Source organism: Phyllobates terribilis, unplaced genomic scaffold (assembly GCF_046119375.1).
Source record: "Phyllobates terribilis strain yellow unplaced genomic scaffold, ASM4611937v1 Scaffold_9__5_contigs__length_417890890, whole genome shotgun sequence".
Taxonomy (NCBI): Eukaryota; Metazoa; Chordata; class Amphibia; order Anura; family Dendrobatidae; genus Phyllobates; species Phyllobates terribilis.
The window spans coordinates 401682507-401804402 of record NW_027362769.1 but is presented as its reverse complement, the minus strand read 5'-3'; the positions used below and the strand labels follow the sequence as shown (position 1 = coordinate 401804402).

Below are 121896 nucleotides of genomic sequence, written 5' to 3'. Positions count from 1 at the left end.
CACAGAAACGCCCACATAATAATGTCAATCATAAAATGCTAATATGCAGACATAGGGATATAATTATATGAGTACAAGGGGCATCGCAAAGAAACATGAAAAATGAGAAAAAAAGAAAAGCGACAACAGAGCCCCAAATAAGCATAGAAAAAGTATACATTTATTGAATACACATGTCAAAAAGTGATACATTTAAAGAGCTTAAAGGCACAGAGTGCCACATATGTAGTTAAAAAACCAAGGACACCAAAAAGCCCCCATAACAATAACCCAATATAAACAACAATAAAGGGTGTATATTAATACTACCATAAATATATGTATCTGTAACAACTCCAGAAAGGGACATTTCCCAGATATCTGAAAGTATGCAAAAGGAGGGTAAGTAAAGCCTATAAGGAATGAAAGGATATATAAACAGCCAATAGTTACCCAAATTGCAAGTACCAATAGTGAGTTCAAATAGAGGGAAAAGAGGGGGGGCCTTATGGTGTCACCCCTACGCGCGTTTCGGCAGGCCTTCGTCAGGCCTGTGCTACTGCTACCTCATATTCCTGCTACCTCATATATTGTCCCGTGCCTCTGCTACCTCATATATTGTCCTGTGCTCCTGCTATCTCATATTCCTGCTACCTCATATATTCTCCTGTGCTCCTGCTACCTCATATTCCTGCTACCTCATATATTGTCCCGTGCCTCTGCTACCTCATATATTGTCCTGTGCTCCTGCTACCTCATATATTGTCCCGTGCCTCTGCTACCTCATATATTGTCCTGTGCTCCTGCTACCTCATATTCCTGCTACCTCATATATTGTCCCGTGCCTCTGCTACCTCATATATTGTCCTGTGCTCCTGCTACCTCATATTCCTGCTACCTCATATATTGTCCTGTGCTCCTGCTACCTCATATTCCTGCTACCTCATATATTGTCCTGTGCTCCTGCTATCTCATATTCCTGCTACCTCATATATTCTCCTGTGCTCCTGCTACCTCATATTCCTGCTACCTCATATATTGTCCTGTGCTCCTGCTACCTCATATATTATCCTGTGCTCCTGCTACCTCATATTCCTGCTACCTCATATATTATCCTGTGCTCCTGCTACCTCATATTCCTGCTACCTCATATATTGTCCCGTGCCTCTGCTACCTCATATTATTGTCCTGTGCTCCTGCCACCTCATATTCCTGCTACCTCATATATTGTCCCGTGCCTCTGCTACCTCATATATTGTCCTGTGCTCCTACTACCTCATATTCCTGCTACCTCATATATTGTCCTGTTCTCCTGCTACCTCATATTCCTGTAGTGTAAAGCATGGGGGAAGAAAAGAACCAATGCTTGGATAAGGTAAAGCATGGATGTCAAACTACCTTAGGCTCAAATGGAGAACAGCTGAGCTCAAGTCACTGATTATTGCTGTGTCCTTGAAGAGCGCAGTTGCAGTATAAAGCATGGTGAGGTTCTGAGCTCCCTGAGCCTCTGATGAGGCAGGATGTCGATTTCTGACTCCCTATATAATACAGTGATAATGAAGACACTGATTCTGTGTTCTCATGCAGCAGAATTGCAGTATAAAGCATGGTGGAGGGACTGAGATCTGAGCCTCTGATGAGACAGAACGTGGGCTTCGGACGTCCTCACACTCTGACCTTAGGTGGTGGCTGACTTCACGGATGTTATCTGAGATTGTCACCGTGACTGATTTCTCATCTGACGCACACCCAATAGATTGTCACCTCCTGTGCCCAGGAGCTTCTGTCCCTCTGTGGACATGACGGTGCCAGAACCGGTCTGGCAGCTTCAATGCTCCTCGTCATCACCGTGTCCGACTTATAGAGAGTGACCGATCTGTGAGCAGGTCTCCAAGAGGACACCACCACCAGCAGCATGGAGAAGCTTCTTCTGCTCCTCACACTCCTCACACAGCACGGTATGGACCTGACCACCAGCCCCATCATCTACTGACCCTGACATGCCCGCTCCTTGTCCTTCCATCACCATCACTCTCACAATCCGTATCATACTCTTTATCTGCATCCTCATCATCCTCATCTTGGACTTTCTTAACATTGTTGTCCTCCTCCTCACCCTTATCACCATCCTCACCCGGATTTCCCTACATCACTTCTAACCTCTTGTTTTTTTCCCCTTATTCTAAGGATTTCTAGGAATTTCAGCATCAGCAGGTGAGAAATATCCGAACCGGAAGTTTAGGTGGAAAATAAACAAATTTGATGAAGAATCTGTGAATTGCGGGGTCGTAAGAATTTCCCGAAATCAGTCAGCTCGACCAACGTCCTTCCCCATGGGCGGTGTGATCCTCCGCAGAGATCCTCCATGGAAACCCACAGATCCCCCAGAACCTCCCAGAGTCATCCATGCTGCCCACCTGGATATTTTTGGTTGGCAGATGATCCCCCAAGTGATGGGTTTAGGGTTGAATCCAGATATCAAGCCATGATGGATGGTCGGTCTTCACCTGAGGGTTGGGTTCCACTCTATTTGTAGACATCTGCTATAGATCTTTCCCCTTTCCCTTTAGATCGTGGAGATCTGCCGCTTCTCCTCAGGATCGTGGGAGGAATGACCTCTGAGCGAGACGAATGGCCCTGGCAGGTCAGCCTGCATTTTAAAGGCAATGCCCTGTGTGGGGGCTCACTGATCAGCGATACCTGGGTGCTGACGGCCGCTCACTGCTTTGAGACGTAAGTTCCCAGAAATATTCCATTACGATATGTACCATACAACCGTAAGACAGGTAGATCTTCATTCTGTCCTGGCTAGCTTGCCATACATGACCCATCACTGGTGATACATTTTGGATGGGTGCAGTCAGGGGTCTGGGTGCAATAAGACTAAACTATATGTAGGCATGACCTAATAAACCTGGAGAGTGGAAGGTGATCATATATGAGGCTAAGTTCACACGATGAGCATTTTGTGCGTTTTTTTCTGCTATTTTCATGTGCAATATGCAGCATCTTACAGTTCCGGCAAAGTTTATGGGGTTTTTAAATATTTAGATTTGAGAGTCCTCAGTGGTTGATACCTTTTTAATGGCTAACTGAAAAGATGGTAACAAGTTGAAAGCTTTCAAGTCTACTCAGGCCTCTTCATCAGGCATAGTATGACACAAAATCTGAAGAGTCACATATTTATACACAATAGGATACAGAAATAATGCAATAGATGAGACAGGTGACGTAAAGCAGAGCTATTACTATGGGAGAGAGAGAAACAGTTCTGGCTGTAAATATTGGATTGGTTCATAGATAAGGACTGTTATGATGACCCCAAAGTTCTGAGGACCACATTTCCTAGTTGATGTAGAATGACATAAATCCATGCAACACATTCATTCCTGCTCTGAAGGTGTCAAAGGTCACCATGAGTTTATATACCGAGACTCTTCTGTCTCTCTGAGACTTGAAGTTACCTTTTAATACCAATAATTTCATGTCTGTGATGTTGTGATCAGGTAAACAAAAATGTTTTGCCACAGGTACATCTATTCTTTTTTCTTTTATTGCGTGGCGATGATGGTTCATCCTTGTCCTAAGTTTTTGCCCCGTCCCCCCTACATACAGACCCCCAGCTGGACATTTGGTACATATAATTAAGTACACTACATTAGATGTGATACAGCTGAACGTACCTGGGATCTTATAGTCCTGATGTGAGTTGGGGATCTTTATCTTGTCTGTGGTCATTATAAATGGACAGATTTTACATTTTTTCTGGTTGCAGGGAAAGGTACCTGTAGCTGGTGGAGAGGACAGGGAGCTTCTGACAATGATGCTTCTTAGATTTGGGGGCTGCCTGAAACACCGGAGTGAGGGGTCTGGAAATATGGATTGTAATCGGGCATCTTTTTGTAGTAAGGGTTGTAGTTTCCATGCAGCTTTCCTTAGCGCCTCCAGATTTGGATTGTAGGTGGATTGTAGGTGACTACTAGAGGCACCCGGTTGCTTTCTTGTTTAGTTTTGTAATGTAGGGAACCAATCCAATATTTGTAGCCAGAACTGCTTATCTCTCTCCCATAGTAATAGCTCTGCTTTACGTCACCTGTCTCATCTATTGCATTATTTCTGTATCCTATTGTGTATAAATATGTGACTCCTCAGATTTTGTGTTATACTATGCCTGATGAAGAGGCCTGAGTAGTCTCGAAAGCTTGCAACCTGTTACCATCTTTTCAGTTAGTCATTAAAATGTATCAACCACTGAGGACTCTCAAATCTAAATATTTTTATATCTACTGGCTAACACGGTACAAAAATATATATTGTATATATATATATATATATATATATATATATATATATTCCCCTGTATCAAAATGGGATTTTTCTAAATCTCGTTTCTACTTTTTTCTTTACTCTGTGGAAACTGATTTGCAAAAGTTAAAATATGCAACACCCCAATTTTTCTTGTAGTAAATGTGCATTGTACTTGTGGATTTTTCCCATAGATTGGAATGAGATGAAGAAAATCCGCACCCCCATCCTCCCCTTCATATACTGCATGCATCTTTATTCCATTTCTGCAGCAGAAACACAATAAAATTGCATTGAAATTGAACATGACTTCATCAATAGAGTTTCCTTAAAATCTAAAAACAGTTTCCAAGACAAAGCTATCTTATAATATTTATGTTTATATATTAAACATCACAAACCAAAAAGAGACAAAAAAAGCAACCGAAAAAAATGTGATAAAAACTCAATGAAAAAATGCAAGTAACCCGTGCAGAAATGCTGCAGAAAAACAACAACAGCAAAAATGCACCAAATACTCATTGTGGAAACTTACAGTAGTCAACAGGTGTTATTTGATGGTTGATTGGGGACCGCCATGGGTCTAGTTCAACCCCAAGAAATCATATGTTACATAATGTCTAATGTTCAAATGTATAGATCCAGTTTCAATTGTATATACATATGGGGGCACATAGGACAAACGCATACAGCTACCAGTCACTAATATATTTAGGTTTCCCATAGAATAACTGTATTGTATGAGGGATTACAGCAGACGTCCTGTTTCAGTTTTTGATTTAAGCCCTCTATGTGAACAAGTGACTCAAAATTTAGGACATGTTACACGTTTTGACAACAAGGGAAACCTGAAGTACCCCCAGGTTTAATGAATGCATTGCACTCAGCCGGACTCTGATCCACCCTGATAAGGGGTACGCTCCCTGAAACAGCTGTACATGAAAGCCTCATTAAAATGATGAAAATTGAAATTAACATTGAGTAGCTATTTTTCCTATGTGATACTTAAACGATGGTTACTATGATTCTGTAAAGGAGCTAATTGTCCCCTATTTTGTTGCACTCTCTTGCATATCCTATCACCATATTCTTACAGGATTCCGGACCCGCTCGCGTACACCATCTATCTTGGGGTGTATCAGTTATCTGATCTGCAGAACCCAAAAACAACGTCCAGGACAGTGAAACAAATAACAATTCACCCCAACTATACAGGCGAAGGATCCAGTGGAGACATTGCTTTGGTGAAACTGCAGAGCCCTGTAGCTTTTACTTCTTCCATCCATCCAGTGTATCTGCCATCTCGGGCTGTGCAGCTGCCAGAGGGAACCCTGTGCTGGGTGACGGGCTGGGGATATGTGACAGAACAAGGTAGGAAAAGCTCTGAGACATGGAAGGATAATGCTGGATACAGATCCATGTCAGCTGTGCGCTTCTCCACAGTTCCTCTCACCGATCCTAAAACTCTGCAGAAGGTGGATGTGGCCCTGATAGACAGCGAAAAATGTGAGACCATGTACCTGTCTGATGCCGGCTCTGAGTCCAACGCAAAACTTATCAAGGAGGACATGTTCTGTGCCGGCTACCAGGAGGGGAAGAAGGATGCATGTCAGGTATGAGACCCTGTTGGGAGACCTGGTTACCAAAACATTGGGGAATAGTAGCAAAAGTTTACGAAAAAGTTTTAAAAGTTCTCATGACAATCTCTGAAAACTGCCTTCATATGACCTTCCAGCAGGGGGCAGTAGAAGGCCGTGTACCAGTTATTAGTATGTAGTATATACGTCCTCCCAGCAGGGGGCAGTAGAAGGCCGTGTACCAGTTATTAGTATGTAGTATATACGTCCTCCCAGCAGGGGGCAGTAGAAGGCCGTGTACCAGTTATTAGTATGTAGTATATACGTCCTCCCAGCAGAGGGCAGTAGAAGGCCCTGTACCAGTTATTAGTGCTGTAGTATATACGTCCTCCCAGCAGGGGGCAGTAGAAGGCCGTGTACCAGTTATTAGTGCTGTAGTATATACGTCCTCCCAGCAGGGGGCAGTAGAAGGCTGTGTACCAGTTATTAGTGCTGTAGTATATACGTCCTCACAGCAGGGGGCAGTAGAAGGTCGTGTACCAGTTATTAGTGCTGTAGTATATACGTCCTCCCAGCAGGGGGCAGTAGAAGGCCGTGTACCAGTTATTAGTGCTGTAGTATATACGACCTCCCAGCAGGGGGCAGTAGAAGGCTGTGTACCAGTTATTAGTGCTGTAGTATATGCGTCCTCCCCGCAGGGGGCAGTAGAAGGCCGTGTACCAGTTATTAGTATGTAGTATATACGTCCTCCCAGCAGGGGGCAGTAGAAGGCCGTGTACCAGTTATTAGTATGTAGTATATACGTCCTCCCAGCAGGGGGCAGTAGAAGGCCGTGTACCAGTTATTAGTGCTGTAGTATATACGTCCTCCCAGCAGGGGGCAGTAGAAGGCCGTGTACCAGTTATTAGTGCTGTAGTATATACGACCACCCAGCAGGGGGCAGTAGAAGGCCGTGTACCAGTTATTAGTGCTGTAGTATATACGTCCTCCCAGCAGGGGGCAGTAGAAGGCCGTGTACCAGTTATTAGTGCTGTAGTATATACGACCTTCCAGCAGGGGGCAGTAGAAGGTCGTGTACCAGGAATTAGTGCTGTAGTATATACGTCCTCCCAGCAGGGGGCAGTAGACGGCTGTGTACCAGTTATTAGTGCTGTAGTATATACCTCCTCCCAGCAGGGGGCAGTAGAAGGCCGTGTACCAGTTATTAGTGCTGTAGTATATACGTCCTTCCAGCAGGGGGCAGTAGAAGGCCGTGTACCAGTTATTAGTGCTGTAGTATATACGTCCTCCCAGCAGGGGGCAGTAGAAGGCCGTGTACCAGTTATTAGTGCTGTAGTATATACGTCCTCCCAGCAGGGGGCAGTAGAAGGCCGTGTACCAGTTATTAGTGCTGTAGTATATACGTCCTCACAGCAGGGGGCAGTAGAAGGCCGTGTACCAGTTATTAGTGCTGTAGTATATACGTCCTCCCAGCAGGGGGCAGTAGAAGGCCGTGTACCAGTTATTAGTGCTGTAGTATATACGTCCTCCCAGCAGGGGGCAGTAGAAGGCCGTGTACCAGTTATTAGTGCTGTAGTATATACGTCCTCCCAGCAGGGGGCAGTAGAAGGCCGTGTACCAGTTATTAGTGCTGTAGTATATACGTCCTCCCAGCAGGGGGCAGTAGAAGGCCGTGTACCAGTTATTAGTGCTGTAGTATATACGTCCTCCCAGCAGGGGGCAGTAGAAGGCCGTGTACCAGTTATTAGTGCTGTAGTATATACGTCCTCCCAGAAGGGGGCAGTAGAAGGACGTGTACCAGTTACTAGTGCTGTAGTATATACGTCCTCCCAGCAGGGGGCAGTAGAAGGCCGTGTACCAGTTATTAGTGCTGTAGTATATACGTCCTCCCAGCAGGGGGCAGTAGAAGGTCGTGTACCAGTTATTAGTGCTGTAGTATATACGTCCTCCCAGCAGGGGGCAGTAGAAGGCCGTGTACCAGTTATTAGTGCTGTAGTATATACGTCCTCCCAGCAGGAGGCAGTAGAAGGCCGTGTACCAGTTATTAGTGCTGTAGTATATACGTCCTCCCAGCAGGGGGCAGTAGAAGGCCGTGTACCAGTTATTAGTGCTGTAGTATATACGACCACCCAGCAGGGGGCAGTAGAAGGCCGTGTACCAGTTATTAGTGCTGTAGTATATACGTCCTCCCAGCAGGGGGCAGTAGAAGGCCGTGTACCAGTTATTAGTGCTGTAGTATATACGACCTTCCAGCAGGGGGCAGTAGAAGGTCGTGTACCAGGAATTAGTGCTGTAGTATATACGTCCTCCCAGCAGGGGGCAGTAGACGGCCGTGTACCAGTTATTAGTGCTGTAGTATATACCTCCTCCCAGCAGGGGGCAGTAGAAGGTCGTGTACCAGTTATTAGTGCTGTAGTATATACGTCCTCCCAGCAGGGGGCAGTAGAAGGCCGTGTACCAGTTATTAGTGCTGTAGTATATACGTCCTCCCAGCAGGAGGCAGTAGAAGGCCGTGTACCAGTTATTAGTGCTGTAGTATATACGTCCTCCCAGCAGGGGGCAGTAGAAGGCCGTGTACCAGTTATTAGTGCTGTAGTATATACGACCACCCAGCAGGGGGCAGTAGAAGGCCGTGTACCAGTTATTAGTGCTGTAGTATATACGTCCTCCCAGCAGGGGGCAGTAGAAGGCCGTGTACCAGTTATTAGTGCTGTAGTATATACGACCTTCCAGCAGGGGGCAGTAGAAGGTCGTGTACCAGGAATTAGTGCTGTAGTATATACGTCCTCCCAGCAGGGGGCAGTAGACGGCTGTGTACCAGTTATTAGTGCTGTAGTATATACCTCCTCCCAGCAGGGGGCAGTAGAAGGCCGTGTACCAGTTATTAGTGCTGTAGTATATACGTCCTCCCAGCAGGGGGCAGTAGAAGGCCGTGTACCAGTTATTAGTGCTGTAGTATATACGTCCTCCCAGCAGGGGGCAGTAGAAGGCCGTGTACCAGTTATTAGTGCTGTAGTATATACGTCCTCCCAGCAGGGGGCAGTAGAAGGCCGTGTACCAGTTATTAGTGCTGTAGTATATACGTCCTCCCAGCAGGGGGCAGTAGAAGGTCGTGTACCAGTTATTAGTGCTGTAGTATATACGTCCTCCCAGCAGGGGGCAGTAGAAGGCCGTGTACCAGTTATTAGTGCTGTAGTATATACGTCCTCCCAGCAGGGGGCAGTAGAAGGACGTGTACCAGTTATTAGTGCTGTAGTATATACGTCCTCCCAGCAGGGGGCAGTAGAAGGCCGTGTACCAGTTATTAGTGCTGTAGTATATACGTCCTCCCAGCAGGGGGCAGTAGAAGGCCGTGTACCAGTTATTAGTGCTGTAGTATATACGTACTCCCAGCAGGGGGCAGTAGAAGGTCGTGTACCAGTTATTAGTGCTGTAGTATATACGTCCTCTCAGCAGGAGGCAGTAGAAGGCCGTGTACCAGTTATTAGTGCTGTAGTATATACGTCCTCCCAGCAGGGGGCAGTAGAAGGCCGTGTACCAGTTATTAGTGTTGTAGTATATACGTCCTCTCAGCAGGAGGCAGTAGAAGGCCGTGTAAAAGTTATTAGTGCTGTAGTATATACGTCCTCCCAGCAGGGGGCAGTGGAAGGTCGTGTACCAGTTATTAGTGCTGTAGTATATACGACCTCCCAGCAGGGGGCAGTAGAAGGCCGTGTTCCAGTTATTAGTGCTGTAGTATATACGTCCTCCCAGCAGGGGGCAGTAGAAGGCCGTGTACAGTTATTAGTGCTGTAGTATATACGACCTCCCAGCAGGGGGCAGTAGAAGGCTGTGTACCAGTTATTAGTGCTGTAGTATATACGTCCTCCCAGCAGGAGGCAGTAGAAGGCCGTGTACCAGTTATTAGTGCTGTAGTATATACGACCTCCCAGCAGGAGGCAGTAGAAGGCTGTGTACCAGATATTAGTGCTGTAGTATATACGTCCTCCCAGCAGGGGGCAGTAGAAGGCCGTGTACCAGTTATTAGTGCTGTAGTATATACGTCCTCCCAGCAGGGGGCAGTAGAAGGCCGTGTACCAGTTATTAGTGCTGTAGTATATACGACCTCCCAGCAGGGGGCAGTAGAAGGCTGTGTACCAGTTATTAGTGCTGTAGTATATACGTCCTCCCAGCAGGGGGCAGTAGAAGGCCGTGTACCAGTTATTAGTGCTGTAGTATATACGACCTCCCAGCAGGAGGCAGTAGAAGGCTGTGTACCAGTTATTAGTGCTGTAGTATATACGTCCTCCCAGCAGGGGGCAGTAGAAGGCCGTGTACCAGTTATTAGTGCTGTAGTATATACGACCGCCCAGCAGGGGGCAGTAGAAGGCCGTGTTCCAGTTATTAGTGCTGTAGTATATACGTCCTCCCAGCAGGGGGCAGTAGAAGGCCGTGTACCAGTTATTAGTGCTGTAGTATATACGTCCTCCCAGCAGGAGGCAGTAGAAGGTCGTGTACCAGTTATTAGTGCTGTAGTATATACGTCCTCCCAGCAGGAGGCAGTAGAAGGCCGTGTACCAGTTATTAGTGCTGTAGTATATACGTCCTCCCAGCAGGAGGCAGTAGGAGGCCGTGTACCAGTTATTAGTGCTGCAGTATATACGTCCTCCCAGCAGGAGGCAGTAGAAGGCCGTGTACCAGTTATTAGTGCTGTAGTATATACGTCCTCCCAGCAGGGGGCAGTAGAAGGCCGTGTACCAGTTATTAGTGCTGTAGTATATACGTCCTCTCAGCAGGAGGCAGTAGAAGGTCGTGTACCAGTTATTAGTGCTGTAGTATATACGTCCTCCCAGCAGGGGGCAGTAGAAGGCCGTGTACCAGTTATTAGTGCTGTAGTATACACGTTCTCCCAGCAGGGGGCAGTAGGAGGCCGTGTACCAGTTATTAGTGCTGTAGTATATACGTCCTCCCAGCAGGGGGCAGTAGAAGGCAGTGTACCAGTTATTAGTGCTGTAATATATACGTTCTCCCAGCAGGGGGCAGTAGGAGGCCGTGTACCAGTTATTAGTGCTGTAGTATATACGTCCTCCCAGCAGGGGGCAGTAGAAGGCCGTGTACCAGTTATTAGTGCTGTAGTATATACGACCTCCCAGCAGGAGGCAGTAGAAGGCCGTGTACCAGTTATTAGTGCTGTAGTATATACGTCCTCCCAGCAGGAGGCAGTAGAAGGTCGTGTACCAGTTATTAGTGCTGTAGTATATACGACCTCCCAGCAGGAGGCAGTAGAAGGCCGTGTACCAGTTATTAGTGCTGTAGTATGTACGTCCTCCCAGCAGGAGGCAGTAGAAGGCCGTGCACCAGTTATTAGTGCTGTAGTATATACGTCCTCCCAGCAGGAGGCAGTAGAAGGTCGTGTACCAGTTATTAGTGCTGTAGTATATACGTCCTCCCAGCAGGAGGCAGTAGAAGGCCGTGTACCAGTTATTAGTGCTGTAGTATATACGTCCTCCCAGCAGGGGGCAGTAGAAGGTCGTGTACCAGTTATTAGTGCTGTAGTATATACGTCCTCCCAGCAGGGGGCAGTAGAAGGCCGTGTACCAGTTATTAGTGCTGTAGTATATACGTCCTCCCAGCAGGGGGCAGTAGAAGGCCGTGTACCAGTTATTAGTGCTGTAGTATATACGTCCTCCCAGCAGGGGGCAGTAGAAGGCTGTGTACCAGTTATTAGTGCTGTAGTATATACGTCCTCCCAGCAGGGGGCAGTAGAAGGCCGTGTACCAGTTATTAGTGCTGTAGTATATACGTCCTCCCAGCAGGGGGCAGTAGAAGGTCGTGTACCAGTTATTAGTGCTGTAGTATATACGTCCTCCCAGCAGGAGGCAGTAGAAGGCCGTGTACCAGTTATTAGTGCTGTAGTATATACGTCCTCTCAGCAGGGGGCAGTAGAAGGCCGTGTACCAGTTATTAGTGCTGTAGTATATACGTCCTCCCAGCAGGGGGCAGTAGAAGGTCGTGTACCAGTTATTAGTGCTGTAGTATATACGTCCTCCCAGCAGGAGGCAGTAGAAGGCTGTGTACCAGTTATTAGTGCTGTAGTATATACGTCCTCCCAGCAGGAGGCAGTAGAAGGCCGTGTACCAGTTATTAGTGCTGTAGTATATACGTCCTCCCAGCAGGGGGCAGTAGAAGGCCGTGTACCAGTTATTAGTGCTGTAGTATATACGTCCTCCCAGCAGGAGGCAGTAGAAGGCCGTGTACCAGTTATTAGTGCTGTAGTATATGCGTCCTCCCAGCAGGGGGCAGTAGAAGGCCGTGTACCAGTTATTAGTGCTGTAGTATATACGTCCTCCCAGCAGGGGGCAGTAGAAGGTCGTGTACCAGTTATTAGTGCTGTAGTATATACGTCCTCCCAGCAGGGGACAGTAGAAGGTCGTGTACCAGTTATTAGTGCTGTAGTATATACGTCCTCCCAGCAGGGGGCAGTAGAAGGCCGTGTACCAGTTATTAGTGCTGTAGTATATACGTCCTCCCAGCAGGGGGCAGTAGAAGGCCGTGTACCAGTTATTAGTGCTGTAGTATATACGTCCTCCCAGCAGGAGGCAGTAGAAGGCCGTGTACCAGTTATTAGTGCTGTAGTATATACGTCCTCCCAGCAGGCGGCAGTAGAAGGTCGTGTACCAGTTATTAGTGCTGTAGTATATACGTCCTCCCAGCAGGTGGCAGTAGAAGGCCGTGTACCAGTTATTAGTGCTGTAGTATATATGTCCTCCCAGCAGGGGGCAGTAGAAGGTCGTGTACCAGTTATTAGTGCTGTAGTATATACGTCCTCCCAACAGGTGGCAGTAGAAGGCCGTGTACCAGTTATTAGTGCTGTAGTATATACGACCTCCCAGCAGGGGGCAGTAGAAGGCCGTGTACCAGTTATTAGTGCTGTAGTATATACGTCCTCCCAGCAGGGGGCAGTAGAAGGCCGTGTACCAGTTATTAGTGCTGTAGTATATACGTCCTCCCAGCAGGCGGCAGTAGAAGGTCGTGTACCAGTTATTAGTGCTGTAGTATATACGTCCTCCCAGCAGGTGGCAGTAGAAGGCCGTGTACCAGTTATTAGTGCTGTAGTATATATGTCCTCCCAGCAGGGGGCAGTAGAAGGTCGTGTACCAGTTATTAGTGCTGTGGTATATACGTCCTCCCAGCAGGTGGCAGTAGAAGGCCGTGTACCAGTTATCAGTGCTGTAGTATATATGTCCTCCCAGCAGGGGGCAGTAGAAGGTCGTGTACCAGTTATTAGTGCTGTTGTATATACGACCTCCCAGCAGGGGGCAGTAGAAGGCCGTGTACCAGTTATTAGTGCTGTAGTATATACGTCCTCCCAGCAGGAGGCAGTAGAAGGTCGTGTACCAGTTATTAGTGCTGTAGTATATACGACCTCCCAGCAGGAGGCAGTAGAAGGCCGTGTACCAGTTATTAGTGCTGTAGTATGTACGTCCTCCCAGCAGGAGGCAGTAGAAGGCCGTGCACCAGTTATTAGTGCTGTAGTATATACGTCCTCCCAGCAGGAGGCAGTAGAAGGTCGTGTACCAGTTATTAGTGCTGTAGTATATACGTCCTCCCAGCAGGAGGCAGTAGAAGGCCGTGTACCAGTTATTAGTGCTGTAGTATATACGTCCTCCCAGCAGGGGGCAGTAGAAGGTCGTGTACCAGTTATTAGTGCTGTAGTATATACGTCCTCCCAGCAGGGGGCAGTAGAAGGCCGTGTACCAGTTATTAGTGCTGTAGTATATACGTCCTCCCAGCAGGGGGCAGTAGAAGGCCGTGTACCAGTTATTAGTGCTGTAGTATATACGTCCTCCCAGCAGGGGGCAGTAGAAGGCCGTGTACCAGTTATTAGTGCTGTAGTATATACGTCCTCCCAGCAGGGGGCAGTAGAAGGCCGTGTACCAGTTATTAGTGCTGTAGTATATACGTCCTCCCAGCAGGGGGCAGTAGAAGGCCGTGTACCAGTTATTAGTGCTGTAGTATATACGTCCTCCCAGCAGGAGGCAGTAGAAGGCCGTGTACCAGTTATTAGTGCTGTAGTATATACGTCCTCCCAGCAGGGGGCAGTAGAAGGCCGTGTACCAGTTATTAGTGCTGTAGTATATACGTCCTCCCAGCAGGAGGCAGTAGAAGGCCGTGTACCAGTTATTAGTGCTGTAGTATATGCGTCCTCCCAGCAGGGGGCAGTAGAAGGCCGTGTACCAGTTATTAGTGCTGTAGTATATACGTCCTCCCAGCAGGGGGCAGTAGAAGGTCGTGTACCAGTTATTAGTGCTGTAGTATATACGTCCTCCCAGCAGGGGACAGTAGAAGGTCGTGTACCAGTTATTAGTGCTGTAGTATATACGTCCTCCCAGCAGGGGGCAGTAGAAGGCCGTGTACCAGTTATTAGTGCTGTAGTATATACGTCCTCCCAGCAGGGGGCAGTAGAAGGCCGTGTACCAGTTATTAGTGCTGTAGTATATACGTCCTCCCAGCAGGAGGCAGTAGAAGGCCGTGTACCAGTTATTAGTGCTGTAGTATATACGTCCTCCCTGCAGGCGGCAGTAGAAGGTCGTGTACCAGTTATTAGTGCTGTAGTATATACGTCCTCCCAGCAGGTGGCAGTAGAAGGCCGTGTACCAGTTATTAGTGCTGTAGTATATATGTCCTCCCAGCAGGGGGCAGTAGAAGGTCGTGTACCAGTTATTAGTGCTGTAGTATATACGTCCTCCCAACAGGTGGCAGTAGAAGGCCGTGTACCAGTTATTAGTGCTGTAGTATATACGACCTCCCAGCAGGGGGCAGTAGAAGGCCGTGTACCAGTTATTAGTGCTGTAGTATATACGTCCTCCCAGCAGGGGGCAGTAGAAGGCCGTGTACCAGTTATTAGTGCTGTAGTATATACGTCCTCCCAGCAGGCGGCAGTAGAAGGTCGTGTACCAGTTATTAGTGCTGTAGTATATACGTCCTCCCAGCAGGTGGCAGTAGAAGGCCGTGTACCAGTTATTAGTGCTGTAGTATATATGTCCTCCCAGCAGGGGGCAGTAGAAGGTCGTGTACCAGTTATTAGTGCTGTAGTATATACGTCCTCCCAACAGGTGGCAGTAGAAGGCCGTGTACCAGTTATTAGTGCTGTAGTATATACGTCCTCCCAGCAGGAGGCAGTAGGAGGCGGTGTACCAGTTATTAGTGCTGTAGTATATACGTCCTCCCAGCAGGGGGCAGTAGGAGGCCGTGTACCAGTTATTAGTGCTGTAGTATATACGTCCTCCCAGCAGGGGGCAGTAGAAGGCTGTGTACCAGTTATTAGTGCTGTAGTATATACGTCCTCCCAGCAGGGGGCAGTAGAAGGCCGTGTACCAGTTATTAGTGCTGTAGTATATACGTCCTCCCAGCAGGGGGCAGTAGAAGGCCGTGTACCAGTTATTAGTGCTGTAGTATATACGTCCTCCCAGCAGGGGGCAGTAGAAGGCCGTGTACCAGTTATTAGTGCTGTAGTATATACGTCCTCCCAGCAGGAGGCAGTAGAAGGTCGTGTACCAGTTATTAGTGCTGTAGTATATACGACCTCCCAGCAGGGGGCAGTAGAAGGTCATGTACCAGTTATTAGTGCTGTAGTATATACGTCCTCCCAGCAGGAGGCAGTAGAAGGTCGTGTACCAGTTATTAGTGCTGTAGTATATACGACCTCCCAGCAGGGGGCAGTAGAAGGTCATGTACCAGTTATTAGTGCTGTAGTATATACGTCCTCCCAGCAGGGGGCAGCAGAAGGCCGTGTACCAGTTATTAGTGCTGTAGTATATACGTCCTCCCAGCAGGGGGCAGTAGAAGGCCGTGTACCAGTTATTAGTGCTGTAGTATATACGTCCTCCCAGCAGGGGGCAGTAGACGGCTGTGTACCAGTTATTAGTGCTGAAGTATATACGTCCTCCCAGCAGGGGGCAGTAGAAGGCCGTGTACCAGTTATTAGTGCTGTAATATATACGACCTCCCAGCAGGGGGCAGTAGAAGGCCGTGTACCAGTTATTAGTGCTGTAGTATATACGTCCTCCCAGCAGGGGGCAGTAGAAGGCCGTGTACCAGTTATTAGTACTGTAGTATATACGTCCTCCCAGCAGGGGGCAGTAGAAGGCCGTGTACCAGTTATTAGTGCTGTAGTATATACGTCCTCCCAGCAGGGGGCACTGGAAGGTCCTGTACCAGTTATTAGTGCTGTAGTATATACGTCCTCCCAGCAGGGGGCAGTAGAAGGTCCTGTACCAGTTATTAGTGCTGTAGTATATATGTCCTCCCAGCAGGGGGCAGTAGAAGGCCGTGTACCAGTTATTAGTGCTGTAGTATATACGTCCTCCCAGCAGGAGGCAGTAGAAGGCCGTGTACCAGTTATTAGTGCTGTAGTATATACGTCCTCCCAGCAGGGGGCAGTAGAAGGCTGTGTACCAGTTATTATTGCTGTAGTATATACGTCCTCCCAGCAGGGGGCAGTAGAAGGCCGTGTACCAGTTATTAGTGCTGTAGTATATACGTCCTCCCAGCAGGAGGCAGTAGAAGGCCGTGTACCAGTTATTAGTGCTGTAGTATATATGTCCTCCCAGCAGGGGGCAGTAGAAGGCTGTGTACAGTTATTAGTGCTGTAGTATATACGTCCTCCCAGCAGGAGGCAGTAGAAGGCCGTGTACCAGTTATTAGTGCTGTAGTATATACGTCCTCCCAGCAGGGGGCAGTAGAAGGTCGTGTACCAGTTATTAGTGCTGTAGTATATACGTCCTCCCAGCAGGAGGCAGTAGAAGGCCGTGTACCAGTTATTAGTGCTGTAGTATATACGTCCTCCCAGCAGGGGGCAGTAGAAGGTCGTGTACCAGTTATTAGTGCTGTAGTATATACGTCCTCCCAGCAGGAGGCAGTAGAAGGCCGTGTACCAGTTATTAGTGCTGTAGTATATACGTCCTCCCAGCAGGGGGCAGTAGAAGGTCGTGTACCAGTTATTAGTGCTGTAGTATATACGTCCTCCCAGCAGGAGGCAGTAGAAGGCCGTGTACCAGTTATTAGTGCTGTAGTATATACGTCCTCCCAGCAGGGGGCAGTAGAAGGTCGTGTACCAGTTATTAGTGCTGTAGTATATACGTCCTCCCAGCAGGAGGCAGTAGAAGGCCGTGTACCAGTTATTAGTGCTGTAGTATATACGACCTCCCAGCAGGGGGCAGTAGAAGGCCGTGTACCAGTTATTAGTGCTGTAGTATATACGTCCTCCCAGCAGGGGGCAGTAGAAGGCCGTGTACCAGTTATTAGTGCTGTAGTATATACGTCCTCCCAGCAGGAGGCAGTAGAAGGCCGTGTACCAGTTATTAGTGCTGTAGTATATACGTCCTCCCAGCAGGGTGCAGTAGAAGGCCGTGTACCAGTTATTAGTGCTGTAGTATATACGTCCTCCCAGCAGGGGTCAGTAGAAGGCCGTGTACCAGTTATTAGTGCTGTAGTATATACGTCCTCCCAGCAGGAGGCAGTAGAAGGCCGTGTACCAGTTATTAGTGCTGTAGTATATACGTCCTCCCAGCAGGGGGCAGTAGAAGGCCGTGTACCAGTTATTAGTGCTGTAGTATATACGTCCTTCCATTAGGGGGCAGTAGAAGGCCGTGTACCAGTTATTAGTGCTGTAGTATATACGTCCTCCCAGCAGGGGGCAGTAGAAGGTCGTGTACCAGTTATTAGTGCTGTAGTATATACGTCCTCCCAGCAGGGGGCAGTAGAAGGCCGTGTACCAGTTATTAGTGCTGTAGTATATATGTCCTCCCAGCAGGGGGCAGTAGAAGGCCGTGTACCAGTTATTAGTGCTGTAGTATATACGTCCTCCCAGCAGGGGGCAGTAGAAGGCCGTGTACCAGTTATCAGTGCTGTAGTATATACGTCCTCCCAGCAGGGGGCAGTAGAAGGCCGTGTACCAGTTATTAGTGCTGTAGTATATACGTCCTCCCAGCAGGAGGCAGTAGGAGGCCGTGTACCAGTTATTAGTGCTGTAGTATATACGTCCTCCCAGCAGGAGGCAGTAGAAGGCCGTGTACCAGTTATTAGTGCTGTAGTATATACGTCCTCCCAGCAGGAGGCAGTAGAAGGCTGTGTACCAGTTATTAGTGCTGTAGTATATACGTCCTCCCAGCAGGAGGCAGTAGAAGGTCGTGTACAGTTATTAGTGCTGTAGTATATACGTCCTCCCAGCAGGGGGCAGTAGAAGGCCGTGTACCAGTTATTAGTGCTGTAGTATATACGTCCTCCCAGCAGGAGGCAGTAGAAGGCCATGTACCAGTTATTAGTGCTGTAGTATATACGTCCTCCCAGCAGGGGGCAGTAGAAGGCCGTGTACCAGTTATTAGTGCTGTACTATATACGACCTCCCAGCAGGAGGCAGTAGAAGGCCGTGTACCAGTTATTAGTGCTGTAGTATATACGTCCTCCCAGCAGGGGGCAGTAGAAGGTCGTGTACCAGTTATTAGTGCTGTAGTATATACGTCCTCCCAGCAGGGGGCAGTAGAAGGCCGTGTACCAGTTATTAGTGCTGTACTATATACGACCTCCCAGCAGGGGGCAGTAGAAGGCCGTGTACCAGTTATTAGTGCTGTAGTATATACGGCCTCCCAGCAGGGTGCAGTAGAAGGCCGTATACCAGTTATTAGTGCTGTAGTATATACGTCCTCCCAGCAGGGTGCAGTAGAAGGCCGTGTACCAGTTATTAGTGCTGTAGTATATACGTCCTCTCAGCAGGAGGCAGTAGAAGGTCGTGTACCAGTTATTAGTGCTGTAGTATATACGTCCTCCCAGCAGGGGGCAGTAGAAGGCCGTGTACCAGTTATTAGTGCTGTAGTATATACGTCCTCCCAGCAGGGGGCAGTAGAAGGCCGTGTACCAGTTATTAGTGCTGTAGTATATACGTCCTCCCAGCAGGGGGCAGTAGAAGGCTGTGTACCAGTTATTAGTGCTGTAGTATATACGTCCTCCCAGCAGGGGGCAGTAGGAGGTCGTGTACCAGTTATTAGTGCTGTAGTATATACGTCCTCCCAGCAGGGGGCAGTAGAAGGCCGTGTACCAGTTATTAGTGCTGTAGTATATACGTCCTCCCAGCAGGGGGCAGTAGAAGGTCGTGTACCAGTTATTAGTGCTGAAGTATATACGTCCTCCCAGCAGGGGGCAGTAGAAGGCCGTGTACCAGTTATTAGTGCTGTAGTATATACGTCCTCTCAGCAGGAGGCAGTAGAAGGCCGTGTACCAGTTATTAGTGCTGTACTATATACGACCTCCCAGCAGGGGGCAGTAGAAGGCCGTATACCAGTTATTAGTGCTGTAGTATATACGTCCTCCCAGCAGGGTGCAGTAGAAGGCCGTGTACCAGTTATTAGTGCTGTAGTATATACGTCCTCCCAGCAGGGGGCAGTAGAAGGCCGTGTACCAGTTATTAATGCTGTAGTATATACGTCCTCCCAGCAGGGGTCAGTAGAAGGTTGTGTACCAGTTATTAGTGCTGTAGTATATACGTCCTCCCAGCAGGGTGCAGTAGAAGGCCGTGTACCAGTTATTAGTGCTGTAGTATATACGTCCTCCCAGCAGGGGGCAGTAGAAGGCCGTGTACCAGTTATTAGTGCTGTAGTATATACGACCTCCCAGCAGGGGGCAGTAGAAGGCCGTGTACCAGTTATTAGTGCTGTAGTATATACGTCCTCCCAGGAGGAGGCAGTAGAAGGCCGTGTACCAGTTATTAGTGCTGTAGTATATACGTCCTCCCAGCAGGGGGCAGTAGAAGGCCGTGTACCAGTTATTAGTGCTGTACTATATACGACCTCCCAGCAGGGGGCAGTAGAAGGCCGTGTACCAGTTATTAGTGCTGTAGTATATACGTCCTCCCAGCAGGGGGCAGTAGAAGGCCGTGTACCAGTTATTAGTGCTGTAGTATATACGTCCTCCCAGCAGGGGGCAGTAGAAGGCCGTGTACCAGTTATTAGTGCTGTACTATATACGACCTCCCAGCAGGGGGCAGTAGAAGGCTGTGTACCAGTTATTAGTGCTGTAGTATATACGTCCTCCCAGCAGGAGGCAGTAGAAGGCCGTGTACCAGTTATTAGTGCTGTAGTATATACGACCTCCCAGCAGGGGGCAGTAGAAGGTCGTGTACCAGTTATTAGTGCTGTAGTATATACGACCTCCCAGCAGGGGGCAGTAGAAGGACGTGTACCAGTTATTAGTGCTGTAGTATATACGTCCTCCCAGCAGGGGGCAGTAGGAGGCCGTGTACCAGTTATTAGTGCTGTAGTATATACGTCCTCCCAGCAGGGGGCAGTAGAAGGTCGTGTACCAGTTATTAGTGCTGTAGTATATACGTCCTCCCAGCAGGAGGCAGTAGAAGGTCGTGTACCAGTTATTAGTGCTGTAGTAAATACGTCCTCCCAGCAGGGGGCAGTAGAAGGCCGTGTACCAGTTATTAGTGCTGTAGTATATACGTCCTCCCATCAGGGGGCAGTAGAAGGCCATGTACCAGTTATTAGTGCTGTAGTATATACGTCCTCCCAGCAGGGGGCAGTAGAAGGCCGTGTACCAGTTATTAGTGCTGTAGTATATACGTCCTCCCAGCAGGAGGCAGTAGAAGGTCGTGTACAGTTATTAGTGCTGTAGTATATACGTCCTCCCAGCAGGGGGCAGTAGAAGGCTGTGTACCAGTTATTAGTGCTGTAGTATATACGTCCTCCGAGCAGGAGGCAGTAGAAGGCCGTGTACCAGTTATTAGTGCTGTAGTATATATGTCCTACCAGCAGGAGGCAGTAGAAGGCCGTGTACCAGTTATTAGTGCTGTAGTATATACGTCCTCCCAGCAGGGGGCAGTAGAAGGTCGTGTACCAGTTATTAGTGCTGTAGTATATACGTCCTCCCAGCAGGGGGCAGTAGAAGGTCGTGTACCAGTTATTAGTGCTGTAGTATATACGTCCTCCCAGCAGGGAGCAGTAGAAGGTCGTGTACCAGTTATTAGTGCTGTAGTATATACGTCCTCCCAGCAGGGGGCAGTAGAAGGTCGTGTACCAGTTATTAGTGCTGTAGAATATACGTCCTCCCAGTAGGAGGCAGTAGAAGGCCGTGTACCAGTTATTAGTGCTGTAGTATATACGACCTCCCAGCAGGGGGCAGTAGGAGGCTGTGTACCAGTTATTAGTGCTGTAGTATGTACGACCTCCCAGCAGGAGGCAGTAGAAGGTCGTGTACAGTTATTAGTGCTGTAGTATATACGTCCTCCCAGCAGGGGGCAGTAGAAGGTCGTGTACCAGTTATTAGTGCTGTAGTATATACGTCCTCCCAGCAGGGGGCAGTAGAAGGTCGTGTACCAGTTATTAGTGCTGTAGTATATACGACCTCCCAGCAGGGGGCAGTAGAAGGTCGTGTACCAGTTATTAGTGCTGTAGTATATACGTCCTCCCAGCAGGAGGCAGTAGAAGGCTGTGTACCAGTTATTAGTGCTGTAGTATATACGTCCTCCCAGCAGGGGGCAGTAGAAGGCCGTGTACCAGTTATTAGTGCTGTAGTATATACGTCCTCCCAGCAGGGAGCAGTAGAAGGTCGTGTACCAGTTATTAGTGCTGCAGTATATACGTCCTCCCAGCAGGGGGCAGTAGAAGGTCGTGTACCAGTTATTAGTGCTGTAGTATATACGTCCTCCCAGCAGGAGGCAGTAGAAGGCTGTGTACCAGTTATTAGTGCTGTAGTATATACGACCTCCCAGCAGGAGGCAGTAGAAGGTCGTGTACAGTTATTAGTGCTGTAGTATATACGTCCTCCCAGCATGGGGCAGTAGAAGGCCGTGTACCAGTTATTAGTGCTGTAGTATATACGTCCTCCCAGCAGGGGGCAGTAGAAGGCTGTGTACCAGTTATTAGTGCTGTAGTATATACGTCCTCCCAGCAGGAGGCAGTAGAAGGTCGTGTACAGTTATTAGTGCTGTAGTATATACGTCCTCCCAGCAGGGGGCAGTAGAAGGCTGTGTACCAGTTATTAGTGCTGTAGTATATACGTCCTCCCAGCAGGAGGCAGTAGAAGGCTGTGTACCAGTTATTAGTGCTGTAGTATATACGACCTCCCAGCAGGAGGCAGTAGAAGGCCGTGTACCAGTTATTAGTGCTGTAGTATATACGTCCTCTCAGAAGGGGGCAGTAGAAGGCCGTGTACCAGTTATTAGTGCTGTAGTATATACGACCTCCCAGCAGGGTGCAGTAGAAGGCTGTGTACCAGTTATTAGTGCTGTAGTATATACGTCCTCTCAGAAGGGGGCAGTAGAAGGCCATGTACCAGTTATTAGTGCTGTAGTATATACGTCCTCCCAGCAGGGGGCAGTAGAAGCCCGTGTACCAGTTATTAGTGCTGTAGTATATACGACCTCCCAGCAGGGTGCAGTAGAAGGCTGTGTACCAGTTATTAGTGCTGTAGTATATACGTCCTCTCAGAAGGGGGCAGTAGAAGGCCATGTACCAGTTATTAGTGCTGTAGTATATACGTCCTCCCAGCAGGGGGCAGTAGAAGGCCGTGTACCAGTTATTAGTGCTGTAGTATATACGTCCTCCCAGCAGGGGGCAGTAGAAGGCCGTGTACCAGTTATTAGTGCTGTAGTATATACGTCCTCCCAGCAGGGGGCAGTAGAAGGTCGTGTACCAGTTATTAGTGCTGTAGTATATACGTCCTCCCAGCAGGGGGCAGTAGAAGGCCGTGTACCAGTTATTAGTGCTGTAGTATATACGTCCTCCCAGCAGGAGGCAGTAGAAGGTCGTGTACCAGTTATTAGTGCTGTAGTATATACGTCCTCCCAGCAGGGGGCAGTAGAAGGCCGTGTACCAGTTATTAGTGCTGTAGTATATACGTCCTCCCAGCAGGGGGCAGTAGAAGGCCGTGTACCAGTTATTAGTGTTGTAGTATATACGTCCTCCCAGCAGGAGGCAGTAGAAGGTCGTGTACAGTTATTAGTGCTGTAGTATATACGTCCTCCCTGCAGGAGGCAGTAGAAGGCCGTGTACCAGTTATTAGTGCTGTAGTATATACGTCCTCCCAGCAGGAGGCAGTAGAAGGTCATGTACAGTTATTAGTGCTGTAGTATATACGTCCTCCCAGCAGGGGGCAGTAGAAGGCCGTGTACCAGTTATTAGTGCTGTAGTATATACGTCCTCCCAGCAGGGGGCAGTAGAAGGCCGTGTACCAGTTATTAGTGCTGTAGTATATATGTCCTCCCAGCAGGAGGCAGTAGAAGGTCGTGTACAGTTATTAGTGCTGTAGTATATACGTCCTCCCAGCAGGGGGCAGTAGAAGGCTGTGTACCAGTTATTAGTGCTGTAGTATATACGTCCTCCCAGCAGGGGGCAGTAGAAGGCCGTGTACCAGTTATTAGTGCTGTAGTATATACGTCCTCCCAGCAGGAGGCAGTAGAAGGTCGTGTACCAGTTATTAATGCTGTAGTATATACGTCCTCCCAGCAGGGGGCAGTAGAAGGCTGTGTACCAGTTATTAGTGCTGTAGTATATACGTCCTCCCAGCAGGGGGCAGTAGAAGGCCGTGTACCAGTTATTAGTGCTGTAGTATATACGTCCTCCCAGCAGGGGGCAGTAGAAGGTCGTGTACCAGTTATTAGTGCTGTAGTATATACGTCCTCCCAGCAGGGGGCAGTAGAAGGCCGTGTACCAGTTATTAGTGCTGTAGTATATACGTCCTCCCAGCAGGGGGCAGTAGAAGGCCGTGTACCAGTTATTAGTGCTGTAGTATATACGTCCTCCCAGCAGGGGGCAGTAGAAGGTCGTGTACCAGTTATTAGTGCTGTAGTATATACGTCCTCCCAGCAGGAGGCAGTAGAAGGTCGTGTACAGTTATTAGTGCTGTAGTATATACGTCCTCCCTGCAGGGGGCAGTAGGAGGCCGTGTACCAGTTATTAGTGCTGTAGTATATACGTCCTCCCAGCAGGAGGCAGTAGAAGGCCATGTACCAGTTATTAGTGCTGTAGTATATATGTCCTCTCAGAAGGGGGCAGTAGAAGGCCGTGTACCAGTTATTAGTGCTGTAGTATATACGTCCTCCCAGCAGGGGGCAGTAGAAGGCCGTGTACCAGTTATTAGTGCTGTAGTATATACGTCCTCCCAGCAGGGGGCAGTAGAAGGCCGTGTACCAGTTATTAGTGCTGTACTATATACGACCTCCCAGCAGGGGGCAGTAGAAGACCGTGTACCAGTTATTAGTGCTGTAGTATATACGTCCTCCCAGCAGGGGGCAGTAGAAGGCCGTGTACCAGTTATTAGTGCTGTAGTATATACGTCCTCCCAGCAGGAGGCAGTAGAAGGCTGTGTACCAGTTATTAGTGCTGTAGTATATACGACCTCCCAGCAGGGGGCAGTAGAAGGCCGTGTACCAGTTATTAGTGCTGTAGTATATACGTCCTCCCAGCAGGGGGCAGTAGAAGGCCGTGTACCAGTTATTAGTGCTGTAGTATATACGTCCTCCCAGCAGGAGGCAGTAGAAGGCCGTGTACCAGTTATTAGTGCTGTAGTATATACGACCTCCCAGCAGGGGGCAGTAGAAGGCAGTGTACCAGTTATTAGTGCTGTAGTATATACGTCCTCCCAGCAGGGGGCAGTAGAAGGCCGTGTACCAGTTATTAGTGCTGTAGTATATACGTCCTCCCAGCAGGGGGCAGTAGAAGGCCGTGTACCAGTTATTAGTGCTGTAGTATATACGTCCTCCCAGCAGGGGGCAGTAGAAGGCCGTGTACCAGTTATTAGTGCTGTAGTATATACGTCCTCCCAGCAGGGGGCAGTAGAAGGCTGTGTACCAGTTATTAGTGCTGTAGTATATACATCCTCCCAGCAGGGGGCAGTAGAAGGCCGTGTACCAGTTATTAGTGCTGTAGTATATACTTCCTCCCAGCAGAGGGCAGTAGAAGGCCGTGTACCAGTTATTAGTGCTGTAGTATATACGTCCTCCCAGCAGGTGGCAGTAGAAGTCCGTGTACCAGTTATTAGTGCTGTAGTATATACGACCTCCCAGCAGGGGGCAGTAGAAGTCCGTGTACCAGTTATTAGTGCTGTAGTATATACGTCCTCCCAGCAGGGGGCAGTAGAAGGCCGTGTACCAGTTATTAGTGCTGTAGTATATACTTCCTCCCAGCAGAGGGCAGTAGAAGGCCGTGTACCAGTTATTAGTGCTGTAGTATATACGACCTCCCAGCAGGGGGCAGTAGAAGGCTGTGTACCAGTTATTAGTGCTGTAGTATATACGTCCTCCCAGCAGGGGGCAGTAGACGGCTGTGTACCAGTTATTAGTGCTGTAGTATATACGTCCTCCCAGCAGGGGGCAGTAGAAGGCCGTGTACCAGTTATTAGTGCTGTAGTATATACGTCCTCCCACCAGGGGGCAGTAGAAGGCTGTGTACCAGTTATTAGTGCTGTAGTATATACGTCCTCCCAGCAGGGGGCAGTAGAAGGCCGTGTACCAGTTATTAGTGCTGTAGTATATACGTCCTCCCAGCAGGGGGCAGTAGACGGCTGTGTACCAGTTATTAGTGCTGTAGTATATACGTCCTCCCAGCAGGGGGCAGTAGAAGGCCGTGTACCAGTTATTAGTGCTGTAGTATATACATCCTCCCAGCAGGGGGCAGTAGAAGGCCGTGTACCAGTTATTAGTGCTGTACTATATACGACCTCCCAGCAGGGGGCAGTAGAAGGCTGTGTACCAGTTATTAGTGCTGTAGTATATACGTCCTCCCAGCAGGAGGCAGTAGAAGGCCGTGTACCATTTATTAGTGCTGTAGTATATACATCCTCCCAGCAGGGGGCAGTAGAAGGCTGTGTACCAGTTATTAGTGCTGTAGTATATACGTCCTCCCTGCAGGAGGCAGTAGAAGGTCGTGTACCAGTTATTAGTGCTGTAGAATATACGTCCTCCCAGCAGGGGGCAGTAGAAGGCCGTGTACCAGTTATTAGTGCTGTAGTATATACGTCCTCCCAGCAGGGTGCAGTAGAAGGCCGTGTACCAGTTATTAGTGCTGTAGTATATACGTCCTCCCAGCAGGGGGCAGTAGAAGGCCGTGTACCAGTTATTAGTGCTGTAGTATATACGTCCTCCCAGCAGGGGGCAGTAGAAGGCCGTGTACCAGTTATTAGTGCTGTAGTATATACGTCCTCCCAGCAGGGGGCAGTAGAAGGCTGTGTACCAGTTATTAGTGCTGTAGTATATACGTCCTCCCAGCAGGGGGCAGTAGAAGGCCGTGTACCAGTTATTAGTGCTGTAGTATATACGTCCTCCCAGCAGGAGGCAGTAGAAGGCCGTGTACCAGTTATTAGTGCTGTAGTATATACGACCTCCCAGCAGGAGGCAGTAGAAGGTCGTGTACCAGTTATTAGTGCTGTAGTATATAAGTCCTCCCAGCAGGGGGCAGTAGGAGGTCGTGTACCAGTTATTAGTGCTGTACTATATACGACCTCCCAGCAGGGGGCAGTAGAAGGCCGTGTACCAGTTATTAGTGCTGTAGTATATACGTCCTCCCAGCAGGGGGCAGTAGAAGGCTGTGTACCAGTTATTAGTGCTGTAGTATATACGTCCTCCCAGCAGGGGGCAGTAGAAGGCTGTGTACCAGTTATTAGTGCTGTAGTATATACATCCTCCCAGCAGGGGGCAGTAGGAGGTCGTGTACCAGTTATTAGTGCTGTACTATATACGACCTCCCAGCAGGGGGCAGTAGAAGGCCGTGTACCAGTTATTAGTGCTGTAGTATATACGTCCTCCCAGCAGGGGGCAGTAGAAGGCCGTGTACCAGTTATTAGTGCTGTAGTATATACGTCCTCCCAGCAGGAGGCAGTAGAAGGCCGTGTACCAGTTATTAGTGCTGTAGTATATACGTCCTCCCAGCAGGAGGCAGTAGAAGGCCGTGTAGCAGTTATCAGTGCTGTAGTATATACGTCCTCCCAGCAGGGGGCAGTAGAAGGCCGTGTACCAGTTATTAGTGCTGTAGTATATACGTCCTCCCAGCAGGAGGCAGTAGAAGGCCGTGTACCAGTTATTAGTGCTGTAGTATATACGTCCTCCCAGCAGGGGGCAGTAGAAGGTCGTGTACCAGTTATTAGTGCTGTAGTATATACGTCCTCCCAGCAGGGGGCAGTAGAAGGTCGTATACCAGTTATTAGTGCTGTAGTATATACGTCCTCCCAGCAGGGGGCAGTAGAAGGCCGTGTACCAGTTATTAGTGCTGTAGTATATACGTCCTCCCAGCAGGAGGCAGTAGAAGGACGTGTACCAGTTATTAGTGCTGTAGTATATACGTCCTCCCAGCAGGGGGCAGTAGAAGGCCGTGTACCAGTTATTAGTGCTGTAGTATATACGTCCTCCCAGCAGGGGGCAGTAGAAGGCCGTGTACCAGTTATTAGTGCTGTAGTATATACGTCCTCCCAGCAGGGGGCAGTAGGAGGCCGTGTACCAGTTATTAGTGCTGTAGTATATACGTCCTCCCAGCAGGAGGCAGTAGAAGGTCGTGTACCAGTTATTAGTGCTGTAGTATATACGTCCTCCCAGCAGGAGGCAGTAGAAGGTCGTGTACCAGTTATTAGTGCTGTAGTATATACGTCCTCCCAGCAGGAGGCAGTAGAAAGCCGTGTACCAGTTATTAGTGCTGTAGTATATACGTCCTCCCAGCAGGGGGCAGTAGAAGGTCGTGTACAGTTATTAGTGCTGTAGTATATACGTCCTCCCAGCAGGAGGCAGTAGAAGGTCGTGTACCAGTTATTAGTGCTGTAGTATATACGTCCTCCCAGCAGGGGGCAGTAGAAGGCCGTGTACCAGTTATTAGTGCTGTAGTATATACGTCCTCCCAGCAGGAGGCAGTAGAAGGTCGTGTACAGTTATTAGTGCTGTAGTATATACGTCCTCCCAGCAGGGGGCAGTAGAAGGCTGTGTACCAGTTATTAGTGCTGTAGTATATACGTCCTCCCAGCAGGGGGCAGTAGAAGGTCGTGTACCAGTTATTAGTGCTGTAGTATATACGTCCTCCCAGCAGGGGGCAGTAGAAGGTCGTGTACCAGTTATTAGTGCTGTAGTATATACGACTTCCCAGCAGGGGGCAGTAGAAGGCCGTGTACCAGTTATTAGTGCTGTAGTATATACGTCCTCCCAGCAGGAGGCAGTAGAAGGTCGTGTACAGTTATTAGTGCTGTAGTATATACGTCCTCCCAGCAGGGGGCAGTAGAAGGCCGTGTACCAGTTATTAGTGCTGTAGTATATACGTCCTCCCAGCAGGGGGCAGTAGAAGGTCGTGTACCAGTTATTAGTGCTGTAGTATATACGTCCTCCCAGCAGGAGGCAGTAGAAGGTCGTGTACAGTTATTAGTGCTGTAGTATATACGTCCTCCCTGCAGGGGGCAGTAGGAGGCCGTGTACCAGTTATTAGTGCTGTAGTATATACGTCCTCCCAGCAGGAGGCAGTAGAAGGCCATGTACCAGTTATTAGTGCTGTAGTATATATGTCCTCTCAGAAGGGGGCAGTAGAAGGCCGTGTACCAGTTATTAGTGCTGTAGTATATACGTCCTCCCAGCAGGGGGCAGTAGAAGGCCGTGTACCAGTTATTAGTGCTGTAGTATATACGTCCTCCCAGCAGGGGGCAGTAGAAGGCCGTGTACCAGTTATTAGTGCTGTACTATATACGACCTCCCAGCAGGGGGCAGTAGAAGACCGTGTACCAGTTATTAGTGCTGTAGTATATACGTCCTCCCAGCAGGGGGCAGTAGAAGGCCGTGTACCAGTTATTAGTGCTGTAGTATATACGTCCTCCCAGCAGGAGGCAGTAGAAGGCTGTGTACCAGTTATTAGTGCTGTAGTATATACGACCTCCCAGCAGGGGGCAGTAGAAGGCCGTGTACCAGTTATTAGTGCTGTAGTATATACGTCCTCCCAGCAGGGGGCAGTAGAAGGCCGTGTACCAGTTATTAGTGCTGTAGTATATACGTCCTCCCAGCAGGAGGCAGTAGAAGGCCGTGTACCAGTTATTAGTGCTGTAGTATATACGACCTCCCAGCAGGGGGCAGTAGAAGGCAGTGTACCAGTTATTAGTGCTGTAGTATATACGTCCTCCCAGCAGGGGGCAGTAGAAGGCCGTGTACCAGTTATTAGTGCTGTAGTATATACGTCCTCCCAGCAGGGGGCAGTAGAAGGCCGTGTACCAGTTATTAGTGCTGTAGTATATACGTCCTCCCAGCAGGGGGCAGTAGAAGGCCGTGTACCAGTTATTAGTGCTGTAGTATATACGTCCTCCCAGCAGGGGGCAGTAGAAGGCTGTGTACCAGTTATTAGTGCTGTAGTATATACATCCTCCCAGCAGGGGGCAGTAGAAGGCCGTGTACCAGTTATTAGTGCTGTAGTATATACTTCCTCCCAGCAGAGGGCAGTAGAAGGCCGTGTACCAGTTATTAGTGCTGTAGTATATACGTCCTCCCAGCAGGTGGCAGTAGAAGTCCGTGTACCAGTTATTAGTGCTGTAGTATATACGACCTCCCAGCAGGGGGCAGTAGAAGTCCGTGTACCAGTTATTAGTGCTGTAGTATATACGTCCTCCCAGCAGGGGGCAGTAGAAGGCCGTGTACCAGTTATTAGTGCTGTAGTATATACTTCCTCCCAGCAGAGGGCAGTAGAAGGCCGTGTACCAGTTATTAGTGCTGTAGTATATACGACCTCCCAGCAGGGGGCAGTAGAAGGCTGTGTACCAGTTATTAGTGCTGTAGTATATACGTCCTCCCAGCAGGGGGCAGTAGAAGGCCGTGTACCAGTTATTAGTGCTGTAGTATATACGTCCTCCCAGCAGGGGGCAGTAGAGGTCCGTGTACCAGTTATTAGTGCTGTAGTATATACGTCCTCCCACCAGGGGGCAGTAGAAGGCTGTGTACCAGTTATTAGTGCTGTAGTATATACGTCCTCCCACCAGGGGGCAGTAGAAGGCTGTGTACCAGTTATTAGTGCTGTAGTATATACGTCCTCCCAGCAGAGGGCAGTAGAAGGCCGTGTACCAGTTATTAGTGCTGTAGTATATACGTCCTCCCAGCAGGGGGCAGTAGAGGTCCGTGTACCAGTTATTAGTGCTGTAGTATATACGTCCTCCCACCAGGGGGCAGTAGAAGGCTGTGTACCAGTTATTAGTGCTGTACTATATACGACCTCCCAGCAGGGGGCAGTAGAAGGCCGTGTACCAGTTATTAGTGCTGTAGTATATACGTCCTCCCAGCAGGTGGCAGTAGAAGTCCGTGTACCAGTTATTAGTGCTGTAGTATATACGTCCTCCCACCAGGGGGCAGTAGAAGGCTGTGTACCAGTTATTAGTGCTGTAGTATATACGACCTCCCAGCAGGGGGCAGTAGAAGGCCATGTACCAGTTATTAGTGCTGTAGTATATACGTCCTCCCAGCAGGGGGCAGTAGACGGCTGTGTACCAGTTATTAGTGCTGTAGTATATACGTCCTCCCAGCAGGGGGCAGTAGAAGGCCGTGTACCAGTTATTAGTGCTGTAGTATATACGTCCTCCCACCAGGGGGCAGTAGAAGGCTGTGTACCAGTTATTAGTGCTGTAGTATATACGTCCTCCCAGCAGGGGGCAGTAGAAGGCCGTGTACCAGTTATTAGTGCTGTAGTATATACGTCCTCCCAGCAGGGGGCAGTAGACGGCTGTGTACCAGTTATTAGTGCTGTAGTATATACGTCCTCCCAGCAGGGGGCAGTAGAAGGCCGTGTACCAGTTATTAGTGCTGTAGTATATACATCCTCCCAGCAGGGGGCAGTAGAAGGCCGTGTACCAGTTATTAGTGCTGTACTATATACGACCTCCCAGCAGGGGGCAGTAGAAGGCTGTGTACCAGTTATTAGTGCTGTAGTATATACGTCCTCCCAGCAGGAGGCAGTAGAAGGCCGTGTACCATTTATTAGTGCTGTAGTATATACATCCTCCCAGCAGGGGGCAGTAGAAGGCTGTGTACCAGTTATTAGTGCTGTAGTATATACGTCCTCCCTGCAGGAGGCAGTAGAAGGTCGTGTACCAGTTATTAGTGCTGTAGAATATACGTCCTCCCAGCAGGGGGCAGTAGAAGGCCGTGTACCAGTTATTAGTGCTGTAGTATATACGTCCTCCCAGCAGGGTGCAGTAGAAGGCCGTGTACCAGTTATTAGTGCTGTAGTATATACGTCCTCCCAGCAGGGGGCAGTAGAAGGCCGTGTACCAGTTATTAGTGCTGTAGTATATACGTCCTCCCAGCAGGGGGCAGTAGAAGGCCGTGTACCAGTTATTAGTGCTGTAGTATATACGTCCTCCCAGCAGGGGGCAGTAGAAGGCTGTGTACCAGTTATTAGTGCTGTAGTATATACGTCCTCCCAGCAGGGGGCAGTAGAAGGCCGTGTACCAGTTATTAGTGCTGTAGTATATACGTCCTCCCAGCAGGAGGCAGTAGAAGGCCGTGTACCAGTTATTAGTGCTGTAGTATATACGACCTCCCAGCAGGAGGCAGTAGAAGGTCGTGTACCAGTTATTAGTGCTGTAGTATATAAGTCCTCCCAGCAGGGGGCAGTAGGAGGTCGTGTACCAGTTATTAGTGCTGTACTATATACGACCTCCCAGCAGGGGGCAGTAGAAGGCCGTGTACCAGTTATTAGTGCTGTAGTATATACGTCCTCCCAGCAGGGGGCAGTAGAAGGCTGTGTACCAGTTATTAGTGCTGTAGTATATACGTCCTCCCAGCAGGGGGCAGTAGAAGGCTGTGTACCAGTTATTAGTGCTGTAGTATATACATCCTCCCAGCAGGGGGCAGTAGGAGGTCGTGTACCAGTTATTAGTGCTGTACTATATACGACCTCCCAGCAGGGGGCAGTAGAAGGCCGTGTACCAGTTATTAGTGCTGTAGTATATACGTCCTCCCAGCAGGGGGCAGTAGAAGGCCGTGTACCAGTTATTAGTGCTGTAGTATATACGTCCTCCCAGCAGGAGGCAGTAGAAGGCCGTGTACCAGTTATTAGTGCTGTAGTATATACGTCCTCCCAGCAGGAGGCAGTAGAAGGCCGTGTAGCAGTTATCAGTGCTGTAGTATATACGTCCTCCCAGCAGGGGGCAGTAGAAGGCCGTGTACCAGTTATTAGTGCTGTAGTATATACGTCCTCCCAGCAGGAGGCAGTAGAAGGCCGTGTACCAGTTATTAGTGCTGTAGTATATACGTCCTCCCAGCAGGGGGCAGTAGAAGGTCGTGTACCAGTTATTAGTGCTGTAGTATATACGTCCTCCCAGCAGGGGGCAGTAGAAGGTCGTATACCAGTTATTAGTGCTGTAGTATATACGTCCTCCCAGCAGGGGGCAGTAGAAGGCCGTGTACCAGTTATTAGTGCTGTAGTATATACGTCCTCCCAGCAGGAGGCAGTAGAAGGACGTGTACCAGTTATTAGTGCTGTAGTATATACGTCCTCCCAGCAGGGGGCAGTAGAAGGCCGTGTACCAGTTATTAGTGCTGTAGTATATACGTCCTCCCAGCAGGGGGCAGTAGAAGGCCGTGTACCAGTTATTAGTGCTGTAGTATATACGTCCTCCCAGCAGGGGGCAGTAGGAGGCCGTGTACCAGTTATTAGTGCTGTAGTATATACGTCCTCCCAGCAGGAGGCAGTAGAAGGTCGTGTACCAGTTATTAGTGCTGTAGTATATACGTCCTCCCAGCAGGAGGCAGTAGAAGGTCGTGTACCAGTTATTAGTGCTGTAGTATATACGTCCTCCCAGCAGGAGGCAGTAGAAAGCCGTGTACCAGTTATTAGTGCTGTAGTATATACGTCCTCCCAGCAGGGGGCAGTAGAAGGTCGTGTACAGTTATTAGTGCTGTAGTATATACGTCCTCCCAGCAGGAGGCAGTAGAAGGTCGTGTACCAGTTATTAGTGCTGTAGTATATACGTCCTCCCAGCAGGGGGCAGTAGAAGGCCGTGTACCAGTTATTAGTGCTGTAGTATATACGTCCTCCCAGCAGGAGGCAGTAGAAGGTCGTGTACAGTTATTAGTGCTGTAGTATATACGTCCTCCCAGCAGGGGGCAGTAGAAGGCTGTGTACCAGTTATTAGTGCTGTAGTATATACGTCCTCCCAGCAGGGGGCAGTAGAAGGTCGTGTACCAGTTATTAGTGCTGTAGTATATACGTCCTCCCAGCAGGGGGCAGTAGAAGGTCGTGTACCAGTTATTAGTGCTGTAGTATATACGACTTCCCAGCAGGGGGCAGTAGAAGGCCGTGTACCAGTTATTAGTGCTGTAGTATATACGTCCTCCCAGCAGGAGGCAGTAGAAGGTCGTGTACAGTTATTAGTGCTGTAGTATATACATCCTCCCAGCAGGGGGCAGTAGAAGGCCGTGTACCAGTTATTAGTGCTGTAGTATATACGTCCTCCCAGCAGGGGGCAGTAGAAGGCCGTGTACCAGTTATTAGTGCTGTAGTATATACGTCCTCCCACCAGGGGGCAGTAGAAGGCCATGTACCAGTTATTAGTGCTGTAGTATATACGTCCTCCCACCAGGGGGCAGTAGAAGGCCATGTACCAGTTATTAGTGCTGTAGTATATACGTCCTCCCAGCAGGTGGCAGTAGAAGTCCGTGTACCAGTTATTAGTGCTGTAGTATATACGTCCTCCCACCAGGGGGCAGTAGAAGGCTGTGTACCAGTTATTAGTGCTGTAGTATATACGACCTCCCAGCAGGGGACAGTAGAAGGCCGTGTACCAGTTATTAGTGCTGTAGTATATACGTCCTCCCAGCAGGGGGCAGTAGAAGGCCATGTACCAGTTATTAGTGCTGTAGTATATACGTCCTCCCAGCAGGGGGCAGTAGAAGGCCGTGTACCAGTTATTAGTGCTGTAGTATATACGTCCTCCCAGCAGGGGGCAGTAGACGGCCGTGTACCAGTTATTAGTGCTGTAGTATATACGTCCTCCCAGCAGGGGGCAGTAGAAGGCCGTGTACCAGTGATTAGTGCTGTAGTATATACATCCTCCCAGCAGGGGGCAGTAGAAGGCCGTGTACCAGTTATTAGTGCTGTACTATATACGACCTCCCAGCAGGGGGCAGTAGAAGGCCGTGTACCAGTTATTAGTGCTGTAGTATATACGTCCTCCCAGCAGGAGGCAGTAGAAGGCCGTGTACCAGTTATTAGTGCTGTAGTATATACATCCTCCCAGCAGGGGGCAGTAGAAGGCCGTGTACCAGTTATTAGTGCTGTACTATATACGACCTCCCAGCAGGGGGCAGTAGAAGGCCGTGTACCAGTTATTAGTGCTGTAGTATATACGTCCTCCCAGCAGGAGGCAGTAGAAGGCCGTGTACCAGTTATTAGTGCTGTAGTATATACGTCCTCCCAGCAGGGGGTAGTAGAAGGCCGTGTACCAGTTATTAGTGCTGTAGTATATACGTCCTCCCAGCAGGAGGCAGTAGAAGGCCGTGTACCAGTTATTAGTGCTGTAGTATATACGTCCTCCCAGCAGGAGGCAGTAGAAGGCCGTGTACCAGTTATTAGTGCTGTAGTATATACGACCTCCCAGCAGGGGGCAGTAGAAGGCCGTGTACCAGTTATTAGTGCTGTAGTATATACATCCTCCCAGCAGGGGGCAGTAGAAGGCTGTGTACCAGTTATTAGTGCTGTAGTATATACGTCCTCCCTGCAGGAGGCAGTAGAAGGTCGTGTACCAGTTATTAGTGCTGTAGTATATACGTCCTCCCAGCAGGGGGCAGTAGAAGGCCGTGTACCAGTTATTAGTGCTGTAGTATATACGTCCTCCCAGCAGGGGGCAGTAGAAGGCCGTGTACCAGTTATTAGTGCTGTAGTATATACGTCCTCCCAGCAGGGGGCAGTAGAAGGCCGTGTACCAGTTATTAGTGCTGTAGTATATACGTCCTCCCAGCAGGAGGCAGTAGAAGGCCGTGTACCAGTTATTAGTGCTGTAGTATATACGTCCTCCCAGCAGGGGGCAGTAGGAGGTCGTGTACCAGTTATTAGTGCTGTACTATATACGACCTCCCAGCAGGGGGCAGTAGAAGGCCGTGTACCAGTTATTAGTGCTGTAGTATATACGTCCTCCCAGCAGGGGGCAGTAGAAGGTCGTGTACCAGTTATTAGTGCTGTAGTATATACGTCCTCCCAGCAGGAGGCAGTAGAAGGCCGTGTACCAGTTATTAGTGCTGTAGTATATACGTCCTCCCAGCAGGGGGCAGTAGAAGGCCGTGTACCAGTTATTAGTGCTGTAGTATATACGTCCTCCCAGCAGGAGGCAGTAGAAGGCCGTGTACCAGTTATTAGTGCTGTAGTATATACGTCCTCCCAGCAGGGGGCAGTAGAAGGTCGTGTACCAGTTATTAGTGCTGTAGTATATACGTCCTCCCAGCAGGGGGCAGTAGAAGGCCGTGTACCAGTTATTAGTGCTGTAGTATATACGACCTCCCAGCAGGGGGCAGTAGAAGGCCGTGTACCAGTTATTAGTGCTGTAGTATATACGTCCTCCCAGCAGGGGGCAGTAGAAGGCCGTGTACCAGTTATTAGTGCTGTAGTATATACGTCCTCCCAGCAGGGGGCAGTAGAAGGCTGTGTACCAGTTATTAGTGCTGTAGTATATACGTCCTCCCAGCAGGGGGCAGTAGAAGGCTGTGTACCAGTTATTAGTGCTGTAGTATATACGTCCTCCCAGCAGGGGGCAGTAGGAGGTCGTGTACCAGTTATTAGTGCTGTAGTATATACGTCCTCCCAGCAGGGGGCAGTAGAAGGCCGTGTACCAGTTATTAGTGCTGTAGTATATACGTCCTCCCAGCAGGAGGCAGTAGAAGGCCGTGTACCAGTTATCAGTGCTGTAGTATATACGTCCTCCCAGCAGGTGGCAGTAGAAGGCTGTGTACCAGTTATTAGTGCTGTAGTATATACGTCCTCCCAGCAGGAGGCAGTAGAAGGCCGTGTACCAGTTATTAGTGCTGTAGTATATACGTCCTCCCAGCAGGAGGCAGTAGAAGGCCGTGTACCAGTTATCAGTGCTGTAGTATATACGTCCTCCCAGCAGGTGGCAGTAGAAGGCTGTATACCAGTTATTAGTGCTGTAGTATATACGTCCTCCCAGCAGGGGGCAGTAGAAGGCCGTGTACCAGTTATTAGTGCTGTAGTATATATGTCCTACCAGCAGGGGGCAGTAGAAGGCCGTGTACCAGTTATTAGTGCTGTAGTATATACGTCCTCCCAGCAGGGGGCAGTAGAAGGCCGTATACCAGTTATTAGTGCTGTAGTATATACGTCCTCCCAGCAGGAGGCAGTAGAAGGCCGTGTACCAGTTATTAGTGCTGTAGTATATACGTCCTCCCAGCAGGGGGCAGTAGAAGGCTGTGTACCAGTTATTAGTGCTGTAGTATATACGTCCTCCCAGCAGGGGGCAGTAGAAGGCTGTGTACCAGTTATTAGTGCTGTAGTATATACGTCCTCCCAGCAGGAGGCAGTAGAAGGCCGTATACCAGTTATTAGTGCTGTAGTATATACGTCCTCCCAGCAGGGGGCAGTAGAAGGCTGTGTACCAGTTATTAGTGCTGTAGTATATACGTCCTCCCAGCAGGAGGCAGTAGAAGGCCGTATACCAGTTATTAGTGCTGTAGTATATACGTCCTCCCACCAGGGGGCAGTAGAAGGCCGTGTACCAGTTATTAGTGCTGTAGTATATACGTTCTCCCAGCAGGGGGCAGTAGAAGGCTGTGTACCAGTTATTAGTGCTGTAGTATATACGTCCTCCCAGCAGGAGGCAGTAGAAGGCTGTGTACCAGTTATTAGTGCTGTAGTATATACGTCCTCCCAGCAGGGGGCAGTAGAAGGCTGTGTACCAGTTATTAGTGCTGTAGTATATACGTCCTCCCAGCAGGAGGCAGTAGAAGGCCGTATACCAGTTATTAGTGCTGTAGTATATACGTCCTCCCAGCAGGGGGCAGTAGAAGGCTGTGTACCAGTTATTAGTGCTGTAGTATATACGTCCTCCCAGCAGGAGGCAGTAGAAGGCCGTATACCAGTTATTAGTGCTGTAGTATATACGTCCTCCCAGCAGGGGGCAGTAGAACGCCGTGTACCAGTTATTAGTGCTGTAGTATATACGTCCTCCCAGCAGGGGGCAGTAGAAGGCTGTGTACCAGTTATTAGTGCTGTAGTATATACGTCCTCCCAGCAGGGGGCAGTAGAAGGCTGTGTACCAGTTATTAGTGCTGTAGTATATACGTCCTCCCAGCAGGAGGCAGTAGAAGGCCGTATACCAGTTATTAGTGCTGTAGTATATACGTCCTCCCAGCAGGGGGCAGTAGAAGGCTGTGTACCAGTTATTAGTGCTGTAGTATATACGTCCTCCCAGCAGGGGGCAGTAGAAGGCTGTGTACCAGTTATTAGTGCTGTAGTATATACGTCCTCCCAGCAGGGGGCAGTAGAAGGTCGTGTACCAGTTATTAGTGCTGTAGTATATACGTCCTCCCAGCAGGGGGCAGTAGAAGGCAGTGTACCTGTTATTAGTGCTGTAGTATATACGACCTCCCAGCAGGAGGCAGTAGAAGGCCGTGTACCAGTTATTAGTGCTGTAGTATATACGTCCTCCCAGCAGGGGGCAGTAGAAGGCTGTGTACCAGTTATTAGTGCTGTAGTATATACGTCCTCCCAGCAGGGGGCAGTAGAAGGCTGTGTACCAGTTATTAGTGCTGTAGTATATACGTCCTCCCAGCAGGGGGCAGTAGAAGGCTGTGTACCAGTTATTAGTGCTGTAGTATATACGTCCTCCCAGCAGGGGGCAGTAGAAGGTCGTGTACCAGTTATTAGTGCTGTAGTATATACGTCCTCCCAGCAGGGGTCAGTAGAAGGTTGTGTACCAGTTATTAGTGCTGTAGTATATACGTCCTCCCAGCAGGGGGCAGTAGAAGGTCGTGTACCAGTTATTAGTGCTGTAGTATATACGTCCTCCCAGCAGGAGGCAGTAGAAGGCTGTGTACCAGTTATTAGTGCTGTAGTATATACGTCCTCCCAGCAGGAGGCAGTAGAAGGTCGTGTACAGTTATTAGTGCTGTAGTATATACGTCCTCCCAGCAGGGGGCAGTAGAAGGCCGTGTACCAGTTATTAGTGCTGTAGTATATACGTCCTCCCAGCAGGGGGCAGTAGAAGGCTGTGTACCAGTTATTAGTGCTGTAGTATATACGTCCTCCCAGCAGGAGGCAGTAGAAGGTCGTGTACAGTTATTAGTGCTGTAGTATATACGTCCTCCCAGCAGGGGGCAGTAGAAGGCTGTGTACCAGTTATTAGTGCTGTAGTATATACGTCCTCCCAGCAGGGGGCAGTAGAAGGCTGTGTACCAGTTATTAGTGCTGTAGTATATACGTCCTCCCAGCAGGGGGCAGTAGAAGGCCGTGTACCAGTTATTAGTGCTGTAGTATATACGTCTTCTCAGAAGGGGGCAGTAGAAGGCTGTGTACCAGTTATTAGTGCTGTAGTATATACGTCCTCCTAGCAGGGGGCAGTAGAAGGCCGTGTACTAGTTATTAGTGCTGTAGTATATACGTCCTCCCAGCAGGGGGCAGTAGAAGGCCGTGTACCAGTTATTAGTGCTGTAGTATATACGACCTCCCAGCAGGGGGCAGTAGAAGGCCGTGTACCAGTTATTAGTGCTGTAGTATATACGTCCTCCCAGCAGGGGGCAGTAGAAGGCCGTGTACCAGTTATTAGTGCTGTAGTATATACGACCTCCCAGCAGGGGGCAGTAGAAGGCCGTGTACCAGTTATTAGTGCTGTAGTATATACGACCTCCCAGCAGGGTGCAGTAGAAGGTCGTGTACCAGTTATTAGTGCTGTAGTATATACGTCCTCTCAGCAGGGGGCAGTAGAAGGCCGTGTACCAGTTATTAGTGCTGTAGTATATACGTCCTCCCAGCAGGAGGCAGTAGAAGGCCGTGTACCAGTTATTAGTGCTGTAGTATATACGTCCTCCCAGCAGGGGGCAGTAGAAGGCCGTGTACCAGTTATTAGTATGTAGTATATACGTCCTCCCAGCAGGGGGCAGTAGAAGGTCGTGTACCAGTTATTAGTGCTGTAGTATATACGTCCTCCCAGCAGGGGTCAGTAGAAGGTTGTGTACCAGTTATTAGTGCTGTAGTATATACGTCCTCCCAGCAGGGGGCAGTAGAAGGTCGTGTACCAGTTATTAGTGCTGTAGTATATACGTCCTCCCAGCAGGAGGCAGTAGAAGGCTGTGTACCAGTTATTAGTGCTGTAGTATATACGTCCTCCCAGCAGGAGGCAGTAGAAGGTCGTGTACAGTTATTAGTGCTGTAGTATATACGTCCTCCCAGCAGGGGGCAGTAGAAGGCCGTGTACCAGTTATTAGTGCTGTAGTATATACGTCCTCCCAGCAGGGGGCAGTAGAAGGCTGTGTACCAGTTATTAGTGCTGTAGTATATACGTCCTCCCAGCAGGAGGCAGTAGAAGGTCGTGTACAGTTATTAGTGCTGTAGTATATACGTCCTCCCAGCAGGGGGCAGTAGAAGGCTGTGTACCAGTTATTAGTGCTGTAGTATATACGTCCTCCCAGCAGGGGGCAGTAGAAGGCTGTGTACCAGTTATTAGTGCTGTAGTATATACGTCCTCCCAGCAGGGGGCAGTAGAAGGCCGTGTACCAGTTATTAGTGCTGTAGTATATACGTCTTCTCAGAAGGGGGCAGTAGAAGGCTGTGTACCAGTTATTAGTGCTGTAGTATATACGTCCTCCTAGCAGGGGGCAGTAGAAGGCCGTGTACTAGTTATTAGTGCTGTAGTATATACGTCCTCCCAGCAGGGGGCAGTAGAAGGCCGTGTACCAGTTATTAGTGCTGTAGTATATACGACCTCCCAGCAGGGGGCAGTAGAAGGCCGTGTACCAGTTATTAGTGCTGTAGTATATACGTCCTCCCAGCAGGGGGCAGTAGAAGGCCGTGTACCAGTTATTAGTGCTGTAGTATATACGACCTCCCAGCAGGGGGCAGTAGAAGGCCGTGTACCAGTTATTAGTGCTGTAGTATATACGACCTCCCAGCAGGGTGCAGTAGAAGGTCGTGTACCAGTTATTAGTGCTGTAGTATATACGTCCTCTCAGCAGGGGGCAGTAGAAGGCCGTGTACCAGTTATTAGTGCTGTAGTATATACGTCCTCCCAGCAGGAGGCAGTAGAAGGCCGTGTACCAGTTATTAGTGCTGTAGTATATACGTCCTCCCAGCAGGGGGCAGTAGAAGGCCGTGTACCAGTTATTAGTGCTGTAGTATATACGTCCTCCCAGCAGGGGGCAGTAGAAGGCCGTGTACCAGTTATTAGTGCTGTCGTATATACGTCCTCCCAGCAGGGGGCAGTAGAAGGCCGTGTACCAGTTATTAGTGCTGTAGTATATACGTCCTCCCAGCAGGAGGCAGTAGAAGGCCATGTACCAGTTATTAGTGCTGTAGTATATACGTCCTCCCAGCAGGAGGCAGTAGAAGGCCATGTACCAGTTATTAGTGCTGTAGTATATACGTCCTCCCAGCAGGGGGCAGTAGAAGGACGTGTACCAGTTATTAGTGCTGTAGTATATACGTCCTCCCAGCAGGGGGCAGTAGAAGGCCGTGTACCAGTTATTAGTGCTGTAGTATATACGTCCTCCCAGCAGGAGGCAGTAGAAGGTCGTGTACCAGTTATTAGTGCTGTAGTATATACGTCCTCCCAGCAGGGGGCAGTAAAAGGTCGTGTACCAGTTATTAGTGCTGTAGTATATACGTCCTCCCAGCAGGGGGCAGTAAAAGGTCGTGTACCAGTTATTAGTGCTGTAGTATATACGTCTTCCCAGCAGGAGGCAGTAGAAGGCCGTGTACCAGTTATTAGTGCTGTAGTATATACGTCCTCCCAGCAGGGGGCAGTAGAAGGCCGTGTACCAGTTATTAGTGCTGTAATATATACGTCTTCCCAGCAGGAGGCAGTAGAAGGCCGTGTACCAGTTATTAGTGCTGTAGTATATACGTCTTCCCAGCAGGAGGCAGTAGAAGGCCGTGTACCAGTTATTAGTGCTGTAGTATATACGTCCTCCCAGCAGGGGGCAGTAGAAGGTCGTGTACCAGTTATTAGTGCTGTAGTATATACGTCCTACCAGCAGGGGGCAGTAGAAGGCCGTGTACCAGTTATTAGTGCTGTAGTATATACGTCCTCCCAGCAGGGGGCAGTAGAAGGCCGTGTACCAGTTATTAGTGCTGTAGTATATACGTCTTCCCAGCAGGAGGCAGTAGAAGGCCGTGTACCAGTTATTAGTGCTGTAGTATATACGTCCTCCCAGCAGGCGGCAGTAGAAGGCCGTGTACCAGTTATTAGTGCTGTAGTATATACGTCCTCCCAGCAGGGGGCAGTAGAAGGCTGTGTACAGTTATTAGTGCTGTAGTATATACGTCCTCCCAGCAGGGGGCAGTAGAAGGCCGTGTACCAGTTATTAGTGCTGTAGTATATACGTCCTCCCAGCAGGGGGCAGTAGAAGGTCGTGTACCAGTTATTAGTGCTGTAGTATATACGTCCTCCCAGCAGGGGGCAGTAGAAGGCCGTGTACCAGTTATTAGTGCTGTAGTATATACGTCCTCCCAGCAGGAGGCAGTAGGAGGCCGTGTACCAGTTATTAGTGCTGTAGTATATACGTCCTCCCAGCAGGAGGCAGTAGAAGGCCGTGTACAGTTATTAGTGCTGTAGTATATACGTCCTCCCAGCAGGGGGCAGTAGAAGGCCGTGTACAGTTATTAGTGCTGTAGTATATACGTCCTCCCAGCAGGGGGCAGTAGAAAGCCGTGTACCAGTTATTAGTGCTGTACTATATACGACCTCCCAGCAGGGGGCAGTAGAAGGCCGTGTACCAGTTATTAGTGCTGTAGTATATACGTCCTCCCAGCAGGGGGCAGTAGAAGGCTGTGTACCAGTTATTAGTGCTGTAGTATATACGTCCTCCCAGCAGGCGGCAGTAGAAGGCCGTGTACCAGTTATTAGTGCTGTAGTATATACGTCCTCCCAGCAGGGGGCAGTAGAAGGCCGTGTACCAGTTATTAGTGCTGTAGTATATACGTCCTCCCAGCAGGAGGCAGTAGAAGGCTGTGTACCAGTTATTAGTGCTGTAGTATATACGTCCTCCCAGCAGGCGGCAGTAGAAGGCTGTGTACCAGTTATTAGTGCTGTAGTATATACGTCCTCCCAGCAGGGGGCAGTAGAAGGCCGTGTACCAGTTATTAGTGCTGTAGTATATACGTCCTCCCAGCAGGAGGCAGTAGAAGGTCGTGTACCAGTTATTAGTGCTGTAGTATATACGTCCTCCCAGCAGGAGGCAGTAGAAGGCCGTGTACCAGTTATTAGTGCTGTAGTATATACGTCCTCCCAGCAGGAGGCAGTAGAAGGCCGTGTACCAGTTATTAGTGCTGTAGTATATACGTCCTCCCAGTAGGCGGCAGTAGAAGGCCGTGTACCAGTTATTAGTGCTGTAGTATATACGTCCTCCCAGCAGGGGGCAGTAGAAGGCCGTGTACCAGTTATTAGTGCTGTAGTATATACGTCCTCCCAGCAGGAGGCAGTAGAAGGCCGTGTACCAGTTATTAGTGCTGTAGTATATACGTCCTCCCAGCAGGGGGCAGTAGAAGGCCGTGTACCAGTTATTAGTGCTGTAGTATATACGTCCTCCCAGCAGGGGGCAGTAGAAGGCCGTGTACCAGTTATTATTGCTGTAGTATATACGTCCTCCCAGCAGGCGGCAGTAGAAGGCCGTGTACCAGTTATTAGTGCTGTAGTATATACGTCCTCCCAGCAGGGGGCAGTAGAAGGCCGTGTACCAGTTATTAGTGCTGTAGTATATACGTCCTCCCAGCAGGGTGCAGTAGAAGGCTGTGTACCAGTTATTAGTGCTGTAGTATATACGACCTCCCAGCAGGGTGCAGTAGAAGGCCGTGTACCAGTTATTAGTGCTGTAGTATATACGTCCTCCCAGCAGGGGGCAGTAGAAGGCCGTGTACAGTTATTAGTGCTGTAGTATATACGACCTCCCAGCAGGGTGCAGTAGAAGGTCGTGTACCAGTTATTAGTGCTGTAGTATATACGTCCTCCCAGCAGGGGGCAGTAGAAGGCCGTGTACCAGTTATTAGTGCTGTAGTATATACGTCCTCCCAGCAGGGGGCAGTAGGAGGCCGTGTACCAGTTATTAGTGCTGTAGTATATACGTCCTCCCAGCAGGGTGCAGTAGAAGGTCGCGTACCAGTTATTAGTGCTGTAGTATATACGTCCTCCCAGCAGGGGGCAGTAGAAGGCCGTGTACCAGTTATTAGTGCTGTAGTATATACGTCCTCCCAGCAGGGGGCAGTAGAAGGCAGTGTACCAGTTATTAGTGCTGTAGTATATACGTCCTCCCAGCAGGGGGCAGTAGAAGGCCGTGTACCAGTTATTAGTGCTGTAGTATATACGTCCTCCCAGCAGGGGGCAGTAGAAGGCCGTGTACCAGTTATTAGTGCTGTAGTATATACGTCCTCCCAGCAGGGGGCAGTAGAAGGCCGTGTACCAGTTATTAGTGCTGTAGTATATACGTCCTCCCAGCAGAGGCAGTAGAAGGCCGTGTACCAGTTATTAGTGCTGTAGTATATACGTCCTCCCAGCAGGGGGCAGTAGAAGGCCGTGTACCAGTTATTAGTGCTGTAGTATATACGTCCTCCCAGCAGGGGGCAGTAGAAGGCCGTGTACCAATTATTAGTGCTGTAGTATATACGTCCTCCCAGCAGGGTGCAGTAGAAGGCTGTGTACCAGTTATTAGTGCTATAGTATATACGTCCTCCCTGCAGGGGGCAGTAGAAGGCTGTGTACCAGTTATTAGTGCTGTAGTATATACGTCCTCCCAGCAGGGGGCAGTAGAAGGCTGTGTCCCAGTTATTAGTGCTGTAGTATATACGTCCTCCCAGCAGGAGGCAGTAGAAGGCCGTGTACCAGTTATTAGTGCTGTAGTATATACGTCCTCCCAGCAGGGGGCAGTAGAAGGCCGTGTACCAGTTATTAGTGCTGTAGTATATACGTCCTCCCAGCAGGGGGCAGTAGAAGGCCGTGTACCAGTTATTAGTGCTGTAGTATATACGACCTCCCAGCAGGGGACAGTAGAAGGCCGTGTACCAGTTATTAGTGCTGTAGTATATACGTCCTCCCAGCAGGGGGCAGTAGAAGGCCGTGTACCAGTTATTAGTGCTGTAGTATATACGTCCTCCCAGCAGGGGGCAGTAGAAGGCCGTGTACCAGTTATTAGTGCTGTAGTATATATGTCCTCCCAGCAGGGGGCAGTAGGAGGCCGTGTACCAGTTATTAGTGCTGTAGTATATACGTCCTCCCAGCAGGGGGCAGTAGAAGGCCGTGTACCAGTTATTAGTGCTGTAGTATATACGTCCTCCCAGCAGGAGGCAGTAGAAGGCCGTGTACCAGTTATTAGTGCTGTAGTATATACGTCCTCCCAGCAGGAGGCAGTAGAAGGCCGTGTACCAGTTATTAGTGCTGTAGTATATACGTCCTCCCAGCAGGGTGCAGTAGAAGGCCATGTACCAGTTATTAGTGCTGTAGTATATACGTCCTCCCAGCAGGGGGCAGTAGAAGGCCGTGTACCAGTTATTAGTGCTGTAGTATATACGTCCTCCCAGCAGGGGGCAGTAGACGGCCGTGTACCAGTTATTAGTGCTGTAGTATATACGTCCTCCCAGCAGGGGGCAGTAGAAGGCCGTGTACCAGTTATTAGTGCTGTAGTATATATGTCCTCCCAGCAGGGGGCAGTAGAAGGCTGTGTACCAGTTATTAGTGCTGTAGTATATACGTCCTCCCAGCAGGAGGCAGTAGAAGGTCGTGTACCAGTTATTAGTGCTGTAGTATATACGACCTCCCAGCAGGGGGCAGTAGAAGGCCGTGTACCAGTTATTAGTGCTGTAGTATATACGTCCTCCCAGCAGGGGGCAGTAGAAGGCCGTGTACCAGTTATTAGTGCTGTAGTATATACGTCCTCTCAGCAGGGGGCAGTAGAAGGCCGTGTACCAGTTATTAGTGCTGTAGTATATACGTCCTCCCAGCAGGGGGCAGTAGAAGGCCGTGTACCAGTTATTAGTGCTGTAGTATATACGTCCTCCCAGCAGGGGGCAGTAGAAGGCCGTGTACCAGTTATTAGTGCTGTAGTATATACGTCCTCCCAGCAGGGGGCAGTAGAAGGTCGTGTACCAGTTATTAGTGCTGTAGTATATACGTCCTCCCAGCAGGGGGCAGTAGAAGGCCGTGTACCAGTTATTAGTGCTGTAGTATATACGTCCTCCCAGCAGGGGGCAGTAGAAGGCCGTGTACCAGTTATTAGTGCTGTAGTATATACGTCCTCCCAGCAGGGGGCAGTAGAAGGCCGTGTACCAGTTATTAGTGCTGTAGTATATACGTCCTCCCAGCAGGGGGCAGTAGGAGGCCGTGTACCAGTTATTAGTGCTGTAGTATATACGTCCTCCCAGCAGGGGGCAGTAGAAGGCCGTGTACCAGTTATTAGTGCTGTAGTATATACGACCTCCCAGCAGGGGGCAGTAGAAGGACGTGTACCAGTTAGTAGTGCTGTAGTATATACGTCCTCCCAGCAGGGGACAGTAGAAGGTTGTGTACAGTTATTAGTGCTGTAGTATATACGTCCTCCCAGCAGGGGGCAGTAGAAGGCTGTGTACCAGTTATTAGTGCTGTAGTATATACGTCCTCCCAGCAGGGGGCAGTAGAAGGCTGTGTACCAGTTATTAGTGCTGTAGTATATACGTCCTCCCAGCAGGCGGCAGTAGAAGGCCGTGTACCAGTTATTAGTGCTGTAGTATATACGTCCTCCCAGCAGGGGGCAGTAGAAGGCCGTGTACCAGTTATTAGTGCTGTAGTATATACGTCCTCCCAGCAGGGTGCAGTAGAAGGCTGTGTACCAGTTATTAGTGCTGTAGTATATACGACCTCCCAGCAGGGTGCAGTAGAAGGCCGTGTACCAGTTATTAGTGCTGTAGTATATACGTCCTCCCAGCAGGGGGCAGTAGAAGGCCGTGTACAGTTATTAGTGCTGTAGTATATACGACCTCCCAGCAGGGTGCAGTAGAAGGTCGTGTACCAGTTATTAGTGCTGTAGTATATACGTCCTCCCAGCAGGGGGCAGTAGAAGGCCGTGTACCAGTTATTAGTGCTGTAGTATATACGTCCTCCCAGCAGGGGGCAGTAGGAGGCCGTGTACCAGTTATTAGTGCTGTAGTATATACGTCCTCCCAGCAGGGTGCAGTAGAAGGTCGCGTACCAGTTATTAGTGCTGTAGTATATACGTCCTCCCAGCAGGGGGCAGTAGAAGGCCGTGTACCAGTTATTAGTGCTGTAGTATATACGTCCTCCCAGCAGGGGGCAGTAGAAGGCAGTGTACCAGTTATTAGTGCTGTAGTATATACGTCCTCCCAGCAGGGGGCAGTAGAAGGCCGTGTACCAGTTATTAGTGCTGTAGTATATACGTCCTCCCAGCAGGGGGCAGTAGAAGGCAGTGTACCAGTTATTAGTGCTGTAGTATATACGTCCTCCCAGCAGGGGGCAGTAGAAGGCCGTGTACCAGTTATTAGTGCTGTAGTATATACGTCCTCCCAGCAGAGGCAGTAGAAGGCCGTGTACCAGTTATTAGTGCTGTAGTATATACGTCCTCCCAGCAGGGGGCAGTAGAAGGCCGTGTACCAGTTATTAGTGCTGTAGTATATACGTCCTCCCAGCAGGGGGCAGTAGAAGGCCGTGTACCAGTTATTAGTGCTGTAGTATATACGTCCTCCCAGCAGGGTGCAGTAGAAGGCTGTGTACCAGTTATTAGTGCTATAGTATATACGTCCTCCCAGCAGGGGGCAGTAGAAGGCCGTGTACCAGTTATTAGTGCTGTAGTATATACGTCCTCCCAGCAGGGGGCAGTAGAAGGCCGTGTACCAGTTATTAGTGCTGTAGTATATACGTCCTCCCAGCAGGGGGCAGTAGAAGGCCGTGTACCAATTATTAGTGCTGTAGTATATACGTCCTCCCAGCAGGGTGCAGTAGAAGGCTGTGTACCAGTTATTAGTGCTATAGTATATACGTCCTCCCTGCAGGGGGCAGTAGAAGGCTGTGTACCAGTTATTAGTGCTGTAGTATATACGTCCTCCCAGCAGGGGGCAGTAGAAGGCTGTGTCCCAGTTATTAGTGCTGTAGTATATACGTCCTCCCAGCAGGAGGCAGTAGAAGGCCGTGTACCAGTTATTAGTGCTGTAGTATATACGTCCTCCCAGCAGGGTGCAGTAGAAGGCAGTGTACCAGTTATTAGTGCTGTAGTATATACGTCCTCCCAGCAGGAGGCAGTAGAAGGCCGTGTACCAGTTATTAGTGCTGTAGTATATACGTCCTCCCAGCAGGGGGCAGTAGAAGGCCGTGTACCAGTTATTAGTGCTGTAGTATATACGTCCTCCCAGCAGGGGGCAGTAGAAGGCCGTGTACCAGTTATTAGTGCTGTAGTATATACGACCTCCCAGCAGGGGACAGTAGAAGGCCGTGTACCAGTTATTAGTGCTGTAGTATATACGTCCTCCCAGCAGGGGGCAGTAGAAGGCCGTGTACCAGTTATTAGTGCTGTAGTATATACGTCCTCCCAGCAGGGGGCAGTAGAAGGCCGTGTACCAGTTATTAGTGCTGTAGTATATATGTCCTCCCAGCAGGGGGCAGTAGAAGGCTGTGTACCAGTTATTAGTGCTGTAGTATATACGTCCTCCCAGCAGGGGGCAGTAGAAGGCCGTGTACCAGTTATTAGTGCTGTAGTATATACGTCCTCCCAGCAGGAGGCAGTAGAAGGCCGTGTACCAGTTATTAGTGCTGTAGTATATACGTCCTCCCAGCAGGAGGCAGTAGAAGGCCGTGTACCAGTTATTAGTGCTGTAGTATATACGTCCTCCCAGCAGGGTGCAGTAGAAGGCCATGTACCAGTTATTAGTGCTGTAGTATATACGTCCTCCCAGCAGGGGGCAGTAGAAGGCCGTGTACCAGTTATTAGTGCTGTAGTATATACGTCCTCCCAGCAGGGGGCAGTAGACGGCCGTGTACCAGTTATTAGTGCTGTAGTATATACGTCCTCCCAGCAGGGGGCAGTAGAAGGCCGTGTACCAGTTATTAGTGCTGTAGTATATATGTCCTCCCAGCAGGGGGCAGTAGAAGGCTGTGTACCAGTTATTAGTGCTGTAGTATATACGTCCTCCCAGCAGGAGGCAGTAGAAGGTCGTGTACCAGTTATTAGTGCTGTAGTATATACGACCTCCCAGCAGGGGGCAGTAGAAGGCCGTGTACCAGTTATTAGTGCTGTAGTATATACGTCCTCCCAGCAGGGGGCAGTAGAAGGCCGTGTACCAGTTATTAGTGCTGTAGTATATACGTCCTCTCAGCAGGGGGCAGTAGAAGGCCGTGTACCAGTTATTAGTGCTGTAGTATATACGTCCTCCCAGCAGGGGGCAGTAGAAGGCCGTGTACCAGTTATTAGTGCTGTAGTATATACGTCCTCCCAGCAGGGGGCAGTAGAAGGCCGTGTACCAGTTATTAGTGCTGTAGTATATACGTCCTCCCAGCAGGGGGCAGTAGAAGGTCGTGTACCAGTTATTAGTGCTGTAGTATATACGTCCTCCCAGCAGGGGGCAGTAGAAGGCCGTGTACCAGTTATTAGTGCTGTAGTATATACGTCCTCCCAGCAGGGGGCAGTAGAAGGCCGTGTACCAGTTATTAGTGCTGTAGTATATACGTCCTCCCAGCAGGGGGCAGTAGAAGGCCGTGTACCAGTTATTAGTGCTGTAGTATATACGTCCTCCCAGCAGGGGGCAGTAGGAGGCCGTGTACCAGTTATTAGTGCTGTAGTATATACGTCCTCCCAGCAGGGGGCAGTAGAAGGCCGTGTACCAGTTATTAGTGCTGTAGTATATACGACCTCCCAGCAGGGGGCAGTAGAAGGACGTGTACCAGTTAGTAGTGCTGTAGTATATACGTCCTCCCAGCAGGGGACAGTAGAAGGCTGTGTACAGTTATTAGTGCTGTAGTATATACGTCCTCCCAGCAGGGGGCAGTAGAAGGCTGTGTACCAGTTATTAGTGCTGTAGTATATACGTCCTCCCAGCAGGGGGCAGTAGAAGGCTGTGTACCAGTTATTAGTGCTGTAGTATATACGTCCTCCCAGCAGGGGGCAGTAGAAGGCCGTGTACCAGTTATTAGTGCTGTAGTATATACGTCCTCCCAGCAGGGGGCAGTAGAAGGCTGTGTACCAGTTATTAGTGCTGTAGTATATACGTCCTCCCAGCAGGAGGCAGTAGAAGGCCGTGTACCAGTTATTAGTGCTGTAGTATATACTTCCTCCCAGCAGGAGGCAGTAGAAGGCCGTGTACCAGTTATTAGTGCTGTAGTATATACATCCTCCCAGCAGGGGGCAGTAGAAGGCCGTGTACCAGTTATTAGTGCTGTAGTATATACGACCTCCCAGCAGGAGGCAGTAGAAGGCCGTGTACCTGTTATTAGTGCTGTAGTATATACGACCTCCCAGCAGGGGGCAGTAGAAGGCCGTGTACAGTTATTAGTGCTGTAGTATATACGACCTCCAAGCAGGGGGCAGTAGAAGGCCGTGTACCAGTTATTAGTGCTGTAGTATATACGTCCTCCCAGCAGGGGGCAGTAGAAGGCCGTGTACCAGTTATTAGTGCTGTAGTATATACGTCCTCCCAGCAGGGGGCAGTAGAAGGCCGTGTACATTTATTAGTGCTGTAGTATATACGTCCTCCAAGCAGGGGGCAGTAGAAGGCCGTGTACAGTTATTAGTGCTGTAGTATATACGACCTCCCAGCAGGGGGCAGTAGAAGGCCGTGTACCAGTTATTAGTGCTGTAGTATATACGACCTCCCAGCAGGGGGCAGTAGAAGGCCGTGTACAGTTATTAGTGCTGTAGTATATACGTCCTCCCAGCAGGGGGCAGTAGAAGGCCGTGTACAGTTATTAGTGCTGTAGTATATACGTCCTCCCAACAGGGGGCAGTAGAAGGCCGTGTACCAGTTATTAGTGCTGTAGTATATACGTCCTCCCAGCAGGGGGCAGTAGAAGGCCGTGTACAGTTATTAGTGCTGTAGTATATACGTCCTCCCAGCAGGGGGCAGTAGAAGGCCGTGTACCAGTTATTAGTGCTGTAGTATATACGTCCTCCCAGCAGGGGGCAGTAGAAGGCCGTGTACCAGTTATTAGTGCTGTAGTATATACGACCTCCCAGCAGGAGGCAGTAGAAGGTCGTGTACCAGTTATTAGTGCTGTAGTATATACGTTCTCCCAGCAGGGGGCAGTAGAAGGCCGTGTACCAGTTATTAGTGCTGTAGTATATACGTCCTCCCAGCAGGAGGCAGTAGAAGGCCGTGTACCAGTTATTAGTGCTGTAGTATATACGACCTCCCAGCAGGGGGCAGTAGAAGGCCGTGTACCAGTTATTAGTGCTGTAGTATATACGTCCTCCCAGCAGGGGGCAGTAGAAGGCCGTGTACCAGTTATTAGTGCTGTAGTATATACGTCCTCCCAGCAGGGGGCAGTAGAAGGCCGTGTACCAGTTATTAGTGCTGTAGTATATACGTCCTCCCAGCAGGGGGCAGTAGAAGGCCGTGTACCAGTTATTAGTGCTGTAGTATATACGTCCTCCCAGCAGGGGGCAGTAGAAGGCCGTGTACCAGTTATTAGTGCTGTAGTATATACGTCCTCCCAGCAGGGGGCAGTAGAAGGCCGTGTACCAGTTATTAGTGCTGTAGTATATACGTCCTCCCAGCAGGGGGCAGTAGAAGGCCGTGTACCAGTTATTAGTGCTGTAGTATATACGTCCTCCCAGCAGGAGGCAGTAGGAGGCCGTGTACCAGTTATTAGTGCTGTAGTATATACGTCCTCCCAGCAGGAGGCAGTAGAAGGCCGTGTACCAGTTATTAGTGCTGTAGTATATACGTCCTCCCAGCAGGGGGCAGTAGAAGGCCGTGTACCAGTTATTAGTGCTGTAGTATATACGTCCTCCCAGCAGGGGGCAGTAGAAGGCCGTGTACCAGTTATTAGTGCTGTAGTATATACGTCCTCCCAGCAGGAGGCAGTAGGAGGCCGTGTACCAGTTATTAGTGCTGTAGTATATACGTCCTCCCAGCAGGGGGCAGTAGAAGGCCGTGTACCAGTTATTAGTGCTGTAGTATATACGTCCTCCCAGCAGGGGGCAGTAGAAGGCCGTGTACCAGTTATTAGTGCTGTAGTATATACGTCCTCCCAGCAGGGGGCAGTAGAAGGCCGTGTACCAGTTATTAGTGCTGTAGTATATACGTCCTCCCAGCAGGGGGCAGTAGAAGGCCGTGTACCAGTTATTAGTGCTGTAGTATATACGTCCTCTCAGCAGGGGGCAGTAGAAGGCCGTGTACCAGTTATTAGTGCTGTAGTATATACGACCTCCCAGCAGGGGGCAGTAGAAGGCAGTGTACCAGTTATTAGTGCTGTAGTATATACGTCCTCCCAGCAGTGGGCAGTAGAAGGCTGTGTACCAGTTATTAGTGCTGTAGTATATACGTCCTCCCAGCAGGGGGCAGTAGAAGGCTGTGTACAGTTATTAGTGCTGTAGTATATACGTCCTCCCAGCAGGGGGCAGTAGAAGGCTGTGTACCAGTTATTAGTGCTGTAGTATATACGTCCTCCCAGCAGGGGGCAGTAGAAGGCCGTGTACCAGTTATTAGTGCTGTAGTATATACGTCCTCCCAGCAGGGGGCAGTAGAAGGCAGTGTACCAGTTATTAGTGCTGTAGTATATACGTCCTCCCAGCAGGGGGCAGTAGAAGGCCGTGTACCAGTTATTAGTGCTGTAGTATATACGTCCTCTCAGCAGGGGGCAGTAGAAGGCCGTGTACCAGTTATTAGTGCTGTAGTATATACGACCTCCCAGCAGGGGGCAGTAGAAGGCAGTGTACCAGTTATTAGTGCTGTAGTATATACGTCCTCCCAGCAGGGGGCAGTAGAAGGCTGTGTACCAGTTATTAGTGCTGTAGTATATACGTCCTCCCAGCAGGGGGCAGTAGAAGGCTGTGTACAGTTATTAGTGCTGTAGTATATACGTCCTCCCAGCAGGGGGCAGTAGAAGGCCGTGTACCAGTTATTAGTGCTGTAGTATATACGTCCTCCCAGCAGGGGGCAGTAGAAGGCCGTGTACCAGTTATTAGTGCTGTAGTATATACGTCCTCCCAGCAGGGGGCAGTAGAAGGCTGTGTACCAGTTATTAGTGCTGTAGTATATACGTCCTCCCAGCAGGGGGCAGTAGAAGGCTGTGTACCAGTTATTAGTGCTGTAGTATATACGTCCTCCCAGCAGGGGGCAGTAGAAGGCCGTGTACCAGTTATTAGTGCTGTAGTATATACGTCCTCCCAGCAGGGGGCAGTAGAAGGCAGTGTACCAGTTATTAGTGCTGTAGTATATACGTCCTCCCAGCAGGGGGCAGTAGAAGGCAGTGTACCAGTTATTAGTGCTGTAGTATATACGTCCTCCCAGCAGGGGGCAGTAGAAGGCCGTGTACCAGTTATTAGTGCTGTAGTATATACGTCCTCCCAGCAGGGGGCAGTAGAAGGTCGTGTACCAGTTATTAGTGCTGTAGTATATACGTCCTCCCAGCAGGGGGCAGTAGAAGGTCGTGTACCAGTTATTAGTGCTGTAGTATATACGTCCTCCCAGCAGGAGGCAGTAGAAGGCCGTGTACCAGTTATTAGTGCTGTAGTATATACGTCCTCCCAGCAGGGGGCAGTAGAAGGCCGTGTACCAGTTATTAGTGCTGTAGTATATACGACCTCCCAGCAGGGGGCAGTAGAAGGACGTGTACCAGTTATTAGTGCTGTAGTATATACGTCCTCCCAGCAGGGGGCAGTAGAAGGCCGTGTACCAGTTATTAGTGCTGTAGTATATACGTCCTCCCAGCAGGGGGCAGTAGAAGGCCGTGTACCAGTTATTAGTGCTGTAGTATATACGTCCTCCCAGCAGGGGGCAGTAGAAGGTCGTGTACCAGTTATTAGTGCTGTAGTATATACGACCTCCCAGCAGGGGGCAGTAGAAGGCCGTGTTCCAGTTATTAGTGCTGTAGTATATACGTCCTCCCAGCAGGAGGCAGTAGAAGGTCGTGTACCAGTTATTAGTGCTGTAGTATATACGACCTCCCAGCAGGGGGCAGTAGAAGGCCGTGTTCCAGTTATTAGTGCTGTAGTATATACGACCTCCCAGCAGGGGGCAGTAGAAGGCCGTGTTCCAGTTATTAGTGCTGTAGTATATACGTCCTCCCAGCAGGGGGCAGTAGAAGGTAGTGTACCAGTTATTAGGGCTGTAGTATATACGACCTCCCAGCAGGGGGCAGTAGAAGGCCGTGTACCTGTTATTAGTGCTGTAGTATATACGTCCTCCCAGCAGGAGGCAGTAGAAGGCCGTGTTCCAGTTATTAGTGCTGTAGTATATACGTCCTCCCAGCAGGAGGCAGTAGAAGGTCGTGTACCAGTTATTAGTGCTGTAGTATATACGACCTCCCAGCAGGAGGCAGTAGAAGGTCGTGTACCAGTTATTAGTGCTGTAGTATTTACGTCCTCTCAGCAGGGGGCAGTAGAAGGCCGTGTACCAGTTATTAGTGCTGTAGTATATACGTCCTCCCAGCAGGGGGCAGTAGAAGGCCGTGTACCAGTTATTAGTGCTGTAGTATATACGTCCTCCCAGCAGGGGGCAGTAGAAGGCCGTGTACCAGTTATTAGTGCTGTAGTATATACGTCCTCCCAGCAGGGGGCAGTAGAAGGCCGTGTACCAGTTATTAGTGCTGTAGTATATACGTCCTCCCAGCAGGAGGCAGTAGAAGGTCGTGTACCAGTTATTAGTGCTGTAGTATATACGTCCTCCCAGCAGGAGGCAGTAGAAGGTCGTGTACCAGTTATTAGTGCTGTAGTATATACGACCTCCCAGCAGGGGGCAGTAGAAGGCCGTGTACCAGTTATTAGTGCTGTAGTATATACGTCCTCCCAGCAGGAGGCAGTAGGAGGCCGTGTACCAGTTATTAGTGCTGTAGTATATACGTCCTCCCAGCAGGGGGCAGTAGAAGGCTGTGTACCAGTTATTAGTGCTGTAGTATATACGTCCTCCCAGCAGGGGGCAGTAGAAGGTCGTGTACCAGTTATTAGTGCTGTAGTATATACGTCCTCCCAGCAGGGGGCAGTAGAAGGCCGTGTACCAGTTATTAGTGCTGTAGTATATACGTCCTCCCAGCAGGGGGCAGTAGAAGGCCGTGTACCAGTTATTAGTGCTGTAGTATATACGTCCTCCCAGCAGGGGGCAGTAGAAGGCCGTGTACCAGTTATTAGTGCTGTAGTATATACGTCCTCCCAGCAGGAGGCAGTAGAAGGTCGTGTACCAGTTATTAGTGCTGTAGTATATACGTCCTCCCAGCAGGGGGCAGTAGAAGGCCGTGTACCAGTTATTAGTGCTGTAGTATATACGTCCTCCCAGCAGGGGGCAGTAGAAGGTCGTCTACCAGTTATTAGTGCTGTAGTATATACGTCCTCCCAGCAGGGGGCAGTAGAAGGTCGTGTACCAGTTATTAGTGCTGTAGTATATACGTCCTCCCAGCAGGGGGCAGTAGAAGGCCGTGTACCAGTTATTAGTGCTGTAGTATATACGTCCTCCCAGCAGGGGGCAGTAGAAGGCTGTGTACCAGTTATTAGTGCTGTAGTATATACGTCCTCCCAGCAGGGGGCAGTAGAAGGTCGTGTACCAGTTATTAGTGCTGTAGTATATACGACCTCCCAGCAGGAGGCAGTAGAAGGCCGTGTACCAGTTATTAGTGCTGTAGTATATACGTCCTCCCAGCAGGGGGCAGTAGAAGGCCGTGTACCAGTTATTAGTGCTGTAGTATATACGACCTCCCAGCAGGAGGCAGTAGAAGGCCGTGTACCAGTTATTAGTGCTGTAGTATATACGTCCTCCCAGCAGGGGGCAGTAGAAGGCCGTGTACCAGTTATTAGTGCTGTAGTATATACGTCCTCCCAGCAGGAGGCACTAGGAGGCCGTGTACCAGTTATTAGTGCTGTAGTATATACGTCCTCCCAGCAGGAGGCAGTAGGAGGCCGTGTACCAGTTATTAGTGCTGTAGTATATACGTCCTCCCAGCAGGAGGCAGTAGGAGGCCGTGTACCAGTTATTAGTGCTGTAGTATATACGTCCTCCCAGCAGGGGGCAGTAGAAGGCAGTGTACCAGTTATTAGTGCTGTAGTATATACGTCCTCCCAGCAGGGGGCAGTAGAAGGCCGTGTACCAGTTATTAGTGCTGTAGTATATACGTCCTCCCAGCAGGGGGCAGTAGAAGGCCGTGTACCAGTTATTAGTGCTGTAGTATACACGTCCTCCCAGCAGGGGGCAGTAGAAGGCCGTGTACCAGTTATTAGTGCTGTAGTATATACGTCCTCCCAGCAGGGGGCAGTAGAAGGCCGTGTACCAGTTATTAGTGCTGTAGTATATACGTCCTCCCTGCAGGGGGCAGGAGAAGGCCGTGTACCAGTTATTAGTGCTGTAGTATATACGTCCTCCCAGCAGGGGGCAGTAGAAGGCCGTGTACCAGTTATTAGTGCTGTAGTATATACGTCCTCCCAGCAGGGGGCAGTAGAAGGCCGTGTACCAGTTATTAGTGCTGTAGTATATACGTCCTCTCAGCAGGGGGCAGTAGAAGGCCGTGTACCAGTTATTAGTGCTGTAGTATATACGTCCTCCCAGCAGGAGGCAGTAGAAGGCCGTGTACCAGTTATTAGTGCTGTAGTATATACGTCCTCCCAGCAGGGGGCAGTAGAAGGCCGTGTACCAGTTATTAGTGCTGTAGTATATACGTCCTCCCAGCAGGGGGCAGTAGAAGGCAGTGTACCAGTTATTAGTGCTGTAGTATATACGTCCTCCCAGCAGGGGGTAGTAGAAGGCCGTGTACCAGTTATTAGTGCTGTAGTATATACGTCCTCCCAGCAGGAGGCAGTAGAAGGCCGTGTACCAGTTATTAGTGCTGTAGTATATACGTCCTCCCAGCAGGAGGCAGTAGAAGGCCGTGTACCAGTTATTAGTGCTGTAGTATATACGTCCTCCCAGCAGGGGGTAGTAGAAGGCCGTGTACCAGTTATTAGTGCTGTAGTATATACGTCCTCCCAGCAGGAGGCAGTAGAAGGCCGTGTACCAGTTATCAGTGCTGTAGTATATACGTCCTCATAGCAGGGGGCAGTAGAAGGTCGTGTACCAGTTATTAGTGCTGTAGTATATACGTCCTCCCAGCAGGGGGCAGTAGAAGGCAGTGTACCAGTTATTAGTGCTGTAGTATATACGTCCTCCCAGCAGGGGGCAGTAGAAGGCCGTGTACCAGTTATTAGTGCTGTAGTATATACGTCCTCCCAGCAGGGGGCAGTAGAAGGCAGTGTACCAGTTATTAGTGCTGTAGTATATACGTCCTCCCAGCAGGGGGTAGTAGAAGGCCGTGTACCGGTTATTAGTGCTGTAGTATATACGTCCTCCCAGCAGGGGGCAGTAGAAAGTCGTGTACCAGTTATTAGTGCTGTAGTATATACGTCCTCCCAGCAGGGGGCAGTAGAAGGTCGTGTACCAGTTATTAGTGCTGTAGTATATACGTCCTCCCAGCAGGAGGCAGTAGAAGGCCGTGTACCAGTTATTAGTGCTGTAGTATATACGTCCTCCCAGCAGGAGGCAGTAGAAGGCTGTGTACCAGTTATTAGTGCTGTAGTATATACGTCCTCCCAGCAGGAGGCAGTAGAAGGCTGTGTACCAGTTATTAGTGCTGTAGTATATACGTCCTCCCAGCAGGGGGCAGTAGAAAGTCGTGTACCAGTTATTAGTGCTGTAGTATATACGTCCTCCCAGCAGGGGGCAGTAGAAGGCCGTGTACCAGTTATTAGTGCTGTAGTATATACGTCCTCCCAGTAGGGGGCAGTAGAAGGCCGTGTACCAGTTATTAGTGCTGTAGTATATACGACCTCCCAGCAGGGGGCAGTAGAAGGACGTGTACCAGTTATTAGTGCTGTAGTATATACGTCCTCCCAGCAGGGGGCAGTAGAAGGTCGTGTACCAGTTATTAGTGCTGTAGTATATACGTCCTCCCAGCAGGGGGCAGTAGAAGGCCGTGTACCAGTTATTAGTGCTGTAGTATATACGTCCTCCCAGCAGGGGGCAGTAGAAGGCCGTGTACCAGTTATTAGTGCTGTAGTATATACGTCCTCCCAGCAGGGGGCAGTAGAAGGCTGTGTACCAGTTATTAGTGCTGTAGTATATACGACCTCCCAGCAGGGGGCAGTAGAAGGCTGTGTACCAGTTATTAGTGCTGTAGTATATACGTCCTCCCAGCAGGGGGCAGTAGAAGGCTGTGTACAGTTATTAGTGCTGTAGTATATACGTCCTCCCAGCAGGCGGCAGTAGAAGGTCGTGTACCAGTTATTAGTGCTGTAGTATATACGTCCTCCCAGCAGGGGGCAGTAGAAGGCTGTGTACCAGTTATTAGTGCTGTAGTATATACGTCCTCCCAGCAGGAGGCAGTAGAAGGCCGTGTACCAGTTATTAGTGCTGTAGTATTTACGTCCTCTCAGCAGGGGGCAGTAGAAGGCCGTGTACCAGTTATTAGTGCTGTAGTATATACGTCCTCCCAGCAGGGGGCCGTAGAAGGCCGTGTACCAGTTATTAGTGCTGTAGTATATACGTCCTCCCAGCAGGGGGCAGTAGAAGGCCGTGTACCAGTTATTAGTGCTGTAGTATATACGTCCTCCCAGCAGGGGGCAGTAGAAGGCTGTGTACCAGTTATTAGTGCTGTAGTATATACGTCCTCCCAGCAGGGGGCAGTAGAAGGCCGTGTACCAGTTATTAGTGCTGTAGTATATACGTCCTCCCAGCAGGAGGCAGTAGAAGGCCGTGTACAGTTATTAGTGCTGTAGTATATACGTCCTCCCAGCAGGGGGCAGTAGAAGGCCGTGTACCAGTTATTAGTGCTGTAGTATATACGTCCTCCCAGCAGGGGGCAGTAGAAGGTCGTGTACCAGTTATTAGTGCTGTAGTATATACGTCCTCCCAGCAGGGGGCAGTAGAAGGTCGTGTACCAGTTATTAGTGCTGTAGTATATACGTCCTCCCAGCAGGGGGCAGTAGAAGGTCGTGTACCAGTTATTAGTGCTGTAGTATACACGTCCTCCCAGCAGGGGGCAGTAGAGGCCGTGTACCAGTTATTAGTGCTGTAGTATATACGTCCTCCCAGCAGGGGACAGTAGAAGGCCGTGTACCAGTTATTAGTGCTGTAGTATATACGACCTCCCAGCAGGAGGCAGTAGGAGGCCGTGTACCAGTTATTAGTGCTGTAGTATATACGTCCTCCCAGCAGGAGGCAGTAGAAGGTCGTGTACCAGTTATTAGTGCTGTAGTATATACGACCACCCAGCAGGGGGCAGTAGAAGGCCGTGTACCAGTTATTAGTGCTGTAGTATATACGTCCTCCCAGCAGGGGGCAGTAGAAGGCCGTGTACCAGTTATTAGTGCTGTAGTATATACGTCCTCCCAGCAGGGGGCAGTAGAAGGCCGTGTACCAGTTATTAGTGCTGTAATATATACGTCCTCCCAGCAGGAGGCAGTAGGAGGCCGTGTACCAGTTATTAGTGCTGTAGTATATACGTCCTCCCAGCAGGAGGCAGTAGAAGGCCGTGTACCAGTTATTAGTGCTGTAGTATATACGTCCTCCCAGCAGGGGGCAGTAGAAGGCCGTGTACCAGTTATTAGTGCTGTAGTATATACGTCCTCCCAGCAGGAGGCAGTAGGAGGCCGTGTACCAGTTATTAGTGCTGTAGTATATACGTCCTCCCAGCAGGGGGCAGTAGAAGGTCGTGTACCAGTTATTAGTGCTGTAGTATATACGTCCTCCCAGCAGGAGGCAGTAGGAGGCCGTGTACCAGTTATTAGTGCTGTAGTATATACGTCCTCCCAGCAGGAGGCAGTAGAAGGTCGTGTACCAGTTATTAGTGCTGTAGTATATACGTCCTCCCAGCAGGGGGCAGTAGAAGGCCGTGTACCAGTTATTAGTGCTGTAGTATATACGTCCTCCCAGCAGGGGACAGTAGAAGGCCGTGTACCAGTTATTAGTGCTGTAGTATATACGTCCTCCCAGCAGGGGGCAGTAGAAGGCCGTGTACCAGTTATTAGTGCTGTAGTATATACGTCCTCCCAGCAGGGGGCAGTAGAAGGCCGTGTACCAGTTATTAGTGCTGTAGTATATACGTCCTCCCAGCAGGGGACAGTAGAAGGCCGTGTACCAGTTATTAGTGCTGTAGTATATACGTCCTCCCAGCAGGGGGCAGTAGAAGGCTGTGTACAGTTATTAGTGCTGTAGTATATACGTCCTCCCAGCAGGGGGCAGTAGAAGGCTGTGTACCAGTTATTAGTGCTGTAGTATATACGTCCTCCCAGCAGGGGGCAGTAGAAGGCCGTGTACCAGTTATTAGTGCTGTAGTATATACGTCCTCCCAGCAGGGGGCAGTAGAAGGCCGTGTACCAGTTATTAGTGCTGTAGTATATACGTCCTCCCAGCAGGAGGCAGTAGAAGGCTGTGTACCAGTTATTAGTGCTGTAGTATATACGTCCTCCCAGCAGGGGGCAGTAGAAGGCCGTGTACCAGTTATTAGTGCTGTAGTATATACGACCTCCTAGCAGGAGGCAGTAGAAGGCCGTGTACCAGTTATTAGTGCTGTAGTATATACGACCTCCCAGCAGGAGGCAGTAGAAGGCCGTGTACCAGTTATTAGTGCTGTAGTATATACGTCCTCCCAGCAGGAGGCAGTAGAAGGCCGTGTACCTGTTATTAGTGCTGTAGTATATACGTCCTCCCAGCAGGGGGCAGTAGAAGGCCGTGTACCAGTTATTAGTGCTGTAGTATATACGTCCTCCAAGCAGGGGGCAGTAGAAGGTCGTGTACCAGTTATTAGTGCTGTAGTATATACGTCCTCCCAGCAGGGGGCAGTAGAAGGCTGTGTACCAGTTATTAGTGCTGTAGTATATACGTCCTCCCAGCAGGAGGCAGTAGAAGGCCGTGTACCAGTTATTAGTGCTGTAGTATATACGTCCTCCCAGCAGGGGGCAGTAGAAGGCTGTGTACCAGTTATTAGTGCTGTAGTATATATGTCCTAACAGCAGGAGGCAGTAGAAGGCCGTGTACCAGTTATTAGTGCTGTAGTATATACGTCCTCCCAGCAGGGGGCAGTAGAAGGCCGTGTACCAGTTATTAGTGCTGTAGTATATACGTCCTCCCAGCAGGGGGCAGTAGAAGGCCGTGTACCAGTTATTAGTGCTGTAGTATATACGTCCTCCCAGCAGGAGGCAGTAGAAGGCCGTGTACCAGTTATTAGTGCTGTAGTATATACGACCTCCCAGCAGGGGGCAGTAGAAGGATGTGTACCAGTTATTAGTGCTGTAGTATATACGTCCTCCCAGCAGGGGGCAGTAGAAGGCCGTGTACCAGTTATTAGTGCTGTAGTATATATGTCCTACCAGCAGGGGGCAGTAGAAGGCCGTATACCAGTTATTAGTGCTGTAGTATATACGTCCTCCCAGCAGGGGACAGTAGAAGGCTGTGTACCAGTTATTAGTGCTGTAGTATATACGTCCTCCCAGCAGGAGGCAGCAGAAGGTCGTGTACCAGTTATTAGTGCTGTAGTATATACGTCCTCCCAGCAGGGGGCAGTAGAAGGCCGTATACCAGTTATTAGTGCTGTAGTATATACGTCCTCCCAGCAGGGGGCAGTAGAAGGCCGTGTACCAGTTATTAGTGCTGTAGTATATATGTCCTACCAGCAGGGGGCAGTAGAAGGCCGTATACCAGTTATTAGTGCTGTAGTATATACGTCCTCCCAGCAGAGGACAGTAGAAGGCTGTGTACCAGTTATTAGTGCTGTAGTATATACGTCCTCCCAGCAGGAGGCAGCAGAAGGTCGTGTACCAGTTATTAGTGCTGTAGTATATACGTCCTCCCAGCAGGGGGCAGTAGAAGTCCGTGTACCAGTTATTAGTGCTGTAGTATATACGTCCTCCCAGCAGGGGGCAGTAGAAGGCCGTGTACCAGTTATTAGTGCTGTAGTATATACGTCCTCCCAGCAGGAGGCAATAGAAGGCTGTGTACCAGTTATTAGTGCTGTAGTATATACGACCTCCCAGCAGGGGGCAGTAGAAGGCCGTGTACCAGTTATTAGTGCTGTAGTATATACGTCCTCCCAGCAGGGGGCAGTAGAAGTCCGTGTACCAGTTATTAGTGCTGTAGTATATACGTCCTCCCAGCAGGGGGCAGTAGAAGGCCGTGTACCAGTTATTAGTGCTGTAGTATATACGTCCTCCCAGCAGGAGGCAATAGAAGGCTGTGTACCAGTTATTAGTGCTGTAGTATATACGACCTCCCAGCAGGGGGCAGTAGAAGGCCGTGTACCAGTTATTAGTGCTGTAGTATATACGTCCTCCCAGCAGGAGGCAGTAGAAGGCCGTGTACCAGTTATTAGTGCTGTAGTATATACGTCCTCCCAGCAGGGGGCAGTAGAAGGCCATGTACCAGTTATTAGTGCTGTAGTATATACGTCCTCCCAGCAGGGGGCAGTAGAAGGCCGTGTACCAGTTATTAGTGCTGTAGTATATACGTCCTCCCAGCAGGGGGCAGTAGAAGGCCGTGTACCAGTTATTAGTGCTGTAGTATATACGTCCTCCCAGCAGGGGGCAGTAGAAGGTCGTGTACCAGTTATTAGTGCTGTAGTATATACGTCCTCCCAGCAGGAGGCAGTAGGAGGCCGTGTACCAGTTATTAGTGCTGTAGTATATACGTCCTCCCAGCAGGGGGCAGTAGGAGGCCGTGTACCAGTTATTAGTGCTGTAGTATATACGTCCTCCCAGCAGGGGGCAGTAGAAGGCCGTGTACCAGTTATTAGTGCTCTAGTATATACGTCCTCCCAGCAGGAGGCAGTAGAAGGCCGTGTACCAGTTATTAGTGCTGTAGTATATACGTCCTCCCAGCAGGGGGCAGTAGAAGGTCGTGTACCAGTTATTAGTGCTGTAGTATATACGTCCTCCCAGCAGGGGGCAGTAGGAGGCCGTGTACCAGTTATTAGTGCTGTAGTATATACGTCCTCCCAGCAGGAGGCAGTAGAAGGTCGTGTACCAGTTATTAGTGCTGTAGTATATACGTCCTCCCAGCAGGAGGCAGTAGAAGGCCGTGTACCAGTTATTAGTGCTGTAGTATATACGTCCTCCCAGCAGGGGGCAGTAGAAGGTCGTGTACCAGTTATTAGTGCTGTAGTATATACGTCCTCCCAGCAGGGGGCAGTAGGAGGCCGTGTACCAGTTATTAGTGCTGTAGTATATACGTCCTCCCAGCAGGGGGCAGTAGAAGGCCGTGTACCAGTTATTAGTGCTGTAGTATATACGTCCTCCCAGCAGGAGGCAGTAGAAGGTCGTGTACCAGTTATTAGTGCTGTAGTATATACGTCCTCCCAGCAGGGGGCAGTAGAAGGCTGTGTACCAGTTATTAGTGCTGTAGTATATACGTCCTCCCAGCAGGGGGCAGTAGAAGGTCGTGTACCAGTTATTAGTGCTGTAGTATATACGTCCTCCCAGCAGGGGGCAGTAGAAGGCCGTGTACCAGTTATTAGTGCTGTAGTATATACGTCCTCCCAGCAGGAGGCAGTAGAAGGTCGTGTACAGTTATTAGTGCTGTAGTATATACGTCCTCCCAGCAGGGGGCAGTAGAAGGTCGTGTACAGTTATTAGTGCTGTAGTATATACGTCCTCCCAGCAGTGGGCAGTAGAAGGCCGTGTACCAGTTATTAGTGCTGTAGTATATACGTCCTCCCAGCAGGAGGCAGTAGAAGGCCGTGTACCAGTTATTAGTGCTGTAGTATATACGTCCTCCCAGCAGGAGGCAGTAGAAGGAAGTGTACCAGTTATTAGTGCTGTAGTATATACGTCCTCCCAGCAGGGGGCAGTAGAAGGCCGTGTACCAGTTATTAGTGCTGTAGTATATACGTCCTCCCAGCAGGGGGCAGTAGAAGGCCGTGTACCAGTTATTAGTGCTGTAGTATACATGTCCTCCCAGCAGGGGGCAGTAGAAGGTCGTGTACCAGTTATTAGTGCTGTAGTATATACGTCCTCCCAGCAGGGGGCAGTAGAAGGCCGTGTACCAGTTATTAGTGCTGTAGTATATACGTCCTCCCAGCAGGGGGCAGTAGAAGGCCGTGTACCAGTTATTAGTGCTGTAGTATATACGTCCTCCCAGCAGGAGGCAGTAGAAGGCCGTGTACCAGTTATTAGTGCTGTAGTATATACGACCTCCCAGCAGGGGGCAGTAGAAGGCTGTGTACAGTTATTAGTGCTGTAGTATATACGTCCTCCCAGCAGGAGGCAGTAGAAGGCCGTGTACCAGTTATTAGTGCTGTAGTATATACGACCTCCCAGCAGGGGGCAGTAGAAGGCTGTGTACAGTTATTAGTGCTGTAGTATATACGTCCTCCCAGCAGGGGGCAGTAGAAGGTCGTGTACCAGTTATTAGTGCTGTAGTATATACGTCCTCCCAGCAGGAGGCAGTAGGAGGACGTGTACCAGTTATTAGTGCTGTAGTATATACGTCCTCCCAGCAGGAGGCAGTAGAAGGCCGTGTACCAGTTATTAGTGCTGTAGTATATACGTCCTCCCAGCAGGGGGCAGTAGAAGGCTGTGTACAGTTATTAGTGCTGTAGTATATACGTCCTCCCAGCAGGAGGCAGTAGAAGGCCGTGTACCAGTTATTAGTGCTGTAGTATATACGTCCTCCCAGCAGGGGGCAGTAGAAGGCCGTGTACCAGTTATTAGTGCTGTAGTATATACGTCCTCCCAGCAGGGGGCAGTAGAAGGCCGTGTACCAGTTATTAGTGCTGTAGTATATACGTCCTCCCAGCAGGGGGCAGTAGAAGGTCGTCTACCAGTTATTAGTGCTGTAGTATATACGTCCTCCCAGCAGGGGGCAGTAGAAGGTCGTGTACCAGTTATTAGTGCTGTAGTATATACGTCCTCCCAGCAGGGGGCAGTAGAAGGCCGTGTACCAGTTATTAGTGCTGTAGTATATACGTCCTCCCAGCAGGGGGCAGTAGAAGGCTGTGTACCAGTTATTAGTGCTGTAGTATATACGTCCTCCCAGCAGGGGGCAGTAGAAGGTCGTGTACCAGTTATTAGTGCTGTAGTATATACGTCCTCCCAGCAGGGGGCAGTAGAAGGCCGTGTACCAGTTATTAGTGCTGTAGTATATACGTCCTCCCAGCAGGGGGCAGTAGAAGGCCGTGTACCAGTTATTAGTGCTGTAGTATATACGTCCTCCCAGCAGGAGGCAGTAGAAGGTCGTGTACCAGTTATTAGTGCTGTAGTATATACGACCTCCCAGCAGGAGGCAGTAGAAGGCCGTGTACCAGTTATTAGTGCTGTAGTATATACGTCCTCCCAGCAGGGGGCAGTAGAAGGCCGTGTACCAGTTATTAGTGCTGTAGTATATACGACCTCCCAGCAGGAGGCAGTAGAAGGCCGTGTACCAGTTATTAGTGCTGTAGTATATACGTCCTCCCAGCAGGGGGCAGTAGAAGGCCGTGTACCAGTTATTAGTGCTGTAGTATATACGTCCTCCCAGCAGGAGGCACTAGGAGGCCGTGTACCAGTTATTAGTGCTGTAGTATATACGTCCTCCCAGCAGGAGGCAGTAGGAGGCCGTGTACCAGTTATTAGTGCTGTAGTATATACGTCCTCCCAGCAGGAGGCAGTAGGAGGCCGTGTACCAGTTATTAGTGCTGTAGTATATACGTCCTCCCAGCAGGGGGCAGTAGAAGGCAGTGTACCAGTTATTAGTGCTGTAGTATATACGTCCTCCCAGCAGGGGGCAGTAGAAGGCCGTGTACCAGTTATTAGTGCTGTAGTATATACGTCCTCCCAGCAGGGGGCAGTAGAAGGCCGTGTACCAGTTATTAGTGCTGTAGTATACACGTCCTCCCAGCAGGGGGCAGTAGAAGGCCGTGTACCAGTTATTAGTGCTGTAGTATATACGTCCTCCCAGCAGGGGGCAGTAGAAGGCCGTGTACCAGTTATTAGTGCTGTAGTATATACGTCCTCCCTGCAGGGGGCAGGAGAAGGCCGTGTACCAGTTATTAGTGCTGTAGTATATACGTCCTCCCAGCAGGGGGCAGTAGAAGGCCGTGTACCAGTTATTAGTGCTGTAGTATATACGTCCTCCCAGCAGGGGGCAGTAGAAGGCCGTGTACCAGTTATTAGTGCTGTAGTATATACGTCCTCTCAGCAGGGGGCAGTAGAAGGCCGTGTACCAGTTATTAGTGCTGTAGTATATACGTCCTCCCAGCAGGAGGCAGTAGAAGGCCGTGTACCAGTTATTAGTGCTGTAGTATATACGTCCTCCCAGCAGGGGGCAGTAGAAGGCCGTGTACCAGTTATTAGTGCTGTAGTATATACGTCCTCCCAGCAGGGGGCAGTAGAAGGCAGTGTACCAGTTATTAGTGCTGTAGTATATACGTCCTCCCAGCAGGGGGTAGTAGAAGGCCGTGTACCAGTTATTAGTGCTGTAGTATATACGTCCTCCCAGCAGGAGGCAGTAGAAGGCCGTGTACCAGTTATTAGTGCTGTAGTATATACGTCCTCCCAGCAGGAGGCAGTAGAAGGCCGTGTACCAGTTATTAGTGCTGTAGTATATACGTCCTCCCAGCAGGGGGTAGTAGAAGGCCGTGTACCAGTTATTAGTGCTGTAGTATATACGTCCTCCCAGCAGGAGGCAGTAGAAGGCCGTGTACCAGTTATCAGTGCTGTAGTATATACGTCCTCATAGCAGGGGGCAGTAGAAGGTCGTGTACCAGTTATTAGTGCTGTAGTATATACGTCCTCCCAGCAGGGGGCAGTAGAAGGCAGTGTACCAGTTATTAGTGCTGTAGTATATACGTCCTCCCAGCAGGGGGCAGTAGAAGGCCGTGTACCAGTTATTAGTGCTGTAGTATATACGTCCTCCCAGCAGGGGGCAGTAGAAGGCAGTGTACCAGTTATTAGTGCTGTAGTATATACGTCCTCCCAGCAGGGGGTAGTAGAAGGCCGTGTACCGGTTATTAGTGCTGTAGTATATACGTCCTCCCAGCAGGGGGCAGTAGAAAGTCGTGTACCAGTTATTAGTGCTGTAGTATATACGTCCTCCCAGCAGGGGGCAGTAGAAGGTCGTGTACCAGTTATTAGTGCTGTAGTATATACGTCCTCCCAGCAGGAGGCAGTAGAAGGCTGTGTACCAGTTATTAGTGCTGTAGTATATACGTCCTCCCAGCAGGAGGCAGTAGAAGGCTGTGTACCAGTTATTAGTGCTGTAGTATATACGTCCTCCCAGCAGGGGGCAGTAGAAAGTCGTGTACCAGTTATTAGTGCTGTAGTATATACGTCCTCCCAGCAGGGGGCAGTAGAAGGCCGTGTACCAGTTATTAGTGCTGTAGTATATACGACCTCCCAGCAGGGGGCAGTAGAAGGACGTGTACCAGTTATTAGTGCTGTAGTATATACGTCCTCCCAGCAGGGGGCAGTAGAAGGTCGTGTACCAGTTATTAGTGCTGTAGTATATACGTCCTCCCAGCAGGGGGCAGTAGAAAGTCGTGTACCAGTTATTAGTGCTGTAGTATATACGTCCTCCCAGTAGGGGGCAGTAGAAGGCCGTGTACCAGTTATTAGTGCTGTAGTATATACGACCTCCCAGCAGGGGGCAGTAGAAGGACGTGTACCAGTTATTAGTGCTGTAGTATATACGTCCTCCCAGCAGGGGGCAGTAGAAGGTCGTGTACCAGTTATTAGTGCTGTAGTATATACGTCCTCCCAGCAGGGGGCAGTAGAAGGCCGTGTACCAGTTATTAGTGCTGTAGTATATACGTCCTCCCAGCAGGGGGCAGTAGAAGGCCGTGTACCAGTTATTAGTGCTGTAGTATATACGTCCTCCCAGCAGGGGGCAGTAGAAGGCTGTGTACCAGTTATTAGTGCTGTAGTATATACGACCTCCCAGCAGGGGGCAGTAGAAGGCTGTGTACCAGTTATTAGTGCTGTAGTATATACGTCCTCCCAGCAGGGGGCAGTAGAAGGCTGTGTACAGTTATTAGTGCTGTAGTATATACGTCCTCCCAGCAGGCGGCAGTAGAAGGTCGTGTACCAGTTATTAGTGCTGTAGTATATACGTCCTCCCAGCAGGGGGCAGTAGAAGGCTGTGTACCAGTTATTAGTGCTGTAGTATATACGTCCTCCCAGCAGGAGGCAGTAGAAGGCCGTGTACCAGTTATTAGTGCTGTAGTATTTACGTCCTCTCAGCAGGGGGCAGTAGAAGGCCGTGTACCAGTTATTAGTGCTGTAGTATATACGTCCTCCCAGCAGGGGGCCGTAGAAGGCCGTGTACCAGTTATTAGTGCTGTAGTATATACGTCCTCCCAGCAGGGGGCAGTAGAAGGCCGTGTACCAGTTATTAGTGCTGTAGTATATACGTCCTCCCAGCAGGGGGCAGTAGAAGGCTGTGTACCAGTTATTAGTGCTGTAGTATATACGTCCTCCCAGCAGGGGGCAGTAGAAGGCCGTGTACCAGTTATTAGTGCTGTAGTATATACGTCCTCCCAGCAGGAGGCAGTAGAAGGCCGTGTACAGTTATTAGTGCTGTAGTATATACGTCCTCCCAGCAGGGGGCAGTAGAAGGCCGTGTACCAGTTATTAGTGCTGTAGTATATACGTCCTCCCAGCAGGGGGCAGTAGAAGGTCGTGTACCAGTTATTAGTGCTGTAGTATATACGTCCTCCCAGCAGGGGGCAGTAGAAGGTCGTGTACCAGTTATTAGTGCTGTAGTATATACGTCCTCCCAGCAGGGGGCAGTAGAAGGTCGTGTACCAGTTATTAGTGCTGTAGTATACACGTCCTCCCAGCAGGGGGCAGTAGAGGCCGTGTACCAGTTATTAGTGCTGTAGTATATACGTCCTCCCAGCAGGGGGCAGTAGGAGGCCGTGTACCAGTTATTAGTGCTGTAGTATATACGTCCTCCCAGCAGGGGACAGTAGAAGGCCGTGTACCAGTTATTAGTGCTGTAGTATATACGACCTCCCAGCAGGAGGCAGTAGGAGGCCGTGTACCAGTTATTAGTGCTGTAGTATATACGTCCTCCCAGCAGGAGGCAGTAGAAGGTCGTGTACCAGTTATTAGTGCTGTAGTATATACGACCACCCAGCAGGGGGCAGTAGAAGGCCGTGTACCAGTTATTAGTGCTGTAGTATATACGTCCTCCCAGCAGGGGGCAGTAGAAGGCCGTGTACCAGTTATTAGTGCTGTAGTATATACGTCCTCCCAGCAGGGGGCAGTAGAAGGCCGTGTACCAGTTATTAGTGCTGTAATATATACGTCCTCCCAGCAGGAGGCAGTAGGAGGCCGTGTACCAGTTATTAGTGCTGTAGTATATACGTCCTCCCAGCAGGAGGCAGTAGAAGGCCGTGTACCAGTTATTAGTGCTGTAGTATATACGTCCTCCCAGCAGGGGGCAGTAGAAGGCCGTGTACCAGTTATTAGTGCTGTAGTATATACGTCCTCCCAGCAGGAGGCAGTAGGAGGCCGTGTACCAGTTATTAGTGCTGTAGTATATACGTCCTCCCAGCAGGGGGCAGTAGAAGGTCGTGTACCAGTTATTAGTGCTGTAGTATATACGTCCTCCCAGCAGGAGGCAGTAGGAGGCCGTGTACCAGTTATTAGTGCTGTAGTATATACGTCCTCCCAGCAGGAGGCAGTAGAAGGTCGTGTACCAGTTATTAGTGCTGTAGTATATACGTCCTCCCAGCAGGGGGCAGTAGAAGGCCGTGTACCAGTTATTAGTGCTGTAGTATATACGTCCTCCCAGCAGGGGACAGTAGAAGGCCGTGTACCAGTTATTAGTGCTGTAGTATATACGTCCTCCCAGCAGGGGGCAGTAGAAGGCCGTGTACCAGTTATTAGTGCTGTAGTATATACGTCCTCCCAGCAGGGGGCAGTAGAAGGCCGTGTACCAGTTATTAGTGCTGTAGTATATACGTCCTCCCAGCAGGGGACAGTAGAAGGCCGTGTACCAGTTATTAGTGCTGTAGTATATACGTCCTCCCAGCAGGGGGCAGTAGAAGGCTGTGTACAGTTATTAGTGCTGTAGTATATACGTCCTCCCAGCAGGGGGCAGTAGAAGGCTGTGTACCAGTTATTAGTGCTGTAGTATATACGTCCTCCCAGCAGGGGGCAGTAGAAGGCCGTGTACCAGTTATTAGTGCTGTAGTATATACGTCCTCCCAGCAGGGGGCAGTAGAAGGCCGTGTACCAGTTATTAGTGCTGTAGTATATACGTCCTCCCAGCAGGAGGCAGTAGAAGGCTGTGTACCAGTTATTAGTGCTGTAGTATATACGTCCTCCCAGCAGGGGGCAGTAGAAGGCCGTGTACCAGTTATTAGTGCTGTAGTATATACGACCTCCTAGCAGGAGGCAGTAGAAGGCCGTGTACCAGTTATTAGTGCTGTAGTATATACGACCTCCCAGCAGGGGGCAGTAGAAGGCCGTGTACCAGTTATTAGTGCTGTAGTATATACGTCCTCCCAGCAGGAGGCAGTAGAAGGCCGTGTACCTGTTATTAGTGCTGTAGTATATACGTCCTCCCAGCAGGGGGCAGTAGAAGGCCGTGTACCAGTTATTAGTGCTGTAGTATATACGTCCTCCAAGCAGGGGGCAGTAGAAGGTCGTGTACCAGTTATTAGTGCTGTAGTATATACGTCCTCCCAGCAGGGGGCAGTAGAAGGCTGTGTACCAGTTATTAGTGCTGTAGTATATACGTCCTCCCAGCAGGAGGCAGTAGAAGGCCGTGTACCAGTTATTAGTGCTGTAGTATATACGTCCTCCCAGCAGGGGGCAGTAGAAGGCTGTGTACCAGTTATTAGTGCTGTAGTATATATGTCCTAACAGCAGGAGGCAGTAGAAGGCCGTGTACCAGTTATTAGTGCTGTAGTATATACGTCCTCCCAGCAGGGGGCAGTAGAAGGCCGTGTACCAGTTATTAGTGCTGTAGTATATACGTCCTCCCAGCAGGGGGCAGTAGAAGGCCGTGTACCAGTTATTAGTGCTGTAGTATATACGTCCTCCCAGCAGGAGGCAGTAGAAGGCCGTGTACCAGTTATTAGTGCTGTAGTATATACGACCTCCCAGCAGGGGGCAGTAGAAGGATGTGTACCAGTTATTAGTGCTGTAGTATATACGTCCTCCCAGCAGGGGGCAGTAGAAGGCCGTGTACCAGTTATTAGTGCTGTAGTATATATGTCCTACCAGCAGGGGGCAGTAGAAGGCCGTATACCAGTTATTAGTGCTGTAGTATATACGTCCTCCCAGCAGGGGACAGTAGAAGGCTGTGTACCAGTTATTAGTGCTGTAGTATATACGTCCTCCCAGCAGGAGGCAGCAGAAGGTCGTGTACCAGTTATTAGTGCTGTAGTATATACGTCCTCCCAGCAGGGGGCAGTAGAAGGCCGTATACCAGTTATTAGTGCTGTAGTATATACGTCCTCCCAGCAGGGGGCAGTAGAAGGCCGTGTACCAGTTATTAGTGCTGTAGTATATATGTCCTACCAGCAGGGGGCAGTAGAAGGCCGTATACCAGTTATTAGTGCTGTAGTATATACGTCCTCCCAGCAGAGGACAGTAGAAGGCTGTGTACCAGTTATTAGTGCTGTAGTATATACGTCCTCCCAGCAGGAGGCAGCAGAAGGTCGTGTACCAGTTATTAGTGCTGTAGTATATACGTCCTCCCAGCAGGGGGCAGTAGAAGTCCGTGTACCAGTTATTAGTGCTGTAGTATATACGTCCTCCCAGCAGGGGGCAGTAGAAGGCCGTGTACCAGTTATTAGTGCTGTAGTATATACGTCCTCCCAGCAGGAGGCAATAGAAGGCTGTGTACCAGTTATTAGTGCTGTAGTATATACGACCTCCCAGCAGGGGGCAGTAGAAGGCCGTGTACCAGTTATTAGTGCTGTAGTATATACGTCCTCCCAGCAGGGGGCAGTAGAAGTCCGTGTACCAGTTATTAGTGCTGTAGTATATACGTCCTCCCAGCAGGGGGCAGTAGAAGGCCGTGTACCAGTTATTAGTGCTGTAGTATATACGTCCTCCCAGCAGGAGGCAATAGAAGGCTGTGTACCAGTTATTAGTGCTGTAGTATATACGACCTCCCAGCAGGGGGCAGTAGAAGGCCGTGTACCAGTTATTAGTGCTGTAGTATATACGTCCTCCCAGCAGGAGGCAGTAGAAGGCCGTGTACCAGTTATTAGTGCTGTAGTATATACGTCCTCCCAGCAGGGGGCAGTAGAAGGCCATGTACCAGTTATTAGTGCTGTAGTATATACGTCCTCCCAGCAGGGGGCAGTAGAAGGCCGTGTACCAGTTATTAGTGCTGTAGTATATACGTCCTCCCAGCAGGGGACATTAGAAGGCCGTGTACCAGTTATTAGTGCTGTAGTATATACGTCCTCCCAGCAGGGGGCAGTAGAAGGCCGTGTACCAGTTATTAGTGCTGTAGTATATACGTCCTCCCAGCAGGGGGCAGTAGAAGGTCGTGTACCAGTTATTAGTGCTGTAGTATATACGTCCTCCCAGCAGGAGGCAGTAGGAGGCCGTGTACCAGTTATTAGTGCTGTAGTATATACGTCCTCCCAGCAGGGGGCAGTAGGAGGCCGTGTACCAGTTATTAGTGCTGTAGTATATACGTCCTCCCAGCAGGGGGCAGTAGAAGGCCGTGTACCAGTTATTAGTGCTCTAGTATATACGTCCTCCCAGCAGGAGGCAGTAGAAGGCCGTGTACCAGTTATTAGTGCTGTAGTATATATGTCCTCCCAGCAGGGGGCAGTAGAAGGTCGTGTACCAGTTATTAGTGCTGTAGTATATACGTCCTCCCAGCAGGGGGCAGTAGGAGGCCGTGTACCAGTTATTAGTGCTGTAGTATATACGTCCTCCCAGCAGGAGGCAGTAGAAGGTCGTGTACCAGTTATTAGTGCTGTAGTATATACGTCCTCCCAGCAGGAGGCAGTAGAAGGCCGTGTACCAGTTATTAGTGCTGTAGTATATACGTCCTCCCAGCAGGGGGCAGTAGAAGGTCGTGTACCAGTTATTAGTGCTGTAGTATATACGTCCTCCCAGCAGGGGGCAGTAGGAGGCCGTGTACCAGTTATTAGTGCTGTAGTATATACGTCCTCCCAGCAGGGGGCAGTAGAAGGCCGTGTACCAGTTATTAGTGCTGTAGTATATACGTCCTCCCAGCAGGAGGCAGTAGAAGGTCGTGTACCAGTTATTAGTGCTGTAGTATATACGTCCTCCCAGCAGGGGGCAGTAGAAGGCTGTGTACCAGTTATTAGTGCTGTAGTATATACGTCCTCCCAGCAGGGGGCAGTAGAAGGTCGTGTACCAGTTATTAGTGCTGTAGTATATACGTCCTCCCAGCAGGGGGCAGTAGAAGGCCGTGTACCAGTTATTAGTGCTGTAGTATATACGTCCTCCCAGCAGGAGGCAGTAGAAGGTCGTGTACAGTTATTAGTGCTGTAGTATATACGTCCTCCCAGCAGGGGGCAGTAGAAGGTCGTGTACAGTTATTAGTGCTGTAGTATATACGTCCTCCCAGCAGGGGGCAGTAGAAGGTCGTGTACAGTTATTAGTGCTGTAGTATATACGTCCTCCCAGCAGTGGGCAGTAGAAGGCCGTGTACCAGTTATTAGTGCTGTAGTATATACGTCCTCCCAGCAGGAGGCAGTAGAAGGCCGTGTACCAGTTATTAGTGCTGTAGTATATACGTCCTCCCAGCAGGAGGCAGTAGAAGGAAGTGTACCAGTTATTAGTGCTGTAGTATATACGTCCTCCCAGCAGGGGGCAGTAGAAGGCCGTGTACCAGTTATTAGTGCTGTAGTATATACGTCCTCCCAGCAGGGGGCAGTAGAAGGCCGTGTACCAGTTATTAGTGCTGTAGTATACATGTCCTCCCAGCAGGGGGCAGTAGAAGGTCGTGTACCAGTTATTAGTGCTGTAGTATATACGTCCTCCCAGCAGGGGGCAGTAGAAGGCCGTGTACCAGTTATTAGTGCTGTAGTATATACGTCCTCCCAGCAGGGGGCAGTAGAAGGCCGTGTACCAGTTATTAGTGCTGTAGTATATACGTCCTCCCAGCAGGAGGCAGTAGAAGGCCGTGTACCAGTTATTAGTGCTGTAGTATATACGACCTCCCAGCAGGGGGCAGTAGAAGGCTGTGTACAGTTATTAGTGCTGTAGTATATACGTCCTCCCAGCAGGAGGCAGTAGAAGGCCGTGTACCAGTTATTAGTGCTGTAGTATATACGACCTCCCAGCAGGGGGCAGTAGAAGGCTGTGTACAGTTATTAGTGCTGTAGTATATACGTCCTCCCAGCAGGGGGCAGTAGAAGGTCGTGTACCAGTTATTAGTGCTGTAGTATATACGTCCTCCCAGCAGGAGGCAGTAGGAGGACGTGTACCAGTTATTAGTGCTGTAGTATATACGTCCTCCCAGCAGGAGGCAGTAGAAGGCCGTGTACCAGTTATTAGTGCTGTAGTATATACGTCCTCCCAGCAGGGGGCAGTAGAAGGCTGTGTACAGTTATTAGTGCTGTAGTATATACGTCCTCCCAGCAGGAGGCAGTAGAAGGCCGTGTACCAGTTATTAGTGCTGTAGTATATACGTCCTCCCAGCAGGGGGCAGTAGAAGGCCGTGTACCAGTTATTAGTGCTGTAGTATATACGTCCTCCCAGCAGGAGGCAGTAGAAGGTAGTGTACCAGTTATTAGTGCTGTAGTATATACGTCCTCCCAGCAGGGGGCAGCAGAAGGCCGTGTACCAGTTATTAGTGCTGTAGTATATACGTCCTCCCAGCAGGGGGCAGTAGAAGGCCGTGTACCAGTTATTAGTGCTGTAGTATATACGTCCTCCCAGCAGGGGGCAGTAGAAGGTCGTGTACCAGTTATTAGTGCTGTAGTATATACGTCCTCCCAGCAGGGGGCAGTAGAAGGTCGTGTACCAGTTATTAGTGCTGTAGTATATACGACCTCCCAGCAGGGGGCAGTAGAAGGCCATGTACCAGTTATTAGTGCTGTAGTATATACGTCCTCCCAGCAGGGGGCAGTAAAAGGCCGTGTACCAGTTATTAGTGCTGTAGTATATATGTCCTCCCAGCAGGGGGCAGTAGAAGGCCGTGTACCATTTATTAGTGCTGTAGTATATATGTCCTCCCAGCAGGAGGCAGTAGAAGGCCGTGTACCAGTTATTAGTGCTGTAGTATATACGTCCTCCCAGCAGGGGGCAGTAGAAGGCCGTGTACCAGTTATTAGTGCTGTAGTATATACGTCCTCCCAGCAGGGGGCAGTAGAAGGCCGTGTACCAGTTATTAGTGCTGTAGTATATATGTCCTCCCAGCAGGAGGCAGTAGAAGGCCGTGTACCAGTTATTAGTGCTGTAGTATATACGTCCTCCCAGCAGGGGGCAGTAGAAGGCCGTGTACCAGTTATTAGTGCTGTAGTATATACGTTCTCCCAGCAGGGGGCAGTAGGAGGCCGTGTACCAGTTATTAGTGCTGTAGTATATACGTCCTCCCAGCAGGGGGCAGTAGAAGGCCGTGTACCAGTTATTAGTGCTGTAGTATATACGTCCTCCCAGCAGGAGGCAGTAGAAGGCCGTGTACCAGTTATTAGTGCTGTAGTATATACGTCCTCCCAGCAGGGGGCAGTAGAAGGCCGTGTACCAGTTATTAGTGCTGTAGTATATACGTCCTCTCAGCAGGGGGCAGTAGAAGGCCGTGTACCAGTTATTAGTGCTGTAGTATATACGTCCTCCCAGCAGGAGGCAGTAGAAGGCCGTGTACCAGTTATTAGTGCTGTAGTATATACGTCCTCCCAGCAGGGGGCAGTAGAAGGCCGTGTACCAGTTATTAGTGCTGTAGTATATACGTCCTCCCAGCAGGGGGCAGTAGAAGGCCGTGTACCAGTTATTAGTGCTGTAGTATATACGTCCTCCCAGCAGGGGGCAGTAGAAGGCCGTGTACCAGTTATTAGTGCTGTAGTATATACGTCCTCCCAGCAGGGGGCAGTAGAAGGTCGTGTACCAGTTATTAGTGCTGTTGTATATACGTCCTCCCAGCAGGGGGCAGTAGAAGGCCGTGTACCAGTTATTAGTGCTGTAGTATATACGTCCTCCCAGCAGGGGGCAGTAGAAGGCTGTGTACCAGTTATTAGTGCTGTAGTATATACGTCCTCCCAGCAGGGGGCAGTAGAAGGCCGTGTACCAGTTATTAGTGCTGTAGTATATACGTCCTCCCAGCAGGGGGCAGTAGAAGGCCGTGTACCAGTTATTAGTGCTGTAGTATATACGTCCTCCCAGCAGGGGGCAGTAGAAGGCCGTGTACCCGTTATTAGTGCTGTAGTATATACGTCCTCCCAGCAGGGGGCAGTAGAATGCCGTGTACCAGTTATTAGTGCTGTAGTATATACGACCTCCCAGCAGGGGGCAGTAGGAGGCCGTGTACCAGTTATTAGTGCTGTAGTATATACGTCCTCCCAGCAGGGGGCAGTAGAAGGCCGTATACCAGTTATTAGTGCTGTAGTATATACGTCCTCCCAGCAGGGGGCAGTAGAATGCCGTGTACCAGTTATTAGTGCTGTAGTATATACGACCTCCCAGCAGGGGGCAGTAGAAGGCCGTGTACAGTTATTAGTGCTGTAGTATATACGTCCTCCCAGCAGGGGGCAGTAGAAGGCCGTATACCAGTTATTAGTGCTGTAGTATATACGTCCTCCCAGCAGGGGGCAGTAGAAGGCTGTGTACCAGTTATTAGTGCTGTAGTATATACGTCCTCCCAGCAGGAGGCAGTAGAAGGCCGTGTACCAGTTATTAGTGCTGTAGTATATACGTCCTCCCAGCAGGGGGCAGTAGAAGGCCGTGTACCAGTTATTAGTGCTGTAGTATATACGTCCTCCCAGCAGGAGGCAGTAGAAGGTCGTGTACCAGTTATTAGTGCTGTAGTATATACGTTCTCCCAGCAGGGGGCAGTAGAAGGTCGTGTACCAGTTATTAGTGCTGTAGTATATACGTCCTCCCAGCAGGGGGCAGTAGAAGGTCGTGTACCAGTTATTAGTGCTGTAGTATATACGACCTCCCAGCAGGGGACAGTAGAAGGCTGTGTACAGTTATTAGTGCTGTAGTATATACGTCCTCCCAGCAGGAGGCAGTAGAAGTCCGTGTACCAGTTATTAGTGCTGTAGTATATATGTCCTACCAGCAGGGGGCAGTAGAGGGCCGTATACCAGTTATTAGTGCTGTAGTATATACGACCTCCCAGCAGGGGGCAGTAGAAGGCCGTGTACCAGTTATTAGTGCTGTAGTATATACGTCCTCCCAGCAGGGGGCAGTAGAAGGCCGTGTACCAGTTATTAGTGCTGTAGTATATACGTCCTCCCAGCAGGGGGCAGTAGAAGGCCGTGTACCAGTTATTAGTGCTGTAGTATATACGTCCTCCCAGCAGGGGGCAGTAGAAGGCCGTGTACCAGTTATTAGTGCTGTAGTATATACGTCCTCCCAGCAGGAGGCAGTAGAAGGCCGTGTACCAGTTATTAGTGCTGTAGTATATACGTCCTCCCAGCAGGGGGCAGAAGAAGGCCATGTACCAGTTATTAGTGCTGTAGTATATACGTCCTCCCAGCAGGGGGCAGTAGAAGGCCGTATACCAGTTATTAGTGCTGTAGTATATACGTTCTCCCAGCAGGGGGCAGTAGAAGGCCGTGTACCAGTTATTAGTGCTGTAGTATATACGTCCTCCCAGCAGGAGGCAGTAGAAGGCCGTGTACCAGTTATTAGTGCTGTAGTATATACGTCCTCCCAGCAGGAGGCAGTAGGAGGCCGTGTACCAGTTATTAGAGCTGTAGTATATACGTCCTCCCAGCAGGGGGCAGTAGGAGGCCGTGTACCAGTTATTAGTGCTGTAGTATATACGTCCTCCCAGCAGGGGGCAGTAGAAGGCCGTGTACCAGTTATTAGTGCTCTAGTATATACGTCCTCCCAGCAGGGGGCAGTAGAAGGCCGTGTACCAGTTATTAGTGCTCTAGTATATACGTCCTCCCAGCAGGGGGCAGTAGGAGGCCGTGTACCAGTTATTAGTGCTGTAGTATATACGTCCTCCCAGCAGGGGGCAGTAGAAGGCCGTGTACCAGTTATTAGTGCTCTAGTATATACGTCCTCCCAGCAGGAGGCAGTAGAAGGTCGTGTACCAGTTATTAGTGCTGTAGTATATACGTCCTCCCAGCAGGAGGCAGTAGAAGGCCGTGTACCAGTTATTAGTGCTGTAGTATATACGTCCTCCCAGCAGGGGGCAGTAGAAGGTCGTGTACCAGTTATTAGTGCTGTAGTATATACGTCCTCCCAGCAGGGGGCAGTAGGAGGCCGTGTACCAGTTATTAGTGCTGTAGTATATACGTCCTCCAGCAGGGGGCAGTAGAAGGCCGTGTACCAGTTATTAGTGCTGTAGTATATACGTCCTCCCAGCAGGGGGCAGTAGGAGGCCGTGTACCAGTTATTAGTGCTGTAGTATATACGTCCTCCCAGCAGGGGGCAGTAGAAGGCCGTGTACCAGTTATTAGTGCTGTAGTATATACGTCCTCCCAGCAGGGGGCAGTAGAAGGCCGTGTACCAGTTATTAGTGCTGTAGTATATACGTCCTCCCAGCAGGGGGCAGTAGAAGGCTGTGTACCAGTTATTAGTGCTGTAGTATATACGTCCTCCCAGCAGGGGGCAGTAGAAGGTCGTGTACCAGTTATTAGTGCTGTAGTATATACGTCCTCCCAGCAGGGGGCAGTAGAAGGCCGTGTACCAGTTATTAGTGCTGTAGTATATGCGTCCTCCCAGCAGGGGGCAGTAGAAGGCCGTGTACCAGTTATTAGTGCTGTAGTATATACGTCCTCCCAGCAGGAGGCAGTAGAAGGCCGTGTACCAGTTATTAGTGCTGTAGTATATACGTCCTCCCAGCAGGAGGCAGTAGAAGGAAGTGTACCAGTTATTAGTGCTGTAGTATATACGTCCTCCCAGCAGGGGGCAGTAGAAGGCCGTGTACCAGTTATTAGTGCTGTAGTATATACGTCCTCCCAGCAGGGGGCAGTAGAAGGCCGTGTACCAGTTATTAGTGCTGTAGTATATACGTCCTCCCAGCAGGAGGCAGTAGAAGGCCGTGTACCAGTTATTAGTGCTGTAGTATATACGTCCTCCCAGCAGGGGGCAGTAGAAGGCCGTGTACCAGTTATTAGTGCTGTAGTATATACGTCCTCCCAGCAGGAGGCAGTAGAAGGCTGTGTACCAGTTATTAGTGCTGTAGTATATATGTCCTCCCAGCAGGGGGCAGTAGAAGGCCGTGTACCAGTTATTAGTGCTGTAGTATATACGTCCTCCCAGCAGGAGGCAGTAGAAGGCCGTGTACCAGTTATTAGTGCTGTAGTATATACGACCTCCCAGCAGGGGGCAGTAGAAGGCTGTGTACAGTTATTAGTGCTGTAGTATATACGTCCTCCCAGCAGGAGGCAGTAGAAGGCCGTGTACCAGTTATTAGTGCTGTAGTATATACGACCTCCCAGCAGGGGGCAGTAGAAGGCTGTGTACAGTTATTAGTGCTGTAGTATATACGTCCTCCCAGCAGGAGGCAGTAGAAGGCCGTGTACCAGTTATTAGTGCTGTAGTATATACGTCCTCCCAGCAGGGGGCAGTAGAAGGCTGTGTACAGTTATTAGTGCTGTAGTATATACGTCCTCCCAGCAGGAGGCAGTAGAAGGCCGTGTACCAGTTATTAGTGCTGTAGTATATACGTCCTCCCAGCAGGGGGCAGTAGAAGGCTGTGTACCAGTTATTAGTGCTGTAGTATATACGTCCTCCCAGCAGGGGGCAGTAGAAGGCCGTGTACCAGTTATTAGTGCTGTAGTATATACGTCCTCCCAGCAGGGGGCAGTAGAAGGTCGTGTACCAGTTATTAGTGCTGTAGTATATACGTCCTCCCAGCAGGGGGCAGTAGAAGGTCGTGTACCAGTTATTAGTGCTGTAGTATATACGACCTCCCAGCAGGGGGCAGTAGAAGGCCATGTACCAGTTATTAGTGCTGTAGTATATACGTCCTCCCAGCAGGGGGCAGTAGAAGGCCGTGTACCAGTTATTAGTGCTGTAGTATATATGTCCTCCCAGCAGGGGGCAGTAGAAGGCCGTGTACCAGTTATTAGTGCTGTAGTATATATGTCCTCCCAGCAGGAGGCAGTAGAAGGCCGTGTACCAGTTATTAGTGCTGTAGTATATACGTCCTCCCAGCAGGGGGCAGTAGAAGGCTGTGTACCAGTTATTAGTGCTGTAGTATATACTTCCTCCCAGCAGGGGGCAGTAGAAGGCCGTGTACCAGTTATTAGTGCTGTAGTATATACGTCCTCCCAGCAGGGGGCAGTAGAAGGCCGTGTACCAGTTATTAGTGCTGTAGTATATACGTCCTCCCAGCAGGGGGCAGTAGAAGGTCGTGTACCAGTTATTAGTGCTGCAGTATATACGTCCTCCCAGCAGGGGGCAGTAGAAGGCCGTGTACCAGTTATTAGTGCTGTAGTATATATGTCCTCCCAGCAGGAGGCAGTAGAAGGCCGTGTACCAGTTATTAGTGCTGTAGTATATACGTCCTCCCAGCAGGGGGCAGTAGAAGGCCGTGTACCAGTTATTAGTGCTGTAGTATATACGTTCTCCCAGCAGGGGGCAGTAGGAGGCCGTGTACCAATTATTAGTGCTGTAGTATATACGTCCTCCCAGCAGGGGGCAGTAGAAGGCCGTGTACCAGTTATTAGTGCTGTAGTATATACGTCCTCTCAGCAGGAGGCAGTAGAAGGCTGTGTACCAGTTATTAGTGCTGTAGTATATACGTCCTCCCAGCAGGGGGCAGTAGAAGGCCGTGTACCAGTTATTAGTGCTGTAGTATATACGTCCTCCCAGCAGGGGGCAGTAGAAGGCTGTGTACCAGTTATTAGTGCTGTAGTATATACGTCCTCCCAGCAGGGGGCAGTAGAAGGCCGTGTACCAGTTATTAGTGCTGTAGTATATACGTCCTCCCAGCAGGGGGCAGTAGAAGGCCGTGTACCAGTTATTAGTGCTGTAGTATATACGTCCTCCCAGCAGGGGGCAGTAGAAGGCTGTGTACCAGTTATTAGTGCTGTAGTATATACGTCCTCCCAGCAGGGGGCAGTAGAAGGCTGTGTACCAGTTATTAGTGCTGTAGTATATACGTCCTCCCAGCAGGGGGCAGTAGAAGGCCGTGTACCAGTTATTAGTGCTGTAGTATATACGTCCTCCCAGCAGGGGGCAGTAGAAGGCCGTGTACCCGTTATTAGTGCTGTAGTATATACGTCCTCCCAGCAGGGGGCAGTAGAAGGCCGTATACCAGTTATTAGTGCTGTAGTATATACGTCCTCCCAGCAGGGGGCAGTAGAATGCCGTGTACCAGTTATTAGTGCTGTAGTATATACGACCTCCCAGCAGGGGGCAGTAGAAGGCCGTGTACAGTTATTAGTGCTGTAGTATATACGTCCTCCCAGCAGGGGGCAGTAGAAGGCCGTATACCAGTTATTAGTGCTGTAGTATATACGTCCTCCCAGCAGGGGGCAGTAGAAGGCTGTGTACCAGTTATTAGTGCTGTAGTATATACGTCCTCCCAGCAGGAGGCAGTAGAAGGCCGTGTACCAGTTATTAGTGCTGTAGTATATACGTCCTCCCAGCAGGGGGCAGTAGAAGGCCGTGTACCAGTTATTAGTGCTGTAGTATATACGTCCTCCCAGCAGGAGGCAGTAGAAGGTCGTGTACCAGTTATTAGTGCTGTAGTATATACGTCCTCCCAGCAGGGGGCAGTAGAAGGCCGTGTACCAGTTATTAGTGCTGTAGTATATACGACCTCCCAGCAGGGGGCAGTAGAAGGCCGTGTACCAGTTATTAGTGCTGTAGTATATACGACCTCCCAGCAGGGGGCAGTAGAAGGCTGTGTACAGTTATTAGTGCTGTAGTATATACGTCCTCCCAGCAGGGGGCAGTAGAAGGCCGTGTACCAGTTATTAGTGCTGTAGTATATACGACCTCCCAGCAGGGGACAGTAGAAGGCTGTGTACAGTTATTAGTGCTGTAGTATATACGTCCTCCCAGCAGGAGGCAGTAGAAGGTCGTGTACCAGTTATTAGTGCTGTAGTATATACGACCTCCCAGCAGGGGGCAGTAGAAGGCCGTGTACCAGTTATTAGTGCTGTAGTATATACGTCCTCCCAGCAGGAGGCAGTAGAAGTCCGTGTACCAGTTATTAGTGCTGTAGTATATACGACCTCCCAGCAGGGGACAGTAGAAGGCTGTGTACAGTTATTAGTGCTGTAGTATATACGTCCTCCCAGCAGGGGGCAGTAGAAGGCCGTGTACCAGTTATTAGTGCTGTAGTATATACGACCTCCCAGCAGGGGGCAGTAGAAGGCCGTGTACCAGTTATTAGTGCTGTAGTATATACGTCCTCCCAGCAGGAGGCAGTAGAAGTCCGTGTACCAGTTATTAGTGCTGTAGTATATATGTCCTACCAGCAGGGGGCAGTAGAGGGCCGTATACCAGTTATTAGTGCTGTAGTATATACGTTCTCCCAGCAGGGGGCAGTAGAAGGTCGTGTACCAGTTATTAGTGCTGTAGTATATACGTCTTCCCAGCAGGGGGCAGTAGAAGGTCGTGTACCAGTTATTAGTGCTGTAGTATATACGACCTCCCAGCAGGGGACAGTAGAAGGCTGTGTACAGTTATTAGTGCTGTAGTATATACGTCCTCCCAGCAGGAGGCAGTAGAAGTCCGTGTACCAGTTATTAGTGCTGTAGTATATACGACCTCCCAGCAGGGGACAGTAGAAGGCCGTGTACCAGTTATTAGTGCTGTAGTATATACGTTCTCCCAGCAGGGGGCAGTAGAAGGTCGTGTACCAGTTATTAGTGCTGTAGTATATACGTCCTCCCAGCAGGAGGCAGTAGAAGGCTGTGTACCAGTTATTAGTGCTGTAGTATATACGTTCTCTCAGCAGGAGGCAGTAGAAGGCCGTGTACCAGTTATTAGTGCTGTACTATATACGACCTCCCAGCAGGGGGCAGTAGAAGGCCGTGTACCAGTTATTAGTGCTGTAGTATATACGTCCTCCCAGCAGGGGGCAGTAGAAGGCCGTGTACCAGTTATTAGTGCTGTAGTATATACGTCCTCCCAGCAGGGGGCAGTAGAAGGCCGTGTACCAGTTATTAGTGCTGTAGTATATACGTTCTCCCAGCAGGGGGCAGTAGGAGGCCGTGTACCAGTTATTAGTGCTGTAGTATATACGTCCTCCCAGCAGGAGGCAGTAGAAGGCCGTGTACCAGTTATTAGTGCTGTAGTATATACGTCCTCCCAGCAGGGGGCAGTAGAAGGTCGTGTACCAGTTATTAGTGCTGTAGTATATACGTCCTCCCAGCAGGCGGCAGTAGAAGGCCGTGTACCAGTTATTAGTGCTGTAGTATATACGTTCTCCCAGCAGGAGGCAGTAGAAGGCCGTGTACCAGTTATTAGTGCTGTAGTATATACGTCCTCCCAGCAGGGTGCAGTAGAAGGCCGTGTACCAGTTATTAGTGCTGTAGTATATACGTCCTCCCAGCAGGGGGCAGTAGAAGGTCGTGTACCAGTTATTAGTGCTGTAGTATATACGTCCTACCAGCAGGGGGCAGTAGAAGGACGTGTACCAGTTATTAGTGCTGTAGTATATACGTCCTCCCAGCAGGGGGCAGTAGAAGGCCGTGTACCAGTTATTAGTGCTGTAGTATATACGTCCTCTCAGCAGGGGGCAGTAGAAGGCCGTATACCAGTTATTAGTGCTGTAGTATATACGTCCTCCCAGCAGGAGGCAGTAGAAGGCCGTGTACCAGTTATTAGTGCTGTAGTATATACGTCCTCCCAGCAGGGGGCAGTAGAAGGCTGTGTACCAGTTATTAGTGCTGTAGTATATACGTCCTCCCAGCAGGGGGCAGTAGAAGGCCGTGTACCAGTTATTAGTGCTGTAGTATATACGTCCTCCCAGCAGGGGGCAGTAGAAGGCCGTGTACCCGTTATTAGTGCTGTAGTATATACGTCCTCCCAGCAGGGGGCAGTAGAATGCCGTGTACCAGTTATTAGTGCTGTAGTATATACGTCCTCCCAGCAGGGGGCAGTAGAAGGCCGTGTACCAGTTATTAGTGCTGTAGTATATACGTCCTCCCAGCAGGGGGCAGTAGAAGGCTGTGTACCAGTTATTAGTGCTGTAGTATATACGTCCTCCCAGCAGGGGGCAGTAGAAGGCTGTGTACCAGTTATTAGTGCTGTAGTATATACGTCCTCCCAGCAGGGGGCAGTAGAAGGCCGTGTACCAGTTATTAGTGCTGTAGTATATACGTCCTCCCAGCAGGGGGCAGTAGAAGGCCGTGTACCCGTTATTAGTGCTGTAGTATATACGTCCTCCCAGCAGGGGGCAGTAGAATGCCGTGTACCAGTTATTAGTGCTGTAGTATATACGACCTCCCAGCAGGGGGCAGTAGGAGGCCGTGTACCAGTTATTAGTGCTGTAGTATATACGTCCTCCCAGCAGGGGGCAGTAGAAGGCCGTATACCAGTTATTAGTGCTGTAGTATATACGTCCTCCCAGCAGGGGGCAGTAGAATGCCGTGTACCAGTTATTAGTGCTGTAGTATATACGACCTCCCAGCAGGGGGCAGTAGAAGGCCGTGTACAGTTATTAGTGCTGTAGTATATACGTCCTCCCAGCAGGGGGCAGTAGAAGGCCGTATACCAGTTATTAGTGCTGTAGTATATACGTCCTCCCAGCAGGGGGCAGTAGAAGGCTGTGTACCAGTTATTAGTGCTGTAGTATATACGTCCTCCCAGCAGGAGGCAGTAGAAGGCCGTGTACCAGTTATTAGTGCTGTAGTATATACGTCCTCCCAGCAGGGGGCAGTAGAAGGCCGTGTACCATTTATTAGTGCTGTAGTATATACGTCCTCCCAGCAGGAGGCAGTAGAAGGTCGTGTACCAGTTATTAGTGCTGTAGTATATACGTCCTCCCAGCAGGGGGCAGTAGAAGGCCGTGTACCAGTTATTAGTGCTGTAGTATATACGACCTCCCAGCAGGGGGCAGTAGAAGGCCGTGTACCAGTTATTAGTGCTGTAGTATATACGACCTCCCAGCAGGGGGCAGTAGAAGGCTGTGTACAGTTATTAGTGCTGTAGTATATACGTCCTCCCAGCAGGGGGCAGTAGAAGGCCGTGTACCAGTTATTAGTGCTGTAGTATATACGACCTCCCAGCAGGGGACAGTAGAAGGCTGTGTACAGTTATTAGTGCTGTAGTATATACGTCCTCCCAGCAGGAGGCAGTAGAAGGTCGTGTACCAGTTATTAGTGCTGTAGTATATACGACCTCCCAGCAGGGGGCAGTAGAAGGCCGTGTACCAGTTATTAGTGCTGTAGTATATACGTCCTCCCAGCAGGGGGCAGTAGAAGGCCGTGTACCAGTTATTAGTGCTGTAGTATATACGTCCTCCCAGCAGGAGGCAGTAGAAGTCCGTGTACCAGTTATTAGTGCTGTAGTATATACGACCTCCCAGCAGGGGACAGTAGAAGGCTGTGTACAGTTATTAGTGCTGTAGTATATACGTCCTCCCAGCAGGGGGCAGTAGAAGGCCGTGTACCAGTTATTAGTGCTGTAGTATATACGACCTCCCAGCAGGGGGCAGTAGAAGGCCGTGTACCAGTTATTAGTGCTGTAGTATATACGTCCTCCCAGCAGGAGGCAGTAGAAGTCCGTGTACCAGTTATTAGTGCTGTAGTATATATGTCCTACCAGCAGGGGGCAGTAGAGGGCCGTATACCAGTTATTAGTGCTGTAGTATATACGTTCTCCCAGCAGGGGGCAGTAGAAGGTCGTGTACCAGTTATTAGTGCTGTAGTATATACGTCTTCCCAGCAGGGGGCAGTAGAAGGTCGTGTACCAGTTATTAGTGCTGTAGTATATACGACCTCCCAGCAGGGGACAGTAGAAGGCTGTGTACAGTTATTAGTGCTGTAGTATATACGTCCTCCCAGCAGGAGGCAGTAGAAGTCCGTGTACCAGTTATTAGTGCTGTAGTATATATGTCCTACCAGCAGGGGGCAGTAGAGGGCCGTATACCAGTTATTAGTGCTGTAGTATATACGACCTCCCAGCAGGGGGCAGTAGAAGGCCGTGTACCAGTTATTAGTGCTGTAGTATATACGTCCTCCCAGCAGGGGGCAGTAGAAGGCCGTGTACCAGTTATTAGTGCTGTAGTATATACGTCCTCCCAGCAGGGGGCAGTAGAAGGTCGTGTACCAGTTATTAGTGCTGTAGTATATACGTCCTCCCAGCAGGAGGCAGTAGAAGGCTGTGTACCAGTTATTAGTGCTGTAGTATATACGTCCTCTCAGCAGGAGGCAGTAGAAGGCCGTGTACCAGTTATTAGTGCTGTACTATATACGACCTCCCAGCAGGGGGCAGTAGAAGGCCGTGTACCAGTTATTAGTACTGTAGTATATACGTCCTCCCAGCAGGGGGCAGTAGAAGGTCGTGTACCAGTTATTAGTGCTGTAGTATATACGTCCTCTCAGCAGGAGGCAGTAGAAGGCCGTGTACCAGTTATTAGTGCTGTACTATATACGACCTCCCAGCAGGGGGCAGTAGAAGGCCGTGTACCAGTTATTAGTGCTGTAGTATATACGTCCTCCCAGCAGGGGGCAGTAGAAGGCCGTGTACCAGTTATTAGTGCTGTAGTATATACGTCCTCCCAGCAGGGGGCAGTAGAAGGCCGTGTACCAGTTATTAGTGCTGTAGTATATACGTTCTCCCAGCAGGGGGCAGTAGGAGGCCGTGTACCAGTTATTAGTGCTGTAGTATATACGTCCTCCCAGCAGGAGGCAGTAGAAGGCCGTGTACCAGTTATTAGTGCTGTAGTATATACGTCCTCCCAGCAGGGGGCAGTAGAAGGTCGTGTACCAGTTATTAGTGCTGTAGTATATACGTCCTCCCAGCAGGCGGCAGTAGAAGGCCGTGTACCAGTTATTAGTGCTGTAGTATATACGTTCTCCCAGCAGGAGGCAGTAGAAGGCTGTGTACCAGTTATTAGTGCTGTAGTATATACGTCCTCCCAGCAGGGTGCAGTAGAAGGCCGTGTACCAGTTATTAGTGCTGTAGTATATACGTCCTCCCAGCAGGGGGCAGTAGAAGGTCGTGTACCAGTTATTAGTGCTGTAGTATATACGTCCTACCAGCAGGGGGCAGTAGAAGGACGTGTACCAGTTATTAGTGCTGTAGTATATACGTCCTCCCAGCAGGGGGCAGTAGAAGGCCGTGTACCAGTTATTAGTGCTGTAGTATATACGTCCTCTCAGCAGGGGGCAGTAGAAGGCCGTATACCAGTTATTAGTGCTGTAGTATATACGTCCTCCCAGCAGGAGGCAGTAGAAGTCCGTGTACCAGTTATTAGTGCTGTAGTATATACGTCCTCCCAGCAGGGGGCAGTAGAAGGCTGTGTACCAGTTATTAGTGCTGTAGTATATACGTCCTCCCAGCAGGGGACAGTAGAAGGCCGTGTACCAGTTATTAGTGCTGTAGTATATACGTCCTCTCAGCAGGGGGCAGTAGAAGGCCGTATACCAGTTATTAGTGCTGTAGTATATACGTCCTCCCAGCAGGGGGCAGTAGAAGGCCGTGTACCAGTTATTAGTGCTGTAGTATATACGTCCTCTCAGCAGGGGGCAGTAGAAGGCCGTATACCAGTTATTAGTGCTGTAGTATATACGTCCTCCCAGCAGGGGGCAGTAGAAGGCCGTGTACAGTTATTAGTGCTGTAGTATATACGTCCTCCCAGCAGGGGGCAGTAGAAGGCCGTGTACCAGTTATTAGTGCTGTAGTATATACGTCCTCCCAGTAGGGGGCAGTAGAAGGCCGTGTACCAGTTATTACTGCTGTAGTATATACGTCCTCCCAGCAGGGGGCAGTAGAAGGCCGTGTACCAGTTATTAGTGCTGTAGTATATACGTTCTCCCAGCAGGGGACAGTAGAAGGCCGTGTACCAGTTATTAGTGCTGTAGTATATACGTCCTCTCAGCAGGGGGCAGTAGAAGGCCGTATACCAGTTATTAGTGCTGTAGTATATACGTCCTCCCAGCAGGGGGCAGTAGAAGGCCGTGTACAGTTATTAGTGCTGTAGTATATACGTCCTCCCAGCAGGGGGCAGTAGAAGGCCGTGTACCAGTTATTAGTGCTGTAGTATATACGTCCTCCCAGTAGGGGGCAGTAGAAGGCCTTGTACCAGTTATTACTGCTGTAGTATATACGTCCTCCCAGCAGGGGGCAGTAGAAGGCCGTGTACCAGTTATTAGTGCTGTAGTATATACGTCCTCCCAGCAGGAGGCAGTAGAAGTCCGTGTACCAGTTATTAGTGCTGTAGTATATACGTCCTCCCAGCAGGGGGCAGTAGAAGGCCGTGTACCAGTTATTAGTGCTGTAGTATATACGTCCTCCCAGCAGGGGGCAGTAGAAGGCCGTGTACCAGTTATTAGTGCTGTAGTATATACGTCCTCCCAGCAGGGGGCAGTAGAAGTCCGTGTACCAGTTATTAGTGCTGTAGTATATACGTCCTCCCAGCAGGAGGCAGTAGAAGGCCGTGTACCAGTTATTAGTGCTGTAGTATATACGTCCTCCCAGCAGGGGGCAGTAGAAGGTCGTGTACCAGTTATTAGTGCTGTAGTATATACGACCTCCCAGCAGGGGGCAGTAGAAGGCCGTGTACCAGTTATTAGTGCTGTAGTATATACGTCCTCCCAGCAGGGGGCAGTAGAAGTCCGTGTACCAGTTATTAGTGCTGTAGTATATACGTCCTCCCAGCAGGAGGCAGTAGAAGGCCGTGTACCAGTTATTAGTGCTGTAGTATATACGTCCTCCCAGCAGGGGGCAGTAGAAGGTCGTGTACCAGTTATTAGTGCTGTAGTATATACGTCCTCCCAGCAGGAGGCAGTAGAAGTCCGTGTACCAGTTATTAGTGCTGTAGTATATACGTCCTCCCAGCAGGGGGCAGTAGAAGGCCGTGTACCAGTTATTAGTGCTGTAGTATATACGTCCTCCCAGCAGGGGGCAGTAGAAGGCCGTGTACCAGTTATTAGTGCTGTGGTATATACGTCCTCCCAGCAGGGGACAGTAGAAGGCCGTGTACCAGTTATTAGTGCTGTAGTATATACGTCCTCCCAGCAGGGGGCAGTAGAAGGCCGTGTACCAGTTATTAGTGCTGTAGTATATACGTCCTCCCAGCAGGGGGCAGTAGAAGGCCGTGTACCAGTTATTAGTGCTGTAGTATATACGTCCTCCCAGCAGGAGGCAGTAGAAGGCCGTGTACCAGTTATTAGTGCTGTAGTATATACGTCCTCCCAGCAGGGGGCAGTAGGAGGCCGTGTACCAGTTATTAGTGCTGTAGTATATACGTCCTCCCAGCAGGGGACAGTAGAAGGCCGTGTACCAGTTATTAGTGCTGTAGTATATACGTCCTCCCAGCAGGGGGCAGTAGAAGGCCGTGTACCAGTTATTAGTGCTGTAGTATATACGTCCTCCCAGCAGGGGGCAGTAGAAGGTCGTGTACCAGTTATTAGTGCTGTAGTATATACGTCCTCCCAGCAGGGGGCAGTAGAAGGTCGTGTACCAGTTATTAGTGCTGTAGTATATATGTCCTCCCAGCAGGGGACAGTAGAAGGCCGTGTACCAGTTATTAGTGCTGTAGTATATACGTCCTCCCAGCAGGGGGCAGTAGAAGGCCGTGTACCAGTTATTAGTGCTGTAGTATATACGTCCTCCCAGCAGGGGGCAGTAGAAGGCCGTGTACCAGTTATTAGTGCTGTAGTATATACGTCCTCCCAGCAGGGGGCAGTAGAAGGCCGTGTACCAGTTATTAGTGCTGTAGTATATACGTCCTCCCAGCAGGGGGCAGTAGAAGGCTGTGTACCAGTTATTAGTGCTGTAGTATATACGTCCTCCCAGCAGGGGACAGTAGAAGGCCGTGTACCAGTTATTAGTGCTGTAGTATATACGTCCTCCCAGCAGGGGGCAGTAGAAGGCCGTGTACCAGTTATTAGTGCTGTAGTATATACGTCTTCCCAGCAGGGGGCAGTAGAAGGTCGTTTACCAGTTATTAGTGCTGTAGTATATACGACCTCCCAGCAGGGGGCAGTAGAAGGCCGTGTACCAGTTATTAGTGCTGTAGTATATACATCCTCCCAGCAGGGGGCAGTAGAAGGCCGTGTACCAGTTATTAGTGCTGTAGTATATACATCCTCCCAGCAGGAGGCAGTAGAAGGCTGTGTACCAGTTATTAGTGCTGTAGTATATACGTCCTCCCAGCAGGAGGCAGTAGGAGGCCGTGTACCAGTTATTAGTGCTGTAGTATATACGTTCTCCCAGCAGGGGGCAGTAGAAGGTCGTTTACCAGTTATTAGTGCTGTAGTATATACGACCTCCCAGCAGGGGGCAGTAGAAGGCCGTGTACCAGTTATTAGTGCTGTAGTATATACGTCCTCCCAGCAGGGGGCAGTAGAAGGTCGTGTACCAGTTATTAGTGCTGTAGTATATACGTCCTCCCAGCAGGAGGCAGTAGAAGGCCGTGTACCAGTTATTAGTGCTGTAGTATATACGTCCTCCCAGCAGGAGGCAGTAGAAGGCCGTGTACCAGTTATTAGTGCTGTAGTATATACGTCCTCCCAGCAGGGGGCAGTAGAAGGCCGTGTACCAGTTATTAGTACTGTAGTATATACGTCCTCCCAGCAGGGGGCAGTAGAAGGCCGTGTACCAGTTATTAGTGCTGTAGTATATACGTCCTCCCAGCAGGGGGCAGTAGAAGGCCGTGTACCAGTTATTAGTGCTGTAGTATATACGTCCTCCCAGCAGGGGGCAGTAGGAGGCCGTGTACCAGTTATTAGTGCTGTAGTATATACGTCCTCCCAGCAGGGGGCAGTAGAAGGTCGTGTACCAGTTATTAGTGCTGTAGTATATACGTCCTCCCAGCAGGAGGCAGTAGAAGGCCGTGTACCAGTTATTAGTGCTGTAGTATATACGTCCTCCCAGCAGGAGGCAGTAGAAGGACGTGTACCAGTTATTAGTGCTGTAGTATATACGTCCTCTCAGCAGGGGGCAGTAGGAGGCCGTGTACCAGTTATTAGTGCTGTAGTATATACGTCCTCCCAGCAGGGGGCAGTAGAAGGCCGTGTACCAGTTATTAGTGCTGTAGTATATACGTCCTCCCAGCAGGAGGCAGTAGAAGGCCGTGTACCAGTTATTAGTGCTGTAGTATATACGTCCTCCCAGCAGGAGGCAGTAGAAGGCCGTGTACCAGTTATTAGTGCTGTAGTATATACGTCCTCCCAGCAGGGTGCAGTAGAAGGCCATGTACCAGTTATTAGTGCTGTAGTATATACGTCCTCCCAGCAGGGGGCAGTAGAAGGCCGTGTACCAGTTATTAGTATGTAGTATATACGTCCTCCCAGCAGGGGGCAGTAGAAGGCCGTGTACCAGTTATTAGTGCTGTAGTATATACGTCCTCCCTGCAGGAGGCAGTAGAAGGTCGTGTACCAGTTATTAGTGCTGTAGTATATACGTCCTCCCAGCAGGGGGCAGTAGAAGGCCGTGTACAGTTATTAGTGCTGTAGTATATACGTCCTCCCAGCAGGGGGCAGTAGAAGGTCGTGTACCAGTTATTAGTGCTGTAGTATATACGTCCTCCCAGCAGGGGGCAGTAGAAGGCCGTGTACCAGTTATTAGTGCTGTAGTATATACGTCCTCCCAGCAGGGGGCAGTAGAAGGCCGTGTACCAGTTATTAGTGCTGTAGTAGATACTTCCTCCCAGCAGGAGGCAGTAGGAGGCCGTGTACCAGTTATTAGTGCTGTAGTATATACGTCCTCCCAGCAGGGGGTAGTAGAAGGCTGTGTACAGTTATTAGTGCTGTAGTATATACGTCCTCCCAGCAGGAGGCAGTAGAAGGTCGTGTACCAGTTATTAGTGCTGTAGTATATACTTCCTCCCAGCAGGAGGCAGTAGAAGGTCGTGTACCAGTTATTAGTGCTGTAGTATATACTTCCTCCCAGCAGGAGGCAGTAGGAGGCCGTGTACCAGTTATTAGTGCTGTAGTATATACGACCTCCCAGCAGGGGGCAGTAGAAGGCCGTGTACCAGTTATTAGTGCTGTAGTATATACGTCCTCCCAGCAGGGGGCAGTAGAAGGCCGTGTACCAGTTATTAGTGCTGTAGTATATACGTCCTCCCAGCAGGAGGCAGTAGGAGGCCGTGTACCAGTTATTAGTGCTGTAGTATATACGTCCTCCCAGCAGGGGGCAGTAGAAGGACGTGTACCAGTTATTAGTGCTGTAGTATATACGTCCTCCCAGCAGGAGGCAGTAGAAGGTCGTGTACCAGTTATTAGTGCTGTAGTATATACTTCCTCCCAGCAGGAGGCAGTAGGAGGCCGTGTACCAGTTATTAGTGCTGTAGTATATACGTCCTCCCAGCAGGGGGCAGTAGAAGGACGTGTACCAGTTATTAGTGCTGTAGTATATACGTCCTCCCAGCAGGGGGCAGTAGAAGGCCGTGTACCAGTTATTAGTGCTGTAGTATATTCTTCCTCCCAGCAGGAGGCAGTAGGAGGCCGTGTACCAGTTATTAGTGCTGTAGTATATACGTCCTCCCAGCAGGGGGCAGTAGAAGGCCGTGTACCAGTTATTAGTGCTGTAGTATATACTTCCTCCCAGCAGGAGGCAGTAGAAGGCCGTGTACCAGTTATTAGTGCTGTAGTATATACGTCCTCCCAGCAGGGGGCAGTAGAAGGCCGTGTACCAGTTATTAGTGCTGTAGTATATACGTCCTCCCAGCAGGAGGCAGTAGAAGGCCGTGTACCAGTTATTAGTGCTGTAGTATATACGTCCTCCCAGCAGGGGGCAGTAGAAGGCCGTGTACCAGTTATTAGTGCTGTAGTATATACGTCCTCCCAGCAGGGGGCAGTAGAAGGCCGTGTACCAGTTATTAGTGCTGTAGTATATACGTCCTCCCAGCAGGGGGCAGTAGGAGGCCGTGTACCAGTTATTAGTGCTGTAGTATATACGTCCTCCCAGCAGGGGGCAGTAGAAGGCCGTGTACCAGTTATTAGTGCTGTAGTATATACGTCCTCCCAGCAGGGGGCAGTAGAAGGCCGTGTACCAGTTATTAGTGCTGTAGTATATACGTCCTCCCAGCAGGGGGCAGTAGAAGGCCGTGTACCAGTTATTAGTGCTGTAGTATATACGTCCTCCCAGCAGGAGGCAGTAGAAGGTCGTGTACCAGTTATTAGTGCTGTAGTATATACGTCCTCCCAGCAGGGGGCAGTAGAAGGCCGTGTACCAGTTATTAGTGCTGTAGTATATACGTCCTCCCAGCAGGGGGCAGTAGAAGGTCGTGTACAGTTATTAGTGCTGTAGTATATACGTCCTCCCAGCAGTGGGCAGTAGAAGTTCATTTACCTTTTTCTCAGTGCTGTAGTTCATATGACTTCCAGCAGAGGGCAGTAGTACTTTCTCTGCGCCACAGATGAGTTTTCTCGTGAGACGTCTTGGGATAATAATCACCAATCACGTAACATTTCAAAAACTACTTTACAGAACATTTTGTAATTCTCCAGTGTAGCTCCTGCCCCTTGCAGCGCCCCCTGTCAGCGCCTCCTTGCAGCGCTCCCTGTCAGCGCCTCCTTGCAGCGCTCCCTGTCAGCGCCTCCCTGCAGCACTCCCTGTCAGCGCCTCCTTGCAGCGCTCCCTGTCAGCGCCTCCTTGCAGCGCTCCCTGTCAGCGTCTCCTTGCAGCGCTCCCTGTCAGCGCCTCCTTGCAGCGCTCCCTGTCAGCGCCTCCTTGCAGCGCTCTCTGTCAGCGCCTCCTTGCAGCGCTCCCTGTCAGCGCCTCCTTGCAGCACTCCCTGTCAGCGCCTTCTTGCAGCGCCCCCTGTCAGCGCCTCCTTGCAGTGCTCCCTGCCAGCGCCTCCTTGCAGCCCTCCCTGTCAGCGCCTCCTTGCAGCACTCCCTGTCAGCGCCTTCTTGCAGCGCCCCCTGTCAGCGCCTCCTTGCAGCGCTCCCTGCCAGCGCCTCCCTGCAGCACTCCCTGTCAGCGCCTCCCTGCAGCACTCCCTGTCAGCGCCTCCTTGCAGCACTCCCTGTCAGCGCCTCCTTGCAGCGCTCCCTGTCAGCGCCTCCTTGCAACGCTCCCTGTCAGCGTCTCCTTGCAGCGCTCCCTGTCAGCGCCTCCTTGCAGCGCTCTCTGTCAGCGCCTCCTTGCAGCGCTCCCTGTCAGCGCCTCCTTGCAGCCCTCCCTGTCAGCGCCTCCTTGCAGCACTCCCTGTCAGCGCCTTCTTGCAGCGCCCCCTGTCAGCGCCTCCTTGCAGTGCTCCCTGCCAGCGCCTCCCTGCAGCACTCCCTGTCAGCGCCTCCCTGCAGCACTCCCTGTCAGCGCCTCCTTGCAGCACTCCCTGTCAGCGCCTCCTTGCAGCGCTCCTTGTCAGCGCCTCGTTGTAGCGCTCCCTGTCAGCGCCTCCTTGTCAGCACCTCGTTGCAGCACTCCCTGTCAGCGCCTCCTTGCAGCTCCTCCTTGCAGCGCTCTCTGTCAGCGCCTCCTTGCAGCGCTCCCTGTCAGCGCCTCCTTGCAGCGCTCCTTGTCAGCGCCTCGTTGCAGCGCTCCCTGTCAGCGCGTCCTTGTCAGCACCTCGTTGCAGCACTCCCTGTCAGCGCCTCCTTGCAGCTCCTCCTTGCAGCGCTCTCTGTCAGCGCCTCCTTGCAGCGCTCCCTGTCAGCGCCTCCTTGCAGCGCTCCCTGTCAGCGCCTCCTTGCAGCGCTTTCTGTCAGCGCCTCCTTGCTGCGCTCCCTGTCAGCGCCTCCTTGCAGCGCTCCCTGTCAGCGCCTCCCTGCAGCGCTCCCTGTCGGCGCCTCCTTGCAGCACTCCCTGTCAGCGCCTCCTTGCAGCGCCTCCTTGCAGCGCTCTCTGTCAGCGCCTCCTTGCAGCGCCTCGTTGCAGCGCTCCCTGTCAGCATCTCCTTGCAGCGCTCTCTGTCAGCGCCTCCTTGCAGCGCCCCCTGTCAGCGCCTCCTTGCAGCGCTCCCTGTCAGCGCCTCCTTGCAGCTCTCCCTGTCAGCGCCTCGTTGCAGCGCTCCCTGTCAGCACCTCCTTGCAGCGCCTCTTTGCAGGGCTCTCTGTCAGCGCCTCCTTGCAGCGCCCCCTGTCAGCGCCTCCTTGCAGCGCTCCCTGTCAGCGCCTCCTTGCAGCGCTCATTGTCAGCACCTCCTTGCAGCGTTCTCTGTCAGCGCCTCCTTGCAGCGCCCCCTGTCAGCGCCTCCCTGCAGCGCTTCCTGTCAGCGCCTCCCTGCAGCGCTCCCTGTCAGCGCCTCCTTGCAGCACTCCCTGTCAGCGCCTCCTTGCAGCGCTCCTTGTCAGCGCCTCGTTGCAGCGCTCCCTGTCAGCGCCTCCTTGCAGCGCCCCCTGTCAGCGCCTCCTTGCAGCGCTCCCTGTCAGCGCCTCCTTGCAGCGCTCCTTGTCAGCGCCTCCTTGCAGCGCTCCTTGTCAGCGACTCCTTGCAGCGCTCCCTGTCAGCGCCTCCTTGCAGCGCTCCGTCAGCGCCTCCTTGCAGCATTCCCTGTCAGCGCCTCCTTGCAGCGCTCCTTGTCAGCGCCTCGTTGCAGTGCTCCCTGTCAGCGCCTCCTTGCAGCGCTCACTGTCAGCGCCTCCTTGCTGCGCCCCCTGGCCCTTACTTGTGCCCCTTTCCTATAGTAATGGGAGTCTGATAGTTGGGCTGTGTCGGTGTTGGGTCTTGACGCTTCTCACTGCTCATGGACTGTCCGGTATCATTGCAGGGTGACTCCGGCGGACCCCTCGTGTGCAATGTGAATGGTGTTTGGCTGCAGCTTGGCATTACCAGCTGGGGAATGGGCTGTGCTGCCGCCAATCATCCAGGCGTCTACACCAGGGTCCAGCACTACCAGTCCTGGCTGCGGTGGCTGGAGCCTTCTGTGCAGTTCAGCGATGGAGGAAACGTGCTGCTTCCAAGCAGAAGCGTAAGGACAACACAAGCCACCGTCACCCCACAGCCCGGCACCGGAGGGGCGAGGTCCACCCAGCAGAGTCAGGAACTGGCATGATCCAGTGATACCAGGACCCAGCTGGGTCAGGAGCCGGCATGATCCAGTGACACCAGGACCCAGCAGGGTCAGAAGCCGGCATGATCTAGTGACTCCAGGACCCAGCTGGGTCAGGAGCCGGCATGATCTAGAGATACCAGGACCCAGCTGGGTCAGGAGCCGGCATGATCCAGTGACACCAGGACCCAGCAGGGTCAGAAGCCGGCATGATCTAGTGACTCCAGGACCCAGCTGGGTCAGGAGCCGGCATGATCTAGAGATACCAGGACCCAGCTGGGTCAGGAGCCGGCATGATCCAGTGATACCAGGACCCAGCTGGGTCAGGAGCCAGCATGATCCGGTGACACCAGGACCCAGCTGGGTCAGGAGCTGGCATGATCTGGTGACACCTGGACCTAGCTTTGTCAGGAGCCGGCATGATCCAGTGATACCAGGACCCAGCATGATCCAGTGATACCAGGACCCAGCTGGGTCAGGAGCCAGCATGATCCAGTGACACCAGGACCCAGCTGGGTCAGGAGCCGGCATGATCTAGTGATACTAGGACCCAGATGGGTCAGGAACCGGCATGATCTAGTGACACCAGGACCCAACTGGGTCAGGAGCTGGCATGATCTGGTGACACCTGGACCCAGCTGGGTCAGGAGCCGGCATGATCTAGTGATACCAGGACCCAGATGGGTCAGGAGCCGGCATGATCTAGTGATACTAGGACCCAGCTGGGTCAGGAACCGGCATGATCTAGTGACACCAGGACCCAGCTGGGTCAGGAGCTGGCATGATCTGGTGATACCTGGACCTAGCTGGGTCAGGAGCCGGCATGATCTAGTGATAACAGGACGGGGTCACTGGGATGTTCCTGGACTGAGATGTTGATAACCAATCCTTGCAGTGAATGTGATCAGAGCTGCAGTACCAAGAACGGCCACTACTTATTGTGGGGCTGTCCTGGGTCCATTAACAGTTTACTTCCAGCAGAAGAACCATCATCTTCATTGTGTCCTATACATAAATGTGTCATACTAAGACTCACACGTCAGTGACACACTGACTGCAATACCTGACCTGACCACTAGGCCTCCTGACCTGATCTGCCTCAGTGGTCCGGCCGGGCATTGATCCAAGCACGGTCAATGTTTCACATATGTATGGAAAATGGCCCAAGAAATAAAAGACTTTGGGGATAAGACCCCTAAACTGTTACCCACTCTGCACTGATAGAAAATGTCATTCATGTCCATATGTAGCACCTATGGAGACCACCAGGGGGCGATAAGAAAGAAAGGCAGAAAGAACAGGGTAAAACCTGGAAGAGTGCAACCCCCCATTACTGTATTACATCCTGGAATGAGATTGTATAAATATCCTTTATGTCATAAATAAATATCACAATGTATCAACTTCACACAATGACTTCACTGCCGACCAATCACAATGTGACGTAGGATGATTCACTGATGTCGGCACAGCGCTCGGCAGCCCCCCGGGGGTCCCATTAAGAATGAATGTAGTGACTGCTCATAATCCACCTCATGGTCATAGTCCACGCTTTTGGGGTCCTCATGTAAAATTCATCAGCTGTGCAGCATCAGAGAGACCACAAGGAGCAGCACTGAGACCTCCAGACTGGGGGACGAGGAGGACGAGAGGCTTTGGCTTATATAATAATTTATCCAGGACTCATAGGCTGGAACAAAGGTGTAGACCCCGGGGTGGTTTGGAAGGGCGCAGTCAAATCCCCAGCTCACGATGCCAACCTGGTACCAGTACCCATTCATTTTACAGACCAGCGGACCCCCAGAGTCTCCCTGAGAAGGCAAAAGAGGACAATGTCAAGGACACATTCCATAGAAAGTCATCAATTATTCCAGAAACTGGATATAAATATATCACCGATAATACTGAACATATAATATTATAATAATTGTATCTGCCGTATCACGGAATACTGACACCAAACCCAAGTGACAGCCAAACCGCGCTATTGGATTTAGGCAAAACAATTGGTCACATGTGACCGTGTATCTATGTCACAATATATCTAGGTGACCGTTTATCTACAGTGGGGAAAATAAATAAATGCCGGTTTTGCAAGTTTTCCCATCTACAAAGAATGGAGAAGTCTGTAATTTTTTTGTAGGTCACTGGCTAGGCCACTCCAGGACCTTGAAATGCTTCTTACGGAGCCGCTCCTTAGTTGCCCTGGCTGTGTGTTTTGGGCATTGCCATGCTGGAAGACCCAACCACGACCCATCTTCAATGCTCTTACTGAGTGAAGGAGGTTGTTGGCCAAAATCTCACCATACATGACCCCATGCATCCCCCTTCAATACGGTGCAGTCGTCCCGTCCCCTTTTCAGAAAAGCATCCCAAAAGTATGATGTTTCCCCCACCATGCTTCACGGTTGGGAAAGTGTTCTTGGGGTTGTACTCATCTTTCTTCTTCTTCCTCCAAACATGGAGTGTGGAGTTGATACCAAAAAGTTCTGTTTCGGTCTCATCTGATCACATGACCTTCTCCCATGATTCCTCTGGATCATCCAGATGGTCATTGGAGAACTTCAGACGGCCTGGATATGTGCTGGCGTGAGCAGGGGGATCTTGCGTGCCCTGCAGGATTTTAATCAATGACGATGTAGTGTGTTACTAATGATAATGTTTTGAGACTGTGGTCCCAGCTGTCTTCAGATCATTGACCAGGTCCTCCCGTGTAGTTCTGGGCTGACTCCTAACCTTTCTCAGACTCATCCTTACCCCATGAGGCGAGATATCGCATGGAGCCCCAGACCGAGGAAGATTGACAGTCATCTTGTGTTTCTTCCATTTTCTAATAATTGTGCCAACAGTTGTTGCCTTCTCACCAAGCTGCTTACCTGTAGCCCATCCCAGCCTTGTGCAGGTCTACCATTTTGTCCCTGGTGTCCTTAGACAGCTCTTTGGTCTTGGCCATGGTGGAGAGGTCGGAGTGTGATTGATTGATTGTGTTGACAGGTGTCTTTTATACAGGTAACGAGTTCAGACAGATGCAATTAATACAGGTAATGAGTACAGAGTAGGAGAGCTTCTTAAAGAGACACTAACAGGTCTGTGAGAGGCAGAATTCTTGCTGGTTGGTCGGTGATCAAATACTTATTTCACGTAATAAAATGCAAATTAATTATGTAACAATCGTACAATGTGATTTTCAGGATTTTGTTCTTAGATTCTGTCTCTCACAGGTGAAGTGACCTACGATAAAAATTACAGACCTCTCCATTATTTCTAGGTGGCAAAACTTGCAAAATCGGCAGAGAATCAAATACTTATTTTCTCCACTTTTTGTGATGGTGTATCTATGTGACCAGATAATGCTGCACTATTGGGTTCAGACAGTTACTTTTTCATTCATAAAGTCCAGATCTGGAGAAAAATGTTCAAGAACGGATATTACGCTAGATAAGAATAAAGTGCATGATGGGGGCAGTAGTAGATGATGGGGGCAGTGGTAGATGATAGCGGAAGTGGTAGATGATAGGGGAAGTGGTAGATGATGGGGAAGTGGTAGATGATGAGGGCAGTAGTAGATGATGGGGGCAGTAGTAGATGATGGGGGCAGTAGTAGATGATGGGGGCAGTGGTAGATGATAGCGGAAGTGGTAGATGATGGGGAAGTGGTAGATGATGAGGGCAGTAGTAGATGATGGGGGCAGTAGTAGATGATGGGGGTAGTAGTAGATGATGGGGGCAGTGGTAGATGATAGCGGAAGTGGTAGATGATGGGGAAGTGGTAGATGATGAGGGCAGTAGTAGATGATGGGGGCAGTAGTAGATGATGGGGGTAGTAGTAGATTATGGGGGTAGTGGTAGATGATGGGGACAGTGGTAGATGATAGCGGAAGTGGTAGATGATGGGGAAGTGGTAGATGATGGGGGCAGTAGTAGATGATGGGGGCAGTAGTAGATGATGGGGGCAGTAGTAGATGATGGGGGTAGTAGTAGATGATGGGGGTAGTGGTAGATGATGGGGACAGTGGTAGATGATAGCGGAAGTGGTAGATGATGGGGAAGTGGTAGATGATGAGGGCAGTAGTAGATGATGGGGGCAGTAGTAGATGATGGGGGTAGTAGTAGATGATGGGGGCAGTGGTAGATGATAGCGGAAGTGGTAGATGATGGGGAAGTGGTAGATGATGAGGGCAGTAGTAGATGATGGGGGCAGTAGTAGATGATGGGGGCAGTAGTAGATGATGGGGGTAGTAGTAGATGATGGGGGCAGTGGTAGATGATAGCGGAAGTGGTAGATGATGGGGAAGTGGTAGATGATGAGGGCAGTAGTAGATGATGGGGGCAGTAGTAGATGATGGGGGTAGTAGTAGATGATGGGGGTAGTAGTAGATGATGGGGGCAGTGGTAGATGATAGCGGAAGTGGTAGATGATGGGGAAGTGGTAGATGATGGGGAAGTGGTAGATGATGAGGGCAGTAGTAGATGATGGGGGCAGTAGTAGATGATGGGGGCAGTAGTAGATGATGGGGGTAGTAGTAGTTGATGGGGGCAGTGGTAGATGATAGCGGAAGTGGTAGATGATGGGGAAGTGGTAGATGATGAGGGCAGTAGTAGATGATGGGGGCAGTAGTAGATGATGGGGGTAGTAGTAGATGATGGGGGCAGTGGTAGATGATAGCGGAAGTGGTAGATGATGGGGAAGTGGTAGATGATGAGGGCAGTAGTAGATGATGAGGGCAGTAGTAGGTGACGTATTGTCTTAACGCGTTTCCATCTCATAAAGCTGAGCTGGTAGTGGCCCCATCATGATCGCTGCACAACCTGACCCTCGATACCATCCTCATCTTCTTAACCTTCCACTATCAAAAGTCCATCCACAATGAATTATTTAATTTTTGCTTTTTTGGGGGGTGGGTGTGGGGGTGACATGTTCAAAACAAGTCATATAATATAAAAGCCTTGAATTCCTTGTGCTGAACTTGAGAAGTAAAATCCTGATAAATCCTGAACACTTTTCACTGTTTAAAAAAACAACAACAAACAAACAAACTGCAACATTGTATCAAAACCTAAACTGAGCAGGAATGTTGCAGCGTTCACAATTCCGTTCTGAGGCTCCTGGGACCAATTCCAGGACTCACCGCGCAGGAGTCCCGCTGTCCAGCCTGGTACCCGGCACAGATCTGGTCATTCTGGATGATGGCCACGTTGGCGCTGGTACCAGATCCGATGTGATACATCTGGTCACACGACTCCCTGCCGATCAGCGGGAGCATCAGCTGCTGAAGGGTTTTGGGGTACGGCAGAAGTTCTGTAGGGACGGGAATAAGGGAAATAATAAATAATCCACTACAATGTATTTCATGCGCAGGATAAAAAAAACTGCTACAATGTTCCCAATCTGAACTGGACACGAAATCTCGCCCCCTCTTATCAGACTGAAAAGCAAAATCAAGCAGACGTGCCAGCGAGGGCAGCCGGTATAGGTGTGATTAAGTGCAGGGCGTCCCTGGCGTCAGCTCCATTACTCCCTGGCACCGCGCCCGGACGGTGCCACTCATGTCTTATACCTGGTAATTGCACTTCCCAGGCGCTAATCCGATAACAGAGGAAGATAAACCTGGCGAAAGGTGTAACAGGAGATTACACGGGGATTACTGCTCATAAATCACTCAGCAAGACGATGGCCACAGTGCTCAGAACCACAGCGTCCCCCCGCAACTCATAATACAAGAAGAAAAAAAGGCAAGATTGTATCCCTGTGGCCTGATAATATAAACCTGTGGTTCCAAGTGACTTTTCAGAATACGTCGACCTATGTGCACGTGAGGAATAACACTATTCCGGGCCATCATATGTTTTGTATCCTGCATTTTTTACCAGTTTTCCCCTCTGTTTTAGCTCCAATTTTCAGTTGTCTCTGAGCTGGTGCATGAAGATTTTCTGCTATGATATATCCCACGCACAGTACACACAGACATGAGGGATTCCTGCTCTCCTGTCTCTATACAGCACATCTTCAGAAGCAGCAGCACGGAGGACGTTATACAGCAGTACTGAGTAGTGTAACTGTGAATCCAGCTCAGGGATGAGACGTAAAATTTACTAGAAGCAGTAGCATTGAGATTACACAGCAGTGCTGAGTAGTGCAGCTGTATATCCAGCTCTAGGATGAGATATAACACTTCTTGGAAGCAGCAGCATTGAGGAGATTACACAACAGTACTGAGTAGTGAAGCTGTAAATCCAGCTCCAGGATGAGACATAACACTTACTAGAAGCAGTAATGATGAGATAACACAGCAGTACTGAGCTGTGCATCCTGCTCTGGGATGATACATAACACTTACTAGAAGCAGCATCATCATTGAGGAGATTATACAGCAGTACTGAGCAGCGTAGCTGTGCATTCAGCTCTGGGATGATACATAACTTACTAGAAGCAGCATCATCATTGAGGAGATTACACAGCAGTACTGAGCAGCGTAGCTGTGCATCCAGCTCTGGGATGATACATAACACTTACTAGAAGCAGCATCATCATTGAGGAGATTATACAGCAGTACTGAGCAGCGTAGCTGTGCATCCAGCTCTGGGATGATACATAACACTTACTAGAAGCAGCATCATCATTGAGGAGATTACACAGCAGTACTGAGCAGCGTAGCTGTGCATCCAGCTCTGGGATGATACATAACACTTACTAGAAGCAGCATCATTGAGGAGATTACACAGCAGTACTGAGCAGCGTAGCTGTGCATCCAGCTCTGGGATGATACATAACACTTACTAGAAGCAGCATCATCATTTAGGAGATTATACAGCAGTACTGAGCAGCATAGCTGTGCATCCAGCTCTGGGATGATACATAACACTTACTAGAAGCAGCATCATCATTGAGGAGATTACACAGCAGTACTGAGCAGCGTAGCTGTGCATCCAGCTCTGGGATGAGATGTAAATGGCAGCTGCAGCAGCATTAAGATTACACAGCAGTACTGAGCAGTGTAGGTGGTAGTTGTTTGCCTCTCCCTGTTCTCTCATTCTGCCCCTCCCACCCTCTCCATAGAATTTAACAAGCAGCTGTAATCTGACCCCTCACTTTGCTGGCAGTGTGTCTTATTTTGACTGTGACGGATTTTAGCAGATTTTCAGAGTGGATGATGCGTTCAGGAGGCAGAAGGGAAAACGTCTCATAAGTGGAGAAAAAGCAGACGTCTCTGACAACATAAGACCACACAGGTCTCAGAACTCCAAGGTCAGTTGTAATACTCTCCTACCAGCAGCTGCTGCAGAACCTCTTTGATGTAAGGATGGATGAGCTTTATTGCAATCACTCTCTGACCTGATAATTTTCTTTTTCCTTTCCAAAACGTTCTGCAGCAGCTGAGACATGTAATAAAGGATCCATGATACATCGCCTCATATGTTGCAGGACACATTTTCAGGGAAGGAAGGGGAAACCTAAAGTCACTTCTGGGTGGAGTAAGGTTGGGGGGGGGTGGAAGGAAGCAGAGAGGACCGGCTGTGATTGGGGGACACGGAGGACACTCACCATCAGACTGCGTCCGGCCCCATCCGGTAACATAGCAGCTGGTTTCTGGTGGGAAGACCATGGAGGCTGGCGGCATACACACTGGGCGGATGTACCACGTATAGGTGACCGATCGGGAGAGGCGGACAAGAGCGATGTCTCCACTGCCTCCGGGGGCGCTGAACTGCGGGTGGAGGATGAGATTGTTCACCCCGACCTCCATAGCATTAGAATTAGGGGTGTCCAGCTTGTGAGCCCCCAGGTATACGCTGTATTCTGCGGGGGATTGGGATCTGGAACATGAAGAGACACAATGTTATCACCGACCTCAGAGCCGGAAGAATCTTCTATATACTGTATCCTGCCAAATGCAACTCCCCAGCTCCACGCCTCTGACTCCTGGTACGGGGAGGATGATGGCAGCCCCCCCACCCTCGTACCAGGATCAGTAACTCTGCTCATATGTAAATCAATGCTTTACTATTGTATCCAGTTTTTAACATCTGGATGTAAACAATAAGATTTCGATTTACTGACAAAAAAAACGGGAATTCTAAATAATTGTGCTAGAGAATAACCAAACTTTTTTTTTAATTGATTAGACTTTGCAAAATTGATGAGTTTATTAGTATTATCCATTCGTATATTTTAATATTTAGTTTCCTCCTCTCCCAAACTCCTTGCTGAAAGTGCCATTTTAACTGTCTAGTTTATGCTCCTTCAGTAGCTGCTTTGAACTGCTGCTCTAGCTAGAATCCAAACACACACACTATTTACACACACCTCCCCACCTGAGCGTCTCTGCTCTCCTCCCCCATTCTCACAAAGCTTATTTTTAAATACTTTTTTGTCTGGATTCTCACTCGAGCAGCAGTTCAAAGCAACAACTTAAAGAGCATGAACTAGGCAGCTAAAACAGCACTTTCAGGGTAGTATTCGGGTGAGAAGAAAGAAAAATAAAATAATGGAGTATATTTATCTTTTTTCTTTTTCTTTCCCAAACACCCTGCTAAAAGTGCTGTTTTAATTGCCTAGTTCATAGACTTTTACTAGTTGCTTTGAACTGCTGCTCTGGCAAGAATCCAAGCACAAACACTATTTAAACACACTCTCCCTGTGTGATAATGGGAGAGGGAAGCAGAGGTGCTCAGACAGGGAGGTGTTTGTAATTAGTGTTTGTGCATCAATTCTTGCTGGAGCAACAGTTCAAAGCAACTACTAAAAGAACATGAACTAGGCATTAAAACAGCACTTTCAGAGAGGCGTTCCAAAGAGAAAGAAGAAAGATAAAATAATGGAGTATAATACAAAGACTCATAAGTCTGTAATATAATTATCATCATTTTAAAAAGTTTATTGACTGTTTAAATGAAGTGAAGGCAACTTGTAGAAGTTTTCCTGGTGCCGACATTGCACTTTATCTATATAAGACTGGTCGATTCTGGGGAGTTTATACACCGCACAGTCTGTCTCATACTATAAATGACACTTCTACATTCTCGCATCGCGAGGTGAGAAACTCAGATCACACGAGAGCGACAACCTGGGCCAAGACAAGCGAAAACATGGCTAATGTCCAGCGGGTAATCGCCTCTGAGCCCGGTGCCCGCACCCAGTGTACAGGGCAGGATGATCGATAGTCTTACTTCACTTCCTCAGCTTTCACTGCTGGGCTCTAACACTGCAACACTGCTAGATGGGAGTTGGGGTACATATGCATAAGAGGCTTAGATACAGTGACTTAGCAGACAGTATCACCAGTGTAGGATTAGATACAGTGGCTGAGCAGACAGTATCACACTTGATAGAATTAGATACAGTGAGCAGCACTCACGGGCTGAAGCAGTGTGCGGCGCTCAGCACCCACTGGTCGGAGATCAGGGACCCTCCGCAGACGGGCCTCCGGCTGTACAGGACACTGACTTGCCAGGGCCAGGCACCTTCATCTGCATCCGTCCCTCCGATTATCCTGAGGGAGAGCGCCGGGGAGCCGCAGTTCGGGGGACGCAGCATGTCGGGGAAGACCACCGCTGGGAGGACTGCGGAGAAGATACAATAAATGACCCACACATCAGAGACAATCACTGCAGCATCATAGAGTTATTATAGAGTGATTATAGAGATCAGAAGGAATAAAGCGATCAAAGAAATGTCTATGGAATATTTCCTCCCTCTGTATACAGGGGCATGGAAAAGTTTGGGCACCCCTAATGAAAATTACTGTTATTGTGAATAGTTAAGCAAGCAGAAGATGAAATGATCTAAAAGGCCTAAAGTTAAAGATGACACATTTCCTTTGTATTTTAAGCAATAAATATATATATATATATATATATATATAGTCCTAGATCGGCTCACTTGGTTGCACATAGAGGTAGGCACAGGAACACTGTCTCTTTAAATCTTCTGTGGTTTATTAAGAGTGCTGCATAAACCACAGCAACGTTAGCAAAGCAAACACAGCCTTCCCAGCCTAACAGGAAAAAAAAAAACATATTGTATGGCACAGTCCTTGTTGCTTCGTGTAACTGCCCGCTTCAGGAACAAACAACCCAAGGTTTAGCTTTCCTTCACATGACAAAACAGCTCCAGAGCTTGTGCCTTCAGGCCCTCCCCAAACCAAATGCTCTAAAAGGCTGGGAATTTATCCTCTGTCCTCCTCCCTTTCTACAGGTATTTAATCAACCTAGCATTAAAGATGGCTGATTAACCCCTCATCATTTTATGTGCTGGAACATTTTTCCTATGTTTATATTACTGGAGATAACAATCTCAGTGCTACATATCTCCCCTCCATTACTTTGCCATTGACTTTGTCACATATCCCCCCCCCCCTCTGCCCAAAGCAGGTTTTGGCGTCTTCAGTCACCAAGCCAAGTCACCAAGTTTAGATGATCTTTTGCAACTTCTGACGCTGAATTTTATGGTGAGGACACAGGAGAGGTTTTCTGCTGATAACTCTTACATGAAGACCATATTTGTGCAGGTGTCTCTGAACACTAGAACAATGTACCACAACTCCAGATTCTACTAAATCTTTCTGAAGGTCTTTTGCAGTTAAGCAGGGGTTCTGATTTGCCTCTCTAACAAAGCTATGATCAGCTCTCACTGAAATTTTGCTTGGTCTTCCAGACCTTATCTTGACCTCCACTGTTCCTGGTAACTGCCATTTCTTAATTACATTTCAAACTGAGGAAAGGTCAACTTGAAAACGCTTTGATATCTTCTTATAGTGTTCTCCAGATTTATGGCCTCCACCATTCTCAGAGTGCTCAGTGGCTGCTTAGAAGAACCAATGGCTGCTGTTGTTTGGCACAAGGTTAGAGGAGGCTGGGATTTTATAAAACTGGAAATTTTCATCACCTGACCTTTCCTAATGATGATAGTGAACAAGCCAGAACCCCAACAGACTAAATAACGTCTGAAACCTTGGTCAAAGTTACCTGAGCACACAAATCCCCAAGGGTGCCTAAACTTTTGCATCGGAGCATTTTTTCAAATGTAAAAAATGACTATCTAATATATTTTTGCCTAAAATACAGAATATTTAAACAGTCAATGTTCCTGTGTCTACCTCTATGTGCAACCATGTGAGCCGATCTACCACAATATATATATATATATATATATATATATATATATATATATATATTTTTTTTTTTTTTGCCTAAAATACAAAGGTAATGTGTCATCTGTAACTTTAGACCTTTTAGAGATCATTTCATCTTCAACTTTCTTAACTGTTCACAGTAACAGTAATTTTGACCAGGGGTGCCCAAACTTTTACATGACGCTGTAGAAGAGGCATCTGAGTGTTTATCTGGGAAATTATGAGATACAATGTAACAAGTCCTGTATGTACAATTATATCCTGATGTTGCCACCCGGAGGAGCAAGACTGCACCCACCTGGTCTATACAAAGCGTCTCCCAGTAATGGCTGATAACAGGGAGCAATAGACTGAACTCATCTGTTCAATAGTCAGTCTCATCCCAGCCTGAAATGGCTGATATCAGGGAGTAACAGAGTGCAGTCACATATAGAGCAAAAAAGAAACGTCCCTCACTAATATTGATAAGAAACTCCATGAGAACTCGAGAGTCTCTTAGAATTTATCTTTATGCTATATAATCATAATAATACCATTAATAATAATAATAATAATAATAATAATAATAATAATATTATAATATCAGGGCACTCACCAGACAGCAGAAGGAAAAACACAGCTCTCATCATGCTCTCCGCGGTGCTGCTGTGGGGAGCTCTCCAGATGTTGGATTTGTCTGTTCTCCTCACTCTCCCTCCTGAAATATCTGAATTTTCGGAGGTCCTTCATCCTGGAATGCGGTCGGACCTGTCTCTGGAGCTGGAGGGTTGGATGTTTCCTCAATTTTATCTTCTCTGAAAATTAACAAACAATAAGAAAACACGTGAGGAGAACACGGAGCAGAGACATTACAGAGTCACCTCTGTGCACATGACCAGAGCATCATCTCTACCGTCACCGACCATTGTTCAGACACAAAGCAGAGGATTAGTCAGAAAACAATGGGAAGAAGGAGGAGTATTACCCAGAGGAGCAACATAGGTACTACATACCAGGATTATTAGGAGCAGTATTATAGTAGTTATATTCTTGTACATAGGGGGCAGTATTATAGTAGTTATATTCTTGTACATAGGGGGCAGTATTATAGTAGTTATATTCTTGTACATAGGGGGCAGTATTATAGTAGTTATATTCTTGTACATAGGGGGCAGTATTATAGTAGTTATATTCTTGTACATAGGGGACAGTATTATAGCGGTTATATTCTTGTACATAGGGGCAGTATTATAGTAGTTATATTCTTGTACATAGGAGCAGTATTATAGTAGTTATATTCTTGTACATAGGGGGCAGTATTATAGTAGTTATATTCTTGTACATACAGGGCAGTATTATAATAGTTATATTCTTGTACATAGGGGGCAGTATTATAGTAGTTATATTCTTGTACATAGAGGCAGTATTATAGTAGTTATATTCTTGTACAAAGGAGGCAGTATTATAGTAGTTATATTCTTGTACATAGGGGGTAGTATTATAGTAGTTATATTCTTGTACATAGGGGCAGTATTATAGTAGTTATATTCTTGTACATAGGTGCAGTATTATGGTAGTTATATTCTTGTACATAGGAGAAGTATTATAGTAGTTATATTCTTGTACATAGGGGGCAGTATTAAAGTAGTTATATTCTTGTACATAGGGGCAGTATTATGGTAATTATATTCTTGTACATAGGGGGCAGTATTATAGTAGTTATATTCTTGTACATAGGGGGCAGTATTATAGTAGTTATATTCTTGTACATAGGGGCAGTATTATAGTAATTATATTCTTGTACATAGGGGGCAGTATTATAGTAGTTATATTCTTGTACATAGAAGTATTATAGTAGTTATATTCTTGTACATAGGGGGCAGTATTATAGTAGTTATATTCTTGTACATAGGGAGCAGTATTATAGTAGTTATATTCTTGTACATAGGGAGCAGTATTATAGTAGTTATATTCTAGTACATAGGGGGCAGTATTATAGTAGTTATATTCTTATACATAGGAGCAGTATTATAGTAGTTATATTCTTGTACATAGGGGGCAGTATTATAGTAGTTATATTCTTGTACATAGGGAGCAGTATTATAGTAGTTATATTCTTGTACATAGGGAGCAGTATTATAGTAGTTATATTCTAGTACATAGGGGGCAGTATTATAGTAGTTATATTCTTATACATAGGAGCAGTATTATAGTAGTTATATTCTTGTACATAGGGGGCAGTATTATAGTAGTTATATTCTTGTACATAGGGGGCAGTATTATAGTAGTTATATTCTTGTACATAGGGGGCAGTATTATAGTAGTTATATTCTTGTACATAGGGGACAGTATTATAGCGGTTATATTCTTGTACATAGGGGCAGTATTATAGTAGTTATATTCTTGTACATAGGAGCAGTATTATAGTAGTTATATTCTTGTACATAGGGGAGCAGTATTATAGTAGTTATATTCTTGTACATAGGGGAGCAGTATTATAGTAGTTATATTCTTGTACATAGGAGCAGTATTATAGTAGTTATATTCTTGTACATAGGGGGCAGTATTATAGTAGTTATATTCTTGTACATAGGAACAGTATTATAGTAGTTATATTCTTGTACATAGGGGGCAGTATTATAGTAGTTATATTCTTGTACATAGGGGCAGTATTATAGTAGTTATATTCTTGTATATAGGGGCAGTATTATAGTAGTTATATTCTTGTACGTAGGGGTAGCATTATAGTAGTTATATTCTTGTATGTAGGGGCAGTATTATAGTAGTTATATTCTTGTACATAGGGGGCAGTATTATAGTAGTTATATTCTTGTATGTAGGGGCAGTATTATAGTAGTAATATTCTTGTACATAGGGAGCAGTATTATAGTAGTTATATTCTTGTACATAGGGAGCAGTATTATAGTAGTTATATTCTTGTATGTAGGGGCAGTATTATAGTAGTAATATTCTTGTACATAGGGAGCAGTATTATAGTAGTTATATTCTTGTACAGAGGAGCAGTATTATAGTAGTTATATTCTTGTACATAGCAGCAGTATTATAGTAGTTATATTCTTGTACATAGGAGCAGTATTATAGTAGTTATATTCTTGTACATAGGAGCAGTATTATAGTAGTTATATTCTTGTACATAGGAGCAGCATTATGGTAGTTATATTCTTGTATATAGGGGCAGTATTATAGTAGTTATATTCTTGTACATAGGAGCAGCATTATGGTAGTTATATTCTTGTATATAGGGGCAGTATTATAGTAGTTATATTCTTGTACATAGGGGGCAGTATTATAGTAGTTATATTCTTGTACATAGGGTGCAGTGTTATAGTAGTTATATTCTTGTACAGAGGAGCAGTATTATAGTAGTTATATTCTTGTACATAGGAGCAGTATTATAGTAGTTATATTCTTGTACATAGGGGCAGTATTATAGTAGTTATATTCTTGTACATAGGAGCAGCATTATAGTAGTTATATTCTTGTACATAGGGGGCAGTATTATAGTAGTTATATTCTTGTACATAGGGGGCAGTATTATAGTAGTTATATTCTTGTACATAGGGGCAGTATTATAGTAATTATATTCTTGTACATAGGGGGCAGTATTATAGTAGTTATATTCTTGTACATAGAAGTATTATAGTAGTTATATTCTTGTACATAGGGGGCAGTATTATAGTAGTTATATTCTTGTACATAGGGAGCAGTATTATAGTAGTTATATTCTTGTACATAGGGAGCAGTATTATAGTAGTTATATTCTTGTACATAGGGGGCAGTATTATAGTAGTTATATTCTTGTACATAGGGGGCAGTATTATAGTAGTTATATTCTTATGCATAGGAGCAGTATTATAGTAGTTATATTCTTGTACATAGGAGCAGTATTATAGTAGTTATATTATTGTACATAGGGGCAGTATTATAGTAGTTATATTCTTGTACATAGGGGCAGTATTATAGTAGTTATATTCTTGTACATAGGGGCAGTATTATACTAGTTATATTCTTGTACATAGGGACAATATTATAGTAGTTATATTCTTGTACATAGGGACAGTATTATAGTAGTTATATTCTTGTACATAGGGGCAGTATTATAGTAGTTATATTCTTGTACATAGGGCAGTATTATAGTAGTTATATTCTTGTACATAGGGGCAGTATTATAGTAGTTATATTCTTGTACATAGGGACAGTATTATAGTAGTTATATTCTTGTACATAGGGACAGTATTATAGTAGTTATATTCTTGTACATAGGGACAGTATTATAGTAGTTATATTCTTGTACATAGGGGCAGTATTATAGTAGTTATATTCTTGTACATAGGAGGCAGTATTATAGTAGTTATATTCTTGTACATAGGGAGCAGTATTATAGTAGTTATATTCTTGTACATAGGGGCAGTATTATAGTAGATATATTCTTGTACTTAGGGGGCAGTATTATAGTAGTTATATTCTTGTACATAGGGAGCAGTATTATAGTAGTTATATTCTTGTACATAGGGGCAGTATTATAGTAGTTATATTCTTGTACATAGGAGCAGTATTATAGTAGTTATATTCTTGTACATAGGGCAGTATTATAGTAGGTATATTCTTGTGCATAGGAGCAGTATTATAGTAGTTATATTCTTGTACATAGGAGCAGTATTATAGTAGTTATATTCTTGTACATAGGAGCAGTATTATAGCAGTTATATTCTTGTACATAGGAGCAGTATTATAGTAGTTATATTCTTGTACATAGGAGCAGTATTATAGTAGTTATATTCTTGTACATAGGAGCAGTATTATAGTAGTTATAGTCTTATACATAGGGGCAGTATTATAGTAGTTATATTCTAGTACATAGGGGGCAGTATTATAGTAGTTATATTCTTATACATAGGAGCAGTATTATAGTAGTTATATTCTTGTACATAGGGGGCAGTATTATAGTAGTTATATTCTTGTACATAGGGGGCAGTATTATAGTAGTTATATTCTTGTACATAGGGGGCAGTATTATAGTAGTTATATTCTTGTACATAGGGGACAGTATTATAGCGGTTATATTCTTGTACATAGGGGCAGTATTATAGTAGTTATATTCTTGTACATAGGAGCAGTATTATAGTAGTTATATTCTTGTACATAGGGGAGCAGTATTATAGTAGTTATATTCTTGTACATAGGGGAGCAGTATTATAGTAGTTATATTCTTGTACATAGGAGCAGTATTATAGTAGTTATATTCTTGTACATAGGGGGCAGTATTATAGTAGTTATATTCTTGTACATAGGAACAGTATTATAGTAGTTATATTCTTGTACATAGGGGGCAGTATTATAGTAGTTATATTCTTGTACATAGGGGCAGTATTATAGTAGTTATATTCTTGTATATAGGGGCAGTATTATAGTAGTTATATTCTTGTACGTAGGGGTAGCATTATAGTAGTTATATTCTTGTATGTAGGGGCAGTATTATAGTAGTTATATTCTTGTACATAGGGGGCAGTATTATAGTAGTTATATTCTTGTATGTAGGGGCAGTATTATAGTAGTAATATTCTTGTACATAGGGAGCAGTATTATAGTAGTTATATTCTTGTACATAGGGAGCAGTATTATAGTAGTTATATTCTTGTATGTAGGGGCAGTATTATAGTAGTAATATTCTTGTACATAGGGAGCAGTATTATAGTAGTTATATTCTTGTACAGAGGAGCAGTATTATAGTAGTTATATTCTTGTACATAGCAGCAGTATTATAGTAGTTATATTCTTGTACATAGGAGCAGTATTATAGTAGTTATATTCTTGTACATAGGAGCAGTATTATAGTAGTTATATTCTTGTACATAGGAGCAGCATTATGGTAGTTATATTCTTGTATATAGGGGCAGTATTATAGTAGTTATATTCTTGTACATAGGAGCAGCATTATGGTAGTTATATTCTTGTATATAGGGGCAGTATTATAGTAGTTATATTCTTGTACATAGGGGGCAGTATTATAGTAGTTATATTCTTGTACATAGGGTGCAGTGTTATAGTAGTTATATTCTTGTACAGAGGAGCAGTATTATAGTAGTTATATTCTTGTACATAGGAGCAGTATTATAGTAGTTATATTCTTGTACATAGGGGCAGTATTATAGTAGTTATATTCTTGTACATAGGAGCAGCATTATAGTAGTTATATTCTTGTACAGAGGAGCAGTATTATAGTAGTTATATTCTTGTACATAGGAGCAGTATTATAGTAGTTATATTCTTGTACATAGGGGCAGTATTATAGTAGTTATATTCTTGTACATAGGAGCAGCATTATAGTAGTTATATTCTTGTATGTAGGGGCAGTATTATAGTAGTTATATTCTTGTACATAGGGGGCAGTATTATAGTAGTTATATTCTTGTACAGAGGAGCAGTATTATAGTAGTTATATTCTTGTACATAGGAGCAGTATTATAGTAGTTATATTCTTGTACATAGGAGCAGCATTATAGTAGTTATATTCTTGTATGTAGGGGCAGTATTATAGTAGTTATATTCTTGTACAGAGGAGCAGTATTATAGTAGTTATATTCTTGTACATAGGAGCAGTATTATAGTAGTTATATTCTTGTACATAGGGGCAGTATTATAGTAGTTATATTCTTGTACATAGGAGTAGCATTATGGTAGTTATATTCTTGTATATAGGGGCAGTATTATAGTAGTTATATTCTTGTACATAGGGGGCAGTATTATAGTAGTTATATTCTTGTACATAGGGTGCAGTGTTATAGTAGTTATATTCTTGTACAGAGGAGCAGTATTATAGTAGTTATATTCTTGTACATAGGAGCAGTATTATAGTAGTTATATTCTTGTACATAGGGGCAGTATTATAGTAGTTATATTCTTGTACATAGGGGCAGTATTATAGTAGTTATATTCTTGTACAGAGGAGCAGTATTATAGTAGTTATATTCTTGTACATAGGGGGCAGTATTATAGTAGTTATATTCTTGTACAGAGGAGCAGTATTATAGTAGTTATATTCTTGTACATAGGAGCAGTATTATAGTAGTTATATTCTTGTACAGAGGAGCAGTATTATAGTAGTTATATTCTTGTACATAGGGGCAGTATTATAGTAGTTATATTCTTGTACATAGGAGCAGCATTATAGTAGTTATATTCTTGTATGTAGGGGCAGTATTATAGTAGTTATATTCTTGTACATAGGGGGCAGTGTTATAGTAGTAATATTCTTGTACATAGGGAGCAGTATTATAGTAGTTATATTCTTGTACAGAGGAGCAGTATTATAGTAGTTATATTCTTGTACATAGGAGCAGCATTATAGTAGTTATATTCTTGTACATAGGGAGCAGTATTATAGTAGTTATATTCTTGTACAGAGGAGCAGTATTATAGTAGTTATATTCTTGTACATAGGAGCAGTATTATAGTAGTTATATTCTTGTACATAGGGGCAGTATTATAGTAGTTATATTCTTGTACATAGGAGTAGCATTATGGTAGTTATATTCTTGTATATAGGGGCAGTATTATAGTAGTTATATTCTTGTACATAGGGGGCAGTATTATAGTAGTTATATTCTTGTACATAGGGTGCAGTGTTATAGTAGTTATATTCTTGTACAGAGGAGCAGTATTATAGTAGTTATATTCTTGTACATAGGAGCAGTATTATAGTAGTTATATTCTTGTACATAGGGGCAGTATTATAGTAGTTATATTCTTGTACATAGGAGCAGCATTATAGTAGTTATATTCTTGTACATAGGGGCAGTATTATAGTAGTTATATTCTTGTACGTAGGGGCAGCATTATAGTAGTTATATTCTTGTATGTAGGGGCAGTATTATAGTAGTAATATTCTTGTACATAGGGAGCAGTATTATAGTAGTTATATTCTTGTACAGAGGAGCAGTATTATAGTAGTTATATTCTTGTACATAGGAGCAGTATTATAGTAGTTATATTCTTGTACATAGGGGCAGTATTATAGTAGTTATATTCTTGTACATAGGAGCAGCATTATGGTAGTTATATTCTTGTATATAGGGGCAGTATTATAGTAGTTATATTCTTGTACATAGGGGGCAGTATTATAGTAGTTATATTCTTGTACATAGGGTGCAGTGTTATAGTAGTTATATTCTTGTACAGAGGAGCAGTATTATAGTAGTTATATTCTTGTACATAGGAGCAGTATTATAGTAGTTATATTCTTGTACATAGGGGCAGTATTATAGTAGTTATATTCTTGTACATAGGAGCAGCATTATAGTAGTTATATTCTTGTACAGAGGAGCAGTATTATAGTAGTTATATTCTTGTACATAGGAGCAGTATTATAGTAGTTATATTCTTGTACATAGGGGCAGTATTATAGTAGTTATATTCTTGTACATAGGAGCAGCATTATAGTAGTTATATTCTTGTACATAGGGGGCAGTATTATAGTAGTTATATTCTTGTACAGAGGAGCAGTATTATAGTAGTTATATTCTTGTACATAGGAGCAGTATTATAGTAGTTATATTCTTGTACATAGGAGCAGCATTATAGTAGTTATATTCTTGTATGTAGGGGCAGTATTATAGTAGTTATATTCTTGTACAGAGGAGCAGTATTATAGTAGTTATATTCTTGTACATAGGAGCAGTATTATAGTAGTTATATTCTTGTACAGAGGAGCAGTATTATAGTAGTTATATTCTTGTACATAGGGGCAGTATTATAGTAGTTATATTCTTGTACATAGGAGCAGCATTATAGTAGTTATATTCTTGTATGTAGGGGCAGTATTATAGTAGTTATATACTTGTACATAGGGGGCAGTGTTATAGTAGTAATATTCTTGTACATAGGGAGCAGTATTATAGTAGTTATATTCTTGTACAGAGGAGCAGTATTATAGTAGTTATATTCTTGTACATAGGAGCAGTATTATAGTAGTTATATTCTTGTACATAGGGGCAGTATTATAGTAGTTATATTCTTGTACATAGGAGCAGCATTATAGTAGTTATATTCTTGTACATAGGGAGCAGTATTATAGTAGTTATATTCTTGTACAGAGGAGCAGTATTATAGTAGTTATATTCTTGTACATAGGAGCAGTATTATAGTAGTTATATTCTTGTACATAGGGGCAGTATTATAGTAGTTATATTCTTGTACATAGGAGCAGTATTATAGTAGTTATATTCTTGTACATAGGGGGCAGTATTATAGTAGTTATATTCTTGTACATAGGGGGCAGTATTATAGTAGTTATATTCTTGTACATAGGGGGCAGTATTATAGTAGTTATATTCTTGTACATAGGAGCAGTATTATAGTAGTTATATTCTTGTACATAGGGGGCAGTATTATAGTAGATATATTCTTGTACATAGAGAGCAGTATTATAGTAGTTATATTCTTGTACATAGGAGCAGTATTATAGTAGTTATATTCTTGTACATAGGGGGCAGTATTATAGTAGTTATATTCTTGTACATAGGGGGCAGTATTATAGTAGTTATATTCTTGTACATAGGAGCAGTATTATAGTAGTTATATTCTTGTACATAGGAGCAGTATTATAATAGTTATATTCTTGTACATAGGGGGCAGTATTATAGCAGTTATATTCTTGTACATAGGGGGCAGTATTATAGTAGTTATATTCTTGTACATAGGAGCAGTATTATAGTAGTTATATTCTTGTACATAGGGACAGTATTATAATAGTTATATTGTTGTACATAGGGGAGCAGTATTATAGTAGTTATATTCTTGTACATAGGGGCAGTATTATAGTAGTTATATTCTTGTATATAGGGAGCAGTATTATAGTAGTTATATACTTGTAAATAGGGACAGTATTATAGTAGTTATATTCTAGTACATAGGGAGCAGTATTATAGTAGTTATATTCTTGTACATAGGGGCAGTATTATAGTAGTTATATTCTTGTACACAGGAGCAGTATTATAGTCGTTATATTCTTGTACATAGGGGCAGTATTATATTAGTTATATTCTAAAACATAGGGGCAGTGTTATAGCAATTATATTCTTGTACATAGGAGCAGTATTATAGTAGTTATATTCTTGTACATAGGGTGCAGTGTTATAGTAGTAATATTCTTGTACATAGGGGGCAGTATTATAGTAGTTATATTCTTGTACATAGGGGCAGTATTATAATAGTTATATTCTTGTATATAGGGGGCAGTATTATAGTAGTTATATTCTTGTACATAGGGTGCAGTGTTATAGTAGTAATATTCTTGTACATAGGGGGCAGTATTATAGTAGTTATATTCTTGTACATAGGGTGCAGTGTTATAGTAGTAATATTCTTGTACATAGGGGGCAGTATTATAGTAGTTATATTCTTGTACATAGGGGCAGTATTATAGTAGTAATATTCTTGTACATAGGGGCAGTATTATAGTAGTTATATTCTTGTACATAGGGGGCAGTATTATAGTAGTTATATTCTTGTACATAGGGGGCAGTATTATAGTAGTTATATTCTTGTACATAGGGTGCAGTGTTATAGTAGTAATATTCTTGTACATAGGGAGCAGTATTATAGTAGTTATATTCTTGTACATAGGGGCAGTATTATAGTAGTAATATTCTTGTACATAGGGGCAGTATTATAGTAGTTATATTCTTGTACATAGGGGGCAGTATTATAGTAGTTATATTCTTGTACATAGGGGGCAGTATTATAGTAGTTATATTCTTGTACATAGGGTGCAGTGTTATAGTAGTAATATTCTTGTACATAGGGGGCAGTATTATAGTAGTTATATTCTTGTACATAGGAGCAGTATTATAGTAGTTATATTCTTGTACATAGGAGCAGTATTATAGTAGTTATATTCTTGTACATAGGAGCAGTATTATAGTAGTTATATTCTTGTACATAGGAGCAGCATTATAGTAGTTATATTCTTGTATGTAGGGGCAGTATTATAGTAGTTATATTCTTGTACAGAGGAGCAGTATTATAGTAGTTATATTCTTGTACATAGGGGGCAGTATTATAGTAGTTATATTCTTGTACAGAGGAGCAGTATTATAGTAGTTATATTCTTGTACATAGGAGCAGTATTATAGTAGTTATATTCTTGTACAGAGGAGCAGTATTATAGTAGTTATATTCTTGTACATAGGGGCAGTATTATAGTAGTTATATTCTTGTACATAGGAGCAGCATTATAGTAGTTATATTCTTGTATATAGGGGCAGTATTATAGTAGTTATATTCTTGTACATAGGGGGCAGTATTATAGTAGTTATATTCTTGTATATAGGGGCAGTATTATAGTAGTTATATTCTTGTACATAGGAGCAGTATTATAGTAGTTATATTCTTGTACATTGGAGCAGTATTATAGTAGTTATATTCTTGTACATAGGGGGCAGTATTATAGTAGTTATATTCTTGTACATAGGGGGCAGTATTATAGTAGTTATATTCTTGTACATAGGGTGCAGTGTTATAGTAGTAATATTCTTGTACATAGGGGCAGTATTATAGTAGTTATATTCTTGTACATAGGGGGCAGTATTATAGTAGTTATATTCTTGTACATAGGGGGCAGTATTATAGTAGTTATATTCTTGTACATAGGGGGCAGTATTATAGTAGTTATATTCTTGCACATAGGGGGCAGTATTATAATAGTTATATTCTTGTACATAGGGGGCAGTATTATAGTAGTTATATTCTTGTACATAGGGGGCAGTATTATAGTAGTTATATTCTTGTACATAGGGGGCAGTATTATAGTAGTTATATTCTTGTACATAGGGGGCAGTATTATAGTAGTTATATTCTTGTACATAGGAGCAGTATTATAGTAGTTATATTCTTGTACATAGGGGGCAGTATTATAGTAGATATATTCTTGTACATAGAGAGTAGTATTATAGTAGTTATATTCTTGTACATAGGAGCAGTATTATAGTAGTTATATTCTTGTACATAGGGGGCAGTATTATAGTAGTTATATTCTTGTACATAGGGGGCAGTATTATAGTAGTTATATTCTTGTACATAGGAGCAGTATTATAGTAGTTATATTCTTGTACATAGGAGCAGTATTATAATAGTTATATTCTTGTACATAGGGGGCAGTATTATAGCAGTTATATTCTTGTACATAGGGGGCAGTATTATAGTAGTTATATTCTTGTACATAGGAGCAGTATTATAGTAGTTATATTCTTGTACATAGGGACAGTATTATAATAGTTATATTGTTGTACATAGGGGAGCAGTATTATAGTAGTTATATTCTTGTACATAGGGGCAGTATTATAGTAGTTATATTCTTGTATATAGGGAGCAGTATTATAGTAGTTATATACTTGTAAATAGGGACAGTATTATAGTAGTTATATTCTAGTACATAGGGAGCAGTATTATAGTAGTTATATTCTTGTACATAGGGGCAGTATTATAGTAGTTATATTCTTGTACACAGGAGCAGTATTATAGTCGTTATATTCTTGTACATAGGGGCAGTATTATATTAGTTATATTCTAAAACATAGGGGCAGTGTTATAGCAATTATATTCTTGTACATAGGAGCAGTATTATAGTAGTTATATTCTTGTACATAGGGTGCAGTGTTATAGTAGTAATATTCTTGTACATAGGGGGCAGTATTATAGTAGTTATATTCTTGTACATAGGGGCAGTATTATAGTAGTTATATTCTTGTATATAGGGGGCAGTATTATAGTAGTTATATTCTTGTACATAGGGTGCAGTGTTATAGTAGTAATATTCTTGTACATAGGGGGCAGTATTATAGTAGTTATATTCTTGTACATAGGGTGCAGTGTTATATTAGTAATATTCTTGTACATAGGGGGCAGTATTATAGTAGTTATATTCTTGTACATAGGGGCAGTATTATAGTAGTAATATTCTTGTACATAGGGGCAGTATTATAGTAGTTATATTCTTGTACATAGGGGGCAGTATTATAGTAGTTATATTCTTGTACATAGGGGGCAGTATTATAGTAGTTATATTCTTGTACATAGGGTGCAGTGTTATAGTAGTAATATTCTTGTACATAGGGAGCAGTATTATAGTAGTTATATTCTTGTACATAGGGGCAGTATTATAGTAGTAATATTCTTGTACATAGGGGCAGTATTATAGTAGTTATATTCTTGTACATAGGGGGCAGTATTATAGTAGTTATATTCTTGTACATAGGGGGCAGTATTATAGTAGTTATATTCTTGTACATAGGGTGCAGTGTTATAGTAGTAATATTCTTGTACATAGGGGGCAGTATTATAGTAGTTATATTCTTGTACATAGGAGCAGTATTATAGTAGTTATATTCTTGTACATAGGAGCAGTATTATAGTAGTTATATTCTTGTACATAGGAGCAGCATTATAGTAGTTATATTCTTGTATGTAGGGGCAGTATTATAGTAGTTATATTCTTGTACAGAGGAGCAGTATTATAGTAGTTATATTCTTGTACATAGGGGGCAGTATTATAGTAGTTATATTCTTGTACAGAGGAGCAGTATTATAGTAGTTATATTCTTGTACATAGGAGCAGTATTATAGTAGTTATATTCTTGTACAGAGGAGCAGTATTATAGTAGTTATATTCTTGTATATAGGAGCAGCATTATAGTAGTTATATTCTTGTATGTAGGGGCAGTATTATAGTAGTTATATTCTTGTACATAGGAGCAGTATTATAGTAGTTATATTCTTGTACATAGGAGCAGTATTATAGTAGTTATATTCTTGTACATAGGAGCAGTATTATAGAAGTTATATTCTTGTACATAGGAGCAGTATTATAGTAGTTATATTCTTGTACATAGGGGCAGCATTATAGTAGTTATATTCTTGTATATAGGAGCAGTATTATAGTAGTTATATTCTTGTACATAGGGGGCAGTGTTATAGTAGTAATATTCTTGTACATAGGGAGCAGTATTATAGTAGTTATATTCTTGCACAGAGGAGCAGTATTATAGTAGTTATATTCTTGTACATAGGAGCAGTATTATAGTAGTTATATTCTTGTACATAGGGGCAGCATTATAGTAGTTATATTCTTGTATATAGGGGCAGTATTATAGTAGTTATATTCTTGTACATAGGGGGCAGTATTATAGTAGTTATATTCTTGTACATAGGGGCAGTATTATAGTAGTTATATTCTTGTACATAGGAGCAGCATTATAGTAGTTATATTCTTGTATATAGGGGCAGTATTATAGTAGTTATATTCTTGTACATAGGGGGCAGTATTATAGTAGTTATATTCTTGTACATAGGGGCAGTATTATAGTAGTTATATTCTTGTACATAGGAGCAGCATTATAGTAGTTATATTCTTGTATATAGGGGCAGTATTATAGTAGTTATATTCTTGTACATAGGGGGCAGTATTATAGTAGTTATATTCTTGTATATAGGGGCAGTATTATAGTAGTTATATTCTTGTACATAGGAGCAGTATTATAGTAGTTATATTCTTGTACATTGGAGCAGTATTATAGTAGTTATATTCTTGTACATAGGGGGCAGTATTATAGTAGTTATATTCTTGTACATAGGGGGCAGTATTATAGTAGTTATATTCTTGTACATAGGGTGCAGTGTTATAGTAGTAATATTCTTGTACATAGGGGCAGTATTATAGTAGTTATATTCTTGTACATAGGGGGCAGTATTATAGTAGTTATATTCTTGTACATAGGGGGCAGTATTATAGTAGTTATATTCTTGTACATAGGGGGCAGTATTATAGTAGTTATATTCTTGCACATAGGGGGCAGTATTATAATAGTTATATTCTTGTACATAGGGGGCAGTATTATAGTAGTTATATTCTTGTACATAGGGGGCAGTATTATAGTAGTTATATTCTTGTACATAGGGGGCAGTATTATAGTAGTTATATTCTTGTACATAGGGGGCAGTATTATAGTAGTTATATTCTTGTACATAGGAGCAGTATTATAGTAGTTATATTCTTGTACATAGGGGGCAGTATTATAGTAGATATATTCTTGTACATAGAGAGTAGTATTATAGTAGTTATATTCTTGTACATAGGAGCAGTATTATAGTAGTTATATTCTTGTACATAGGGGGCAGTATTATAGTAGTTATATTCTTGTACATAGGGGGCAGTATTATAGTAGTTATATTCTTGTACATAGGAGCAGTATTATAGTAGTTATATTCTTGTACATAGGAGCAGTATTATAATAGTTATATTCTTGTACATAGGGGGCAGTATTATAGCAGTTATATTCTTGTACATAGGGGGCAGTATTATAGTAGTTATATTCTTGTACATAGGAGCAGTATTATAGTAGTTATATTCTTGTACATAGGGACAGTATTATAATAGTTATATTGTTGTACATAGGGGAGCAGTAT

At 47.5% G+C, this 121896-nt stretch overlaps 2 protein-coding genes across 2 annotated transcripts; one reads left to right on the top strand and one right to left on the bottom strand.

The window, feature by feature from the left end:
- The first annotated feature begins 368 nt into the window (after nucleotides 1-368).
- LOC141161439 (serine protease 27-like) lies at nucleotides 369-95308 on the top strand. Its single transcript, XM_073646248.1, has 6 exons — nucleotides 369-381; nucleotides 2167-2436; nucleotides 2550-2712; nucleotides 5381-5655; nucleotides 5728-5897; nucleotides 95024-95308. Exons 1-6 carry the CDS (start codon nucleotides 369-371, stop codon nucleotides 95306-95308), a joined length of 1176 nt encoding a protein of 391 aa, XP_073502349.1.
- Nucleotides 95309-96882: 1574 nt separating this feature from the next.
- On the bottom strand, nucleotides 96883-107139 carry LOC141161438 (serine protease 33-like). Its single transcript, XM_073646247.1, has 5 exons — nucleotides 107033-107139; nucleotides 104662-104866; nucleotides 102849-103120; nucleotides 100435-100604; nucleotides 96883-97116 (listed from the first exon to the last, which is right to left on the bottom strand). The coding sequence occupies exons 1-5, from the start codon at nucleotides 107064-107066 to the stop codon at nucleotides 96883-96885; spliced, it is 915 nt and encodes a 304-aa protein (XP_073502348.1). The 5' UTR covers nucleotides 107067-107139.
- Nucleotides 107140-121896: the final 14757 nt, after the last annotated feature.

Coding starts and splice junctions, on each gene's coding strand:
- LOC141161439 (XM_073646248.1), top strand. Junction 5,656..5,727: donor GGGATATGTGACAGAACAAG/GTAGGAAAAGCT, acceptor GCTTCTCCACAG/TTCCTCTCACCGATCCTAAA. Junction 5,898..95,023: donor GGAAGAAGGATGCATGTCAG/GTATGAGACCCT, acceptor GTATCATTGCAG/GGTGACTCCGGCGGACCCCT.
- LOC141161438 (XM_073646247.1), bottom strand. CDS start 107,066: ATGATGAGAGCTGTGTTTTTCCTTCTGCTGTCTG. Junction 103,121..104,661: donor GCCGCACACTGCTTCAGCCC/GTGAGTGCTGCT, acceptor TTCATGTTCCAG/ATCCCAATCCCCCGCAGAAT. Junction 97,117..100,434: donor GACAGCGGGACTCCTGCGCG/GTGAGTCCTGGA, acceptor TTGCCTTCTCAG/GGAGACTCTGGGGGTCCGCT.